Source organism: Pan troglodytes, chromosome 8, assembly GCF_028858775.2.
Source record: "Pan troglodytes isolate AG18354 chromosome 8, NHGRI_mPanTro3-v2.0_pri, whole genome shotgun sequence".
Lineage (NCBI taxonomy): Eukaryota > Metazoa > Chordata > Mammalia > Primates > Hominidae > Pan > Pan troglodytes.
In genome coordinates, this window is record NC_072406.2 from 35,299,359 (window position 1) to 35,443,537 (window position 144,179).

General features: G+C 39.4%; 3 protein-coding genes and 1 long non-coding RNA gene across 37 annotated transcripts in view; all 4 read left to right on the forward strand.

The window, feature by feature from the left end:
- The first annotated feature begins 5,666 nt into the window (after positions 1-5,666).
- Positions 5,667-9,659, forward strand: COMMD3 (COMM domain containing 3). Its single transcript, XM_003312484.7, has 8 exons — positions 5,667-5,893; positions 7,235-7,346; positions 7,456-7,519; positions 7,623-7,657; positions 8,004-8,064; positions 8,156-8,212; positions 8,309-8,368; positions 9,292-9,659. The coding sequence occupies exons 1-8, from the start codon at positions 5,755-5,757 to the stop codon at positions 9,349-9,351; spliced, it is 588 nt and encodes a 195-aa protein (XP_003312532.1). The 5' UTR covers positions 5,667-5,754; the 3' UTR covers positions 9,352-9,659.
- A 940-nt stretch (positions 9,660-10,599) lies between these two features.
- Positions 10,600-20,808, forward strand: BMI1 (BMI1 proto-oncogene, polycomb ring finger). Of its 7 annotated transcripts, none has more exons than XM_063780359.1 (11): positions 14,946-15,056; positions 15,355-15,410; positions 15,767-15,897; positions 16,225-16,321; positions 16,925-16,980; positions 17,072-17,122; positions 17,280-17,388; positions 17,464-17,509; positions 17,928-18,026; positions 18,372-18,452; positions 18,537-20,583. In XM_063780359.1, exons 3-11 carry the CDS (start codon positions 15,786-15,788, stop codon positions 18,864-18,866), a joined length of 981 nt encoding a protein of 326 aa, XP_063636429.1. In that variant the 5' UTR covers positions 14,946-15,056; positions 15,355-15,410; positions 15,767-15,785; the 3' UTR covers positions 18,867-20,583.
- An 11,498-nt stretch (positions 20,809-32,306) lies between these two features.
- On the forward strand, positions 32,307-106,922 carry SPAG6 (sperm associated antigen 6). Of its 28 annotated transcripts, XM_063817549.1 has the most exons (15): positions 34,713-34,934; positions 35,021-35,116; positions 37,315-37,431; positions 38,157-38,274; positions 48,765-48,862; positions 50,081-50,192; positions 54,171-54,337; positions 57,809-57,992; positions 76,070-76,275; positions 77,142-77,315; positions 78,483-78,635; positions 81,052-81,243; positions 90,467-90,583; positions 100,347-100,492; positions 105,930-106,922. In XM_063817549.1, exons 6-15 carry the CDS (start codon positions 50,147-50,149, stop codon positions 105,997-105,999), a joined length of 1,455 nt encoding a protein of 484 aa, XP_063673619.1. In that variant the 5' UTR covers positions 34,713-34,934; positions 35,021-35,116; positions 37,315-37,431; positions 38,157-38,274; positions 48,765-48,862; positions 50,081-50,146; the 3' UTR covers positions 106,000-106,922. The 28 variants fall into 28 exon arrangements, with proteins under 28 accessions (XP_009456319.1, XP_009456317.1, XP_009456318.1 ...); XM_063817556.1 differs by lacking the exon at positions 90,467-90,583 and having other exon boundaries at positions 34,752-34,934; XM_063817551.1 differs by lacking the exon at positions 48,765-48,862 and having other exon boundaries at positions 34,765-34,934.
- Positions 106,923-136,161: 29,239 nt separating this feature from the next.
- Positions 136,162-144,179, forward strand: part of LOC134807138 (uncharacterized) — a 16,959-nt gene continuing 8,941 nt past the window's right edge. Inside the window, exons 1-2 of the long non-coding RNA XR_010146819.1 lie at positions 136,162-138,314; positions 143,480-143,546. This is a non-coding gene — a long non-coding RNA (uncharacterized LOC134807138). The remainder of the gene's footprint in view (positions 138,315-143,479; positions 143,547-144,179) is intronic.

Genomic DNA, 144,179 nt, shown 5'->3' on the forward strand with positions numbered 1-144,179 from the left:
TTGTTTTCATTTTTGTTTGTAAAATTATAGTTCCTTAAACAAAATATACTTATTTGTACACATTTTAACATGTAAAAAGCATATTCTCAAAATACAAACTTGAAAAAGTTACTGGCTTTCAACAATAATATCCCACAGCATAGGCCCATTTGTTCCATTTTTTGCTGGAATTCGTGAAACCAACCCAAACTCCAATTTCTAAGGTATGAAAAAACACAGAGATTCCAAATCCAGACCTAAAAAACGAAGAGACTCTGTTAGACATTCTCTGCTGTTGTAGTCTAAATGTAGGACATCTTGAAACTGATTAGATTCTGGACATAACAGATGATCTTTCAGTCTTTTTCAAGCCTTACTGTGAAGCTTAGTTGAATTCATTGTGGCTAAAAGAATCTTGGATTGTGTCACAGAAAATAAACACTAAATAAGCTTTCTGTGACACTTCTCAGGTCCTTTCTCTCTTCCTTCCTCTTCCTCTTTCCCCCCTCTTTCTCTCTCTTCTTCCCTCCTTCTTTCCCTCTTTTTAAAGATATAAAACAATTTAAAGGTCTGTGTACACATGGAAGAATTAGATACAGTCATCAATGTAAACTTGTTTCACGTCTCTTCTTCACTTTACCCTCCTACAACTAAGCCATGGGCCATCCTGGCTGATACCAGATCAATGATATAGGAAACTGAAGTGGTGATGTTTATAATTTTAGTAGAGAGAAAAAAAAAAATCAACCTGCTGTTGAGGAGGTAACTGTGCTTATTATCTAAATGGTCTATTTGATGGAATTTATTAGGTGATTGGCCAGTTCCTAATTTTCATATAAATTAACTGGTGAAGATAGAAATTATGTGATTTAAGAATTGAACTTGCATTTTATAATCCATACAAAAGATAAGTGAATCATTTAAATCACTTACGGAATTGAAAGGAAAATTATTTTTTATTTGTCTGTGCAGAGAAATTCTAAGACACATAATGCAACCTGTTCTTTTCTCATTAAGTGTTACATGGAGTATGATTTCTTTCTTTCATTTCTTCCTAACTTCCTTCCTTTAACTTAAAATTTGCCTTCATCTTTTGCCAAATTACATTTGTTTATTTTCATTTGTTTTTTACAAATCGATTTCTCATTTCTTCTTAGATGAAGACTTCACAATTTTGGTCTTTACAACTCAGATATTCCCCATGTGACATTAACTGCTTTGCTTAAAAATAAGGGATCAACTTCCTAAAATACATTTCAACATGCTACGCTGAAGTCCTAAAGAGTAGACATGACTTTTCTAATATCCACGAAATCCTTTTAAAACTATGGACTGGTTAGATACAAAGATTTGATATTTAAAGTTATAATTTCATTCTTAGGTCTGCTCCTTTAATTTTGCCATTATCTTATATTCACTCAAGCAGCTAACAAAATCATGGCATGACAACACTGATGACAGCTCCCAAATTTCACTTTAGAAATTAAATAGTATTTTTTTGCCAAGATTTTGACTACAGAGTTTCTTATTTGCAAAGTTTAACAAAATTATGGTTTTCTAGGCCAAGGTGTGCAGATTACTTGAGGTCAGGAGTTTGAGACCAGCCTGGTCAACATGGCAAAATCCTGTCTCTACTGAAAATACAAAAATTAGCTGGGTGTGGTTGCATACACCTGTAATCCCAGCTACTTGAGAGGCTGAGGCATGAGAATTGCTTGAACCCAAGAGACGAAGGTTGCGTGAGCTGAGATCATGCCGCTGCACTCCAGCCCAAGCGACAGAGTGAGACTCTGTCTCAAAAAAAAAAAAAAAAAAAAGAAAAAATTACGGTTTTCTAATTTCAGGAAATGTTGTGAGATCTTATATAATAAACTCAATTTCTTAGTAGCATGATAATTTGACTTTTTAAAACTTAGATTTAAAATATTTAATTTTTCTTATATTTTGAAGTTTTATGTTTTATATTTCCCAGATAAAACTTATGAAAATGAAATATTTAAAATGGTACCGGCCGGGTGCAGTGGCTCACGCCTGTGATCCCAGCACTTTGGGAGGCCAAGGCGGGCGGATCATCTGAGGTCAGGAGTTCGAGAGCAGCCTGGCCAACATGGAAAAACCCCCATCTCTACTAAAATAAATAGATAAATAAATAAATAAAATAAAATGGTACTAAATGATGACAATATTAAATAGAAATTGTACTATTTACTATTTAATATAAATTTATTCAAAAAAGTTTTAGGGAAAAATACAAAACACTGTGCCAAATCATAAGCATAAGTTATCTGTTTTAGAGAACATTGTATCATTAATTTTAAACCCTGTGGTTGCAGTTTATTTAATGTAATTTGTATTTCATTTCCCTCACACATTTTTAAATCCACATATGCAAATTAAACTATACAATGTGAGAAAAGGTTATATTTGTCCATATCAATTATTGCAGCAATGACCGTTTAGAAATAATTAGGGATTGGATTACATGTTTAAATTGAAAATAAAAGCTTTGCTGTCCCCTCTGAATACTCAATTTGGTGTCTGACAGTGTGATATAAGATGCAATTTGAGACCACTGAACTCTGTGATCATGAATGTGCAAAAACTTGACCACTCAAATTCCAAGTCACAATCTATGCCTTGCCAAGTTATTTAATAAAAGAATATAGACAGGTTTTATAAACTTCACTGAAACAGTTTTTGACTTATACTCTCAAGTGTCATATATAACTCAGTTAAATACTCCTTCCAACTGTCCATTTGTGGTTAAAATAGCTTTAAAACAGTAAAGCCTATTTTCATTAACAAATATCTCAGAGTTTAAAGTAACCATCAAAGCACCGGTGTTAGGGAACACAGAGAGAATGGTTTCTTATTTAGAGGTAGTTTCTAAAGTGTTCTAAACTTTCTTCTCTGTAGCATATGAGCAGGCAGGGATAAAACAGATCCCCACTAGAATATATAATAAATATATAAGCCAGTTAAAACTAGTCTTTGTCTCGATGGCACTTAAACTTATTATTTTTTCTCCCCATGGAGTTCCATGAGCTCTTCAATCTAAAGGAATATCTTCCTTCAGCGTTCTTTGCACAAAAGCAAAAGTACTTATACAATCTGAAAAAGAAAATATTGTAATTCATAACACTAACAAATGCAGCAATGAGGCCTGTGGGAAAAGCTGACCACATAGATCCAGTAAAAGCCCTAGCCTATTTAATTGTAATCACAATAAAGGGACCAATATTAAGTTTGTTTCTAAAAAAATTAACCAGTTCAAAGGATACAATGTACTTGAAACTCTAAAACATTGTTTAAAAAGGTAACTTCTAGTTATTCAAATGATTTCTAGATTCTCAAAAAGAAAAATAAATTATCAGCATTGTCTACCTAATATTTGCAGTTTAGGAGGCAAGATATATTGTTAATGTGAAGATGGTTGCATCTGTATTTTGTTGTTTTCAGCTGCACATAATTGTTCTTTTAAAAGGATTTTGGGAGGCCAAATTTAGTGTACTGGCTTTGAGCATGCAGAATTTTTTAAAGTTTAGTCAAAGTTCCAATGCTGTTTTGAGTAAAGCAAAATTTTAAATAGTATTTTCATACTTTCAGAATATGTTCCTATGTAGTTTTTCTAACATAAAATGCATTGATCTTTAGGCTGTAACCAAGAGAGTCTACATCTGGGTAGTCATGCCTTTTGATGATCATACTTCCATGTATTTCAATGACTTGTCAAAGACACACGTTTGAAACACTCAATCCTGTGCCTCCTTCAAAGGAAGTTTAAATAAATATACCTGTAGTAGGAAAATTCCGTTTTTCTAGCATTAGAACACATTATGGTGAAAATTTTTGTGAGCTTAAAATGTGCCCATCACTTAGGCCTAACACATGAATATACTTAGGCCTAAGAGGAGGAAACATCCTAAGAGAAAGTACTTATACATGGGCAACAAAGTAATATGACAGCTATTATGGAAACAATCCTTCTGAATTTCCTAACTTTTATGCCCACAAATTCACAACCATTTGTGTTTATTTTTCTTTTAAAATAATATTTTAAAATCTATGTCCATGATTAATACTCTTTTGACACTAAATTGAGTATTAGAGTTATCAACTCAAATTCTATCAGAGTATTAATAATCAACGTTACACTAGGTCATAAAATACATGTGTAATAAACATAATAAGCTTGGGTGTTGTTAATATTGTTGAACATTTACACAACTCTGTCCTGACTATTGTCTATGTAATCAGGTATCATGAAGTTTTTCAACTGACATTTTACTACTGATGAGAAACAAATTAGGAAGATGAGTGATGGGAAGAAAAGATGAACATGATTAATAGGTGCTTGTTTCATAAAGACTAGGGAGACTTTTAAATCCTTCACTGCTACTGTATTCTCACCGAGTGAGGAGCCACTGCACGTGCCTTTTAAAGCTTTCAAAGGAGGGCTGAGTAGTTACTCAATCTGTTACTGATGCTGTTACTCCATTTGCATCCTGTTGTGAAATGAGGTACACTTTATGTATTGGTGCCAAGGTAAATGTCAACTGTATCCATCAAAAATTTATAAAATAGACATCTAAGTTAGAAAAAGAAAATAATGTTTCGCTTTGGGTCTAATGTTGCAAATAATCGCTCCTGAAGACTAAAACATCTTTGTTGTTCCGCATCCCTTCCCTCCACCCTTCAAGAACTTGCATTTTTTAACTTTTCAAGTGCTTTTGATTAAAAATACCTAATCTACTTTGCTTCACGGGTTTTTTAAAGAATCATTCTTGTTCTCTAAACCAACTTCGTAGAAATAGAGAGGAAGTTAAACTTTATACAGTATTTGAATCTTTAAAGGTATGAGCATCCTAAACAGTAACTCACTTCTAATAAAGATCTTGCCATTCCTAACTGTACTTTACTAAGGTAGCTGTTTAATAAAAACATATTTATGCAGATTCTATAGAGCAACTAAAACGGGACCCATAGATGTGGTGAGTAGCACAAAATGTGTGTGGCAGTTGGCATTTATTTGCAGCGGCATATAAAATTGTTAATAATCCTGTCAAATCTGTTCATGAATAATTTATTAATCCGATTGCTGGAGTGCAGTGCATACAGGAACTCTATGTATGCGTGCATGTGTACACACCCCCCATGCAGGAAGGACACTACTGCCGTATTCCAGAAATGACAAAAAAAGTAAAAATAAGCAAGAATCACATAATTAGATGTCTTACAGTCTCATAAAAGGGCAGTGCTGCGAGGTTAAGCTGGTGAGCTAAAAAACAAACAAAACAAACAAAAAACCACAAAAGCAAAATCCAGTTGCCTGAGATCGGAGCTCCCCGCAGGATTCGCGCAGAGCGAGGAGCGGGGAGGACGCCGTTTGCGGGAGGCGGGGGCCGGGATCCCGACACCGTCCGCAGTCTCCCCGGGGTCTCTCAGGGAACCGAGGTGGTGGCCGTCCGAGGTAAGCGCCGAACCAAGGAGAAAGCGCCGAGCGCGTCCACAAAGCGCCCGAGGCCGCCCTTCTCGCCAAGGCTCGGCAGCTCCCGCGGCCTGCGCTGGACAAACAAGAGCTGGACGGAAACGGTGGGAGGCCGTAGGCGGCGGCTGGGGGCGCGGGACCCGCGCGCGGGCGCGGAGGCGGGCGCGGAGGCCCCGCAGCCCGCGCCGCCGCCAGCCGTCCCGAGCCGCGTGCGCGCGCGGCCGCATCAGCTGAGCGCGCGGCGCGTGTCACGTGGTGTGCGTGTCGAAGGTCACGGCGCGCTCACAATGGAGCTCTCGGAGTCTGTGCAGAAAGGCTTCCAGATGCTGGCGGATCCCGGCTCCTTCGACTCCAACGCCTTCACGCTTCTCCTCCGGGCGGCATTCCAGAGTCTGCTGGACGCCCAGGCGGACGAGGCCGTGTTAGGTAAGCCGCTCGGCTCGGCTCGGAGCTGGATCCGCCGGGGTGGAGGGGCGCTCGGAGAAGAGGAGCCGGCGGAGCGAGAAGGGGAAAGCCCCGGGAAGAGGAAGTCTCCGGGCTTTGCCCTTCGCTCCGGACGGAGTGTTGGGGACGTGGCTCTGCCAGGACTCGGAGCAGACTCTGAGCATTGTTTTGGCCCCACTTGGCACCTGCATAGAGCCAACTCCACGTTCCTGGCCCGGTTTCCCTCCCAGTCTCTTTGTTCTTTTGTAAAGCCGGTGTTCAAGTCTTGTTTGTGGCCTAAACATCTAAGGTGTTTAGCCTTGTCTGAGGCTGCGGCTGTTTTGACAGTTGGACTTCATCTGGGGAGCTCCCTGCAATTCAAGCTTCCAGGGCTAGGCTAGCAAAGGTTTAAAAGGGTCTGTTTCCGAAGTAATTACTAGGTCAGATAGTGTTGACATTTGCCAACTTAGAGCATACCTCAAGTTGCTGTGATCACTCCAGCGCTCTAGTTCAGCATGTTTTACACAGGTTCTACGCCTAGAACCTTAAACTATGATGCACAATACTTTGATCCGCCCCAGTTACCAGGATGCGAGTGTCTTTTAAGCGATCCGGTCAATGACTGCGGAGGTGCAGTGTCAGTATGGATTGAAGACATATTTTAAGACAGATCGCTTTTAGATGATTTTCTTAAATATAAATATCCCAACAATTCAAATTTTTGTTTTTTTTCTGTAGTTTCATGAACTAAACACTTGTACAAAAAGTATGAAAGTGGAAGTTCTTAAACGAAAATAGTAACCACCACCTGGGTTAATCTCAAAAAAAAAAAAAAAAAGATGACTGTCAAACCCTGAAAGTACTAATATAATTTTGAAATTTGTATCTTATATTCTGAACTCATGCCCTACCTTCTACCCCCTTGATGTATTTGTTCATGGAGCCAGTTACCCTAAACTCATCATTTTTAGGATGGAAGTTTATTCTAAAATTGACACAATGTAAAATATTTATCTTGTTTTTACTTTGAATTTACTCCAGTGTTAGAATGACCATTGCATTGTTATATTTTCTTTGGGGGCTATAATTTTTTTAATAGTAAAAATATTAAGGCAAAATAAGTTAATTGAAGCTAGTAATAGTAGAGTTCTTGTTGTGTTCTTTTTATTGTTTTTCACTTGATCTTGTTGCTCATCTCATTTACTTATAATTGACTGTCCTTATAGTTGATTTTTTTAAAATCTTGTTAAAGGGTTTTTAAACCCAAATTAAAATATCCTTTTTAGGAACATGACTGTAAAGAATTTATTATCATAGGCATCACTGGAAGTTAATTTATTTTAGATCATCCAGACTTGAAACATATCGACCCAGTGGTTTTAAAACATTGTCATGCAGCAGCTGCCACTTACATACTAGAGGCAGGAAAGCACGGAGCTGACAAGTCAACTCTAAGGTACAGGATTTATTTAAATATCCATTTATTTTCAAATACTACCTTAATGATTTCAATTTCAGTTTTAAAAATGGAGACAGAACTTTGGCTTTTTTTTTCTTTCTTCTAGCACTTATCTAGAAGACTGTAAATTTGACAGAGAGCGAATAGAACTGTTTTGCACGGAATATCAGGTTACTTACTTTAAAATTTTTAATTAACAGTACTATTTTTCTTTTACTTTGTTTGTAAAGATGTTTTTTTTTCTTTCTTGCTTGCTTTCTTTTTCCTCTCCAGAATAATAAGAATTCCCTAGAAATCCTACTGGGAAGGTAGGTACTGTATAAGGTGTCAAGCTGAGGCACTTTTCACTTGCAGGTATGAATGGAGAGTGTTGGTGTGAAACAAGATCTTCGGGATCTTGACCCAAAGAAAAGGAGCCAAAGGGCATGTCAAACAATTGAAGTTAAGCTAATGTTTTTAAAGATCGTTTATTGAGATGATTTTGAAATGCTCCTTTATTTTTAAATTCTGAATGGTAAAGTTTAACAATGGTTTAAATTCAGAATGGATTAAAATGGAGTTGGGGGTGGAAAGTAGAGCCATTCTTAGTAAATATAAATAACTGAAAAGTTCTTCTGAGGAGACTACGTACAAAGTTATCATTGCATCTTTCAGTATAGGCAGATCTCTCCCTCATATAATGGATGTTTCTTGGCGCTTGGAATATCAGATAAAGGTAAAGTTTAAGAAACTTCTCTGGGGGGGATTTAGGGAACTTCTTAAAACCTAGAGTTAAAAGCTGTTACGTGTTTATTGTGTTATTTTAGACCAATCAACTTCATAGGATGTACAGACCTGCATATTTGGTGACCTTAAGTGTACAGGTATTTATAGATAAGTCTTATCCAATAATGAAATTTATAATTTCATTGATTTAAATAAACAGCGTTTTTTGTTGCGTGTTTTTTTTCCTGCCCTAGAACACTGATTCCCCATCCTATCCAGAGATTAGTTTTAGTTGCAGCATGGAACAATTACAGGTACAGTATTAGGATCTATAAATATGCCTGTCTTTTTATAAATGTTTACTTGAGAGTTATACTCTTGGGAAGTTCAAAAGAAAATTAATCTAACCATTTGTCAGCAGATAATGAAGATTGGTTAAGGATTTAATGGGAAAGGGGCATCAAAAGTAGTATTTTAAGATAGGCTTCACTTGAAATTAAGATGTTATTAATAGAGAATTGGTCTGTATTTGCTGTTCTTGCTGATTGAAATAAACTTCTGTAGTGTTTAGTGTAAATTCCTTCTATTCATGATGAGTTTGATCCAATAAGATAAAGCAAAATTAAGAGCATGGCTTTGAAAATGTCTTTGCTTTCAGAAATTGAATTAAACTGTCAAAATTGGATTTTGAAACTGTTTTTTAATGACTTTATAAAGGGGGAAGTATACATAACATTCTAAAACTGTTTATATTGCCCATTTAAGACTGGGGAAATTCAAAACGACATTTATTAGTGGATATGACAACGAATTTATTTCATAGTTTTTAAAAAATGAAGCTCATTACTGGAAATTTAAGTGAAATTGAATTTTTCAAAGGCATCTTCTGCAGAGTCGTTTTAATGTAACTATGAATCAAACTTTCAACTTTCAGAAAATGTGTATACAGCATAACCTTTGTTAGATAACTTGAGAAAATTCAGATGTATCTGGGCGGTTAAGGATCCGGTTAGAAATCATGTTTCAGTGTGAGGGCAAATAACCGATTTGAACATGAGGTATTTCCGAGGAAACGCTTCTTTTGCCCGATAGTAGTTTGTCAAAGGTTAAAATCTTGTTGAATTTTAAACTTGTTTGGAAGGTGTGTCCTGATTTTTTTTCTTGCATCTTTCTTGAGCTTGGATACTTCTTTCCATGTTTTATCCTAAAAACGTGGTATTGTATACACGTCTTTTAGGACTTGGTGGGGAAACTTAAAGATGCTTCGAAAAGCCTGGAAAGAGCAACTCAGTTGTAACTTGGGGAAGTTAACGATCCGCCCGAGTGCAGAGGAAAGCCAGAAACGCCTTGCCTTCAGCTGAACCACCGTTTGTGCGAGCTGGATGTCCTTTTCAGTAGAAAAGAATTTTCCTTTTGAATTTATACCATTCATCAATTTTGACACTTTAAAAACGTGTGAAAGGGTTAAGAGGGAAAGATACTGCCCAAGTATTTGAATCGTTTAGTAGTAACTGTCCATTTATCCTATTTTGATCTTTTTCAAGTCTTCTGAAAGGAAGTAGACAGTATTACACCCTGAATAAATAAGGTGTTGTTTTCCACAAAGAGTGATGATATTTTGTTTGGATCTGAGTTCGTGTGTTAATTATTACTTTGTGTGAAGCTAGATAGGAGTAGTGTGAACTTTTAACGATAGCCTTTTCTCAGGATTAAAGTTAAACACGGAGGAAACGATGCGATCTCCTGGGTCTGTCGCAGACCCCTGCTTCGGGGCTCCGGGGGCGGGCGCGGGCGGCTGCCCGGCCCGTTACCTGCGCCCGAGGGCTCGCCCCCAGCCCGACCCTCGGCCGCCCGGTCCCGGCCCGGCGCGGAGCCCCTGCCCGGAGCCAGCCGTCGCCCGCGCGCGCCCCGCCTCGGCCGCCCGCGGGCGGGGAAGAGGCCGGCGCGGCCGCGGGCTGGCGGGCAGGGGCGGGCGCTGTTGTTTCCGCGAGCCCAACTTGGGCGCAGGTTCCGCGCCGCAGCGCCGGAGCCTGGGCCGCAGCCCGCGGGGCCGGCCGGGGGGCGGCGGCCGGGGGACGTATGCGCCCCGGGAGGAGGCGGGCGGCCGGGAGAAAGAAAGAACGGGGGGCGGGGTGGGCTGCGCGGCGTGCGGGGCCGGAGCGGCGGCCGCGCGGAGCAGGGCGGCGCGTGTGGCGCTGTGGAGAAATGTCTCCGCCGCCGCGGCGCGGAGCGAGGGAGGGGGCCGGGCGCGCGGCGCGGAGGGGAGGGGGCGGCCACGGGCCTGACTACACCGACACTAATTCCCAGGCCGCCCTTAAGGAATGAGGGGAGCACGTGACCCGCTGGGGGGGCGGCGGGGGGAGGGGGCGGGCGGACTCCGAGCCATTTTGGAGCCGGTGTCAGTTTCCACTCTGCCTTCAGCGGTGCATTTTTTTCCACCCTCCCCTCCCCCTCCTCCCCTCCCCCCGCTCGCACGCACACACACGGCGCCCCCCGCCCGCCCGCCTCCCCCACAGCAACTATGAAATAATCGTAGTATGAGAGGCAGAGATCGGGGCGAGACAATGGGGATGTGGGCGCGGGAGCCCCGTTCCGGCTTAGCAGCACCTCCCAGCCCCGCAGAATAAAACCGATCGCGCCCCCTCCGCGCGCGCCCTCCCCCGAGTGCGGAGCGGGAGGAGGCGGCGGCGGCCGAGGAGGAGGAGGAGGAGGAGGCCCCGGAGGAGGAGGCGTTGGAGGTCGAGGCGGAGGCGGAGGAGGAGGAGGCCGAGGCGCCGGAGGAGGCCGAGGCGCCGGAGCAGGAGGAGGCCGGCCGGAGGCGGCATGAGACGAGCGTGGCGGCCGCGGCTGCTCGGGGCCGCGCTGGTTGCCCATTGACAGCGGCGTCTGCAGCTCGCTTCAAGATGGCCGCTTGGCTCGCATTCATTTTCTGCTGAACGACTTTTAACTTTCATTGTCTTTTCCGCCCGCTTCGATCGCCTCGCGCCGGCTGCTCTTTCCGGGTACGTAGGAGGCGAGGCGCCCCCGGGACGGGGCTGGGGGCCGGCGGGGGCCGCGCGGGGCTCGGGGCGGCCGCGGGTGGAAGGGGAGCCCCCCCCGCGCCCCGGCCGCGCCGCCGGGAGGGCGCTGACAGCGTGGGCGCCCGGCCCCGCGCCCCGCGCCGCCCGCCCCGCGCCTGCCGGCCCCGCGCACCGCCCTCCCCGCGCCCGCGAGCGCGCGCCCGCCGCCGCCCGCCGACTCCCGCGGCGCCGGGACCGACCCGCAGCCCGCGCCGCGCCGCCGCCGCCAGCAGGGCTCGGCGCCGCTCCAGCCGCCGCCGCCCGCTCAGCCCCGGCGCGCCGCGCGCGGCCCCACGTTTTAGTTCCCCGCTCCCCCAGGCGCCCCTCCGCACCCTCGCGACGCACATGGCCCCCGAGAGGAGCACTGGTATTTCCAGCCTCGGCGGCTCTCCTGGCCGCAGCGCCCTTTGTTGAGAGGTAGATTTGGATGAAACGGGGACGGGTTCCTGAAATCGGGAGCTGCTTGGGTCAAGTGGCTTCCCTCCTCTCCTGAAGAAAGGGCTCTGGAGGGGCTCCAGCAGCCAGAGAACGCCCCCATTTTATAGGGACGGGTTGCGTGGGGGGCAGCCATCCCGCCAAGGTGGGTGTTAGGCTGGAGAGAGCCCCGACGAAAATGTTATTAACTTAAGTTGGGGGGACACTTGTCTGAGATTGGATGGCTGGTAAGATGGCGGTTCCCAGTTGTTTCCAAGGTCTCCTGCATTTGTGTTTAAAATGCTAAAGTTTTCAAGGTGGTGTGTGTTGGGAGTCTTGGATAAGTGCTCTGAACATCACTTGGGAGGTGCTCCCTGGGAAGTGGGCATTTCAAATTTGGAGCTTTTTGTGGAGTGAAGATGGTGACTGGACGTTAGCTTTGCTGGAGGCTTGCTTTCTCACTACTACTTTTTCTCCTTTTTCTTTTTTCCCCTTTTGGAGACTGCAACTTTTCTCTCGACTTCTACTAAGGGATGCACTCAGCATCATGACTCCAGTCCACTATCTTTTACAGGTTTTGCTAAATGTCAGCATAGGTCATTTGGCAAAGGGATGCTTTGGAAAAGAGCACTAAAAAGTTGATTGCATATGTTTACGCAGTCACTTGGGCTTGACAGTGATATGGCATGATCTTTTTCCCAGAGATTTACAGTTAATAATTGGAAGTAAACAAGTAGAGAGACTTTGATCATTACCACTTGCAATAAAAGGATTTAGTGGGCTTAGTGGTCACGGTTCAATATATGAAAGAGAAGCATGTATTAACCCCTTCCCTTAATGTGGGCAAAATTCCGAGCATATTTATCCAAATGCAAGTGTAGGTCGGTGGTGTGTACAACGTTATGAGTAGTTCAACCTATATTTTATAGGAACCTTAATTCCCATGTTCTGGAAACACATTATAAGCTACACTAAACAGTTGATATTTAAGGATGCAAATTATTGACAGTATATAACAAGTTATGAGACTTTATATGTTAACATTTGAGTTTTAAGTAGACCGATCAGAAATCCCTGGGATTGATTTTATAAACAAAATTATAATTTTTTAGATTTAATTCCATACATCTACCCCAAAGTGTAGTCAGAAGTGTTTGAAATAACCTACTTGTGTGAGTCTTATGCCTAGTAAAATATCTTTAACGCCATATACAAGTCACTTTGTATGCATGTATACAAATAAAGCTTTTGTAAGAAAATTAAGCATTTAATTGTACATGATAAATCCATTAATACTCTATCACTAACTTCTTGGATGTATGTTAAGTGTGCAGATAGGCTTTCTCCCCAGGAGTCAAATTAACCCCAACTTTACCCATGCTTATGTTGGGCTGTGAACCCCAACTGGGGCTATGGAGTTCATTTGCATTTCTTAGATTGCAGTAGGCAAGCTGATGGTTAACATAAGAACTTGCTTCTGTTTTCCTTCATTTTGACATTCCGGGTGTTAGGCCTCCACCTAAAAACTGACAGCCCCAACTGAGTGTGTTACAATGGCAAGTTTTAACGGTTGAGTATTTTTACCATGATATGTTTGGTGCAATTTTAGTTTGCTTAACTGGCAGTTTCTGGGTTGGAACCTGGAAGGTTTTCACTTCTGAGGTGGGAGAGATTGTTTCTCAAATCTTATCAAGCACGTCAAACACTTTGGAAGTCTTCATTAGGTTGCCACTACTTTCAAAGGGCATAAAAACATAACTGATTTTTATATAAGTAACAGTGGTATTTATTAGCATTATAAATGGTCACAGGATTGTGGCCAAATTCTTCTGAACTGAGGTAGAGGAATTGTGTGAATTAAGACTTAAGATGAATTTGAAAGACTTTTGGTCAAGTACATGTGACTTAAATGCTCAAAGCCAACCGGTAGATAACCCTCCACTGAGGTTTGATTGTTCTCCTTGTTAATACTTGTCTTTGTGTGGTGTTGGTTTTCTGCAAGCTAGAGGAGAAATAAAGGCAGCTATTTTTATTGGAGCCCCTTCATGAACTTCGTGATCGGTGGTTTTTTAGTGCAGTATGCTTTCACAGGCAAACAGAAATATCAGCTTGCTATCTTTCTAGGAAAGATCCTGTGGTTTCACAAGGAGAATTTTCTTTAAGCACCAAGAAGGCTGTTCTTTAATTTACCAAGTATAATTTGATTTAAATATTGCTACTCTTTAGGGTCATTGCTCTACCTACAACTCCTCCGTGTCCCGCTTAGATTTATGTTAATATGTTGACAATATTCTCCAAAACAAGTAATCCAGAGATAACTGAGGAGTCAGTCACACAAGAAGTTTTCTGGTAGAGGTCGCCAGTTGCCACTGTGGTCACTTTCATAAGAGAGGCTTTGTTTTGTTTTTTACCATTTTCTAGAGGTTAGCTCTTAATTTCAGCCATTGAGCTGTGTTGATTGGTGTTTCCCTTTACTGCATTAATACACCTTAGGAATTAAAACCGCAGGTACATCTTACTGCCAGTTTCAAAAGGTCCTGGATTTCCATTCAGGGAAGATTTGAGAATGTACTTCAGTGAGGTCTGGAAGCTTAGTCTTGTATCAGGTTCTGAAATGAATGAAGGAGGGGGGTTGAAGTTTATTTTTCAAGAATACTACACGAAGTATTTGACTTCCCTGACTGTCGGCTGGTGTATTGTTGCTGACAGTTCCCCATTGTGACTTTCCTGTAATAGAGATATCTGTTGGGAATATCATTTCATCGTATGGGGGGTTTTACATTTGTTTTTCTCTCCTGTCGCTGCTTTGGGTTGACAAGCTGTTGATTTAGCGTTGGAAATGGGCTGGTCACATGGTTCTGTACATATTGTCACTATTGTACCGATTAAAGTACTTTTTCTTGCCCCCAGCATAGTTTGTCCAAATAAAACACTGGGCTTTGCCCTCTCCTTCTCTTGTAAAACAGATTTCAGTTTTCAGCCTTTCCAAAACTTTGTATCGCTCATTTAATCTACAGGAGAGCGTCACATTAGAGAAGGAAGTTTTAAAGAGGTTCGGTTCAATAAACATCTCTGCAATTTGAGCCCTGACGGTTTCGGGCTAAGTGCACAGTTGGCAATTCTCAAAAAATCCCTTCGTGAAATTTCTGACCGAGTGATTGCAGACAGGACAGACCGAGAGAGTCGAGATCTGAAACCAGCTCTGCGCACCAAGTCGACGTGAAAAGAGGCCCCCGGAGTGTCCGAAATGGCCGAGAGTGCGGTTTGCATTTTCCTTTCGCGGGCGCTGCCGCAGGCTCCGGAGTCCCCGCCGCCCAGGACTGGGTCCCCGATCCCCGCTCCCCAGCGCTGTGGCCTCGTGGGGCTGCCCCGCCCCCCCGGCGTCGCCGCACCCACCCCGCCCCCGCGCCGGCCCCGCCCCCGCGGCGCGCCGCCCCTCCCCCGCCCGCCCGCCGCCCCGCACGCCCGCCGAGGCTCGGGGCTCGGGCCGGGCTCCGCGCGGAGTTGCAGCGGTGGCCGGATGCCAAGTGTAAGTGTAAGTTGCTATGGAAACCCCGACCGAGGCGAGTTCCGAATCCGGAGCGAGACGGAGCCCCGGGCGCCGCCGGATCCGCCCCTCGCATCCCGGCCCCCGGGCGTCCGCCGCGCTCAGGCCCCGGCCCAGGCCGACTGGAGGTGCTCCTCCTGCGGCCCCAGCACCCGGCTCCGGAAATGCCAGGGATGCAGGGAGGGCAGAATTGTTTTCCCTGCGCGTCGCGTAAAAACGTGCCAGGTTCTGCTTGCTGGAACCGTCTAAAACAACCGGAACCCCGGATTTTCGCTTGCAGATTCTTGAGGAAGTTTTATAATAAATTCGGAGACCTGGAACAAGCCCTAGTGGTTGGTAAATATCCGCGGGGATTGTGTGGCGTCTGCAGCAGCCTTGGGGCTGCTGGGCTGGAGGACAAATGGAAGAAAGAGACCCTAATACGCTCAGCTCCCAGCCCCCACCCCAGACTTTCTTCTTCCTACAGGAATGATCTGAGAGACCAGAAGTGTAATGTTAGTTGGATCCTTTTGCATCAGTTTGGTAGAACTGATTCCGATCTGATGAGTAAATTCCTTCTGTAGAAACGTTAGGACAGCCCAGCTGTACAGTGTTAAATGAGTTTTATAAATTCAGTGTTTCAGGGTTTGTGATTACTAGATGATCTCCATTCTTGTTCTGTGAATTATAGCCATTATTTCTGTGTCTTGCAGGATTTTTTATCAAGCAGAAATGCATCGAACAACGAGAATCAAGATCACTGAGCTAAATCCCCACCTGATGTGTGTGCTTTGTGGAGGGTACTTCATTGATGCCACAACCATAATAGAATGTCTACATTCCTGTAAGTACCGAGCTTTAGCTCTCTTTTGTATCATGCGTATTTCACAGTTCGACCTGGAATTTGAAAACTATTAATGATTCCTGCAATCTGTGGAAATGTTGGTACAAAGTGGTGAAGTCATTTTCTTCTCTTGCATCTAATGACTTTTTGTTAATATGTATTGATTGTATTACAAGCATGCAATATATGTGTTCTCAGGATATGAATTAGCTTATTTAGTTGGAAATGCCTTTCACCATCTTGTTTTCTACTAGTTCTGGGTTTCTAACACCAATGCTTTATCCACTCATTTCTAAACATAAAAAAATTCACATGTTCTACTTCTAGTCTGTAAAACGTGTATTGTTCGTTACCTGGAGACCAGCAAGTATTGTCCTATTTGTGATGTCCAAGTTCACAAAACCAGACCACTACTGAATATAAGGTAGGAAACTGTTTAAATTCCTTGTTTGTAATTATTATTGGAGTTGTATAATTTACTGAAGGCAATCCTATTTCTTCATAGAAAATTTACTCTTGAATACATAACTAATATGTGTGTGCTTTGTGGAGGGTAGCCATTTAATTTCTTGCCATATTAATGGTGACCAAGTTTAGACAAAGTTTAGTAGTATTCAAGTGATTTTAAGATTTTTTTTTTCCTAACTGTCCTTTAAAAACTGAGTTAATTTACCTTTTTTGCATTGCTTTATGGACTTCATGACAGGCAAGAATAAATATTTAAAAGGGCTTCCATTCCTCTTTATTCTCTATTCATATTAGCTAGTTTAGTAACTTGAAAGGCACACTTCTTTTGACTGAGCAAATGTGAAGAATTTATTAGTGAATATAAAATATTTTTCTACTGATTTAAAAAGTGCTATATACAGAGAACTTTTATTCTCATAGTTTTTATCTTATCAATATAGTTATAGACAGCATCACAATCAAGTAAAATATTATAGCACAAAAAAGACTATAGAAACTTATGAACATTTTTAGTTCTTGCCATCTGAATTCATAGTTTTCTATTTTAATTATTTTTCAGGTCAGATAAAACTCTCCAAGATATCGTATACAAATTAGTTCCAGGGCTTTTCAAAAGTGAGTAACTTGCTTAGAAAATGAATTTAAAGAGATTATTCATTAGTTCTTTGTGTTATGCCAAATGTTTACATCTTTTTTCCCCATTCAGATGAAATGAAGAGAAGAAGGGATTTTTATGCAGCTCATCCTTCTGCTGATGGTAAACCTTTTAGGGGAGGGAAGACATTTTATTTGGGGGGAGAGCTTATCTAGGAATTAAAATGTATTAAAATTGACTTTACCACTTCCATCCTCTTATATATAAAATTTATTAGGCATCTGATTTTTAAAAATTACATTTCACTATATCGTTATAGCTGCCAATGGCTCTAATGAAGATAGAGGAGAGGTTGCAGATGAAGATAAGAGAATTATAACTGATGATGAGATAATAAGCTTATCCATTGAATTCTTTGACCAGAACAGGTAAAATCTTTAGGCAATCTATTTTATGCTAATGTTTTATTAGATTGTTTCACTAATAAATTTTCTCTTTCTTAGATTGGATCGGAAAGTAAACAAAGACAAAGAGAAATCTAAGGAGGAGGTATGTTTCATGTTACAAAAACATATAGAAGAAACATTGTTTGGATTCCAGATTTTATCAGGGATTGTGTTGCCCTTTAGAATATTCGGCTGTTAAATAGAAGAAAATGGTCATGTTTAATGTTTAAGAAAGGTCTACATGTGATATTTAATAATTAGAATTTATTTTATATATGATTGTTAGTCTTACAAAATATTTTAAGTAGTTCACAGTTAATACTTTGGTATGCTTGAAGATTATGTTAGGAATCTGTTCATTTAGTATTTGTAATGATAGTAAACTCAGTGTAATTAGTTGAGAGGTTGGTCACCTCCAATTTTGTTTGATACTAGTATCTTTTATATTCAAGCAATCAAATTGAAACTTTCTTCATATCTTAAAGTAACTGAAAAAGTTACTTTTCTAAATGTACTTTTAGGTGAATGATAAAAGATACTTACGATGCCCAGCAGCAATGACTGTGATGCACTTAAGAAAGTTTCTCAGAAGTAAAATGGACATACCTAATACTTTCCAGGTATCTACTTTTATATTCTTCTTGCATTTTATATAGATTTTACAATTTTAATTACATTTTTCACTTTGGATTTTGAACCCAAAAAAGCAATAGAAAAAAAATGTAAAGTTAGTGCTAAAGTTGAAATTTATCTTAAAACATTTGGTATACATTCTCTTTTATGCTATGAAAACAAATCCCTTAACACTCTCTAGAAATAATTTTTTCTCATTTGAAGTTTCAGGAGTCTTTCTTTGTTAAAATGTTTGGAGAATATGTTTCTTAAAGCACTTTTGGATTATATTTAAATGACAAAAAATGTAGATTTACCTTTGTTCCTTTATTAATAAAAGTATTTTTCACTAGATTGATGTCATGTATGAGGAGGAACCTTTAAAGGATTATTATACACTAATGGATATTGCCTACATTTATACCTGGAGAAGGGTAAGTAGCATATCTGTTGTTAGATTATGATGGTAAACTATATTTAAAGAATTAAGAGTAATTTTTTTCCTTTTAACTTTGTAGAATGGTCCACTTCCATTGAAATACAGAGTTCGACCTACTTGTAAAAGAATGAAGATCAGTCACCAGAGAGATGGACTGACAAATGCTGGAGAACTGGAAAGTGACTCTGGGAGTGACAAGGCCAACAGCCCAGCAGGAGGTATTCCCTCCACCTCTTCTTGTTTGCCTAGCCCCAGTACTCCAGTGCAGTCTCCTCATCCACAGTTTCCTCACATTTCCAGTACTATGAATGGAACCAGCAACAGCCCCAGCGGTAACCACCAATCTTCTTTTGCCAATAGACCTCGAAAATCATCAGTAAATGGGTCATCAGCAACTTCTTCTGGTTGATACCTGAGACTGTTAAGGAAAAAAATTTTAAACCCCTGATTTATATAGATATCTTCATGCCATTACAGCTTTATAGATGCTAATACATGTGACTATCGTCCAATTTGCTTTCTTTTGTAGTGACATTAAATTTGGCTATAAAAGATGGACTACATGTGATACTCCTATGGACGTTAATTGAAAAGAAAGATTGTTGTTATAAAGAATTGGTTTCTTGGAAAGCAGGCAAGACTTTTTCTCTGTGTTAGGAAAGATGGGAAATGGTTTCTGTAACCATTGTTTGGATTTGGAAGTACTCTGCAGTGGACATAAGCATTGGGCCATAGTTTGTTAATCTCAACTAACGCCTACATTACATTCTCCTTGATTGTTCTTGTTATTACGCTGTTTTGTGAACCTGTAGAAAACAAGTGCTTTTTATCTTGAAATTCAACCAACGGAAAGAATATGCATAGAATAATGCATTCTATGTAGCCATGTCACTGTGAATAACGATTTCTTGCATATTTAGCCATTTTGATTCCTGTTTGATTTATACTTCTCTGTTGCTACGCAAAACCGATCAAAGAAAAGTGAACTTCAGTTTTACAATCTGTATGCCTAAAAGCGGGTACTACCGTTTATTTTACTGACTTGTTTAAATGATTCGCTTTTGTAAGAATCAGATGGCATTATGCTTGTTGTACAATGCCATATTGGTATATGACATAACAGGAAACAGTATTGTATGATATATTTATAAATGCTATAAAGAAATATTGTGTTTCATGCATTCAGAAATGATTGTTAAAATTCTCCCAACTGGTTCGACCTTTGCAGATACCCATAACCTATGTTGAGCCTTGCTTACCAGCAAAGAATATTTTTAATGTGGATATCTAATTCTAAAGTCTGTTCCATTAGAAGCAATTGGCACATCTTTCTATACTTTATATACTTTTCTCTAATAATACATGTTTACTTTAAAAATTGTTGCAGTGAAGAAAAACCTTTAACTGAGAAATATGGAAACCGTGTTAATTTTCCATTGGCTATGATGGAATTAATATTGTATTTTAAAAATGCAAATTGATCACTGTAATTCTAAAACAATTTTTTAAATAAACCAGCAGGTTGCTAAAAGAAGGCATTTTATCTAAAGTTATTTTAATAGGTGGTATAGCAGTAATTTTAAATTTAAGAGTTGCTTTTACAGTTAACAATGGAATATGCCTTCTCTGCTATGTCTGGAAATAGAAGCTATTTATTATGAGCTTCTACAGGTATTTTTAAATAGAGCAAGCATGTTGAATTTAAAATATGAATAACCCCACCCAACAATTTTCAGTTTATTTTTTGCTTTGGTCGAACTTGGTGTGTGTTCATCACCCATCAGTTATTTGTGAGGGTGTTTATTCTATATGAATATTGTTTCATGTTTGTATGGGAAAATTGTAGCTAAACATTTCATTGTCCCCAGTCTGCAAAAGAAGCACAATTCTATTGCTTTGTCTTGCTTATAGTCATTAAATCATTACTTTTACATATATTGCTGTTACTTCTGCTTTCTTTAAAAATATAGTAAAGGATGTTTTATGAAGTCACAAGATACATATATTTTTATTTTGACCTAAATTTGTACAGTCCCATTGTAAGTGTTGTTTCTAATTATAGATGTAAAATGAAATTTCATTTGTAATTGGAAAAAATCCAATAAAAAGGATATTCATTTAGAAAATAGCTAAGATCTTTAATAAAAATTTGATATGAAAAGCACAATGTGCAGAAGTTATGGAAAACCTATAGAGGATTACAACAGGTAAACGTTAAAGAGAATACATTGCTGACTTATAGTGATGTGGCTAAGAAGTACGTGCTTTGTTGTAAAATTGCTTGAAAGCCCATTGAAAGATGTATCTGTTTATTTACAGTCTTTGAAGTAAAAGTTACCAATGTTTGCCAATTTTGGTGAATTTAACTCATTTTCTAGGCTCAAGTTTTTCATGATGTTTAAGACAAAGAAAAGTTAATGCAAGTGTCAAGTGATATTTTTACCTTGGATGATCATTTGTATAAAGAATGAAAAAATATTTTTAAAAGGCTAAAAACTTTAAATGCTAGTGGACTGTCATTTGACTTACATAAAACCAAGTTATCAACATGGAATTCAAACTTTACATCTCAATCTCTTTATGATGAATTTATTTTTGAAATTGCTTATTAATCAGATACTGCAGTTATGGCTTACTTAGCACTAACCATATGTGAAAATGTTTCCATTTATTTGAAAAATGATTTTTTTCCTCCTACTCAATTAGAAAATGGCATAAGCTTAAAAGCATATTTCAGCCAAAATTTTTTCTGTTAAAGATTATAATGTTTTGTATTCTTAAATAAGCAGCTATTACAGTTTGACAATTGAGATTAAAAACCTTTGCTAAATTACCATGTTAGAAAATTTCAACCTTATGAAAACCCTTATCAAAAGCTGCTAACTTTGTAACTTTTAGTAGTCAAAGCAGGGTACAGGAAAAGTCAGCTTTAAGTTTGACTTTTGCTTCTGAAAATATTCTAGAACACAAAGTTAGTGCTAACAAAATATTTCAGAGAAAATGCCTAAATTGATTTTACAGATTTTTAGCTTAAATGCAAAGAGAAAAATGAGGCTGGTTGCTGTTGTGTAAATAGTGATCTATCTTGCTTTACACATGCATACCATTTTACAAGTACTTTTTGCTTTTAAAATTGCCGGCCGTTAATTGCACTGCATTGAAAAAACAACTGCCCTTCAGTTGTCTTAACCTTCCAACCATATTGCTATTTCCATATCCATACGTGATAATATTTGGACCTCTGGAGGGAAAATGCAACAGGCAGAGTAAGCTGGTAGGAACTTTCCTTCATCCTTTCCTCTTTTCCGAATATTTTGAAGGTGCAGTTAATCTGTGAAGTCTTGTTACACTCATTGTATGGGCCTATTAAGGTTTTGTTATGAAAACAATAGGAACTTAAATACCCATGTGAAATGCGCCTTGCATTGACCAACACGAAAGGAGGACGTTTGGTATTTTAAAATAGTTTATTTTATGGTATCTTTTGAGGGGATAGGATTTACTTTTAGAAACAATCTACACATGGAATCCAGTCTCTTAAAATCCTGGGGTGAAGCAATTGTTACTTTTTCCATTTCTCTTCGTATTTTAAAGGTTTGATAAATGTTTTAGATCTTTTTCTTCCTAATACACGAGGAATGATAGTTGGAAATTCTGATTTAGTTTAGTACTTAGTCGGAATGGAGGCCCCATAAGATTTCTAAAATACTTTGGCTGTTTTCCCCACACAGTCTTCATTGCATTTTATCCAAAACAAAAAGGTCTTGATCAAATTATATGAAAAACGACTAGACATCATTTTAGATCTGTGCTGCATCTAACAGTATACTAATTAAAACCTTTCAAAAACCGTCTATGCCTCTAAGACACTAATTTGGTGCAAAGATCACTGAACCCAGCTCCAACTTAAAGCTCTTGAGATACATCATTTCACTTTAGGATGTTTCTTCATGTACAAAATGAACACTAACACAGGTGATAATTTCTAAGGTTGCTCTAAAAAAATTGACTCCTCAAAAAAAAGCCCTCGAACTAAATTAGGACCACAAACTTCAAAGCGACAAGCCGAGTTCTTTACAAGGAATAGAAGGAGATATCCATATATTCCAGCCTTGCAGAGAATCAGATTTGCAAATACCCACCGCGAAGACCTTGAGCCAGCCGATCTCCCTGCAAATCTCAAGATCGCCCAGTTTTGATTATGAAAGTCTTCGAAAATGTTTACACAGTTGAGTGTTTCCTGTTTCCGCAGTTAATTTTTTTTAACGTTTTTTTCTTCTTTTGGTTCTTGAAACGGATTTCCTTTATTTGCACCAGTTTCTTTTTCTTAGTGTGCAATTTCTAGAGGTCTCACATGAAGAACTTCACTATCAACTCTGTCTTCATCAAGTCGACGACATCAGAAGTCATGTCATATTTATCACTGGAAAGGCTCCTCTGTAGCACTCTTGTGAGAAGAGTTCTGGAGAAGTTCAAGTGGAAAACTCATTCGGAAGTCGCTTTAGCCCTCCAAATAAATAGTAAGCGCTCAATAAAAACTTCCAACAAAGGAGTTAGAACTACTCTCATTCTTCAGCCCCTAGCCTTTAAAAATGTCCCTTCCGGGACTATCCGAAGTCACTTTCATAAATAGCAGGTGTTGTTCCCTACATTTCAGTAAAATGCTACTTCTTGCTCTGATTGTCGGGTCATCATGGAATGCAAACTTCACCGTGGACGTGATTTCAACGTTGGTGCGGATTTGGAGATGTCCAACTCCCTGTCCTCAATTAGCCAGAACTCAAGTTGAGACAAGAGACTTGGGAGGCTGCAGACCCAGGCGATAGGGAAGCGCGTCTGAAAGTGGGATGCCAGGAATGGGATGGTGGCCGAGACCGACACCGAGGTTAGTGCAGGTGGAGAAGTAGGTCCAGGAGCCCAAGTCACAGGTCCGAAGTCCTCAGGAGCGGAAGATCTTCCAACTAAGCCGGAGAGCGGGGCGCACCGCACGGCGTGGAGCATAACGCCCGGGCGAGGGTGATTGGGGTGGGAAACTCCACTGCTTTCCAAAAAACAGGTTTCTTAGGTTCTAGTGCCCGGTGGAAAGGGCACAGTACACCGGCCTGGGGGAAATCACCTGACTTCTCCTTTGGTAAAGGCCCCCCTTACCAACGCTGCCTCTCTGGTAAGGGGGTCCTTTACCAAAAGACACCTTAAAGAAGAAACAGCCTCTCTCCTTTTCCTTATTTTCTAATTAGCATCTTACAGAGGAGTGGAAACAGCTACAGCCCAGTCCCCTGCTCGCAACTGCGCCACCCCAGTTCGGCCCTGCTGGGCGCGCGAGCCAAGGCCGCGGGGCACCGGGAGGCCATTTTGCGCGTGCGCTGCTCGCCTCGCGCCGCCCTCGGCTCTGCGGACTCGGATCCCGCCAAATTTGAACGCGAGATTGTCAGGCCCTGAGGGGCTTGAGGGGCGGGGGAACGACGCCGCTCTCCAAAGTTGGACGCCGTGGCAAGCGGCGGCGACAGCCGGGTGCTCGCTGCCTCCCGAGGTGCTCCCTTTTCCCGCCGAAGCCCTCCACAGCGGCAGGCCGAGGCGCAGCGACGTGTCCCTGTACCCCGAGTTCAGCGCGGGCGGGAAAACGACCTGCACCCGGGGAGGCAGCGGCTTCGCGGGCAGAGCCCACGGGAGCGCGCCCTGCTAGGAGCCAGGCCGGATAATCGCCTTTCTTTGTCCTCCTCCCTCTTCGAGTCCAATCAATGCCCTTTCTCCTTAATGAACGAGGTGTCCTTGGAGTTTGGGGTTTTGTTGGATGATTTTAAATAAAATTATTAAGTTATAAAGTGGCCATCCTGAAGGTTCCCGAAGGCGACTTCATGTCTGTGACTGGAAAGGCCTAGAGGAGAGCGTCCTCCCGCTGGGCTCGTTTAATAGAACGCGCTCGAATCCCCTGGGAAAGAGCCTTGACTGGGTGACAGGGCTGAGGAGGGGTGGCTGCGCGGCGGGAATCTCAAGATCTGGGCAAAGGCTCGCGTCTCGGGACGCGAAGTCGACGCCAAAATGGGTCCCCGGACAAGGCGACCCTGGGAGTGCCGGCGCCCCCGGCCGGGCAGAGGAGCGGGTGGGCCGAGGCTGGGACATCGCCTCCGAAAGCTGCCGGGACGCGGCGGCTTCCTGCAGAGCCCGCGCCTGCCGGATCCCCAGAACACAGAAGCTTCTCGGACATGGGAGCTCCCCGTGCGCCCTAAAACCAGGAGAGGAAGGGACGACTTGGGGAAAGGGACTGGGGAAACAGCGGAGAAGTGAAAGCGGCCTAAAATGGGCGACGGCGGGCGAGTCCTCTTTATCAGTGCAGCAGGCTGCCGGAGCCGCCATTTGGTGGCGGATCTCGGTAGTTCAGTAGCACGTTGTGCTGAACGTCACAACTGGCTTGTCTACGTGGCATCGTCATTTCTTAACCGCGGTTTTACGAAATGCAAATTTCCCCCTGGCCTTCCTCCTCCGCGGCCGTCGACCCCCCTCGGCGCTCCGGGCGGACGGCTCCGGGGCGCGGCTCGTCCCTCGGGGGGTGCAGCCCCCGCGGCCCGAGACCCGGGGAGGGCCGGGGGTACTTTCTGCGAGGCGCCTTCCCCCCGGCTTCTGCCCGCGCCAAAGCCTGGTGGAATCCAGCGCAGACCTAAAGCACGCTTGACACCCCGATTTTTCGAGACTAGGACGACTCTGAGCCAGCAGCTTTCCTCTCCCTCTCGGGGAGAATCTCATTTCCTTGGTGTGGTGAGGGTGACGGGCACTGTCTTTTGGCCCCGCGTGTCCGTTCCCCGGTCTCCCGCCTCACCCCTCTGCGAGGTGAGGAGGGGAAACGGCGAGCTTAGGCCTGGCGGGAAGGAACCTACCCGACGAGAGGGCTCCGCGGGGAGGGTCGGTTGGAATCCCGCCCTAGCGCCTCCTGCTCTGCCCGGTCCCCACCGGGGACGGGGAATGCCAGTCATTTCTGTTGAGTGCTAGCAGGGCCGGTGTCACCACCTCGGGTGGCCGAGGCTTCGAGGTTTTCATGAAAAGCCCCCGAAGCGTGAGGCGCCCGCCCAGTGGAGAACAAAGGGCCGAGGGGCGAAGGCGAGGCGAGGCAGCGCGCGCGGCTCCCTTGGCTCGACCTAGCTGGGAGTCGGGGGCGCGGGCAGGGCTCACTCCCGGCCTAGAAACTGGAGCCCGCCGCCCCCGCCCCGCAGGCGACCGCAGGGATCCCATTCTTGGAGCCCGAGCTGCCATGTTGCCTTCGCGGAGGCCGCCAGTCACTTGACGCTTCCGAGACAGCGAAGCCCCCAACCTGAGAGCCCTTCGGCCGTCTTTGCCGCACAGCTGCAGTCAAGGCCCGGAGGGACTGCGGGACGCGGGCGGGAGCGAGAGCCCTGTGGGCTGCCAAGCCGGCGCGGCCGCGCCGCGGCAGCCGCTTCCCTTGCCACCTTCGTTCCAGGGGCTGCGGGGCTGCGCGCTCGGCAGAGGCTCGGTTGCCAGTAGCAACCACACGACGGCGATTTGCAGCCAGGGCCGCCGCCGCAGCCGCTGGTACCTCTGCCTCCTCCTACAACTCGGGCTCGAGCATTTGAAACCCTGGGGGTTGCCTTCGGTGACATCTCTCGCCCCCACCTCCGGTCCTCAGTCTCCAAAATCCTCAGCTCTGCTCAAAAGCCAGCGCCCCCGGCTGGGCCCTGCCCCCACCGCAGACAATAGGAGCGGCTGGGAGCGCACAGGGCGGCGCGCGCCGCGAGCAGCGGGCACCTGAGCCCCCCAAATCCGGGCGCGTCGCTGAGTCTCAGCCCCAGGTGCCCTCTTCGCGGAGTTGATCAGCAATTCTTTTTCAGTGGCCAATTAGAAAGCTTTTCTTGACATCAGAAATAAGAGTGGTGCCAAAGAAAGAAGTCAAACGCCCACTCCCTTTCTAATAACATCGACACAAAGAAGAGCTCATGGTTGCGTCTGCGCTTGGTAACAGTGGCTTTCCTCTGTGTTAGAGCCACAGGCACAAGCACCCGCTGCTATCTTTCTTCTTCGCCTACCATGAATATTTTGCATGAAATCCAGAATGTAACCATTTGCATTGGCTTAACTGTTGCATCTGGATACTAGTTATTTATCAGTGGATGGAACACTTTTTTTTCCATTTCATTGGATGATCCGCATCAACCCTTGGCAGTGTGGACTGCGTGGTTTGAAACATAAAGAAAACGACTGGCATTAACCCTTGAGGGATCTACTTTTTTCTGTGGCTCTAGAACACCAATTTAACTTTTTTTAACAAGAGAACTCTTGTTAATGTTTTAAGCAGGTTTTATTGAAGAAAAGTCCTTAGAGTATCTACCTAAGTCTTTTATTTAGCTACTAGGATAACTCGGGAAATATGTGCATTGCCAAATTTCTTCGCTCTTAATAAGTGTCCCGGCTTTGTTAGCTGAGTGGTCTTAATGGGTTAAAATTTCTTGTAAATCACAAATGTGCTGAAATTTCCAAGTTTAAAGCTCCCTGAGGATAAGCACCTGCCTTATTCATCTTTGTAAGCGTCAGAGTCCTTTGAACATAACAAATATTTGTCGGACTTCCAGGGAATTTCAGAAGTCTCAACAAGTCTTATTAGGAAAAAAACTAACTTACTGATAACTAGCACAAAGCTTGGATATCTTTAATGAACTCAATGAAAAGCTAAACAATTTCCAAGCTGGTAGCATTATCAGATATTCTCATTCATGAATATTTAACTTAATTATATTTCAAATGCCATAGATTGTATGTTAAAATATCTGACACATGTTTTCAGGATTCTAAGGAGAATGACAAATTGTACATAAGAACTTGAAACTGCTAATTTCTCATCTAGTGTCTAAAAATTTGGTTAAATAGCCACAAGTAAGGTGCAACTTTAAAGTGCTTTCATACTTTCTGATAGCACAGACATGTCATTAACTGTCTTTACAGCTGGACAGGAATGCTTAAGGATCTAGCGTTGGATATTGCAAATCTACTAAGACAAGGCACCTTGAAATATCCTCTTTAATTTAAATAAGCTTTAAAGCATACTGAAAATAGTATGTCTCAATCACAAGTGATGGTAAACTCAAATTAATGCCTCCTGAAATGACTCTTAGGTATATTATTAAAAGAGGTTCACCTTTAAGCTTCACAAAATATCAAGTTCATTAAATAAGACAGTTTACCTAAAAGAAGAAAGCACTGCTTGGTTCCTAGAGGGAGCATAACGACCTGTAGCTTGCCAAACCACCCCCATCAGCACCTTAAAAATAGGAAAGCAAGGCTTTAGTGAAAAGTTCCTTTCTACGGTCTTTCAGGAAAGAAAAGCTCCAACAACTTGCTTTGGACCAAGTTAAAGAGATTATCTCCCTTTTTCATTACGACTGTCTTTCAATGAATTGAAGGATAAGATCAAAGTGCATTCATATTCATGTGAATTATCGCTATTGACTTGAATAATGATGGATTTCATTGTTTTATTTAAACTGAAACCAGGAACGCTGCTGCTTTTGAGGCTACACCCCTAAGGCTGTAGAATTTCTTCTCTGAGGACTCAAAAGCCAAGCAATTAGGTCTGACAACCACGTCATTTCCATAATGTACTTCCGTACAGAGGACTTTTTATTGGAATCGGTTACATTTCTATAGAATCTTATTACCACTCAATTTTTGACTTCTTTCCAACCTTCTCAACAAAACTCCTAAGTTCGGCAAGTACACTTCCAAAAAACTTATGAGTAAATTGTACTGAGAAGATACAGTGATGTTTCAGAAGCTTTTATTAATAGCTGTTCATGAATCAGACAAATTAATGTTATCAGTAATTACCTCAGGAGAGTGTTTTTGTTTTGAACATGACACATTACAGTTTTTCTAGGGTAACTGAAGAACTCAGTTACAGTAAGCTTGGGAAAATGTGTTTACCAGCTGTTTCTTTCTAAATATGCCTCATGACAATTTTCTTAAGACATTTTCATTGGGGTTTTCCTCAAACTGTCCCGTCATTTTCTAAGGAGATGGAAGTTACTAGATTCAGTGGAACTCCCCCTCACTTTCACCAAGTGATCACCCTGCTCAAATAATTCTTATTACAATGCTTATCAGTTTGGAGAACACTTTTTAGGAAATTCATTACAATAAAGTAAGCTTGTCATTGAATTCTGCAAGCAACCCTTAAAATAGACTTAGGAAACTGCATTTTCCTGAACTTTAATATACACAATTTATATAGCCTCTCTAAACCTAAAAAGAGACTCTAGTGCAACAAAAGTCTATTACATTATCATGGTCTGCAGTGGGTTCTGGGAATATCCTTTCCCAGAAAGAGAACTGATTCAGTTACTTGGTTTTTCTCTTAAACTTTTGCCATACATTTAAGGCATTACACATAAACCACATTTTAAAAAAAATTCAATGTTTTTCTATTCAATTGGGCTACAAGAGATCTCTATTTTCATTTACCCATTGTGTGTTTTTAGTATTGCAAGACACTCTTTAAGCCAGGAATTATTAGTAAATTGTTTCTCTTTGGGATATGACCGTATATATATTGAAATTATTTGCATACGTTCAGCTTTACTTGTAAATTTCCAAGACTGTTACCCTTGACTTATAAGTAAAATGATAAGCAATTGCATATTATTTCACCAGGGCAAAAAAAAAAAAGCATTCCTTGAATAAAAAGCATTTCTTTATAATTCAATTCCTTAAGACCAGATTTATCTTACTGATGGGAAAAGTATTAGTATTTTCTTCATATAGGTAGTTCATCTTTTATATCGTTCATATAGGAACTTTTATTTTTTCACCGTAAAAAAATTAGGTAATATTGGAGTAGGAGGTAAAGTAATCCAGCTTTAGCAATATTTAGATGTTTTCTCTGAAATGTCAAAAAGCGAGGGTCCAAACTGTAGTGCAAGCATCTCCTCTGAAAGAATGAGATGTAGTGCCACCGTGTCCTCGAATTTAGCCTACGTTTTAGCGGAGCTCACTCTCGGCTCAGATAATCTCTGGGGAAAAAACGGACAGATAGAGTGGTTAAACAGGAAACACTATATTTTTTTTCAAACGTTTGAGAAAACTTGAAAACCATCTCTCGGTACTTTTGCAGTAATTTCCAGGAGTCAGAACATACAGTCCATTATTCTTCATAGTAACCAATGCACAAGACATTTTGGCTTGGGACTTGATATCGCGAAATGACGTCAAAAAATTAAAAAAAAAAACGAAGCTCGCACATGCGCAATGAGGCGCAGCTGCTTTTTATTTTTTTGTCTGTATCAGCTATTGGCTCCTATCCCCGCCTCTGGGATCCGGCCTGCGCCGCGGGGTCCTAGGGGGCCAGCAGCTGTAAGGCGGTGCGGGATTCCGCACCCTACTCCAGCAAGAAAGAGCCTGAAGCCCCTCCCCACCTTTCCCGGCCAGGGCGCTCTTCTACGTCCCGCGCGCGGACAGCCAGGGCGAAGTAGGCCGACCGGCGCGGCCGCAGCGAGTTTTCTGGCTGCGCTAGCGCCGCGGGGCCTGGGTTCCCGGGTTCCGGTCTCCGCCGGCTCCGGGCTCGCCCCCGCGAGTTGGCCGCACCGTTCCCCCGCCCGCGGGGCAGCCGCTCCTCCGGGAGGCTCCGGCAGGGACCTTCGCCCCGGCCCCCGCGCGGCAGTGCGGCTCCAGCTGGAGGCCTGGCCCGGGAAGCAAAGCGAAAGGACAGAGGCCTCCTTCCTCGCCAGCCGCCCGCCGCGCCTTTCCCAGCTCAGGCCGGCGGCCCGCGGCGCGGAGGGAGCGAAAGAGTCGGGGCCTGCCCCCTCCACCGCCCGCATCTCGGCCGCCGCACCCGGGTCCGCCCCGGGAGGCCCCGCGGGAGGGAACCCCCGGCCCGCTGGGCGCTTCCGCACTGGCGCCCTGGGGCCGCGCGCCCCCGCCCCTTCCTCCCGCTACACCCGCTGGGCCCCCGTCCGCGCTCCCGGCCTGCTCCCAGCGCCGCCTCCCCCGTTAGAAACTTCGCAGACACTGCGAAGCTACTCGTTGGAGAAACTTAGGAAGAATGGGAAAAGCCGAGGAAGTCGGGGAGGACCACGTTCTTCCCTTACCCTCGGCCCGACACTCCTGTCCACATTGGACGCGGCAGCCTGCCAGCGCCCAGGAGAGCCGACCCGGTGGACACCCCGCTTGGGGACCCGCCGGCGTCCGGCTTCGGCTCGAGGCGGGCGGCCAGCCGCGGCGCAATCCCCGCGGGACACGCACCTAGGGGATGCGTGACCCGGACGCGGGCTTGGTGGGCTCTCTAGAGTCGTTTCTTATGTGGCACTTTCTGTCTTTGTCTGCTGTGTCCTGCACTGATTAAAGGGTGGAGAAGATAGTACGGACCTTCTCTGACACAAGTCCAACAACGCCAACATTTTAAAGGGGTGGGAGGTATTGAGCGGGAGGGCTGACCGGCATCTGGAGCAGGGCGCTTAGTGTTTTCCAGCTCGTGATGCAGGCTTTGGGCACAGTTTTGAATTACTTAAGAAAACGCACGCAAGTCCAAACGGAAGATATTTATGTCACACTCACACACCAAGCTCCAATGATTTGTTTTTATGCATGTCACCACCGCCTTAGAAAACGACATGCTGCATTTCGGACTTATACATTGAAAGCCCCCATTTTTAGTATCAATCACTTTGCACTACATGGTGCCTTTTGGGGAAGCAAAATTATTCGTGTGTGGAATCCCCCAATCACGGGTTTCTTTGGAAGTGGAAAAGATTAGTTCCATCTCTTCATCCTCTGAATTACTGGAAAGGAAGACAGGTACAGGTATATATTTAGGAGTTTGGGGCCAGTTAAACCACTGTCATCTTGACATTGACCTTAATACTAAAAAGAAAAACTTTAACATGCAAAGAGTTGACTTTAAAAGGTTTGAAAAGCGAAGAATAGGGAGTAAGGCATAAACACAAAACATGCATAGAAATTTTCATCTTCCTTTCCCGGATGGAAGTGTGCAAGTCTCTTCTGCTCTGCTGACAAACTTGATGAAATAACTGGGTGGTCGGCTCAGACCTAAAATCCTGACATTATTTCCCAAAAGAGGCGCGATGCACCATTTAAGATAGTCATGTTTACTTTCATCATTATAGGTAATATTTCTGTTCCACTAACTTGGTTATGGACTAAGTAATGCCTTTATTTTTAATTCCAGTATGTAACTATGGAATTATTTTAGTAATTTTAAATTTAGTGTTTGCAAAATGATTAATGTAGTCTCATAACTTCAGTAATTACATGCAATTGCCCGTTGAATGCCTTCTTAAATGCTAACAATGATTTTGGGGAAAAAATTATTTTAGGGGAGGGAAATTTCATAGCTGCATAGAACTCAGCTAATTTTTATTAAAAACAAGAAGCCTTTTGTTATTTAAATGATGTTTTAGGTATTCTCACTTCTTCGCCTACTTTACCATAAGTCCCTCATCTTTGCCCCCAAAACACTAATAGCACTTAGAGCAATTACAGCCCTTAAAACAGTGGCAGAGTGCAGTGCATGCCCATTGAATGAATGCAGGCTGCGGTATATATGCTGGTAGAATGAAGTGATGTCTATCTGCTACTAGACTTCATGTCCTGGAAGAAAGGCACATTCTTTTATTAGCAAGGTGTTTGACACACATTAATAATGAATACGTGTTAGGCTTGATGCAGAATATATATAAACACTTGATTCAACTCAATGACAGTTTTAAAATGCAGATATTAATATCTAATTCGCATATATAAATCTTTAAAATTCAGCTAGGAACTGAAGAAAAAATACATGGGTGTTAAAATTAGCAAAACTTCTTTTAGGTATGTATAGCATATATTCCTATGATAATAGGATTTTCTGAATTCTCAAAGGAGGTATGCAAAGAGAAACAACAAGATTTTAAAACTGGCTTTATTTTGTTGTCATTTTCAGTCTCATTTTCATAAATAAAGGAGGAATTATTTGAAAAAGTGATTTTGAAGTTACATATTATGATTAGCTTTTTACAAAAGTAGCCAAAGGCTTCCAAACAAACCTTTCATGGAAACACTTTTTTGCAAGTTGTTCAGCTAATGGTTCATTCTCAATCAAATGTATAGTCTTATGTGCCAGTTACATTGTATATCTCTAAAGTCAGCTGGTACTTTAAGAACAGTAATCATCCTGTAATACTTTTTAAAATACCGAAGTATCCCTTTGAATTGTTTTCTTTTTCATTGCTTAACTGTTAGTTTAGAGGTGTGTATGTGATCATGGGACATGCATTTAACTTTAGAAAACAGAATAGTATTTTGTTTTAGAGTTAGTACATTGAAAAATGGGTCAGAAAATACAGATTGGTTTTCTTGTCAGTAAAAGTAATCTGCCATATTTTATGCTTGAATTACTAATAATTTCACTTATATGCATATTGTAATCACTCTGTGTTACATACATTTCTCCATTTAGTTTTTAAGATTTTTTAAGAAGCAACCTAAAATAAAGAGCAAAGATCTAGCTTCTTTAATATGAAGTAGGCATCCTATATTATGTTTTATCAGGAATAATACAATTTAACTAAAAGATATTGTTAATAACAGGTACTCAGACTCTAAAGTAATTTACATAGCTTTTGAACGTATGTTTTCAAAGAACTTAGTAGCATCCCATACTGTGTTATGTTTATAGGTTTAGACCTCTCCCCCTCTATTGAGCTCTTAACACTTTTAAAATGGAAAACAAATAGTAAAGCAGTTGCTAAAAATGGCAGTTGGAGTAGCTTAAGAGTTTGAATTGTTTGTTTAAGGACTGAAACCAAATATAAAAACTTTTAAGGGGATTTTTTTTTCATCATTCAACAAGGAACTGAAAATTACAAGGCTTATTTGCAATCTTAATTATTTACTCAATCTGTTTCCTCCCACGTCTCTAAATGGGAACGCACAACTTTAATTTTAAAGGACATATTCCCATAGGGAAATATAGATATCACTGTAAAACTTACGACTTTGAGTTAAGTAAAAAGATTGTGGCCATCACTGGCTTTTGAGCTGCAGAAGCAGAAGACATGTACCTGCCCTTCGGGGGTATTAGGGACCCGACTAAACACACTTATTCTTCTCTCTGATTGCTGGACCATTCCCCAACTATTTGGAGCTCCACAAAATATCAGGACTTCATCAAGAGCTCAGTGAAGGGTGAGATCTCAAAGATTAATATAGAGGACTCATTCCAAATATAGAACCAGTTAAGTTTGCATGCTCCCTTCTGTTGAAGAAATATCAAGGGGTTTCCTGTCTTGGCACTACTTAGCAGCAGCTGCGGCTATGTATCCACTTGACATCTGGTGAAATTGTAGTTTTTGATGGAGGAACATTTAAAGTTGACAACTGTCATTGAAACAACTGGTATATAGTTTTCAAAGACAAGCTAGAAACCAGTAATAGACTAAGTACTTCAATTTTGTTAAAAGAAACTGGGTAAAGGGTTCAAGTTATATAAGATAGGGAAGTGTGGTTTTCCAGGTAAAGGTTCTCTCTCTTTTTCTGTTGGAGATGTCATTCATCAACATAACGAAGCCTAAATTTAAAAGACTAAGACAAAATATTTACAAATCACATAAAAGTGAGGAAACAGCAAAATTAGTAGTCATTAGGAGAAAGCCAGGGAAGTCAGGACATTCATCACATCCTTTCCTCATCTGCTTTCCTCACTGAGTCTCTGAGTGCTCATTAAATGCTTTCAATACAGTGTTATTAAGTGTATGAACATGGTTGTCATGCTCCTCCAGGAATCTTGAAACCAGGAATGCCAGGTATATAACAGCGGGTTACAAAAGAAAACACGGATTCCTAAATCAGTGTTTTACTGTCAGTGCAGTGTTAAATGTCAATGCAACACTTAAGTTGCATTGACATTCATGTGTTGATCGGATTGTACAATGTGACGTGTGAGATTTCTCGGGACCGTCGAAGCTCAGACAACTCCAGGGCTGCAATTTACTCGTCTGGCTGCCCTCGAACCAGGCTCCCTTGGCGCGTGGGGCTCTCCCGGCGCTTGGTCACGACCCGCGCCGCAGTCAGGATACCACGGCGATCTGGGGTCGCTTTGTAAGGAGCTCCGACCTCCGGGCAGTGCAGGGATACTCGACGGCGCGCGATGTCCCGGCGGCTCGGCGAGCCTGGCGCGCTGAGAGCCCCAGCAGTCCGAGTCCTCGAGCTCGGGCGTCTTCGCGCCGCCGCCCCGCTCAGTGCGCCCAGGCACCGCGGCCGTGACGTCACGCCCGGGACTGGCCGTTGCAGCAAGACGGCCGCGTTCCGGTTCCGGTAGGTTGCCCGGGAGACGCGGGTACACAGAGAAGCGGCTCCCGTCGGAGGCCGAGTCGTCGCCACGATCGCCCCCTTGGTGGACTCGCAGGCCGAGCCGCTTCCCCGCAGAGCTCGAGGAGGGCAGACGGCGGCGGGGGCGCCATGAGTCAGAGGCAGGTGCTGCAAGGTAGGGCCGAGGCGGGCAGGTGCCCTAACTAGCTGGCGGCGAGGAGACCCGGGTGCGGTGGGCTCCACCGACTCTCTCTCCCGCAGTGTTCGAGCAATACCAGAAGGCCAGGACCCAGTTCGTGCAGATGGTGGCGGAGCTGGCGACTAGACCCCAAAACATCGAGACGCTGCAGAACGCGGGTGAGCCCGGAGCCCGAACCCGCGTTGCCTCCCGCGCACTGAGTCCCCGACGCCTCCGCCCCGCTGCCCTGCCCGTGGAGCTCTTGGGGAGCCGCAGTGTGGGGACCGGAGTTCGCAAAAGCATCCATTCTTTTCAGCGGGTCTTTGGGGGTCAGGCCGAGAGGGTGAAGCTTCCAGATGCGTGTGGGAGGTGCGCGTTGTCCCTATTTCCATCTTCATTGCACACAGGCAAGTGTCAGGTTGAAAGTCGAGGCCCTAGGAATTGCCTGGAGTCATTTTACGTGAATGGGACTCTACCCTAATGAGCCCCATTTTATCCAAGTGCCATTTTGCATGCCACCCTGCCTTTGATCACCTTCGACTTCCTCACAGCAAAGCAATTCCAGTGGTTTAGACGTGATTTCTCGTCTTGCTTTAGTGAAAGGGGAATGATATGCTTGAATCTTTTCCAAGAAATTCCAAGTAGGTAGAGACCAGACTTTGCGAAATCCTTATGGCGCGTTCATTCTACTCCTCAGTCCGGACTCTTGCAGATGTGAGAGGGGGAGAGAGGGGGAGAGGGAGGGAGAGAGATCTTCTTATCTCATAACATAAACTGATAAGAGAAAATGGTTCTCCTCCTCCTTCTTCTTCTTCTTCTTCTTCTTCTTCTTCTTCTTCTTCTTCTTCTTCTTCTTCTTCTTTCTTCTTCTTCTTCCTCTTCTTCTTTTCTTCTTTCTTCTTTTTTTTCGGATGATTCTACCACCATCTGAACTGTAAGGTAGCATTTTATCACTACTGTGTCATGAGAAATCTTCAGTTTATAGGATGTGATCTTTAAAACTAACACATAATTTAAACAATTAACATGTTGACAGCAAGAATACTTAGGTGTAATGATTACTCTGGGTTTCTTTGAGGGGAATTACTACTGCACCTATGTGATACTTCGTTTTGTCACTAGGATTTTTGGCATTTATTCCTTGTGTGTTTTTATTGGGGGGCATGTATTTACAATAAAGTATATTTTATAATCTTCTAAACGCATTTTAGTTTGAAATAATTGTAGATTCACAACTGTAAGGGATAATACAGAGAGATCCCGTGTACCCTTTACTCAGTTTCCCCAATGGTAACATTTTTCAAAACTGTAGTGCAATATCACAAGGAGGACATTGACATTGATAAAAATTTGTTGATCTTATATAGATTTCCTCCTTTTAATTGTTCGTGTGTGTGTGTGTTTTGTCCTATAGAATTTTATTCCGTGCGTATCCACCACCAGCACAGTCAAGATACAGAACACTTTCATTGTCACAAGGATCCTCTCTGTTGCCCTTTTATAGCCACACACACCTCCTGTTATCCCTAACCCTGGACAACCACTAATCTCTTCTCCATTTCTAAAATTTTGTCATTTCAGAATTGATAATCCTTTGTTGTATAGTTGTTTTATATGGGTTGATTTTCTGTATTCTGTGTGTGTGTGTATGCACCCGTACTCCTCCAAGTACCCAGAACAATACCGGGCACACAGTATTTCATATACACAGACTAACACAGACTAAGGTATTAGAACATGTTACATTTTAGAAGTGTATTTAAAAGTAATTTTAAAGTGTAAACTTTTAAAGTTTTTTCTCTCAGTCCCTCTCAATGACCTTTGTGAATGGACACTTAGTACTTAACAAAGATTTAGTTTCTGGACAATATGAATATAGTCAAACCAAAACTTTTAAAATGGGAAAATAATTGATATTATTTTCAAATTTTAATACTGAGATGTTAAAGTATACATAACTTTTAAGATATGGAGTATCATGTTTTAGTGAGTAGTGGCAGGTTAGCTCCTCCCATAAGAGTGCAATGTAGACTTCACAATGGAATGTAATCCAAATTGACTGTATAAGTGGCTTAGATATAAGATTCTACACTTATGGTCTGGCTTAGGAAAGACGAATACGAAAGGAATATAACTTTATGTTATGAAATTCTCTGCACTTGACTAATATCTGGGTAGCATGCTAAAATGTTTCTTTTCCTGAGGGACTTATTTTTAACAAATTTCATGTTATCGAGATACAATTCAAGCATTCCTTTAGCAATTTTAAATACAGACATAATGAATATTTCAATGTATTTATTCTTTTGATTAAAAAAGAACCTGTAAACTTTGTTATGAAAACTTTTCTTTCTTTTTTTTTTTTTCTTTGAGACAGAGTCTTGCTCTGTTGCCAGGCTAGAGTGCAGTGGCGTGATCTCGGCTCACTACAACCTCCGCCTCCCAGGTTCAAGCGATTCTCCTGCCTCAGCCTCCTGAGTAGCTGAGACTACAGGTGTGCGCCACCATGCCCAGCTAATTTTTGTACTTTTAGTAGAGACGGGGTTCCAGCATGTTGGCCAGGATGGTCTCGATCACTTGACCTTGTGATCCACCCGCCTTGGCCTCCCAAAGCACTGGGATTGCGCCAGGCCAGTTTTCTTTCTTAATAGTCAGTTTACTTAACCGTTCAAATGATTTGTTCTTTTAAAAAATTACAATTTTAAAAAAGTGCTTTAGAATGAGCCTCAGTATGTGTAAATCAATTATACATTATGGTCAAACTTTTTTTCAGTCAAATGCCTTCATTTGGTAGCTTCAGATACCAATGCATTTTACTCCTGACTTTGACATACTGTCTACATACCTGGAAGATTTTGTTTGTTTTCTCATTTTTCCCTCCAATATGCTAAGTAAATATATATCATGGATCCAAGATAATGTAAAAAATATTTTCCATATGGGTATCATGATCAAACCAGTAATTCCCTTGTTAAGAATTTTCGAATTTATTCTATGTGAAAGGAATATTAAAGGTGAAAATTGTCAGTGGAGTTTTTATTTCATTTTAAGTCTCCAATCTTTTTTATTGTGTTTTTTTATACACTAATAAGAGAATTTGCTTTATTAAATATGTCCAAAGTAATTGCCAAAGCAGACAAAGTATGTTGCAAGATCTTTTCTTCAGAGTTATTTGGAAAAGATTAAGTTTGATTTCCTTCTTTTTTGTTTTCGAGACAGGGTTTCACTCTGTCGCCCAGACTGGAGTGCAGTGGTGCTATCTCAGCTCAATGCAACGTCTGCCTCCCAGGCTCAAGTGATTCTCCTGCCTCAGCCTCCTGAGTAGCTGGGATTATAGGTGCGTACCACCACACCTGGCTAATTTTTGCTTTGTTTTGTTTTGTTTTGTTTTTTTAATAGAGAAGGGTTTTCACCATGTTTGGCCAGGCTGGTCTCGAACTCCTGACCTCAAATGATCCACCCGCCTCAGCCTCCCAAAGTGCTGGGATTAAAGGCCTGAGCCACCACGCCTGGGTAGTAAGTTTGATTTCTAAACAAAATTATTACTAGAAAGAACTGTGTACAAAGCATCTATAACCTTGAGGTGTTTTTTTTTTCCTCACTGAGGTTTTATTCCTCTAAATTAAAAGAACTCATATGAACAATTAAAAAGTTTAATGTCTGTTATAAAATTTCTTTATGTACTCTCAAATTCTCTATCTTTGAACCATTACCTCTTGCAGCTATTTAAAAACAAATTTTGATACTTCCCGTCTGAATAATTAGTAACACATGACTGTAATAGTAGAGATAATACATTGTTACTTCTACCAATTGTAAAATTTCAGCAATTGGAGGTGTTTTGTTAGTTATAAAATATAAGAAACATGTTTTGTGGCTTACTGGAACACCAGGCCACTTTTAGTTCTGTTTAGGAGGTCTTTTGAAATACACTAATAGAAGCTCCAAGAAAATGACTTTTAAACTTAGCTATATAAAATACACTTTTCCTGAACCAGCTATTTATATAAATGGGGTAAAGTTTAAAATATTACTCAAAGTTTTACATATTACAACCTATAGTAGAACATAGCAAATCAGTAGTTATGCACATTTTCAGAAGAGTAGGAATAAATAAGTTTGCATAACACTTTAAATGTGCACCTGTATGAAGCTAATTTTCAGATTGAGGCAACTTAATGGGTTCAGAATTCAAGAAAATAAGTCAAATATGCTGTTGACATAAAGTAATTTTAGATTACATGTATCTGGAGCAGGGTAAAAGCTCCAGATTAACTATCTAGTACCTCTTAATATGCTATGAGAAGGAAAAGCCCTGAGTAAGCATTTATCATGTATTTAAGACATACCTTGATATGTACATGTGCTATGATCCTCTTACAAACCTGCTGTTTCAAAGGATATTGAAACTGAAAAGAAAATTAACAAAGCAACTACAAAAAATTTAACCAATCATGCTATTTAAATTTGACTTTCTTTTTTTGATATAGAAGGAGTCTTAACAGTTGTGAATACGAATGATAATTAACTCAAAACACTGACTTCTTTTTAAAAGATAGGGATAGAGAGGTTTGCTACATATGCTTAAGTGGAAAATATGCCAAGGAGCTATACACATTCTGGCTTTGTATGCACCAAACAATAAGTTCTAAAAACAAAAGCTCAGTCAGAATTTTATTCTGTGTTCCAAACCACTGTTCCTACATGGACATTGATCTGTTTTGTTAGCTGAGCATTGGTATATAGTAGAAAATAATAGAGTCAGGGTTAGGCTCTAATTGTTTCCTTAGAAAAAAAATGGACAATTAAAAAAAAATCTAAGCTGTAGATGAGCCTATAAGAAGGCTTACAAATAGCAAATTTCATAGGTTAAATTTTACAGATTAAAGTTTTGATATTTTCAAAAGTTTTTGAAAAGTTATTTAGGTATGCCATAATCCTACTTTACATTTGAATGAGGTTTCAGGACCTTTGCACTTCTGCCTGAAATCTTTCCCTATACTTATTTGACTAACTAATTTCTACTCAGTCTTTATGGCTCTGTTTTGGTGTTGATGCCTCAAGGAAATCTTGCCTGAGCCCTCACAGTAAATTAAATCTCTTGGTTTATGGTACCCTTGCTCCCAGTATTTTTGTTTTCCCCACTAAACCCACTAACTCCATTATGCTATGCATAAATTCCATGCATAGCATAATCAAAATGATTAAATAGGATGAAGGAAGGAGTAACTGAATGAGGAAGAAAAGTTTTTGGAAGTAGTAATTGTTTTCACATCCACAGGTTGGATAATTGTTCTCTTCACAAAGTGAGTTAGGCCCCAAACTGGAACTAGAACTCATTTTTAATACTGCCTCATTTTGTGCTATTTCTACTTTAACTTGTACGTATTAGTAAACTGTTTTATGTGATTCTAGGAATTCCTAATAAACCTTGGTTTTAACTGTTGAAACAAGTCCTGTCTTTAGGTATTTGAGTACCAATGGCTGTCCAATAACTGGAAAATTTGGTGGCTTTGGAGGTCTCTTTGAGGACTATCGTGGAGTTTGAGTGGAGGCCAGATACAGAGGGCTAACTTTAATTGATAAATTCCTCCAGGTTTGAGGGAGTGGGAGTAGTATTTAGTGTTTAAGCTGGCCTCAGAACTCTAGAGGGCCTTTAGGCTTCCTTGGGCTTCTAATTAGAATCTTAATCAAACCAGGAGCTCTTTTAACGCACGCAGAGGAAAGTTTGTAATCCACCGGAAGTTGGGAACCGAGGTAGTCCTGCAGAGACTACCTTGGACTGAGACCCTGTCTGCATGAAGTGCAGGCTAGAGGAGAATTTTTCAGAGCCCTGGGCTGTCAGCTGCCTGTGACTTACTGACTGCTCTCCTGGGCTTTTGAAAACACCCAGGGGTAGAATACAGTGAAGTGGGAGTCACTTGGTGTTTGTTGATTGATTGATGTGAGTATATACTTAACATTTCTTGCTTTTTAATCATGCTTTGTGTAAAGTACTTTTTGTTCACGGGGGCAGAACTTTTGGATTTCTATTGAGTGGTTGTACTAGCCTTAGGAGAAATTCAGGGCTACATCTTGAGAAAAAATTTGGCCTTGTCTTGTAGTGCGTGGAATGGCCTGTGTGAATACAAGTCAGGCCTCCCTAATTTTCAAAGTGAAATCTTGATTTTCCCATATACTCCATGCTTTCTTTCATAAGGATGGCTCAACTTAAAATTTATTGTTTATTTAGTTTCTGTTAAAAGTCTTGCTGTGGCTGGGTGTGGGGTCTCACGCTTGTAATCCCAGCACTTTGGGAGGCCGAGGTGGGTGAATCACGAGGTCAGGAGATTGAGACCACGGTGAAACCCCGTCTCTACTAAAAATACAAAAAATTAGCCGGGCGTGGTGGTGGGTGCCTGCAGTCCCAGCTACTCGGAGAGGCTGAGGCAGGAGAATGGCGTGAATTTGGGAGGCGGAGCTTGCAGTGACCCGAGATCGCGCCACTGTGCTCCAGCCTGGGCGACAGACCGAGACTCCGTCTAAAAAAAAAAAAGTCATGCTGAAAACAAGTGATATGTGTGTGTGCGTGTATGTGTGTGTGTGTGTGTGTGTGTGTCTAAATGAAATGATCTCTATTCACTTTTCTAAATGTTCTGTGTTCTATACCTGCGTCAAGTTAGAATCACTATTAAAGTATATTCATAGGCTAGATTATATTAGTTTCCCATATAAATGTCTTTGTAGACTTAGTTTAATAATATATCACCCTTTTTTTAAAAAAAATTGAGGGATTACTTTAAAAAAATAGATGCTTAGATTTTCCAGTAGCTGCTATAAATCTGTGAAGACATTTTCTGTCTTGTTAAATTCTTAATATGAAGATAAACTTGCATATTCAACAAATATTTATTTGTTTATTTATTTGAGACGGAGTTTCACTCTTGTTGCCCAGGCTGGTGTGCAGTGGTGAGATCTCTGATCACTGCAACCTCCACCACCCGGGTTCAAGTGATTCTCCTGCCTCAGCCTTCCTAGTAGCTGGGATTACTGGCATGTGCCACCACGCCCAGCTAATTTTTGTATTTTTAGTAGAGACGAGGTTTCACCAGGCTGGTCTTGAACTCCTGACCTCAGGTGATCCACCCGCCTCGGCCTCCCAAAGTGCTGGGATTACAGGCATGAGCCACCGCACCCAGCAACAAAATATTTATTATTACATGGTATAGGTATAATATATAATATATAATATATAGGTGCTAGATATGAAATTTCAGGGAAAAAAAGTTCCTGCTTATTTTTATTTCACAAAGTGTTCTCCTTTTTACTTTTGCTGCCAGGAAACTCAGTGCTCTGTTCAGAACTCAGTTGCAGCAGCTATCTTTAACCTACATTTCTGATAAAATATCAGTTCTCCTTCCCACTACATAGGGGAGGTGGGACTGTACCTTTGTATACATATATTAATATTTTGGAGTAAACTATTTCAAATATTTTACAGTAGTGAAGTGTGAATAAAATAAAACATTAATTCTATCTAAAGATAGATTTTCAAACTGATTGCTTTCCATACATTTTCTCTTCACATGTTACCCATGAAAACTCTTGGAGCAGATAATCCTGTTAGTACTGTCCTGTTTATTCTCTGTGCTGCCCCATTCCTGATTGCAGTCTTCTGCAAACAGATGGATGTAATTAGGTATTTACTGTAAAAGAGAAAACACATTAGTTAGAGAAGGCAGGACTAATTCAACATTGGCAGCTCTCTAAAAAGACTTTCAAATTAAAATAGAGTTTTGTCTATATGGTATGGGGTGATTTTAGGTGAGGAAACAGTTTGAATGACCCACTTGAGTTCCTTAAAACTTTATGAATTTATGTTAAAGTGCTACGCACGTACCTGACTTCCTGTACCTAAAAAGAAAACAACTGTGAACACAATATCACCCATTTTGCTTTTATTTTAACTAAAATTTACCTGAAAAGAGAGAAAATTGCACATTAATTTCCACAGCTGGTTTATTCATTATTCTATTCACATTTATTGAGTGTCCAAGTATCAGATGGATGTTTAGATGCGGACCATGCAAAAATCGGAGGCATAGTCCCTGTGCTTAAGTGGCTTATTTGCTAATGGAAAGACATATAAATAAATAATTGTTTATTCGAAGGGCACCTTACTCAAGATTTGGGAATGAGGGATATCGTACAAGGGAGACATCTAGGAGGAGGTATGTAATCACACAGATACTGTGCTGAATTTCCTAGGAGTTAGCCAGATAAAATGGCATTCAGGTAGAGGGAACGTTATGTGTAAAGGCACAAAGACAAGAGAAAAGGTGGTACTCATGGAAAAGGCCAATGTTTAGTTATGACTGGAGCTCAGGGTAATAGGGCAAGGAGAGGAGAGTCAGTCATGGTTGGAGAAGAAACAAGTCTAATTATGAAGGGCCTCGTATGAAGTTTAGATTTCTCCTGGAATTGATGGAAAGCCATTGAAGTGTTTTAATTGGAAGAGTCATGGGATCCACTTTGTGTTTTAGAAAGGCAATTTTAGCAGTCTTTTGGAGAGTAGATAGGAGGGGATTAAATCAGGATCAGGAGACTGGGTGCTCATTTTTGCTATAGCAGTCATGTTTGATAAGAAATGTTAAAGGGGTAACATCTGCAGGACTTGGTGACTTAGGAGTAGGGATTGGGGCAGGTAAGGTGAGAGATGACTTCAAGATGCCTCCTGGACTTCTGGTTGCTTGGACACATTAGCACCATTCATCTGTAGAGAAAGGATGCAAAGAGCAGAGAGAAATTGTGATTTTACTCTTCAGTGGTTGAAGCGTGTCTGAGATATCCATGCGTCAGTGACTGTGGTGATGTAGAGTGCTAGGGCTCAGGAGACAGATAGCTGGAAAGAAAGATTTGGATATGGGGAACTAACATGTTAATTTGAAAACTATATTAAAAGCCCATTTTATATTTCCTCATGTAATTGTAAATATGTTAAGTTCCAATCATTTTATCTAGAGTATAATGCAAATCCAACTTCGCATAGCTTTCATGTTCTACATTCTCACTCAGTTGAGAATCTCACAGACAGATGGTGGTGGCTGGGACCTAATCAAGGGACGGCTGGCTAGGCACGGTGGCTCACGCCTATAACCCAGCATTTTGGGAGGCTGAGGTGGGTGGATCACCTGAAGTTAGGAGTTTGAGACCAGCCTGGCCAACATGGTAAACCCCATCTCTACTAAAAATACAAAAATTAGCCAGGTGTGGTGGCAGGCGTCTGTAATCCCAGCTACTCGGGAGGCTGAGGCATCCGGGAAGCGGAGGTTGCCGTGAGTTGAGATCGCGCCACTGCACTCCAGCCTGGGCAACAGAGCGAGACTCCGTCTCAGGAAAAAAAAAAAAAAAGAGTCAGACAGTTGCACTAGAAAAATGAATTAAATTTTGGTTTCATACAGTAACAATGGAAGACAGTTATGATTAATGCTAATGGTAGAAATAATGTGAATTCAACAGACTATATACCCTTTGGTATACATTCCAAACCTGGCACATAGGCCAGTTTTTCTTGGCAAATGGGCTGTGATAGACAGTAGGGAGGAGAAACCGGAGAGCATAGACGCGAGCCATGAAGAGCATCTACCTCATTGGATTGTAATGAGGGTTACATGGGTTACTATTTGTAAATTTCTTAGAGAGGTACCTGGCACATGGGAAATGCTATATAAGTGTTTGCTAAATAAGTGAATGAATTTATGATGTGCTGGTCCCCATCCCACCTTCCTCTCAGCCCTTCCACTAAAAAATGATATATCAGATATGGTAGTCCTTTACTCACAAACAACTGAATCAACACTGAATCACCAAACAAAACTTGGAAGATACTATAGCTAATGAGAATAAATTTCAAAGGAGAAAACAGATTATTTTGCTCATAATAGTTTCTTGAATTATTTACTATTACAATTGAATTCTATGTAAAAAGGCCATACTTTTTGTGATTCAATCTGACACTTTAGATAAATTGCAAGACTTTTTGTGTGTTATAAGGGATAACACCCTAAATCACAATTGACTTTATGTCTGAAAAAGTATTTCAAGAAAACAAGGCAAACAGATATGTGATACCAAAATTTGTGATTTCTTAATCAAATGCAGGAACAATGGCCAGAGGTATATAATCAATAAAGGCTGGGAGAAACCAAATCAAGGCCTGAAAATTCTTATTCTAAAAACAGGCAGGGGAGGAACACAAATAATTTTAAATAAAAAATGACCAGTGAAGGAAATGAGAACATGTTATACAATTCATCAGTGTTGTGAAACTTGGTTCAGTAAAAATCATCATATAAATATCATAATTTGTTATAGAAATATTTAAAAATCTATTAGAGTAAGGATAATAAGTATAATTAGACTTACACTGTAACAGGAGAATATGTAATGGTTGTAGTAGTAAAATCAAAGTGGATGGTAGTTTCTAGGTCCATTAGCACAAGTGTTGGGCTAGCTGTATTATTGAGAACAAATTACAAATTACCTATGCTAGGTCACTTGAAGAATAGAAAAGAAGTTTAAAACATAAGGTCTGGCCTAGAGAGGTTTATTATTTTACTGAGGATATAAGACATTTATTCACACAAACTAGAGAACCATTTAACATGCTGTGTCAAGGATGGCTGCTGTGCTGTGCTTTGCACAACTTCAGGGGTGCCATTTATATCAATCTATGTGAACGGCATTCCTTCTATTTGTGCAGTACACATCCTGCACAGCTATACATGGTGGACCTGGAATTATTCAAAGTTTTCATTTTGATTAATTTCCCTGAGAGTAAGTGGGGCAAACAGTAAAGCTCCCCAGTGACTTTCCTTTTCCCTTAAAATAAAATCAGAAAATCTTAGTTTGGCCTACAGCCAAATTTGATCTGACCCCAAGTAAACTTCTTAGCTTTATCTCTTGCTACCTCACTCCTCCCATTTTATGTTTCAAGCCAGTATGAATTTACTGAGGCTTCTTCAACAGTGGGCAACAACTATACATCCTTTGACCAAACCAGAAACTTGGAAATATCACTGATTCCTTTCCAATAATCAGTTTGTCTTCTGAATATCTCCTTAGACCTTTCACTTTCACCTTTCCTTTTGCCATTACCATTCTCCAGGCTATCTTCATATCTGGCTCGGTAACTATGATAGTTTCCTAAGTGGTCTTCCCTGCCTCTCATCTTGTCCCTTGTCATCCTTTTTCCCTACTGTAATCAGAGTGATCCTTCTTTACAAACTGTGACTTTGATCCTGTCACTGCACTGACATCAATGTTCAGATAAAGTTCAAAATACTTAAAATAGTTTATTGGATACTTCAGGACTTTTGTCTCTATTTATCTCTTAGCCTTTTTCTCCAGCTTCCTGTCTCCCTTCTTGCACTATAGTCACACTGCATTCTCAGTTTTGTCAACATATGAAACTCTTTTTGCTCTTTGTTTATACCATTCCTTCTGGGTGCAATACTCTTCAATCCTTTCTCTCCATCCCCTCCAGTTTTTCAGCAGGCTGGCAAAGTCTGCCTGAGAGCCTTCAGATCTTAACTTCAGTGTCACTTTCCCCTGTGTTGCCTCCCCATGTCCCTCCAAGCCTGGGTTAGATGCTCTGTTGTATGTTTGCAGAGCTCTCTCTACTTCTCCTATAGTGGCATACATCATAGCATGTTGGGATTATCTGTCACAACACGTTTAGAAGTTCCTTGAGGTCAAGGACAATTGTGTTTTTAATACTGTGTATATTCTTGATAGATATATCTTGAATGAATTACTCATTCAAGAGTAATTCAAAAATGTATGGTAAAAAAAGCCTCTAACTATGGGTCCACTGAACTTTTAATAGTTCTTAATTACAATGGATGGTATTAATTAATGAGTCATTCACTAATAATAAAATTATGTGGATGAAAATATAGTAAATTTAGGGAACTGATTTTTTTCTCTTTTTTTAATTATTATTATACTTTAAGTTTTAGGGTACATGTGCACAATGTGCAGGTTTGTTACATATGTATACATGTGCTGTGCTGGTGTGCTGCACCCATTAACTTGTCATTTAGCATTAGGTATATCTCCTAAAGCTATCCCTCCCCCCTTCCCCCACCCCACAACCGTCCCCAGAGTGTGATGTTCCCCTTCCTGTGTCCATGTGTTCTCATTGTTCAATTCCCACCTATGAGTGAGAATATGCGGTGTTTGGTTTTTTGTTCTTGCGATAGTTTGCTGAGAATGATGATTTCCAGCTTCATCCATGTCCCTACAAAGGACATGAGCTCATCATTTTTTATGGCTGCATACTATTCCATGGTGTATATGTGCCACATTTTCTTAATCGAGTCTATCGTTGTTGGACATTTGGGTTGGTTCCAAGTCTTTGCTATGGTGAATAGTGTCGCAATAAACATACGTGTGCATGTGTCTTTATAGCAGCATGATTTATAGTCCTTTGGGTATATACCCAGTAATGGGATGGCTGGGTCAAATGGTATTTCTAGTTCTAGATCCCTGAGGAATCGCCACACTGACTTCTACAATGGTTGAACTACTTTACAGTCCCACCAACAGTGTAAAAGTGTTCCTGTTTCTCCACATCCTCTCCAGCACCTGTTGTTTCCTGACTTTTTAATGATCGCCATTCTAACTGGTGTGAGATGGTATCTCATTGTGGTTTTGATTTGCATTTCTCTGATGGCCAGTGATGGTGAGCATTTTTTCATGTGTTTTTTGGCTGCATAAATGTCTTCTTTTGAGAAGTGTCTGTTCATATCCTTCGCCCACTTTTTGATGGGGTTGTTTGTTTTTTTCTTGTAAATTTGTTTGAGTTCATTGTAGATTCTGGATATTAGCCCTTTGTCAGATGAGTAGGTTGCGAAAATTTTCTCCCATTTTATAGGTTGCCTGTTCACTCTGATGGTAGTTTCTTTTGCTGTGCAGATGCTCTTTAGTTTAATGAGATCCCATTTGTCAATTTTGGCTTTTGTTGCCATTGCTTTTGGTGTTTTAGACATGAAGTCCTTGCCCATGCCTATGTCCTGAATGGTAATGCCTAGGTTTTCTTCTAGGGTTTTTATGGTTTTAGGTCTAACGTTTAAGTCTTTAATCCATCTTGAATTAATTTTTGTATAAGGAGTAAGGAAGGGATCCAGTTTCAGCTTTCTACATATGGCTAGCCAGTTTTCGGGAACTGATTTCTTTAGCATTTTTATTTATCAAGCACTTGATGGTGTTTATTTTGTTCTAATCTTCCTAGAACTTTAGAAATTTTATCTAATTCTCACAGTAACTTTGTGAGTAGTCCTAGAATTTGAGAGAACTGAGGCACAGAGATGTTAAGTAGTCTTGCCAAGGTCCCTCAGCTAGGAAGTGGCAGAGTCCAGATTTGAACCCAATTAGTTTTCCTCTAGATTCATGCTTTTAACCACCTTACTCTGTTGCCTCTCAACATGGACAGTCATGTAACCTTCCTTCTATTTGTAAAGCATGAAGTTTCTATTATATTATTTCTTATTGGACCCCAGAAAGAATGCCTGAGTCAGATGGTAATATTGACAGTGAAAGGTGAATCCTTTACTGTGTAATTGGTTAATTTTGTGCAAAAATCACTTGTTGTAAAACTTGAATGAACTATAGTAGCAGTTTCATAGTAAGTGGTTACATAGAATATAGCTTTAGATTAAAATGAAGCATACTGTTGGAATTTGAATTTTTAAAGCTTTGTAAAATTTATGGTAACAAATATCTAACATATTTTATAAATTTATGATTTTTTTTTTGAGATGGAGTCTCATTCACTCTCTCACCCAGGCTGGAGTGCAGTGGCACCATCCTTGCCCACTGCAGCCTCCACCTCCCCGGTTCAAGTGATTCTCCTGCCTCGGCCTCCCAAAGTGCTGGGATTAAAGGTATGAGTCACAGCACCCAGCTGGGTATGGAGTTTCTGTTAGGGATAATGAAAAAGTTCTGGACATGGGTAGTGGTGGTGGTTGCACAACACTGTAAATGTACTCAATGCCACTTAATTGTACACTTAAAATGGTTTAATTGATAAATTTTGTTATGTATATTTTGCCACAATAAAAAAAATTTAAAAAGCAGGTTAGAGGTAACCAAGGCAACAAGATAACTTTACTATGACATAAGTGGACTGAAGGCCCAGTTTGCAGAAACTGTTTGTTTTATTTTTCATTTAACTTTTATTTTGAATTCAGGGGTACATGTGCAGGTTTGTTACATAGGTAAACGTTGTAGGGGGGGATACTTGTTTTTAAAGGAACAAAGTTGCAATGTTAAATGTCTTTGTAAGACAGCAGACTGATGTAATATGTATATAAATTATATGCTTTAATGTAAGAATGAATGAGGTGTTTTTTGTCATTGGAAAAACTTGACATTTTCTTCCTGATGATTTCTATATGTCACTGGCATGCAAAATAAAATAATTTGGTCTGCATTGTGTTATAACAAATTAAATGAAAGAGTTGTGATTGTCTTGAGGCTATTTTATAATCTCCTTCACTAGACTATTAGTTTCTTGACAGTAGGTGTCAAGAAAACTTAAGTCATATATGTATCCCTATTGCTTGCTATGTGGTTAACCCTGATATCTTTTTTGAATGAATGACTGTGGACAGGATCAGTGTGGCTATTTTTTTTTTTTAATTTTTGAGTGTCTTCTTGTTTTTGTTTTGTTTTTTTTTTCATAACTGGATTGCAATGTGGGAATTAAAAGCAGTGTTTTCAGGCCAGGTACAGTGGCTCACACCTGTAATCCCAATACTTTGGGAGTCCAGGAGTTCAAGACCAGCCTGGGCAACAAGGCAAAACCATGTCACACACACACAAAAAAGGTAGTGTTTTCAGTATAGTACTAGAATAAGAAAAATAGGCAAGGAACTCAAAGCTATAAATTATGTGTATGGGAGCATTGTATAGATTTATCTTTAAGTTAAATTTCAAAAATATTTTCACACAATTTAATCAGTTTTTATAGAGCAGACAATTGTTTTATGGATAATTGAGTTTAATATGTGAATTGTTATTTTTAGTATTGCATATAATATTACATAGTATATGTTGGGTCCTTCAAGTGAGCCCCAGTGATGTCGTTTGCTCCTTACTAGAGGCCTTGTTTATCAGATATTGTGGCAACTATTCAGACTGCTTTAATTTGTGAACTCTAAATTTCCATGCATTTACTCACCGTGGATCTCTGGATACCTAATGGACAGGCAGGTAAGAAAAATTTCTTTTTATTTCCTTCCTTCCTTCCTTCCATTGTCACCATTTTTATGCAGTTTCCTTGCATATTTATCTGTATTTTTAAGAGAAACTTGTAGTTAGAATAACAAAGTCTCCATGTTTAATATGTGTAAGAGGTAAAAACATGTCTCTTTAGAGGAAGAGAAGCACATGGGGACTGATAATTATGAAGCACTAAGAGGCAATTTAAGGACTAGAAATTTGGGGTACTATTTTTGACTATTTTCTTTTCCAATAAGGTTATTCCAACAGATATTTCAAATGGACACTTTAGCTTTTATTAATATAAATTTGTAGATTTGAAAATTTTTCAAAATTCTCTTTGTGCTACTGTCTAAACTAAACAATATAGGAAAATTATAATAGAGCAGAAACATCGCATATAAGCCTAACTTTGACATTGGATATAGAAATAGAAGGAAGAGAATTGTGAGTCATTTTATTGGCCTTATATTAATATTCAGTGAGCCAGATGCAATAGAAACATGGAGAAAATATATAAAAAAGAGAATTCCAGCCAGGTGTGGTGGCTCATTCCTGTAATCCCAGCACTTTGGGAGGCCAAGGTGAGTAAATCACTTGAGCTCAGGACTTTGAGACCAGCTTGGCCAACATGGGGAAACCTCATCTCTACTAAAAATACAAAAATTGGCTGGGCATGGTGGTGCATGCCTGTAATCTCAGCTACTTAAAAGGCTGAGGCAAAAGAATCGCTGGAACCTGGAAGGCAGAGATTGCAGTGAGCCAAGATGGTGCCAGCCTGGGTGACAGAGTAAGTGAGACTCCGTCTCAAAAGAAAAAGAAGTTCCCTTGGGTATATGGAATAGTTAATACCTTTTTGAGTGGGCAAAATATTTTCCTTCTAAATTATAAACTAAAATTTTTTAAAATCAGGAGATTTGTGATAGATTAAATACTATAATAAACACTTAAATATTAGAATGCCAGGTAAATTAATTCATTCTTAAATCCTTAATATGTGTTCAAAGCTCTTTAGATTTAATTCAAAATATAATTCAATATGAAAAATTTCAAAAGATGATAAACCACTGCCTTTACATAATATATCAAGTGGGCACATATATTTATTTATATATTTATTTCATATATTTATTTTATATAAATATATATAGATATATTATTTTATATATTTATTCTATATAAATATATATAAATATATATTTATTTTATATATTCTATGTAAATATATATAAATATATGTATTTTATATATTTATTTTATGTATATATATATTTATTTTATATAAATATATAAAAACATATTTATATTTATGTGTCTACTTGATATATATGTATATATCTATATATCTATATATTCCCCCCCCAAAACAAAATAAAAAGCCCAGAATAATCAGGAAAAAATAACATGAAACTTAATTGTGATTCTTTAAAGCTATTCTAAGCATACTTGTTTTGCCTCATTAATGCATTTATTATGAAACTTTAAATATATGTTAACAAATTTAGCTTTTCTTTTTTAGAGCATTGACTTATTTTAATTAAAATAGTGCATATTTATTATAAAAAATATGAAGTAAGGCCAGGCACAGTGGCTCATGCCTGTAATTCCAGCACTGTGGGAGGACAAGTTGGGAGGATCTCTTGAGCCTAGAAGTTTGAGACCAACCTGGGCAACATAGTGAGACCCCCATCTCTACAAAAAATGAAAAAAATTAGTCAGGTGCAGTGAACTCAGTTATTTGTGAGGCTGAGTGGGAGGATTGCTTGAACCTGAGAGGTTGAGGCTGCAGTGAGCCATGATTGCACCCTGCACTCCAGCCTAGGCAACAGAGCAAAACTCTGTTTCAAAAAAACCCAAAAAAACAAAAAATAAGAACGTAATGCTCGACGATAATGACAATACAATGTCAGGCCAAGCCCTGTGCCCAATTCAAAAATGGTCACAGGGCTTGGCCTGACATTTCTTCAAAGAAGATGTACAAATGGCCAATGAGCACATAAGATGCTCAACATTATTAGTGCTATGGAAATGCAAATCAAAATGACAATGAGACACCAGCTCATCCATATTCGGATAGCTGTTATTTTTTTAAAATGGCAAATTACAAGTGCTGGTTAGGATGTGGAAAAATTGGAATCCTCGTAAAATGATGGGAATGTAAAATGGCTCAGCTGCTGTGGAAAACAGTTTGGCAGTTCTTAGTGGTGATGTTCACACAACATTTTGGATGTACTTAACTCAACTGAACTGTAAACTTAAAAATGGTTAAAATGGTAATTTTTATTTTATTTGTATTTTACTCACTAAGAAACCAACAACAATGAATCAACTAATAAAGCAAATTACAAAGAGATGGACAATTTTTTTAAATCCACCTTTCCTGAAATAACCTGTGTTAACATTGAATAGTCATGCTAATACCTTGTTCTGTGCTTTAAACTTTTGTTGTGGATATTTCAGAAATTATCTCTATCAAACAGTATAGATAATAATATATAAGCAACACCCATGAACACTGGATTTGTTGAACATGAGCTATGACCCAAGTGTGGGCAGGGGCTCTGTGTGCCTGCAGCGCTTACCAGCCTTCGTGGGATTCACACCTGCAACGGTGATAGAAGATGATCTAACCTAGCCAACTTAGGCACAAAACTAATGACTAAGTAAAACCAGAAACTAGGAAAATCCATAGGTCACATCATTAAATGTGTCTGTGATAAGCATCACTGCTCTCTGCTTAGGTTATTTGCTAGTACTCTTTTATTTTGGTCTAATCCTAAGTGTTACTATAATGGCTTCTCGACCTTTGGCTAAGATCAAGTGTTTAGGTGTTATTGTAAATGTTTTCTTTTTGCTCTATTTCAAATGTTTTTGCATATAATACTATAAAAGAATACTGGTAATATTTGCTTTTGTGTATAACTAGGATATATTTTTAAAGAAAAGATTTAATGATATCTAATTGAGTAGACTGGTGTAAATTAAAGTGTAGAAAGTCAAGGGGTACTTTGTTATATTTTGAATTCTGTCATTACATTTCTTGTAATCTTAGACTAAAACAGCATCATTAAAACAGAAATAGCAGTCGACTCTTTTGCAGAATTTACAGTAAGGCAAAGTTAATAGAAAGAGCTGGAATATCCAGTAAAATGACCACAATGCAAATACTATTGGTGTCTCTCTTCCCACCTCCTCAGTTTTCAATATGTATTATTTAACAATTATCAATGAAAAATGTATAAATTATAACCTTACTTTACCATTCATTAGTTGTGTGACAATTAACCTTTCTCAGCCTCAATTTTTTCATCTGTAAAATAGACATAATAGTAGGGCCTGCTTCATAGTTTTGTTATAAAAGTTAAATGAATTATTATGGAAAAAAGTCCTTAGAACAGTGCTTGCATATAATAAGTCCTTGATAAATATGAGCTACTTTTACTATTGTTGCTGTTGTGGTGATGATGATGATATACCTACTATGCATTCAACCCTTGGATGAATATGATGAGCACTAGTAGTACACTTCCTCATCTCCAAGACATTTATTTGGAGATAATACGCAGGTGAGGCCTTGAAGCGAGCCTTGAAATATAAGATTTGCAAAGTCTGGGAGGAAGCCCTGTCTTTTTTGTGTTAGGCATCATAGCATACTCTACAACCTTTCTCTGCATGCCTCATAATTAACCCTATCAGGTAATATAGACAGGACTTGCTGAATCAGGGATTCTTACCTAAATCCAAAGCCTTTCTTATTTCCATGCTCTACTGCATGTTTAACAATGATAGCTTGTATTATTCTGTGTCTTGGCCAGTTAGGTACTTCTAAATTTCCATTAGTTTATGGTGAATAGTTTTATTTTTACTGATTTTTTCCCTTTAATTTTACTGTCTGCATATATACTGAATTGTATTTTTGCTTTTTAATTTAAATTTTCCTGATTTCTGTTCTTTCATAATTTAACTCAGGTGTAATGTCTTTGCTGAGAACTCTTCTTCTGGACGTGGTCCCAACAATTCAACAGACTGCTGCTTTGGCTCTTGGGAGACTGGCCAATTATAATGATGACCTAGCAGAAGCTGTTGTGAAGTGCGACATTCTTCCACAGCTTGTTTATTCATTGGCAGAACAGAATGTAAGAATTAAAAAAAACTAGTTATATGTTTTTTTGTTTTAGATTTTTAAAAATGTGACAGTTTGGATACAGTTGCAAGCCTGTAGGCATAAAATTATTAGGGGGTTAACACAATCTTCAATTATCTGAGCTGCATGTAATCATATTTTCAGGGTATTTTGCTTTGGTGCTGATAACCACCATTTATCTATTATTGATAATATAAGGAGAAAATAGATTTTTTAGGCGGAATTATACATAAAGCAGTATTTCTATATATGAGAGTTTTAAACAAAGCTATCGGATCTGTCTTAGGGAAGTATGTAGACCCTAGGCAAATAGTTGATCTCAGCAGTCCTTATATGCTGGTGAAACCAAGTTAAGGGAAATAGTGAGAGACAGCCTTGAGGCAAGGGGTAGAGAAGCAACCAAAAAGAGGAAGAGAATAAGTATGTGTAATGGAAGGTTTGATAAATCTTTTTTACCAAGTTATAGGCATGTCAACTCTGTTAAGCACTATCTGAAAGTGCCCCGTTTTTTCCCCCTCCTATCTGGTACCACTTTCTATTTCTATACAATGCCAGCTATTTGGTTTTCACAGTAGTTAAGGACCACTTGTAGGTAGGTTTTGGACTGCTCATTCTATTCTGTTAGTTTATCATAACCTAGGGATAGAGCTTTCTTGACATATCTTTGGGATTAAATTCCTATTTGTGTAACAAAAAGACAAGCCAATTGAAAAATGGACAAAGGAATTAAATAGACATTTCTCCAAAGAATATATACAAATGGCCAAGAAGCATGTGAAAAGATGCTCCACAGCATTAGTCATTAAGAAATGCAAATCAAAACCACAATGAGGTATCACTTCATACCTTTTAGGGTGACCACAGTAAAAAATAAAAAGAAAATAACAAGTGTTGGTGAGGGCATGGAGAAATTGGAACTTTCATACATTGCTGGTAGGAATGTAAAATGGGGGAAACCACTGTGAGAACACTTTGGCAGGTCCGCAGTCAGTGAAACGTTTGTTACCACGTGACTCAGCAATTCTATTCCTAGCTATATCCAAAAGAATTGAAAACAGATGCTCCAGCAAAGCCTGCATACAAATATTCATCGCAGCAGCATCCACAATAGCCAAAAGGTGAAAGCAACCTAATTCGATCAACAGATGAATGGGTAAACAAAATGTTGTGTATCCGTACAATGGATTATTAGTCATAAAAGGAATAAAGTACTGATAAATGCTACACCATGGATGACCCATAAAAACATATGCTAAGTGCAAAAAGCCAGACACAAAAGGCCACAGATTGTATGGTTCCATTTATATGAACTATCCAGAATATGTAAATCCATAGAGACAGAAGCAGATTAGTGGTTGCCAGGGGCTGAAAGGAGAAGGGAATGGGAATTGACTGCTTTATTTGTAAGAAGTTTCTTGTTGGGTTGATGATAATAGTCTAGAACTATACAGTGGTGATGGTTGCACAACATTGTGAATGCACTAAATGCCACTAAATTGTATACTTTAAAATGGTTAAAATGGTAAATTTCATGTTATGTGTATTTTGCCAGAATAAAAATAAATCCTAATGGTGCAGAAATTTTCCTTATATTTATAGATGAGAGAGTCACTTACTAATGCTTGCTATAGCTCTACAAGGAGTCACAGAAATTTTATTTTTCTTGTGGATATTCCTTCTATCATCAAATACTGTTGGGCTTTCTTCCTCTTGGACTCTTAGCTCTTTCTTTTGAGAGCAGAGTCTGTATTCTGGTATCCCACGTAGAAGATTTTCAGTAGAAGTTTTCTAAGTTGAATAAATGTTAATTAGTTGTAGAGAGACAAAAAAGCACTACAGCAGAAAAGTGAGGAGGCAGCGAAAACACGAAGCCTTTGCACAAGCTTCTGTCTCCCTCACCTCCCAGCCTTTAAGTCATTTCTCACAGGAGATTTAATCTCCTCTTTATGAGGTACAAAGTCCTGTGGTTTTGCTGGGTTTTTTTTTTTTTTTGGCATTTCTTTTGATGAGGAATGGAAGAGAAGAGTGTTAGGAATTTGGGGGAAGTGAAAATTAGGAGAAAGAGGGAATGAGATCAGAAAGTGTTAGTTATAGGCACTGGAATTAATAGTGACTATTGATACCCATAAATGGTCTGTAAATTTGACAATTCTGCAGTATAAAAAGTCAAGTTAGCTAAGGTAATGAAAATAAATGTATCACCATTTTTTCCCCACATTTGTAAGAAAATAATCTATGGAAACCTACTTCAAAACTCTACACTAATATTTAGAGTAAATTAGTAGAAATTTGGTTACTTATATAATTTAAGAAACTAAAGAAAATATGTCAGATCAAAAACATCAGTACTAATATAGCATATTTCTTATATTAGCAACATATACTGATTTTTAAGATATACTATGTTTAAGATGTACTTGATGTGTTTTTTCTCCTGTAATTTTCATTGTATCAATATTATAGTCTAAGTGAACAGAATGCTTTCAAAACAGGTGCTGTAGTCAACTAGTCACTTTTCAGTAGTCACTGTGAAGAAATAGAAACTTAGAATGTAAAATAGGGGTTTAATTGGGTTTTATTAATAACAGAAAGAGTTAGGAGACCATCACTGTGTCATTATGCTAACCATAAAACCATAGTGAGTGTCACAGCCACATATTTCCTATACATTTAATTATTTTAGCGATATGAAGAGAAACATGTTAGTCTTGTGTTTCAGTTTCATTTACTCATTCCTTAGTGAGATACAATGCATCTATAGGAAATATAAATATGAAGCAGTATTTAAAATTTACAAAATGGTAAGTAATTTGCTTTTATCTTAAAAAAAAGCATTTCTAGAGAAAATAACTTATATCCCATTGTTTGGCTGATTTATTTGCCAGGAAAAGTTTTAAAATGTGTCATGAATGTTTTGCCTTTATGTTTATTTGATGATTGTAAGCACATTTTGGAACATGATTGTTACTTCAGAATAATTTAGGACACCAGAAAGATTAGTTGAGGTCATGAAAGGCCTACCATGCTTAAAGACTGAGGGCAAGTAAAGGAAATGAATTAGTCAGTTGACAGTGAGCTTAGTTGCACATGCTAACAATCTAAGAGTTCCCAAGGGTCAAACAATACATTTTGGTGTAATGCAGATACATAAAATCTCGTTATTTTATGAATTTGTGGAAAGTATGTTTATAATTTTATACAATTTCCAAATGCAGGCTTCAGGGTAAAACATTTGAAATACAATGTAAAACCTACCTTGTTTTCAGTTGAGTTACTGAACAGAAGCAATGAGGGCACATCAAATAATCAAAATTATTTTGCAGGATGTTTTTCATCTCTTATATTCAAAAGCTGTTGAGCTTTATTTACAGTAATGTTATTTTTATGTAGTTTTGGTCTATTTTAGATTTTGGTTTTCTAAGTACTCAATTCATTTTGAGTTTTGTCTGTTTGACCCTTGTAGCGCTTCTACAAGAAAGCAGCTGCCTTTGTGTTACGAGCAGTTGGTAAACATTCTCCCCAGCTAGCTCAGGCAATAGTCGATTGTGGAGCACTGGATACGCTGGTCATATGCTTGGAAGATTTTGACCCTGGAGTCAAGGAGGCTGCAGCCTGGGCACTTAGATATATTGCAAGACATAATGCAGGTAATTTAAAATATGCAGGAGCATATTTTAAAATAGGATTATTACAATTCAGATTTATTAGGTAAATCCAGTTTTGCTTAGTAAAACATAGGTGGGGTTTTAATGATGTTTCTGTATGTGATGAGAAGTACGTTTTGAATGATGGCCAAGTTGTTTGGATCATATATTCACAAAAAAAACCCCTATATATTTCAGTCTTTATCTTAGCAGAAGGGAAATTTGAAGAGGTGGAGAAAAGGAGAGAGGGGTGGCAGCGGGTGGGAGAGTAGGCTTGAGTCTCAAAGGCCTTGGTAAATTGGTTCAGTTATTAGGTTGGTGCATAAGTGGTTTTGCCATTAATGGCAAAAACTCCAATTACTTTTGCATTAACCTAATAAATTATTTTAGTTAGTCACCCTCTTGGGGTCATTTGGTCTTCCTGCCCATTCATGATAGGGAGTCCCAAACCAACCAGGAGACATAGCACGAGTGAGTGATGTTGAGGAGATATGGACATAACTTCCTGGAAAATATTGGTATTCAACTCATACTGGGCAGGAAGAAGAGAAGGAGCATGTTCTCCTATAAACTGACAGCTCAGTGGGGTCATCAAGAAGGGACCTGGGCCTCTTGTGAGAGGATTGTGTCGACGCACCCAATTGGTAAAAAGTACATGAGGAACATAATTTTCCCCATCACTTTATAGAAGTTGGTTATGAACAAATAACATAAGAAGAAAATACAGTTTTAAAATAAACATATGTAAAAATGATCAACTTTGCTAGTAATCAACAAATTCTATACGAAAACATCAATGAAGATCTTTTTAACCTGTTATTTGAGTGGGGGGTGGTGGCAAAGAGTAAAGCAGCAATATAGCCAGGTGATTAAGAGCACTGTGGCATTAGACAGGGTCTGAGTTTAGTTTAGATACTACCATTTAGTTGCTGTGTGACCTCGGACATGGCTTATAAACCTTCTGAACCTTAGCTTCCTCATCTGTGGAAGAGGGTGACTAATAGTGGTTACATCAGAGATTTGTTGTGAGGATGATGACACAATACATGTAAAGCACTTAGGTCGGTGCTTTGGCATATGGCAATACTCAGTAAATGTAACATATTAGTATTAATAATGAATGTCAGAGTGGACAATATGACGTGTGCACATTGGTGGAGGAACTACAAATTGTGTAAACTGGTGGAGAGCAGTTTGACAAAACTATTAAAGTCATTGCCCTAAAAAAGCCTGCTTTGAGAATTCATCCTAAGGAAAGAATTCCACAGGATGGAAAAGCTATATTCATGCAAATGTTATTATAGCATGATTTGTAAACCCCTCAAATATTTGACAGAAATTTAGTGGATAAATTATGGAACTTAATGAAATCTGAGGCAACAAATTTAAAAGGTAATTGTGAACCTACATGGTAACATGGAAAAGTGATTATAATGTTAAAAAAGATATAAAATTGTATATTACAATTACAATAATGTAAACATAAGTTTTTATGTGGATATAATACAAAAAAATCATGTTTGTATTCCTAAGGTGGTAAAATTAAGGAATTTTTTCTTCCTGTTCCAGATTTTCAGTGTGTGTCTATGTCTAAAATATTAGCTGCTGTGTAGTGAGTAATTAGTATATGCCTGGCTCTGTGCTGTGTGCATCAGACACATTATCTCATTTTGATTGCAGCTACCCTTGGGTGGGCATTACTCTCCCTGTTAAATGGAGAAATAAAGTGGACTTTAGAAAGGTTATCCAAAATTATGTTAATGGTGGAACTGGAATTTGAGTCTAACTGTCTGACTGTAAAGCCTTTGTTAACTACTATACCATACAGCTTCACTAAATACTTCCTGAAACAGTATTGAAGAAAAACTTCAAAACAGAAACAGGAAGAGGCTCTCCTATGGTTATATTTAATTTGGTTCTTAAAATGGTGACATTATTACAGACAAAATAGAAATAAAACAGTATAAAAGGCAAGTTGAAAAAGACAACTCTTGTCATGCTTAGAATTATTCAGAATTAAATTACAAATTATTAAATTATTTTCTTAAATCTAGATTTTGATTTTCCAAAAAGGTTCACCTTAAGACTATTGTTTAGTACATGTAGATTGAGAAAACTACAGCAGGGTTTTCAATCAAAAGCTGGTTATCATGGGAAACTACATGAGTATATTTAGTAAGTTTTTTTTTAAGTCAGAGGAGCACATTACAGATTATAACATGAGTGTTGGAAAAGAGCTTTGAGGGACAACTGTATAGATACTCTCTTAGGCAGGTGCCCCACAGATAACATTTCCATCCCTTCATTTTGTTGAGTCTGGGGCAAAATGATTATAGTTCATAAACAGGATCTGTCTTAGGGTTCCCATTCCAAATTCTTGGTATAATCTGGCTCCCACATGGAATTTCCACTGTAATTTCAATATTTCACAGTAGTTAGGGGCCTGGGACCCAGAAGCTCCCAGAAGAGATTATTGCATAGATTTCTCAGAAGGAAAGGGAATTGTTACCTAGTAAACCATAAAAGTTATCACTCACATCCATATCAATGAAAATGGAGGATTTACCTCCAAATAACCTGATTTCTTTTTTTTTGAGATGGAGTCTTGCTCTGTCGCCCAGGCTGGAGTGCAGTGGTGCAATCTCAGCTCACTGCAACCTCCGCCTCCCGGGTTCAAGTGATTCTCCTGCTTCAGCTTCCTAAGTAGCTGGGATTACAGGCACGCCCCACCATGCCCAGCTAATTTTTGTATTTTTAGTAGAGACGGGGTTTCACCATGTTGGTCAGGCTGGTCTCGAACTCCTGACCTTGTAATCCGCCCGCCTTGTCCTCCCAAAGTGCTGGATTACAGGCGTGAGCTACTGCGTCCGGCTTTTGTTTGTTTGTTTTGTTTGTTTTTTGAAAATAACCTGATTTCTTAATGATTTCCTAAAAGCAAAATATATTGAGATTAATGAATATTAGTGGAAAACTGTTTGGTTAGACAGTTTAAGAAATATAAATCTTAAATTGAGATGCGAAAGAAATAATATGTACTTTTAAGGGCAATAGAAGGAAAAAGTTCTGTGTACAGGAAACAAAATTAAAATAAGCATAGAGAGAAGCCGATGGGCATTACCTGACTTTTCCTTGTTTGAAAAATACAATTTCTAAAACTTATTTCTATGTAAAGATTTTAAAGCATTTTACAGACAGCCAAAGGGAACTTGGGGCTGACAACCAGAAATGGTGGGGTTTTTTTTTTTCCAACTGTGTACAAATCATATCATTAAGTTTTATGATTGAATCACCAGTTATTGAATACACATGGTAATGTTTACCTCTGACTTTGCAGATAAATAAGTGATTTCTTTCTAGTTTTTCCTGCTCCTTAGTGACAGCTGAGGTAGAATTCTTCTCAGATAGGCTTTCGCTTTTCTTACTTTTTGTAACCCTTTCCCACTCTGCAAAAGAATTCTTTTGTTTCCTCATTTACACAACTTTTTTTTAGTCTGTTATTATAATTGTTCTCTTTTATTATTAGCTATTGTTGTTAATCTCTTACCATGCCCGCTTTATAAATTAAACTTTAAAAAGTTTGTATAAATTTAAGGGGCACAAGTGCAGTTTTGTACATAGATATATAGTTATTCTATTAACATATTTATTTATTCAACCAATATGAAATCTGTCACTGTTTCCAAGGAATAGTCTTGGTTTTGGAAAGGGTGCCTGGAGAGCCTGTGCCAGCTGGAAGCATGATGGGCAAGGTAGGAGGGATGGTGGGATTCCCCAGCCACCGGGCTTCCTCAGCTGATGGCTCAGCCGCTGGGAGGTGGGTGAGGGAGGCCGCTGCAGGAGGCTCCAGGCCCTCCTCCCCTGGTCCCCAGCAGCCTCCCTCAGGCCTTGTAACTGAAGTCCTGTGGCTCTGTGGAGGGTGCTTCCAATGAATGGCCGTCTGTGGAGACAGTGGCCGCAATGAGAGCACTTGGGACTGAGGTGAGAGCAGCAGCCTGGCTGCAAGTGTGCGGAAGTGTTTTGTGTGAATGGTCTTCCACATTTGGGCTCAGAAATGAGTTTTAAGTGTTTATTTTGGGAGCTTTAGCTAAAAAAAAAAAAAAAAAAAAAAAAGTGTTTCTTCGTGGTAAACTTTGGCTTATCTCAAGCCTGGCAAAGAGGAATACATTTGATTAGACATTCTACAACTTTTAAATTATTGATATAATTGTCACATAGATGAGCAGACTGAAGTAGAGAGGTTAAAGGATTTATTCTGGTCACACAGCAATTTATGGTGGAACTGCTTGGCAACTGCTCAACACTTCCAGAGATTCTTGCATTTTACACTGTGAGGGAGGAATGTGTACAAGATCTCATCATTCCTTTTTAGCTCCTTGTAATATCTGAAAGTCTTGCCAGATACCTCTGTTTCTAATCTCCGTTGGCCGCTTTCCACCCGGTTGACTCTTCTTTCTCTTGTGGACCTGATTTCTGTGCAGCTCTGTGGCAGTTGGGAGATGAGCTTGCTGCGCCAGAGATGAGCAGTGCTTGCAGGGTCTGGCTGATGTGGACGTGACGGAAACATTGAGTCCATTGTATCCTCTTTACTAGATAGATAATGTAAGCAAGGTCTCAAGATGAGCTGGCAGCCCGATTGTTTTCTATCTTGTATTGAATGATGAAATGATAAAATGAAAAGTTTAAAATTCAGAATTCTTTTGAATATTCTTCTTATGCCACCCATGTACAAATATCAATAGCTTAAATAGTGCAGAACAGGCTTAGGAAGCAGTAATTAATTAAAAAATCTCACGTACTTATTTATGGTGAGAACACAAAATCTAATCTTAGCAATTTTCAAAGTAATTAACTTTTAAAAAACCCAAATATTAATGACAAATATCAGAGATAAGAGCTAAGGACTTTGAATGGTTTTTCTTAGAGGGGGAATGGATGGGGAGAAGGGACTACAACCTGGTAATTAAAAATTATTTTAAAGGCTCTGCAGACAGCCGTCTTTACTGACGCCTATAGATTTCGGTTGGTTCCAGTAACATCTTTTGCTTCTTTATCTTTCTTTTCATACCTTTTTTTCTATTGTAGGGGGTTGAGGAACACAAACATAGAGGCAAATGAGATATGTGGGATAACATATATTATATATTTCATTTATTTTGACCCTAACACTTATTTTCACAAATATCTTTGTATTTTTTAGGTGCTAGTGAAAAAAATATAAAGTGAAAATAAATATCCCTCTATGTTTTTTGGGCATAGAGGCCAAATGTGCTAAACAAAACAACATTTTAATTAATTATAACCTTGTTTTACTTGGTAGTTACCTAATTGGTTGGTTATTTTTAGGGTTCAGTTTGTGTGCTGGTAAAAAATGTTGTGATTCTTTTGTGTTTTTATTTCTTGTAACATTTTTAGTTGGGAACTCTTGGCTAATAAAATCTTCTAATTTTTTTTAACTTAGAATCTGGAGCAACAAAATGTAATATATAAGCTCAGATTCCTAAGTTACTCATGCCTCTAACTTTTTATATGAGGCTAGCAATTCATTTATTTAACAATGTCATCATCCTGGTAATCATCAAAATGTACTTGAGGCATTTATGTCTGTGCTCCCATATCTTTCCCACTATATGAAGTACAATAAATTGACTAAGACCTCGTGTGTGGGACTTTATAATCTAAGGCAGAAAAATTAATACAGATGAGCATGCAGGTCATCTAGACAGCTAGGCAAACACTGACACAATGTACAATACTGTATTAAAAGCATATATAATGCATTGGGTGACTATACATTAGAGTAAATGAAAGATGAATTATAACTGGGCACAGTGGCACGTGCCTGTAGTCCTAGTACTTTGGGAGGCTGAGGTGGGAGGATCACTTGAGCCCAGGAATTCAAGACTAGTCTGTGAAACATAGTGAAACCCTGTATGTAAAAATAAAATAAAATAAAAAAATTCACCAGATGTTGTGGTGTGCACCTGTGGTCTCAACTATTTGGGAGGCTGAAGTGGGAGGATCACTTGAGCCCAGGAGGTTGAGGCTGCAGTGAGCTATGATTGTGCCACTGAACTCCATCCAGCCTGGGCAACAGAGTGAGACCCTGTCTCAAAAAAAAAAAAAGATGAATTATGAGTTACCTTTTTTGTACAACGGCAAAAAAGAGGAATCTTTACTTTCTCAAGAACTTTGTTACATCCAGATAACAACTGAACAGTCCTTGGCGTAGAAATAACAGGAGGAAGTGATACATGCAGTAGTAAGAGGAAGGAAAGTGCTTTGTCCCACAAAATACCTCCTCTACTTGATAATGCCTACAATTCTTTTAGTTTAAATCTTTGTTTTTGGCTTTATGCAAATACCTGTGGGAGGAATGTCATTAAGTGTATGTGTGCTAAATGGATAAAGAGAAGGATATTTTGTATACTGGTGGTTTGGAAATAAACCAAGTTTGAACAATGCACCATGACATGTTTTCTATTGTTTCTTGAACTTAGTTTGTTTTCCAGTCACTGGCGTATAAATCTGCCTAATACCTTTTTGATACTGGGGGGAGGAACCCACTTTTATTTACATTTGAATTTCTAGAAATACATGAAGCAAAATGTACTTGACTGAAATTTGAAAGTACTCCAATTGAGCATTTCACAAACATCTACAAGAGAGTTTGCTATTAGAAGCTCAGGACTTGGTTAGCATAAGAATTCTACCTTGAGATAAGACATGTTCATCATCTTGTTTTCCCATAGATTTTTAAATCCACAGTCTACAGGAAAATAGGAGCTGTATTCTCATCATGTTACCTGACTGATTTTGCACAGTTAATTTTTGGAGCTTGGTTTGCTCTTATCAGGGTTTTAGATGAATGAACTAGTTTGCTCTAAAAGTGTGGAATAAGTTAATTGCCTCAAAGGATTTTCTTTTTTTTGAGATGGAGTTTTGCTCTCGTTGCCCATGTTGGAGTGCAATGGCGTGATCTCGGCAACTTCCGCCTCCCAGGTTCAAGCGATTCTCCTGCCTCAGCCTCCCAAGTAGCTGGGATTACAGGCACCTGCCACCATGCCTGGCTAATTTTTGTATTTTTAGTAGACATGGGGTTTCACCATGTTGACCAGGCTCGTCTCAAACTCCTGACCTTGTGATCCTCCCGCCTTGGCCTCCCAAAGTGCTGGGATTACAGGTGTGAGCCACTGTGCCCGGCCACCTCAAAGGATTTTTGAAGACAGGACCTCTAGCGTTTTTGGTGTCACTGTGCTATAACTAGCCACAGACCATTTCTCTGTATCCCTTTTGATCTCACACTACAGTGTTCGCAGTATGGTAGCCTCTATTCACATGAGACTTTTGCACACTTGAACTGAGGCTAGTGCACATTGAGGAGCTACATTTTTTATTTTATTGCCATTTAATTAATGTAAATTTAAAAATTGATACTCAACTTATTTAAAAATTTGTAGGTATAATTGGAGCAACTTGGGTATGTGACTCTACCTTTTCAACTGTAAACTTTTTGAAATCTAAATACTTATTGAGCATTTTTGATGAAAATTTAGTGGCTGAATTGAGAAATACTGTAAGTGCAAAATACACACTAGATTCCAAGGCTTAGTGTGAAAAAATGTAAAATATCTCACTAAATGTTTAAAATATTGATTACATGTTGAAATTATATTTGAGATATATTGTGTTAAAGCATATTAAAATTATTTTCACCTATTTCTTTTTACTTTTAAAGTGTGGCTAATTTCGAGTTTTAAATTACGTTATGTGGATAATATTTCTATTGGGTAGCACATAAAATTACTGTGTCTGTGCTTTGTAGATATTTGTTAAAAGGCAATGTGCTAGTAATTCTGTGGTCTTAAAAAGACATATGTGTTATTTTTGTTTATACATACGTGTATACAAACATACATGTATACCAGTATACATACATGCATGTGCGTATACTTGTGGACGTCTGTGTGTGTGTGTGTATGACCTGTAGTAGCCAGCCTCCCACATCATGTGTCCTGGTTTTCAGACCCTTGTTTAGTCTTCTCCTGTGTTATACCAGGGCTGGTCTGTGTGACCAGCAGAAGTCATGGTATGTCACTTCCCGAGAACAAGTTATAAAAGATAAGAGGCCAGGCACAGTGTCTTATGCCTATAGTCCCAGCACTTTGGGAGGCCAAGGTGGGAGGATTGCCTAAGGCCAGGAGTTTGAGACTAGCCTGGGCAACATAGCGAGCTCTCATCTCTTAAAAAAAAAATTAGCTGAGTATAGTGGTGTACAGCTACTTGGGAGGATGAGGAGGGTCACTTGAGCCCAGGAGTTTCCGGCTGCAGTGAGCTATGACAGCGCCACTGCACTCTGGCCTGGATGACAGAGTGAGATCCTGCCTCTGGAGAAAAAAAAAAAAAATCAGTGCTTCTGTCTTGGGCACTCTGTCTTTCTTGGGCCACTTGCTCTAGGGGAAGCTGTTACATGGACACTTAGGTGGCCTATGGAAAGGTTCACATGGTGAAGAACTGAGGTTTCCAGCAGCCAGCAAGGAATGGAGGCTTCCCAGCAATGACAGGATTGAGCTGGAAGCAGATCCTCCCCACGGTGGGCCTTCAGGCGACTGCCCCAGCTGACAATTGGACAGCAACTTTGTAATTCTGAGCCACAACCACCTAGCTAAGCTGCTCCTGAGTTCTTGACCCACAGAAACTCTGAAATAATAAGTGATGTTGTTTTAAACTGTTCAGTTTCGGATTGTGTGTTACATGACAATAGATAACTAATATGTAATCTGAATGCAAAAGAGGTTCATTATACTGTATAATAGCAAACAACAAAACCAAACCAAACCAAAAATTAATTAAATGTCCTCAAGTGGGAAACTGGTTAAGTAAATGATGGCATATTTGCTCAGTGGGATATTAGGCAACTGTTAAAAATGTTGGGTTACCTGAATCCTCAGGAATAAAAGTAGCCAGTGGAAACCCATGAGGGTGTGAGAACCACTCAGGGGAGTCACAGCAAGCACTGCTGACCAGGGACCACGTTTATAAAAACACGACATCAACATATTACCCTCCCAATGTTTTATTTTTATTTCCTCTTTCTGTTTTCTCTCCTTTACCTGTTCTAGAGAATCCCATCAGGGTACCTGTGGCCTTTTGCTGTCTAGCCTTCTCCATCAGATTGTGCTCCTTGAAGACAGGGACTTCTTACCTAGCACTGGGCTGGAGCAAGGAGTGAATACCTTTGAAGTTTGAATAATAACATGCATTTTCCATGGTTTTTAAAACTGTTTCTATTATTTATTTTAAAAATTATTTTTGTATATTAATTAAAAAATTGTTATGTATTTATGGGGTACAAGTACAGATCTTTTTTTCTTTTCTTTTCTTTTCTTTTTTTTTTCTTTTTGAGACAGAGTCTGACTCTGTCACCCAGACTGGAGTGCAGTGGTGCAATCTCAGCTCACTGCAACCTCTGCCTCCTGGGTTCAAGCGATTCACCCACCTCAGCCTCTCGAGTAGCTGGGATTGCAGGTGCATGCCACCATGCCTGGCTGATTTTTGTATTTTTAGTAGAGATGGGGTTTCACCATGTTGGCCAGGTTAGTCTTGAACTCCTGACCTTAGGTGATCTGCCCACTTCGGCCTCCCTAAGTTCTGGGATTACAGGCGTGAGCCAGTGCGCCTGGCCATGAGTACAGATTTCTTACATGCATACATTGCATAGTGGTGAAGTTTGGGCAGGTTTTTTTTTTTTTTTAAGCAAAATGCAAAGTTATAGGTAGAGTGAAACCACAACTATGGTTGCAAATGCTATATAAAGCATGTGGAAAACAAATGAAACAACTTCCAGATTCAAAAAGCATTACTTTGTAAAGATGTAATTCCAATTATTTTAGTTATTTTCTTCTTTACCGGGACACTCCAGACCCTCTCTGTAGTTTTGCGTTACTCTATTCAGCTTGGTCTCAGCTGTTAAAGGTCTAATGCTAAATTAGTGGTGGGGATGGGAGCTAAAATGACTTCAGATTTCCTCAGCCTATTGTTGTTCAAGGCTATAACCAAGTGTTTTTTTGTTGTTTTTTTTTCTCACTTTCCTTTTGTCTGGTCTCCACTTCTTGACTTTTTCTTACCATGTTTTGAAGCTGCTTTTTACTTGAGTCCTGTGAGAGCGGCCTTCCCTCCCAGCTGATTGTAATTTCTTACTAAAGCCCTGTTAACTCCAGATCAATGGCTTATTTGACTCACTTGACTTTTTAAAGGAGCCAGAATTATTTCGCCTTTAAAGCAAATGTATGTATGTATGTTAACCCTTAAGCTCTCAAACACTCAACCCATGTGTTAGGGTTAAACTAATGGCTCTGACGATTGGGTGGAGGGAAGCAAGATAGAAATGATGAGAGTAGGAAAAATGACATTTGTGTGTGTGTGAGAAATAAAAATCACTCGAGACTTTTACATAGTAATATGCAAATTCCCCCTTTATGCTTTTCTCACTTCCACCTGCAATTGGAGATGTCAATCTCTCAGCTGAGAAGGATAGCTCTAGTGAGTCACTGTTGCCTGTGGAGGGATGTTGTCTTGCAGATGTGTTGGTGTAGAACAAAGCTTTTTGTGGTAGCAGCCTCCATGATGCCTGCCTCCTCTTATTCACATCCTTGTGTCGTCCCCTCCCCCGTTGCACCAATGCACTATAGCAGAGGCAATGCTATGCCACGTCTAAGCTTAGATTGTAAAAGACTGAAATGTCTTTTATAATCTTGAGTCTTCTCTTTTGAATCACTTGGGTCCTCCCTTTTGAATCACTCACTTTGGGGGAAGCCTCATCATGAGCAGCCTATGTAGAGGCCCATAGGGCACGGAACTAAAGATTCCCTTTAACCCTCCCACGAGTGTGCCTGGACACATATCCTCAATTGACTGCAGCCCCAGTTGACTTCTTGATTGTAGCCTAGTGATAGGTCTTGAGCCTGAACCTGGCAGGTAAGCCACTCCTGGATTCTTGACCTACAGAAACTATGAGATAATAAATGTTTGCTGTTTTAAGCTGCTAAATTTGGTGTGATGTTACATAGCAGTAGATAAATAAACCAGTTGTAAACAGCTGGGTTAGACCAAAACCTAAAGAGATTTTTCTTTTTTTGAGACAGGGTGTTGCTCTGTTGCCTAGGCTGAGTACAGTGGCATGATCACACCTCACTGTAGCCTTGACCTCCTGGACTCAAGCAATCCTCCCGCTTCAGCCTCCCGAGTAGCTGAGACTACAGGCGCGTGCCACCATGTCCAGCTAATTTTTGATTTTTTTTGGAGACAGGGTCTCTCTCTGTTTCCCATGCTGGTCTTGAACCCCTGGATGCAAGCAGTCCTCCCACCTTGGCCTCCCAAAGTGCTGGGACTACCGGAGTGAGGCACTGCGCCTGGCCAACAGATTTCTTTTACTTTGGAAGTGCTATTACCAAAATCATACTGGAGTTACCAGTAAGTAACCAGCTTTGGTAATTGCAGCAACATATTTGTTATTATAATTTCACCCAATCATGAAAAATTTGGTTGAATGGGATGAGGAATTATTATTAACATAACATTAATATCATATAAGTGGCAGCCAATTTTAAATGTAGGTTTTGTTTGTTTGTTTGTTTGTTTTGAGACAGGATCTTGCTCTTTTGCCCAGGCTGAAGTGAAGCAACGTGATCTTGGCTCACAGAAACTTCTGCCTCCTGGGTTCAAGGGGTCCTCCCACCTCAGCCTCCCGAGTAGCTACAGGTGCTTGCCACCATACCTGGCTAATTTTTGTGTTTTTTTTGTTTTTTGTAGAGACGGGGTTTTGCCCTGTTGTCCAAGCTGGTTTTGAACTCCTGGCTTCAAGCAATCTGCCTGTCTCAGGCTCCCAAAGTGCTAGGATTACAGGCATGAGCCACTGTACCCAGGCAAAATGTAGATGTTTTTTTTTTTAGACCTGCTTTATTTCAAAAAGCTTTTGAAGTGATACAGCTGTATATTTTTATGGCAAAAACCAGCCCATCTTCAAACTGATAAATAGGGCCACCTAACTGCAAAGAAATGATTAATTTATAACTTTCTTGTATTTTTTAATGAAACAAAATATAACTTTGGTAGGGCTTAGAGGTAGTTAAAAGCAGTGTTTGAAAAAAAATTAAAAAGCAATAAAGTTTAAAGAGATTAAGTTCCAGAGGAGTTTTTTTAATTAGTGTGCTAGATACATATTTTTTTCTTTTTTCTTTTTGGAGAACCTCTTCATTTTGAATTCTTTTTATGAGTCCTCATGATCACTTGTTTGCTCAAATTCTTCTGTCTCACATCTCCACTATGAGCTGAAAGATTATTCGAGTATCATATGTTCAGAGTAATCCTTTCTTAAGAGTCAATTTTTAGATTTTTATTAATTTCTTAGAATTCTCTGAATTTTCTTACGTAACCACAATAGTGGTTCTTCCTCTGTGACCCCAAACATGACTTCAAAAATTAAAAGTAGAAAGAACATCACCTTTCCATACCCAGAAAGCCCCCGACAGGCTGTTTTAGAGGGTGTAAGATTTAAGCCTATTGTTGTAAAATGGGGTGGTTCAGGCCGCAGCAGGCCCACAGAGGGGTGTGTTTTATTTGGCCAGCTCTATGTTGTCTCACACAGTGTTCTTAAAAAAAAAAAAAATTGCCAACACTTAAAAACCAGGCAATTTCACATTAAAAAAAAAAAAGTCCTGACAACAGTAGGCCTATATTCCTACATAGCAACACTGGGCTGAAATTAAGAAACTGCTGCCCCTTGTAGATGGTCCCTAGGCTTTTGCACTTCACTACTGCTCCCCCACTCCCTGACCTTTTTTTTTTTTTTTTTAAATGTCCTCTGGCTTCATTTATTTTAGTTACTTTCCCGGGCCCTGTGGGCATTTGCATTGACCACTTCTGATCTAAACAGACAACTAGCCATGACATAATTGAGAGAGGTTGAAGTCACTGGGGCACTATTAAAGCAAGATTACTTTTGTCTTATTTACCTAGTAACGACCATACTTATACTATGCTAAGGGGCATTCCTATCTGCTCTCTTCCCTTCCAGTCAACATAGAGTTATTTCTAATGTTCCACTCATGCAGCTTTAGATAGTACTAATCTTATGAATGTTGTTGATCTTAAAAGTCCTCCTTTTAATTTACGTTCTCTTTTTGTTTTAAACTTAAACCTAAAGTCATACTGAGGTTTTTGATTATTCTAAGTTGAAGATTTTGATCCACTTAAATTGCAACACTTCTCATGCCTGTTACTGACAGATCACTGCAAGCTTAGCCCTTCGTTAGGAAAAAACCAAACAGACTAAAAACCCAGATTCCAAGAACAGCACAGAATGAAATTCTTAAGAAAATGCAACTGTGTGAGAAGCAAAGTCTTGTCACCCCAAGTTTTTACGGATCAAAAAATTGTATGCACATAACCCTCATAAATGTTGTCAGAAAGAATTATGGAAAAACTGAGAGAGGCAGAGAAGTGTGAAAAGATGACGCTTCCCCCTCCCTTGTCACAGTACCACAGAGGAGGCTGCCTCAGTTTCTTCACTCAGAATGAGCTACTCCTAAGCCACATAAAACTAGTTATTCCTTTGCTAAAAAACAACTGATCATCAGATTTGGCGACTGTACATTTTTATCTACATATATGCAATAAACAACTTTAATTATTATTCATGAATAAGGAAGGTGCTATTGGATAGTTTCCTCTGACAGTTTGCAGTCAAAAAAAAGGTTAAAGATAAATAACCCCTAATGTTTAAAAAATGTAATATTTTAACTTTAATAAGGGTCTGAATTAAGGCAGCAGGGTAAGTGTGAAAAAGTAAATGAATATTATTTCTAGTATATATTATTAATTCTTTGAAGAAGAATGATACACTCTTTTCACATAATTTATTTTAAAAATAGTGATAGAGGCAGGATGAAGTAGCCTGTTGGATGTGTAGTATGTATGATGTGCATTATTTAGGTGTGCCTTATTAAAGAAGACATATATTCCACCATCTTTTAAAATAAGAAACTTTCTGCTATATTAAAAAATAAGCTAAAAATTTTATATTTGTTTATTTCTTTGTAACAATAATGTTAGTACAGTTAGGCCCAGCAGTAGCTATATGTATGGGCAAGAGACATGCTTATATTTACTTTTTTAAAACTCATATTGAATAAAATTTGGCAAACAGAGAAAAAATATACCACCCATAGTACCATCAACCCAGTATAAATGCTGTTAGCATGTTGATATAACATGTAGCCTTTTCTCTTTGCATTTTTAGACATAGGTATAACCAGTTTTTAATCTTGTTTGTTATGTAACAGTATAGGATATGTCACATATTATTGTGTAATGGAAGATATATTATAAAAATTTTTTGAAGATTTACTTAAAATTTGAAATGAGGCCATGATATATTCAGGGACTGAAGATAAATTTCTTGGCTCACTGCTTTTTTTTGGTCAACCTTTTTTGAGCATCTAAGTTGGTACATATCAATCTTTGATTTCATAATGTGATAATTGGACATCTAAAAACTCATTTCCATGTTTGAGTTTAAAATGAACTTCATGAGCTTTCTCCTATGGGAAGTAATTTTTAGGTGTGCAGAGTTTTGTGTGTGTTTTGGTTGCTGCTGGTTTTTTTCGAGTAGAAAATACAGAAAAACCTGGGCGCAGTGGCTCACACCTGTAATCCTAGCACTTTAGGAGGCTGAGGTGGGTGGATCATGAGGTCAGGAGTTCAAGACCAGCCTGGCCAAGATGGTGAAACCCTGTCTCCACTAAAAATACAAAAAATTAGCTGGGCGTGGTGGCAGTTGCCTGTAATCCCAGCTACTCGAGAGGCTGAGGCAGAGAATTGCTTGAACCCAGGAGGCGGAGGTTGCAGTGAGCCAAGATCACGCCACTGCACTCCAGCCTGGGCAACAGAGCAAGACTCCATCTCAAAAAGAAAGAAAGAAAGAAAATACAGAAAGAAAGAAGAAAAGAGGAGAAGAAAGGAAGGTTGGAAGCACTTCCTGAAATGATACTTCTGTATACATTTTCCCTGAACACTCCACAGACCTGATTCCTGGCTCTGCTCTGTACTTGTAGTGGCCTGTTCATGTATTCACTCTGAGCAGGGTTTTCTAGAACAGAACAATGTTTTTATTCCCTTTCCCCAAGATCTAGCCAAGTGTGCAGCACATAGTAAGCACTTAATGAACATTCAGTGAGTGAAAGAGGAGAGAAAACCATGTACAGACACCAAGCATAAGAGAGGAAGTAATTATATCAGGATGTTTTTAGCTGTAAGTTGTAGCATGTAAACTACAAGTGGCTTAAGCAATAGGGACATTTTTTAAATTCACATGACACAAAGTTCAGAGTAAGGGCAGTTCCAAAGCTGGTTTTGCAGCTGAACAATGTCATGGAGTACCCAGATGTTTTTCATTTTTGTACTCAGCCATCCTCAGCATATTGGTGATTTCTTCCATTATAGTTGCAAGATGGATGTAGGAGTTCCAGATGCTATTTGCAGACATGACCATGTCCAACAAAGAAGAGGTGGTATTTTCTGCTGTGTATCTCAGTTTATTACAGAGCTTTCACAGTTGCTTCCAGCTGACTTCTGCTTAGGTCTAGGATTGGCTCACAAGCCTATGCCCTAGCTGACGATGGCTATCAGGTAGACACCAACAGTGGCTGGCATAGAAACACCAGAGGAAAGAATAATGGGAAAAAGAGTAGTGATAGGTCAGAATGAAATAGCCTGTTGGATGTGTAATATGTAGAGTCTACATTATTTAGGCCTATTGTATTCTTATCTGTATATACATTCACTATCTGATATTTAATATTAACATATGTTTGAAGCTAGGAGAACAATACTTCTAAGTAAAAAGTGTGCTACTCAAGAGCAGTAGAACCATATACATTTGGGGATGTAAACTATATGAAATTGCAAGTACAAAATTGCTAGGCCCACTTTAGGTCCTTGGAAACTTCTTTAGCTTCATGGCAAATCTTTTTCCACTGCCATCCCCGGCCTTCCCCACATTTAACATTGCTACTCTGGAGAGAATAGAAAACTTGGGTAACAAGTTAGAAGAACAGAATTTGCTTTCTTATTAACATTATGTTATTCTAAGGAAGAAGGACATTGCACTCAAGAATTACTCAAGGAACAGGTCAAATGAATGGGAATTATAAAGGTAGATAATAGATGTTTTTTTAAAAAGCATCTTGAGTTTTTGTTAATAGTACTTTTAAACCGTTGTAGTTTGCTACATATTCTTTACTCTTAGAAAGTGGATATAAAAGTGAAAATACATCAAAACAAAATATTCAGCCCACTAGATATATATATTCCAGGTGTGCTTAAATAGGGACATATAAATTATTACTATATGACACTTGTATAATTTGGATAGAGTCGAATTCTTAAGCAGAATGTTAATTATCAGAAAATGAGTATTTTATTTAGAAATTATATGTAATATAACATTTTATATTTTTTTCCCATTTCCTTTGGATGGGTGTGGGGGTGCGGTGGGGGAAGAGAAACAGTGACCACCTGTGTCATCTGCTGTCTTCATGGTCTTCAGTCTATTGCAGTAGCATCCCAGAGGCTGTTTCTGAGGAACCTGTTGTATTGCTAGATTGATACTGCAGTCTGTTGGCTATTGTCTTCTATTTTAAAAACAGAGCAAAACAAAATATATTCCTGTCATCTACCTCTCGTTCTTGAGATTACATAAGAACTTCCCATAGTATACTAGCTTTTACACCAAATTTTAAAAATTGAAACATACCTTTGCCGATGAATGTAGTGTTAATTTGCAGAAGTGTGTCATTGGCGCCGAGCTGAATGAGCCTGTCACTTAATAGCCTTCCATTAATACTTGTTTAATGGAAGAATGAATGAACTGTTTATACAACATTGGGACTTCTAAGATAATTATGATAATTTAAGGAAAGCAAATATTGGACACTAACCTGTATTTGCTAACATTTTCTTTTAGAAGTTGTGATATTACCAATACTTTGAAAAATCAAACACTGTATTATCTTCAAATTAAAGACTTTAAGTGATATGCTAAATAGAGCTCTTAGCTTGACAGTTAAGACATTTATATATAACTAAGGCACTACACATCTGGGAAAATAAGAACATATTTTGAAAGGAAGAGATTCCAGAAATGGGTATCTGTGATTCAGTAAGAGGGGCCGTGAATACAATGTGAGTAGAATCTGTAACTGTGTGTGGTGCTTTATGCTTCTCAAAAGGCAGTTTTTTCATGATATTATATGGGTCTGCTTGCCTGTCTCCCATTATCTGTAATTTAAAGTGTGCTATTTTTGTAGCTGTTATTCTTGGACATACAAGTAAATCAACATGTATGTTCAAAAGATATGTACTTGATTTCTAACAAGAGTAAGATAAATTTATTCTTGTGTCTAAACATTAGCATTTATATACAAAAGTTTATTGATTAGTAGTAGGTCTCATTTTTTAAAGTATTTTTATATGTACAATGAAAAGGCAGCTTTCTATTTTGTATGAAATTTTAAAAAAATCTTTTAAAAGTACTACAAGATAAAAGAAATTTAAAAATTGACATTATTGGCACAAGATTGATGTTAATGTTTACTCACGTAAATAGCACAAAATACTGCCTAATTAGTGTGGTTGGTAAATTTTTGGTACTTAAATTTTCTCTGTTATTGTAAACCATGCATAAAATGCTTGTCTATTGAGAAGTGCAGAATTGTCAGAGCTTAAACAGCTGACATCTGCTTACTCTCTTAAAAAAAAAAAAAAAAAGAATAACAAGCCATTTCAGCCTAATCTACCTCAAATGTGTTCATGTAAATGGAGGTCCATCTACTGACCTGTATTCTTTTCAGCTCAGGATTGGTCCACATGGTTTATGAAACCAGGAAGCCTAATTTGAAATGCAGATGTTGAGAGAGTGAAGTACACCCTCCCCTTTTTTCTTTGCTGTATCTGTCAGGGTGAAAAATGGCTTGCGCAAGGGTCAGTCACCCATACTCACTTAATTACTTTTCTTGGACCCACAGAACTGTCACAAGCTGTGGTGGATGCGGGAGCTGTTCCTCTTTTAGTACTCTGTATCCAGGAGCCAGAAATTGCTTTGAAAAGGATTGCTGCTTCGGCCCTCAGTGATATTGCAAAGCATTCTCCAGAGTTAGCACAGACAGTAGTGGATGCAGGAGCTGTTGCTCATTTAGCCCAGATGATCCTGAACCCTGATGCTAAATTGAAGGTATTTCAAAATAAGGTTGAAAAATACATCAGCCTTCTTATAATGTAAGAAAATGGAAATGTGTACACGTGAATATTTTGCATCTAAAAATAATTAGCAAATTATCATTGAAAACAGATATGAATATATTATGTATTTGGTCTCTTAATATGTGAAAATAATACTGTAAGGATTAGATAAAGATGTGATTGGGGAAACTATGTACAAGATCAGAAGTAACAACAGTGTTAACATTAATAATTAAAATACAGAATCACATAATAATTAAATCCTGGTTTGGAAAAGACCTAAAGATTTTTGAACCCACCACTATAATATTGTTTCTTATGGAAATTGCAATATTTATCTTAGCCTTTTTTATAGCTTTCTAAAATCTGATTTTTAGTTAATAGTCACCAACTATACTTTTATATTCTAATAGTTATATCCTATAATGTTTTAAAATTGTTAACGTTAACTAAGCAATGGAACATTCTTTGAAATGGTATCAGCATCATGTCAAAGATATTGTTCTGCTTGATGATTTTTGTACTAAATGATCACCTGTCTCATAAATTAGCAATTTCAGTGTTGCATAATTAAGAAGTGGTATTCATCCAGAGGTCATGTTATGTAATCATCTGTAATAGATAGAGTTTCAAAATATTGAGAACTAATTTGGAAATTAGGAATTTTTAGAACTTGGGTATAAGACTTGAATGTGAGAGTCTCAAGACTCAGAAATCTTAGGCTGTTTAGGCATGTACATTTTTTTCCTTTTATAAAGGAATTTGAATATATATAAAACTGTTTACATTACATCTGAACTCTGTAGTGGATGCTATATAGTGTTTTGTTGTTGTTGTTGTTGTTTTTTTGCTTCACAGCATCAGATCCTTTCAGCTCTCAGTCAGGTTTCAAAACATTCCGTGGATCTGGCAGAAATGGTTGTTGAAGCAGAGATTTTTCCAGTTGTACTTACCTGTCTGAAGGACAAGGATGAATACGTGAAGAAAAATGCTTCTACTTTAATTAGAGAGATTGCAAAACATACACCCGAGGTGAAAAGAAACTTCAAGGCACAATAATATGTAGTAGTTAGTTTTAGTTTTTAAATAAAACATCAATTTGTTTATAGGGCCTAGGGGTTGTGGCACATGATCTAGTTGAGTCAGGATTTCTCGTCTTCTACTGATGTTTTGGACTGGGTAGTTCTTTGTTGTGGGGAGCTGGTCCTGCACATTGTAGGACGGATGTTTAGCAGGATCCCTAACCTCTGCCCACTAGATGCCAAAAGCACCCTTCTCCCACAAGTGGTGACAATCAAAAATGTCTCCATACTTTGCCATGTATTCCTCAGGGAGCAAAACTGCCTCCAGTTGAGAACACTGGGTTATATTAGCAGAGTTTGAGCTTGAAATCTGTTTCTAGTCATTTCCAACTTTCCATTTGTAGATTGTGAGGACAATGGAACTTTGCCATCCTTACAATTTTATGTCAGCTGGGAGTAGTGAGAACACTATTATAGCTCCAGGTTGGGAGAAATCACAAAGGTCCCCTGGCCTACTGTGACCACTCCAGTAGCTGCTCTTACATGGTGATTTCCCGCCCTGAGTTCCTAGATGGGAAAGAAATAGAGAGAAAGCAAGCCTGTGTTGATTCTGAAGTATCTTTTTTCTGTGTATATTTTGACTAATCAATTTTTATTTCATTAAACTTTAAGTCCTCATTGTTTATTTCATCTAACATCTTTATTTGCTTGAGATTTTTCAAAATTAAAGTGCACTCAGCTAGTAATCATTACTAGCAAAGGGGGAATAATTAGGTTAGAATATTTCAAGTCCGACATTGTCTTTCACCATTCAGTGATTAATCTGCTTCATACTCACCCATTGTGATGGGGGGGGGGGTTTCAGTAGTTAGTTATGAACTAGCCCTAGGCTTAGAGTCTACATGAGGAATTTTGACATCCATTATAATAGGGATAAAAGTTGTGCCATCGATGCATGAAAAATTGAACCACAGAGTAAAGCTCCTCACAGTTTGTGCATTTGAACTAGCAGGTTTATTGTACTTGTATATTTCTTTAATAAATATAATAATTTCACTAAATGATAATTCAATTTCACCAGTTGTCTTTAGGTTCTAAATAGAGTGTGGCAATATTAAACTGTATTTAAAGACCATCATAGGGTCCTGGTGATCTAACTCTTGTTCCCATCGCTTAGCTTTCACAGCTGGTAGTTAACGCAGGAGGGGTTGCTGCCGTGATTGACTGCATTGGGTCCTGCAAAGGGAACACACGGCTGCCTGGCATCATGATGCTTGGTTATGTAGCAGCTCATTCTGAGAACCTAGCAATGGCAGTCATCATTTCTAAGGTTTGTTCTTGCTTCGTTTTCTTCCAGTTGCAGTAAGAAATTCTAAGACAGAACCACAGATTAATGTTCTCCAACAGAATACAAAATATAACTGACTGGAGCAAAAAAATTACCTGAAAAAAATTTTGATTGTTTCAATGCTTATTAGCAAGTTTTATTAGCAAGGTAATGGGAAGTTTAAAGTTTTACTCAGCGTTTCTCATCAACAGAATATCAACTATTTTGAGCATTAGTATTATCTGTATTTAAATATTAAGTTTATTTGTATCTTGAAGGATTAATTGTACATATCTACAAACATGTAAAGCTTACCTTGGTTAGAAACACCTATTTGTAAATGACATGCCCAGTAGTCATTTTCAGTATTCTGGGAGGTCTATACACCCCTCCATTTCCTGCCACTTCAGTGGGAGATGACAATGGCTAGGACATCCCTTTTTATCCACTTTCTCTTCTTCAGCTTTTATTAACTATTTCTCTTCTTAGATTTAGGCAATTCAGAGCACACGTCAGTGTTTTTGTTTCCTTGCTCTAGGGCTTTTGCTTTATCTCAGTTCACAATTTTGTAAGAACCCCTCATCTAGTGCAGCCCTGGCACATAGTAGGTGCTTACGAAATGTGTGCTAATGAATAAATATTGATCTCTGGACGAATGCTTCAAAGCCTGTGTGCTTACAGTGTGTGCGGTGACCCTCTGGGGTGTGGGTTTCTTATCAGCATAGAAAACCTGCTGCTGTATGTTAAACAGAAATGTGGATTTTTTTTATCCCTTACTAATCCTCAGAATAAAAAGGAGCCTCAGATCTTTATTTTCTACCTATTTCTTGATAATTCTTTGCTTTACTCCCTTTTATCCTGCTCTTTTCCTTTTGTTCTTCTACTACCGCAGACTGTGATAGTGACTAGAGCAATAGTGGTGCTTTCTGAAGGGTCACGGTAAGGATGTTACTAGGTTTTTGATCCTTGGTTGTTTTGTGGATAGTCATGAAGCTTATGCATGGGAAGAATGATGAAAGAAGAAGCAATTGCCGTTGCTTCCCATATGCCTTCCTGAAATTAACCAGGGAGCTCTCCCCTTCTTTGGTCTAAGGTTGCTGCTGGCCTTTCCCACTTGGTTTGTTTTTCAGATAGAGATCAAGGTGTTGCTTGCTGAAACTCCAGCAGTTTCGGGCAAGCCACATAGTATGGTAGCACTCTCTGCTTTTCCTGTGTGGTACTATAAAGACTAACAATAATACCTTACATTTAAATAGTAATTTTAAAGCAAATTTGCATTCCTTATCTTATTTGTTATTCATTATAATTGAGGCCAACAAGTCAGAGCTTCGGGGATGGAGTAGAGGCACTGTCTCCTTTTCCTCCTGTTTCTTCAGTCTTGTTACATCCTGGACATGTGGGCTTTCTGGAAAGTTGCTTCATTCTGAAGACAGGTCTGACCTTTAATATTGGCAGACATACATTTTTAGTTGTAGGAAAGAAGCCAATGAAGAAATATAGCTGACCTCTTCAGGAAATTGGTCTTAATAACCAAATTAAAAAGCAAAGAATAAAAGTATATATGATGATTCTGGCCTTTGCTGTGGTAGCATAACCATGTGATCTTTTTTTGTGGTACCAAATTTAAGGTGATTACCATAATCTCAAATTAGTCAGAAAATTACACCTATACAGAATTTGGAATTAGAATTTGATTTTTTAAAATTGTTCCTTGGGTATACAAAATGTAATGTATTTGAGGCTCTTTAGTTTATTCTGTTTTTATTGTTTAGATAAAATTGAAGCATAAGATGCAAAATGTAAGCATGTGCTGTGTAACAAAAGTAATCGTTGTTTTGACATTCAGTCATGTTAAAGTGTAAAGAACTATAATTTAAAAGTTGACCATAATTGATGGAAAGTTATTTATGTACTGTTTCAGGAAAGGTGTTAGTGAATATATTCCGCTGACAAGGTACTTAGGATTCTTACTGATTTATTTTATTCTCAGGCTTATTATGTCAGGTTTATTATATTTGGTGAAAAGACAATTTCTTTAAAGATTCTAAACTTTTTAACAAAGGAAAATAAATGATTTTAAAATTCTAAACATTTTTAGTTTGTCACAGTAAAATCTGGCTTTGCCTATTTCCTAGTCTGTGACATCTGTTGTCTGGTTAAATACCTCTCTATTTGGGGGGTAAAAGCTAGTAGAGAAATTCTTGGTTTAGTTGAATCGTTACCGATAATTAAGGTAATTTAGTTCTAGTCGTCTTATTGACTTAAGAAATGACAGCCCCTGTGATGTGCTCATTTATTGAACCATTTAAGAAAAAAAGGATCAAGGCCGAAGTGATTTCTTCTCATGTTTGAGAGACATGGAAGACTCTTTAATCCTGCTCTAGATTCATAACACTTGCTCTTTTGATCCACGCTGCAGGGTGTACCCCAGTTGTCAGTCTGCTTGTCAGAAGAACCGGAAGATCACATTAAGGCTGCAGCTGCTTGGGCCTTAGGACAGATTGGAAGACACACTCCTGAACACGCACGGGCTGTTGCAGTCACAAATACTTTGCCAGTTCTGCTTTCTTTGTACATGTCAACAGAAAGTTCTGAGGATCTCCAAGTAAAAGTAAGTGCTTAATTCTGTTTTATGAAGATTTTGGCTCATTTAAAAAATATGTCATTTCAAATCTCTTTGTTTTCATCATGGACAATATTGTTTTATGAGTCAAGAAATACAAATTTATCAGAATTGACTTCACTCTTCTTTGAAAATGAGTTACCCTGTCTCTAAAAATCAGTGATATATTTTAGAGAAAATTTTCTATGGGTGCAAAGTTGTTTGTAAAATGAATGGTTAATGCAGTCTACATTCCTGTTGACTCTTCTTATGTAGTCGGAATTGAAGAATAATAGAATTTTTTAGTTTGAATTTGCTGGAGAGACCTCTAGTTCATTTTACATTTAAAAGTGAAATCCAAAAGAATTTAAGGTACCTTTCAAATGTATCATATAACTAGTCAGAGGGCATTTTTGAACCCATAATTTACCTCTTTAATTCCAAGGTCACCTGACCTTTTAATTATATGTCTTATATTTGTTTCTTTAAAAAATTGTCTATAAGACTCACTAAATTAAATATTTTTAAATCATGCATTTTTAAAAGGCAGATTTTCTGAAATATTACTAGCTACTAAAATGCTTCACAAAACATGAATATGAAGAAGGATGGATTATTTAATGATTTTATAATTTAAAAAAAAAGAAATAAAATGTTTTCCAGCATAGTTCCTATTAGGAAAACTTGTAAGTTTTTGAAAGCAGCTTGTAAAATTGACTTGGTTTGAGGGAAGTTCACAGAACAGACAATAATTTAACAGTAAATTAAATTACATTTAAATTTTAATTAAAACAGTAAACAAATAGGAAAACAATTTGGTGAAACTTAACTTTAGATGACATAATGAGATGGGAAGTTTTCTTGAAGTATACACTTAAGGGACTCTGAAAGTTATGTATAGTGAATTATCTATTTGACTTGTAAATTTTATAAAAGTAAATTTATGTATATTTGGTCATGTTTGCATATTATTTCTCTACTAATGCATTGAGAGAAATTGGTTTCTAAGATTTAACTTTTTTTTTCAGTTTTTATAAGGCTTTCTAGACCAACAATTATTTAATAGATTTAGAACTTCCCTCATATGTCTCTCACATGTGCATTCTTTGGCAATGCTTGGTAAAGAGAGAAAGATTAACAATGTAAGGTCTTTTCTAGTTTAGCAGGTCTCTTTAACTTTCTGGTGAGAAACCAAAACTCTATCCTAGCTTTAAGTTGTCCAAGCACAGCTGATATACATGTATACATGTATATAATTGTAACCTATATATGTAGTCCTCTTTTGGCTTCGTATTTCTTTAACCCATTATCATTGTTGTTTTTCTCCTCCTCCTTTCCTTCTCCTCTTCCACCCTCTCCGGCCACCCTCCTGAGTTTCCTCTTAAGTTTTGGAAATAAAGTAAAGGGATGTATGAGCTAGAGCATAAATCATTAATAGTGGACTCAATAGTAATTTCAGCTTGAGAAGCCCTTGCAAATAGTCCCTTAGGTAAGAGTATGTACTTTTTATATACTACTACCTTATATATCTTGCCTTTTAATAAATTATTATGATATTATGTTGTATACATATCACTGGAGAAAAATAAATTTGAAAACTTCACTTTTTGAAGTAAGATAAATTTCATTGTGTTTAACAAGTGGTGTTTTTAGGTTAACTAATAGAAATTAACTTCCTTCTGCCTATATTTAGTACAGTATTACTTTCAGGAAATACACTGAGTAGTAAGTGAAAAAGTGGGATCTTTACCAATCATTATTCCATCAACAATCTTTTAAAGGCTTCAAGCCCATCCAAATATTTTATTATTGTAGGGATTTGATCATTCTTTTTTCTTTCCCCACGGTCTTGTGAATTCTATCAGTTGTTATTTTAAAGGGTGTAGAATAAAAGTCCATTCAAGCCTGTTCGATTTGACACCATCTCAGTAGGGAAAAGTGTATCCAAGAGTGTCAAGAACTGTCTAATGGTATTTCTCATTTGTTACTCTATGGCAGCTTTCAAATTATAAGCCCATGTTGAAGTTCATTTTGTCCCAAAGGCATGTCAGCTTCTGTAAGCATTCTCTAATTGGTTTCCATGCAGGAGAACGAATGAGCAATCTTTTGGAATTTCTCTCATGTTTTCTTTGGAGAAATATCTATTGAGACCCTTTGCTCATTTTAAATTGGGTTACTTATCTTTTTATTATTGAATTGTAAGAGTTCTTTGTATATTCTGGGTACAAGTTCTTATAAAATGTATGATTTGTAAATACTTTCTCACATTCTATAGATTTTCTTCTATTTGCTCCCATGTTATTCCAAATCTCTTAATAAAAATGGAAAAGAAGTTTTTTTCTAATAAGCTTATCTACATGTTTTGAAAATATTCAGGCAGTTATACCTTTATTTGTTTGGATTTAGAGGCATCATATTGAAATGTTTCATCTTACTTTGGCATTTGAATCAGCTCATTCTGGTTATAAAACTATGTTTAAGATAATTATTTAATTATTGTGTTCTTACGGTAATAGTTGTTCCCCCTTCATTTTTTAGCAGCTTTATTGAGCTATAGTTCACATGCCATACCTTTATCCATTTAAAGTGTACCATTGAATGGTTTTGGGTATGTTTCCAGAATTATGAAACCATCACCACTATCTAATTTTAGAATATTTTTATTCCCCATAAAAGAAATGCTACCCATTAGCTGTGATTCTGTATCCCCTCTGCCTAGCCCCAGGCAACCATTAATTTACTTTCTGTCTCTATGGATTTGTCTCTTTTGGACATTTCATTTAAATGGAGTCATACAACGTATATAACCTTTTTAGAGATAGGGTTTCTTTCTGTTGCAGACTGGAGTGCAGTGGCATAATCAACTCATTGAAGCCTTGAACTCCTGGGCCCAAGTGATCCTCCTGCCTTAGCCTCCCAAGTAGCTAAGACTACAAGTGTGTACTGCCACATCTGGCTAATTAATTTTTTCTTTTTTTGGAGAGACAGGGTCTCACTGTGTTTCCCAGGCTGGTCTTGAACTCCTGGCCTCAAGCAGTCCCCCACCTTGACCTCCCAAAGCACTGGGATAAGAGGTGTGAGCCACCACACCTAGCCATGTGCCTGCCTTCTTTACTACTTAGTTGAAGTTTCACAGTTCGTCCATGTTGTGGCATATATCAGTATTTTGTTCCTTTCTATTGCCAAATAATATTCTATTGTATTAATATGTCACATTTTGTTTATCCGTTTACCAGCTGATGGACGTTGGATTATTTCTACTCTTGACTATTATGAATAATGCTGTTATAAACATTATTGTAACAAGTTTTCGTGTGGATGTATGTTTTCATTTCTCTTGGGTATTTACCCAGGGATGAAACTGCTGGGTCAATGGATAACTCTGTTTAACATCTCGAGAAACTGCCCAACTGTTTTCCATTGTACTACCAGCAAGGTATGATGGTTCCACTTTTTCCACATCTTTGCCAACTCTTGTTATTATCTTTATTTTTGATTGTAGCCATCCTAGTGGGTTTGAATTGGTATCTCATTGTGGTTTTGATTTGCATTTGTCAAATGGCTAATGATGTTGAAAATCTTTTCATATGTTTATTGGCTGTTCATACGTCTTCTTTAGAGAGATGTCTATTCAGACCCTTTGGTCATTTTAAACTGGGTTATTTATCTTTTTATTATTGAGTTGTAAGAGTTCTTTGTATATTCTGGATGCAAGATCTTATCAGATGTATGATTTACAAGTATTTTCTCACATTCTGTGGGTTATCTTATTTTCTTGATGATATTGTCTGCAGCACAAAAGTTTTAAATTTTAATGAAATTCAATTGCATATGCTTTTTGTGTTGTATCTAAGAAGGCTTTGTCTAACCAAAGGTCATAAAGATTTACTCCTATGTTCCTCTTCATTTTAATAGCTATTACTCTTTGGACCACAATGCTTTCAGAACAAAAATAACTTTCTGAAAAGAATTTTTAAAAATTTTTCAGCAGTTTTCATTCAAGATAATTGTATTTGTTTGTTCTCACACTGCTGTAAATAACTACCTGAGACTGGGTAATTGATGAAGAAGTTCAATTGACTCACAGTTCTGCATGCTGTACAGGAAGCATGGCTGGGAGGCCTCATGAAACTTACAATCATGGCAGAAGGCAAAGGGGAAATAAGAATGTCTTCACATGGCAGAGCAGGAGAGAGGGAGCGAAGGGGGAGGTGCTACATGCTTTGAAACAAGCAGATCTCATGAGAACTCTGATATGGTTTGGCTCTGTGTCCCCAGCCAAATCTCATCTTGAATTGTACTCCCATAATTCCCATGTGTTGTGGGAGGGACCTGGTGGGAGATAATTTGAATCATGGGGGTGGTTTCCCCCATGCTGTTCTTGTGGTAGGGATTAAGTCTCATGATAGTGGATGGTTTTATCAGGGGTTTCCACTTTTGCATCTTTCTCATTTTCTCTTGCTGCTGCCATGTAAGAAGTGCCTTTTGCCTCCTGCTGTGATTCTGAGGCAATGTGGAACTGTAACTCCAATTAAACCTCTTTTTCTTCCATGTCGGGTATGTCTTTATCAGCTGCATGAAAACAGACCAATACAAACTCTACCATGGTTTACTCTCCAACACTGAGAGCAAGCCATATCAATAATCCACTAAGGAAAGCAACAATTAGTAATTTTTGGTATTCTTCCAATTTTTAGTGAAAAACAATTGAAATTGTATTGGTTTCCCATAGTATTGTCAATTTTATTTTGTTAATTGCTATTTTTATGTGTAGTGTTAAGAGGTAAAAAAATAGTGTTGTTACTTACTGTGGTTTTTCCAATAGCCCTAATCAGGGAGGATACAGTCAGTTTTTAGAAATGACGGAAAAATGAATGAAGTTAGAACTGTAGATGCTATGCTAGTTAATAGGTAAACCAGGCCCAAACCCTCAGAATGCCCTCAATAGATAGCCCAGGATTCCTTCTCTGACATCGTCATATATTGTATCTAAGGATAAACATTAACTACTAAATGCAATGACAATTAGGAAAATTTATAATCTGTTATTCATTAGCTCAAGGTAAGATATTACTTGATTTACTGAACTAGGTAAATAGGAGAGTTTTTTTGACCCCATAAAATTTCTGTACAATTCATGGTATGGAGTTGTAAGGGCTATTTTATTTTGCTCACAGCCATAAACAACCAATCATAATGCATATCTTCTAGAAGGTAATGAATCTTAAAACCAACGTGTGACATGATCTTGTATGTAAAAAAATCCTAAGGAATTCACACACACAGACACACACACACACGCACACACACAAATCATAGAACTAATAAGAGTTCAACAAAGTCATGGGATACAAGATCAATATACAGAAATCATTTGTATTTTCTTTTTTGAGACAGGTCTCACTCTGTTGCCCAGGCTGGGCTGCTGCCCAGGCTGGATTGCAGTGGTGCAATCTCAGCTTACTGCAACCTCCACCTCCCAGGTTCAAGTGATTCTTGTGCCTCAGTCTCCTGAGTAGTTGGGATTACAGGCATGTACCACCATGCCTGGCTAATTTTTTTGGTATTTTTAGTAGAGACAGGGTTTTGCCATGTTGGCCAGGCTTGTCTTGAACTCCTGAGCTCAAATGATCCACCTGCCTAGGCCTCCCAAGGTGGCTGGGATTACAGGTGTGAGCTACTGCTGCTGGTCTCTCAATTGTATTTTCATGTACAGGTAATAAACAATTCAAATATGAAGTTAAGAAAATAATGTTATTCATAATAACATCAAGCATTAAATACATACAAATTAACAAAAGTTTAAGACTAGTACACTGAAAACTATAAAACATTACTTAAAAAATAAATTATGTGACATTCCATGTTCATGGACTGGAAGATTCAATATTGATAAACTGGCAATACTCCAAATTGATCTATATATTTAACATAATCTCTATCAAAATCCTAGCTGGCTTTTTTTTCCCCCAGAAATTGAGAAGCTTATCTGAAAATTCATGTGGAAATGAAAAGAACCCAGACTAGCAAAACAATCTTGAAAAAGAAGAACTTAACACTCCCCAATTTCAAAATGTACCACAAAGCTATAGTAATCAAGATAATGTGGTACTTGCTTACAGAAAGACATATGTATCAATGGAATTGAATTGAGAATCTGAAATAAACCCTTTTTATCATCAATTGATTTTTCACAAAGATGCCAAGGCAATTTAATGTGGAAAGAATAGTCTTTTCAACAAAGGTGCTGGGACAATTGTATCCTCAAGTAAAAATATCAATTTGGACCCGTATCTCATACCATATACCAGAGTTATCTCAAAATGGATCTTAGATCTAAATATAAGTGTTTAGATTATAAACTCTTAGAAGAAACCTGGGAATAAATATGTGTGACCTCAGGTTAGGCAATTATTTTTTAGATATTTTACCTAAACACAAGTGATTTTAAAAATTGATAAATTATATTTCATCAAAATAAAAGAAAAAACCTCTTATGCTTCAAAAGACACCATTAAGCCTGGGCACATGGCTTATGCCTATAATCCCAACACTTTGGAGGACAAGGCAAGAGGATCACTTGAGGTTAGGCGTTTTGAGACCAGCATGGGCAACATAGTGAGACCCTATCTCTACAAAAAACAAAACAAAACTAGCAGAGTGTGGTAGTACATCCCTGTAGTCCTAGCTATTTGGGAGGCTAAGGCAGGAGTATTGCTTGAGCCCAAGAATTTGAGGCTGCAGTGAGCTATGATCCTGACACTACACTGTAGCCTGGGTAACAAAGTGAGATCCTGTCTTTAAAAAAGAAAAGGTTAACATTAAGAAAATGAAAAGACAAGCCACACAAACCTGGAGAAAATATTTGCAATTCAAGAAGGAGTTTAAGTATTATTATTATTTTTTTTGAGACAGAGTCTCACTCTGTTGCCCAGGCTGGAGTGCAATGGCACAATCTCAGCTTACTGCAACCTCCGCCTCCTGGGTTCAAGCGATTCTCCTGCCTCAGCCTCCTGAGTAGCTGGGACTACAGGCACCCACCACCATACCTGGCTAATTTTTGTATTTTCAATAGAGACAGGGTTTCACCATGTTGGCCAGGCTGGTCTCGAACTCCTGACCTGAGGTGATCCATCTCCCTTGGCCTCCCAAAGTGCTGGGATTACAGGCCTGAGCCACCGCGCCTGGCTGAGTTTAAGTCTTTTTTAACAACTTTATTGAGATATAATTTACATACCATAAATTCACTCATTTTAGGTATACAATTTAATGATTTTTAGTAAATTTACAGAATTGTGCAACCATCTTCACAATCAAATTTCAGAATATTTTCATCATCCCAGAAGGAAGCCTCATGCCCATTTGTAGTCACTCCCTCTTCCTCCTCTCAATTATACCCACCAGCTCCAGACAACTATTAATCTACTTTCTGTGTTTCTGAATTTGACTTTTCTGGACAACCATATAAATGAAATTATACAATATGTGAACTTTTGTGCCTGGCCTCTTTCACTAAGGGTAACATTTGTGAGGTTCATTCATGTTGTTGCATGTGTCAGTACTTCATTCCTTTTCATTGTTAAATAGACATGCAAAGAAAGTCTTAAGTAACTAGGATTTCTATCATGCTGGATAATACAGCTGATTATTAATTATGATATACATTTCTATCTAGAAGAATATAATCATAAGCTGATTATATTTCTTCCACATGAAAGATAGTAAAGCTCAGTGAATTTCTAGTGTCATTAGATTCTTTTCTACAGTTCTTGATTAATAACTTGACAATACATCAACTTAGAACTACTAGAATAAGGCTGTCTTTATTGTACAGTGTATGTGATTTCTACTACACTGTTCAAGAACCTTTTCACTGATAACAGTGAAGTTAAATTTGTTAGCTTGCTAAGATTATCACGATTTAAGATAGTTCCCAAGTATGTTGGGAATTGAGAGTTTAATTCCAACTTACATTATACTACTTGTGGGAAAAAGCTGGGCTGCATATTTTACATTCCTTGTTTTATTTAATCTAATTTATAAAACAGTGTTTGAGGATAAATGTGTCAAGCAATAAGAGGCTATGCAAGACTGCTTAGCCTGGGTCTCCAGGAAACCTTATATTCAAGAGATTCTTTACTAATAACACACCTGTGGTAAAGTTTTGCTGAATAGATTTACCAATTGTAAAGTTCATGATATGAAAATCACAATGCTCCTTGACATTTCAAGAGCACTGCAAAACACTCAATAGCAAAACAGTGTGGTGATCCCAGAAGACCAGGTTGGGTAAGGCCTCAGAGAGAGAATAAGTGAAGAGAAAAGCCGTAAGGGAACACTGAAGCACAAAACCTCAGACAAGCAGATGTGGAATTCTAGTGGAAAATAGCTGGAGACAAACCCAATTGTTGTGAAGCTTTCCAAACTGAAGGGGACAGCCTTTAAGAAAAAGAAAATGAATCACAACCAGCCATGGCCTGAGGGCTGGCTGCCGTGATGTGCTGCAGCCCCATCAGGATCCTTCTCCACTTGTAGCAAGGGTCAGCACCACCTGATGTCACCTTGAAATACGGAGTGCAGGAGGGGGTAGAAATGGTACATATGGTACATATTCTTCTGCTTGTGGGTGATACACTCCCTGTGTTGAGAAGATCTGTAGTTGAGTAGATCCTATCTGTTTTGCTTCTGTGAATGGGGAAATGTCTACCTACGAGCTATAGCAGCACCTCTGCAAATGCTCATTGAATAATGCACACTGTAGCCACTTCTGACTGCATATGTATAAGCCATGAAGTCATGGAGAATATAGAATGCCTGATAATGACATTCTTCAAAAAACCAAATTATTTTCTCGTATTTGTTGATAAGTAGAAATGGGATGTATTAGTTATCTCAGTTTCCTGTATACAAATTTTTACTCTAATATAGTACATATTAATTTATAGTCTGTAACTTTGTGCTTTATAATTTTAATTTTCTTCTAGGTATTTTAAGAGCTCAGTAATACACTTTACATTTTAAGGCTTAACACAAAGACAACTTGTAGGATATTCTATGATAAAATCAATCAAAGCAGGAGTTTTTTTTGGACAACAATTTTAAAAAATGAAACAACTGCAGCTTAGACCAGGAAATTGATTTTATTTTGAAATTCCAGGAATGTCAGATTTGAATTCTTGTCAAGGTTTCATTGATTACTTACTTATGTATACATTCTGCTTTGTATTTCAAGAGTAAAAAAGCCATAAAGAATATCCTGCAAAAATGTACCTACTTACCAGCCCTTGAACCATTTCTATATGATGCTCCTCCCAATATTCTGAAACATGTGGTTGGACAGTTCAGTAAGGTAAGAAATGCCAGCCTCTAAGGGGAGGAAGAAAATTAAAATGATTTGTTGTTATTTTTTTTTTCTGTTGGGTCAGTAGCTTTTTCTGTAACACGGGGTCATGGTTTTACTGCTTAACTCTCACCAATCTGTATGGACAGAGAAGTTACCTTAATAAAATTCACATGTAAATAAAACACTTTCTTCTCCTCACATTTTCCTTAGAGTCTCTACTGTCTTTTTAAGTGTTCCCAGAAAAGAAAAATCTCATAATATAGATAATTTATATTGATAAGTGACTTTTAGTAATCTTTCTAGTGTCTTTCATTTCACTCACCTGGGAATATGGCAAAGATCATAAAGAGAAAAGGAAAAAGGTTTCTGAGCCACCGAAATATCTTTCATGAAGTCCATGTACTTTACTGGAGATGTTCTCAGACAGTCATTTGGAGCATATCGACTTATTTTATGAACAATTTTAACAAATATAGCTGTCATATTTCTTAGATTGTTGCAGATTAAATGATAGTAAATGGTAGTAAGGTAGAAAGGTCAAGCTGCTATAAGTGGGCACAGCCAGCAGAGCTGATTACCAATAGCAAAGGATAAAAGAGAAAGACTCTATTACCACAGACACTGATAGTCAGGATGGTGACCCTAAGCTATCAAGAGCTGGCTAAATTATGCTCAGTGAATTTGACTTAGGAAAATGTAGTCTGTACAAGTAGTAGCCCATGGTGGTTATGAGCTCCGGTTCTGAATTGGAGTACCTAGAGTTCCCACTTACCAGCTCTGTAATTCTTTAACAAAATGTTGACCTCTCTAAACCTTAGTTTGGTTACCCATAAAATGTAAATAATTAGAGTACTTATTTCATAGGGTAATTGTAAAGAGTAAATGAGATATTGTATGCTAAGCATTTAGCTCAATCCCAGGCACATATTAAGCACTCAAAAGAACAAAAACAACCAAAGAGTTGTATTTAAGAAATAAAACATGCAAGCGGGTCAGGCTAATTTAAAAGATTAAAAAAAAAAAAAGAATGGGGTGTGGCAAATTCATTTGAATAGTCAGTTATAATGCTATATAAATGAGATATTACTGTTCATACACTATGTTTCTACAAATAATGAACAAAAACTATGTATTGTTATAACTTTTAAAGTAGTCCCTACAGATAAATTTGTCTAGTTTTAGGTCTTCATCTGAAAGATGGAGTCTGCTAACAGCCTTCAGTTCTCTCAACTCTGTTCATGACCTCCAACAGTATGACTGGCCGTCAAGTGCCAGAGCCACAGGAAAGTAGAAGTTTCACATTGCTGAAGCCACTCACCCAGGCAGGATACAGTTCTGTGTATCAAACACCTATGTCCTTTCTTCCTCCTTCCAATAAAATAACCTGCCCCTCTTAGTTATATGGGATGTGAGGAATATAATGGCATGCCCTCTTGAAAAACCAACTAAATAACCAAATAATGCAGAGAAAAGACTAAATTACTGCAAGGGAAATTGATCCATTTCTTTATTTTTTGTATACTTTTGGGTGCTAAGAAGGTGACCAGCTAATTTGGTCATCTAAGAGTGATAAGGGGTAAGGGGCTGAGTAGATCATCTACAGACAGAGTTATCTGTTCTTGAACTGGGTAATTGACATTATTTCTGAAAGTTTCATTTTGTAGTTTAATCTTTTAGGCTAGTGAGTGAGATATTCTGATTTTACTGAAGTAGCTATGAAAGTAAACACTAACCTACATTAAGAGTTCAAAATACATAAAACCAGTGGGATGTGTGGAAGTTAGACAGCCCCAAGATAAAATAAATACAGTACTGTATCATATACACGTATAAATGTGCCTTCAGGAATATTTTCTTTTTTTTAAAATTTATTATTATTATACTTTAAGTTTTAGGGTACATGTGCACAATGTGCAGGTTAGCTACATATGTATACATGTGCCGTGCTGGTGCGCTGCGCCCACTAACTCGTCATCTAGCATTAGGTATATCTCCCAATGCTATCCCTCCCCCCAACCCCCACCCCACAACAGTCCCCAGAGTGTGATGTTCCCCTTCCTGTGTCCATGTGATCTCATTGTTCAATTCCCGCCTATGAGTGAGAATATGCGGTGTTTGGTTTTTTGTTCTTGCGACAGTTTACTGAGAATGATGATTTCCAGTTTCATCCATGTCCCTACAAAGGACGTGAACTCATCATTTTTTATGGCTGCATACTATTCCATGGTGTATATGTGCCACATTTTCTAAATCCAGTCTATCACTGTTGGACATTTGGGTTGGTTCCAAGTCTTTGCTATGGTGAATAATGCTGCAATAAACATACGTGTGCATGTGTCTTTATAGCAGCATGATTTATAGTCCTTTGGGTATATACCCAGTAATGGGATGGCTGGGTCAAATGGTATTTCTAGTTCTAGATCCCTGAGGAATCGCCACACTGACTTCCACAATGGTTGAACTAGTTTACAGTCCCACCAACAGTGTAAAAGTGTGCCTATTTCTCCACATCCTCTCCAGCACCTGTTGTTCCCTGACTTTTTAATGATTGCCATTCTAACTGGTGTGAGATGGTATCTCATTGTGGTTTTGATTTGCATTTCTCCGATGGCCAGTGATGGTGAGCATTTTTTCATGTGTTTTTTGGCTGCATAAATGTTTTCTTTTGAGAAGCGTCTGTTCATGTCCTTTGCCCACTTTTTGATGGGGTTGTTTGTTTTTTTCTTGTAAATTTGTTTGAGTTCATTGTAGATTCTGGATATTAGCCCTTTGTCAGATGAGTAGGTTGCGAAAATTTTCTCCCATTTTGTAGGTTGCCTGTTCACTCTGATGGTAGTTTCTTTTGCTGTGCAGAAGTTCTTTAGTTTAATGAGATCCCATTTGTCAATTTTGGCTTTTGTTGCCATTGCTTTTCGTGTTTTAGACATGAAGTCCTTGCCCATGCCTATGTCCTGAATGGTAATGCCTAGGTTTTCTTCTAGGGTTTTTATGGTTTTAGGTCTAATGTTTAAGTCTTTAATCCATCTTGAATTGATTTTTATATAAGGTGTAAGGAAGGGATCCAGTTTCAGCTTTCTACATATGGCTAGCCAGTTTTCCCAACACCATTTATTAACTAGGGAATCCTTTCCCCATTGCTTGTTTTTCTCACGTTTGTCAAACATCAGATAGTTGTAGATGTGTGGCGTTATTTCTGAGGGCTCTGTTCTGTTCCATTGATCTATATCTCTGTTTTGGTACCAGTACCATGCTGTTTTGGTTACTGTAGCCTTGTAGTATAGTTTGAAGTCAGGTAGTGTGATGCCTCCAGCTTTGTTCTTTTGGCTTAGGATTGACTTGGCAATGCAGGCTCTTTTTTGGTTCCATATGAACTTTAAAGTAGTTTTTTCCAATTCTGTGAAGAAAGTCATTGGTAGCTTGATGGGGATGGCATTGAATCTGTAAATTACCTTGGGCAGTATGGCCATTTTCACGATATTGATTCTTCCTACCCATGAGCATGGAATGTTCTTCCATTTGTTTGTATCCTCTTTTATTTCCTTGAGCAGTGGTTTGTAGTTCTCCTTGAAGAGGTCCTTCACGTCCCTTGTAAGTTGGATTCCTAGGTATTTTATTCTCTTTGAAGCAATTGTGAATGGGAGTTCACTCATGATTTGGCTGTTTGTCTGTTGTTGGTGTATAAGAATGCTTGTGATTTTTGCACATTGATTTTGTATCCTGAGACTTTGCTGAAGTTGCTTATCAGCTTAAGGAGATTTTGGGCTGAGACAATGGGGTTTTCTAGATATACAATCATGTCGTCTGCAAACAGGGACAGTTTGACTTCTTCTTTTCCTAACTGAATACCCTTTATTTCCTTCTCCTGCCTAATCGCCCTGGCCAGAACTTCCAACACTATGTAGAATAGGAGTGGTGAGAGAGGGCATCCCTGTCTTGTGCCAGTTTTCAAAGGGAATGCTTCCAGTTTTTGCCCATTCAGTAAGATATTGGCTGTGGGTTGTGTCATAGATAGCTCTTATTATTTTGAGATATGTCCCATCAATACCTAATTTATTGAGAGTTTTTAGCATGAAGGGTTGTTGAATTTTGTCAAAGGCCTTTTCTGCATCTATTGAGATAATCATGTGATTTTTGTCTTTGGTTCTGTTTATATGCTGGATTACATTTATTGATTTGCATATATTGAACCAGCCTTGCATCCCAGGGATGAAGCCCACTTGATCATGGTGGATAAGCTTTTTGATGTGCTGCTGGATTCAGTTTGCCAGTATTTTATTGAGGATTTTTGCATCAATGTTCATCAAGGATATTGGTCTAAAATTCTCTTTTTTGGTTGTGTCTCTGCCCGGCTTTGGTATCAGGATGATGCTGGCCTCATAAAATGAGTTAGGGAGGATTCCCTCTTTTTCTATTGATTGGAATAGTTTCAGAAGGAATGGTACCAGCTCCTCCTTGTACCTCTGGTAGAATTCAGCTGTGAATCCATCTGGTCCTGGACTCTTTTTGGTTGGTAAGCTATTGATTATTGCCACAATTTCAGATCCTGTTATTGGTCTATTCAGAGATTCATCTTCTTCCTGGTTTAGTCTTGGGAGAGTGTATGTGTCCAGGAATTTATCCATTTCTTCTAGATTTTCTAGTTTATTTGCATAGAGGTGTTTGTAGTATTCTCTGATGGTAGTTTGTATTTCTGTGGGATCGGTGGTGATATCCCCTTTATCATTTTTTATTGCGTCTATCTGATTCTTCTCTCTTTTTTTCTTTATTAGTCTTGCTAGCGTTCTATCAATTTTGTGGATCTTTTCAAAAAACCAGCTCCTGGATTCGTTAATTTTTTGGAGGGTTTTTTGTGTCTCTATTTCCTTCAGTTCTGCTCTGATTTTAGTTATTTCTTGCCTTCTGCTAGCTTTTGAATGTGTTTGCTCTTGCTTCTTTAGTTCTTTTAATTGTGATGTTAGGGTGTCAATTTTGGATCTTTCCTGCTTTCTCTTGTGGGCATTTAGTGCTATAAATTTCCCTCTAAACACTGCTTTGAATGCGTCCCAGAGATTCTGGTGTGTTGTGTCTTTGTTCTCGTTGGTTGCAAAGAACATCTTTATTTCTGCCTTCATTTCGTTATGTATCCAGTAGTTATTCAGGAGCAGGTTGTTCAGTTTCCATGTAGTTGAGCGGTTTTGAGTGAGATTCTTAATCCTGAGTTCTAGTTTGATTGCACTGTGGTCTGAGAGATAGTTTGTTATAATTTCTGTTCTTTTACATTTGCTGAGGAGAGCTTTACTTCCAAGTATGTGGTCAATTTTGGAATAGGTGTGGTGTGGTGCTGAAAAAAATGTATATTCTGTTGATTTGGGGTGGAGAGTTCTGTAGATGTCTATTAGGTCTGCTTGGTGCAGAGCTGAGTTCAATTCCTGGGTGTCCTTGTTTACTTTCTGTCTCGTTGATCTGTCTATGTTGACAGTGGGGTGTTAAAGTCTCCCATTATTATCGTATGGGAGTCTAAGTCTCTTTGTAGGTCACTCAGGACTTGCTTTATGAATCTGGGTGCTCCTGTATTGGGTGCATATATATTTAGGATAGTTAGCTCTTCTTGTTGAATTGATCCCTTTACCATTATGTAATGGCCTTCTTTGTCTCTTTTGATCTTTGTTGGTTTAAAGTCTGTTTTATCAGAGACTAGGATTGCAACCCCTGCCTTTTTTTGTTTTCCATTTGCTTGGTAGATCTTCCTCCATCCTTTTATTTTGAGCCTATGTGTGTCTCTGCACGTGAGATGGGTTTCCTGAATACAGCACACTGATGGGTCTTGACTCTTTATGCAATTTGCCAGTCTGTGTCTTTTAATTGGAGCATTTAGTCCATTTACATTTAAAGTTAATATTGTTATGTGTGAATTTGATCCTGTCATTATGATGTTAGCTGGTTATTTTGCTCGTTAGTTGATGCAGTTTCTTCCTAGTCTCGATGGTCTTTACATTTTGGCATGATTTTGCAGCAGCTGGTACCGGTTGTTCCTTTCCATGTTTAGTGCTTCCTTCAGGAGCTCTTTTAGGGCAGGCCTGGTGGTGACAAAATCTCTCAGCATTTGCTTGTCTGTAAAGGATTTTATTTCTCCTTCACTTATGAAGCTTAGTTTGGCTGGATATGAAATTCTGGGTTGAAAATTCTTTTGTTTAAGAATGTTGAATATTGGCCCCCACTCTCTTCTGGCTTGTAGAGTTTCTGCCGAGAGATCCACTGTTAGTCTGATGGACTTCCCTTTGTGGGTAACCCGACCTTTCTCTCTGGCTGCCCTTAACATTTTTTCCTTCATTTCAACTTTGGTGAATCTGACAATTATGTGTCTTGGAGTTGCTCTTCTCGAGGAGTATCTTTGTGGCATTCTCTGTATTTCCTGAATCTCAGTGTTGGCCTGCCTTGCTAGATTGGGGAAGTTCTCCTGGATAATATCCTGCAGAGTGTTTTCCAACTTGGTTCCATTCTCCCCGTCACTTTCAGGTACACCAATCAGACGTAGATTTGGTCTTTTCACATAGTCCCATATTTCTTGGAGGCTTTGCTCGTTTCTTTTTATTCTTTTTTCTCTAAACTTCTCTTCTCGCTTCATTTCATTCACTTCATCTTCCATCGCTGATACCCTTTCTTCCAGTTGATCGCATCGGCTCCTGAGGCTTCTGCATTCTTCACGTAGTTCTCAAGCCTTGGTTTTCAGCTCTGTCAGCTCCTTTAAGCACTTCTCTGTATTGGTTATTCTAGTTATACGTTCTTCTAAACTTTTTTCAAAGTTTTCAACTTCTTTGCCTTTGGTTTGAATTTCCTCCCATAGCTTGTAGTAATTTGATGGTCTGAAGCCTTCTTCTCTCAGCTCGTCAAAGTCATTCTCCGTCCAGCTTTGTTCCATTGCTGGTGAGGAACTGCGTTCCTTTGGAGGAGGAGAGGTGCTCTGCTCTTTAGAGTTTCCAGTTTTTCTGCTCTGTTTTTTCCCCATCTTTGTGGTTTTATCCACTTTTGGTCTTTGATGATGGGGATGCACAGATGGGTTTTTGGTGTGGATGTCCTTTCTGTTTGTTAGTTTTCCTTCTAACAGACAGGACCCTCAGCTGCAGGTCTGTTGGAGTACCTGGCCATGTGAGGTGTCAGTCTGCCCCTGCTGGGGGGTGCCTCCCAGTTAGGCTGCTTGGGGGTCAGGGGTCAGGGGTCAGGGACCCACTTGAGGAGGCAGTCTGCCCATTCTCAGATCTCCAGCTGCGTGCTGGGAGAACCACTGCTCTCTTCAAAGCTGTCAGACAGGGACACTTAAGTCTGCAGAGGTTACTGCTGTCTTTTTGTTTGTCTGTGCCCTGCCCCCAGAGGTGGAGCCTACAGAGGCAGGCAGGCCTCCTCGAGCTGTGATGGGCTGCACCCAGTTGGAGCTTCCTGGCTGCTTTGTTTACCTAAGCAAGCCTGGGCAATGGCGGGCACCCCTCCCCCAGCCTCGCTGCCGCCTTGCAGTTTGATCTCAGACTGCTGTGCTAGCAATCAGCGAGACTCCGTGGGCGTAGGACCCTCCGAGCCAGGTGCGGGATATAATCTCTTGGTGCTCCGTTTTTTAAGCCGGTTGGAAAAGCACAGTATTCAGGTGGGAGTGACCCGATTTTCCAGGTGCCGTCTGTCACCCCTTTCTTTGACTAGGAAAGGGAACTCCCTGACCGCTTGCGCTTCCCGAGTGAGGCAATGCCTCGCCCTGCTTCGGCTCGCGTACCCACTGACCTGTGCCCACTGTCTGGCACTCCCTAGTGAGATGAACCTGGTACCTCAGATGGAAATGCAGAAATCACCCGTCCTCTTCGTGGCTCACGCTGGGAGCTGTAGACCGGAGCTGTTCCTATTTGGCCATCTTGGCTCCTACCTCCCAGGAATATTTTCTTAATCTAAAGATACCAAAGCACTAAAAAGAGATGATAAAGCAAGGTGGAAGGTGAAAAGATACTGAAGTGGCTGGGGACAGAGATAGGAAGTAATGAAAATTCTCCAGGCCAAATGAAATATGTAAAACCAATATATTTATAGAATATTACATTTTTTACAAATATATACTAGTGCAATCTTCTATTGTCCAGCTGATTTATATTATTGCTCTATTAGCAAGATCCTTTTGTGGTTTTAATTATTTGTTAAATGCCTACATGTACCCAGCTCTCTGTTGAGCACTGGGGAACAGACAAAAAAGATTAAGTTGTTCTTCAGGGAACTTTATAATCTAGCTGAGGAGAGCAGACAAAACAATTAGAAAACATTTCAATGTACTAGACTTGGAGATAAACTTTTTTTAAAAGAAGGAATGAGTGAATGTAGTCTGAAGTGTTCAGATAGGGCTTCAATGGAGGAAGGACAAGTGAAAAGAGCTGGTCCTTGCAGAAGGAACAAGATGGGAAAAAAAGAGCGTTTCTGTCAGAGAGATAGTAGCAGTGACTAAGGAAGAGGGCAGGACTTCCCACATTGTGACCCCACCCCTTCCCCAGGACCTTCCTAGTCTGGTCAGTCTTTTTTTTTTTTGTCTCTCGTAATAAATTTCTTCATTTCCACTGGCTTTTTCCTGTCAACATGCAAACGTGCTCAAGTCTCCTTGATCCTAAGATCAAAACCTGCAACATCTTTAGCCTTTAGTTCTATCCTACCACTGTCTACTGATACCCTGTTTTCTCCTTCTGAAACTTTAAAGTTTGCCTTGACTTCCTTACTTGGGACACTTTCCCCAGCTGCTGATAGCCTGCCTTCTTCAACCTCCCCTCCACACACAGCTGCCTTTAGTCAAGTCTTCAGCACCTTCTCTTCACTGTCAGATCCAGTGACTTGTTTTTTAGTTTTCATTGGTTGCTTTAAGAAACCTTCTCTTGGATTTATTGATTCCTTACGTTTCTGATCTTCTGTCTCTCTAACATTTCAGTCCCCTTTCTATGCCTACTCTTTAGTATATTCATTCATTTGTTAAACATTTGTTGAACCTCTGTTAGGTACCAGGCACGAGGGAAATGAATGAATGAACTCAAGTATAGTTTCTGCCTTCAGTGACATTGTGACAGACATATAATGGATAATTAAAAATTAAAATAAAAATATTGTGTGGTATTTAGGTATTATGTGGTAAGCACATGGATGGTGGTTTGACAGAATGCTGACAGAAGAAAAGGACTCAACTCATCCTGGGATAAGGAGATAGGGGCTTCCAGAGAAGGATTCTTGAAGGAGGTGACACTTGAGCTAAGTCTTAAAAGATGACTAAGAGTTAACCAAGCATAAGGGGAGAGGTTTGTGGAGTGTGGAAAGCCATTTTAGGAAGAGGTAGCAGCGTGGGCAAAGGCAAGAGGTGACACAGCATGCATGCTGTGATGTTACTGAAACAATATTTAGGATGGAGATTAGCGGTGGCTGGAGAGGTATTTAGGAGCTGGGTCCCAGAGGACCCTTTGTGCCTTGTTAAGGAGCTTGCCTTTAAATTCTTAGGGAGCAAAGAGACCTCGAATGGTGTAAGCTTTGTATTTTACATCTGTGAGTGGATCTCCATTGCCTTTGCCCATGTTCATTGCCTTTATTTCATTTCTTCAACCTAAAAATTAGCACATTCTAAAAAGCACATTTCACTTCAAATTAGCAGCAGATTTGGCTCATTATGTTATAGGTATATTGGGTATAAATTCTCTTTTACATTTTCTCACATACAGTATTGCTTTTCAATAGTAATAATCTAACTTGGAAAAGAAAAGCTGACATTTTTTGTGCTTCACTTTGCAAGGTGCTGCCGCATGATAGCAAAGCTCGACGACTTTTTGTAACAAGTGGTGGCCTTAAAAAAGTTCAAGAGATAAAAGCAGAACCTGGTTCTCTCCTTCAAGAATACATCAACAGTATTAACAGTTGTTACCCCGAGGAAATAGTGAGGTGGGGAAAATGGACTTTGAAACATTCAATATTAGAATGTAGTTTTTCTGTTTTCAAATCTAGGTTTTATATCCACTGTGTCAAAATGTGGACTTTGAAATACGATGTGAGGCCAATATGTACCTTTCTCTCTTGATCTCTTCCCCCTGCCAAATTAATTAATGATCTGACTGACATGCCCATTTCCAATTCAAACTGGAATGTCATTTAAGACATTTTTGTACTAATTTAACATGTGCTTTACTAAAGAGTACCCAAATATAGAGTTCAAAGTAACCAGTTTTTAAATTGTGAATACCTGATTATAAAAGGCCTATAGATTCTGATTTTCATAGTTCCCTGCATATTACTATTCTACCTTAAGCTCACATTTACATTAATGAGACTATCACAGGTAGAAAAGAGATGTTGAGTAACAACAAAAAAGTTATTATCTAAATGGAAAAAAACCCCAAAATGATGTTTATTATTTACAGGTACTTCAGAGTAATATAGCAAGATGCTATTTTCAGGATTAATAAAAAAGATTCATTTTTAAATGAAGTTGATTTGCAGAGCATTCAACCTAAGCCTCAGTCCTTGTAAGCCTAAAGGAGAACTATTCCACTAAACTCTAAATAAATAAAAGCAAAAAAAGAGAATGATTTAAACAACTGAATCTTTTTTTTTTTTTTTTTTTTTTTTTTGAGACAGAGTCTTGCTCTGTCGTCCAGGCTGGAGTGCAGTGGCGCGATCTCGGCTCACTGCAAGCTCCGCCTCCCAGGTTCACGCCGTTCTCCTGCGTCGGCCTCCCGAGTAGCTGGTACTACAGACGCTCGCCATCACGCCCAGCTAATTTTTTTGTATTTTTAGTATAGACGGGGTTTCACCGTGTTAGCCAGGTTGGTCTCGATATCCTGACATCGTGATCTGCCCGCCTCGGCCTCCCAAAGTGCTGGGATTACAGGCGTGAGCCACCGCGCCCGCCCGGCCAAACAACTGAATCTTTAAAAATGCCCCCAAGGCATGCAGGATAAAGGCATATTTAGCTGTGTTTTCTAATCCTACATTTATTTCTTATTTTCTTTGATTAATATTGGAAAATATAAATTCTAATTTTTAAAACTTACATGCTGTAACATATACTTACGCAAGTTGCAACATGTCTGTTAATTCTTCCTATTTAATATCAATGGTGTTTAATACGTATGGTAACATTAATTTTAAAAGCACAAAAGCAATTTTAAGATTAAAATTTGTTTTCTATCCACATATTTTTACCCAGTAAATTCTTTCCAAAGTTGCAAGTTTGTGCACTTTTTAGGAAGTTTATGAGAACTCCTTGACCAAAAGAGTTCCAATAGGTAAGCTTTGAAATATTAATGTATATGATACATCAAAGCAGTGATATACCATAACATGTATAATTAGTCTACATATAACACTCTGTCTCCAAGCTGGAGTGCAGTAGCGCGATCTTGGCTCAACTGCCATCTCCGCCTCCCGGGTTCAAGCTATTCTCCTGCCTCAGCCTCCCAAGTAGCTGGGACTACAGGCACGCGCTACCACTCCCAGCTAATTTTTTGTAGTTTTAGTAGAGACAGGGTTTCACCATGTTGGCCAGGATGGTCTAGATCTCTTGACCTTTTGATCCGCCCACCTTGGCCTCCCAAAGTGCTGGGATTACAGGTGTGAGCCACCATACCCGGCCACAAATTTATATTTTAAAAGTTTGTATAACATAAAATGTGTAAAACCATTAAATAAAGGAAATATTAAAATCTTTTTTGAAGAAAATAAAATTAATTTTTATACATGGAATATGTGTCCCTTCACGAAGAATGGTATTTTATATAAGTTTAAGGTAACTTTCAATGCAATTTTGTTACAAAGTTACAGAAAGATGCAAAAAAAAAAAAAAAAAAGAACTAAAGTGTCCCCAGAATAAATGACCTATTAGAATCAACCAATGGTAAGGTACTTTATTGAAGAGAAGTTTTTTTTTTTTTCCACTTTTTTGAAGGCATATTTTAATTGAGCACCAGGAAAAACTACAAACTCCATCACATTAGAAATTAATCTAGTGCTGGCCAGGCTCAGTGGCTCACGCCTGTAATCCCAGCACTTTGGGAGGCCGAGGCGTGGGGATCACGAGGTCAGGAGATCGAGACCATCCTGGCTAACACGGTGAAACCCCGTCTCTACTAAAAATACAAAAAATTAGCCTGGCGTGGTGGCGGGCGCCTGTAGTCCCAGCTACTCAGAAGGCTGAGGCAGGAGAATGGCGTGAACCTGGGAGGCGGAGCTTGCAGTGAGCCGAGATTGTGCCACTGCACTCCGGCCTGGGTGACAGAGGGAGACTCCGTCTCACAAAAAAAAGAAAAAAAATTAATCGAGTGCTTTGTCAAAATACCATTGTAAATTTTTAACTTCTCCACTTCTCCAATTCTGTGGGCTGGGATTTCATTTTTAAAATTGGCTAATTATTATAAAGAATTTTGGTTACCTGACTAATGTTTTCAAATTTTTGATATATATATATATATATTTCACCCACACAGGGCAAGTAGGAAAACCTCAGTTATGTTTTAAAGCATTAGGTTCTATAAAATGGTATTTTATAGAAATCTTGGAAATGTTGTCTTTCTATAAAAATAGACAAATATAATCTCAAAATAGTTTTATTTTTACAATTACATAATTCTCAAGAATCACTTGGTGATAACTATTTTAGAATTAATTATCCTTTGTAAGACAGTTTATCAACTGATACATTCATCTGTTACTAACCTAAATATTTATTTCATACTGCCTTCCGATTTAGTAATCTTTAAATTTTTTTAATGAAGAAAGGTAGGTAAATGAGAGCAAAGGGGTCTGGACTAGACATTAGAAGACCTAAGTTCTGGGCCTGGCTTACTCCACAGCCATAAGGTGTTTTTGAATTCCTTTTTCTTCAAAATCTCTGCCTCAGCTGGGGTGGGGAAGCAGCTTTGGGGCAACATCTAATTTGGGGAGGGAGACATGGACACAGTCTGCCATTCAGCATATTTCTGGTATCATAACAATATAATAATAACCCCAATTCTCTGTGGGTCTAGGATAAGGTTAATTTGCTTACATTCTTAAAGGACATTTAGAGGTAAGTTGGGATAGCTGTGGTTGCTGGCCAGAGGGAAGGAATTTCCTGGTCTTATCTGGAGGCTCATATTGGTTCTTTCCGAAGGACTACTCTAAGAGCTCAGGCTTAGGTGTCAAACAGACCTTAATTCCTCTCTCAGTTATAACTACTTACTATAACTAACTATTACCTTGAAGGTAATAGTTAACCCCTTTAGCCACAGTTTCTGCATCTGTACAAGGTGGTTAAAGATAATTACCTATTTCATAGTTAGAATTAAATGAGAAAATGCTTAGCCAAAGGGCTACATGTGGCTATTGAGGACTAGAAAAATGGCTAGTATGTCTGTTAAACTGAATTTTTAATATTGAATTTAAAATTTATAAACTGACACTTGATTCAGTTATTGGAAAACTTTTAGATATGTTTGGAACCACTTGCAAATTTTATGTAATCTAAATACAGACATACTAGCCATTTTTTTAAATTAATTTATTTTTTTGAGACGGAGTTTCACTCTTGTTGCCCAGACTGGAGTTCAATGGCGTGATCTCGGCTCACTGCAACCGCCACCTCTGGGGTTCAAGCAATTCTCCTGCCTCAGCCTCCTGAGTAGCTGGGATTACAGGCATGCGCCACCATGCCCAGCTAATTTTGTATTTTTAGCACGGACGAGGTTTCGCCATGTTGGTCAGGCTGGTCCTGAACTCCTGACCTCAGGTGTTCCACCCTCCTCAGCCTCCCAAAGTGCTGGGATTACAGGTGTGGGCCACTGCGCCCGGCCCATACTAGCCATTTTTCTAGTCCTCAGTAGCTGGTGGCTCCCATTCAGTCTACATATAGCTGGTGGCTCCCATATTTAACATGGTAATAACAATTATTATTAATCTAATATCAATGATAACATCATTATATCAATACTAAGAATACTATATTATTAAATAAGTAAAATATTAATATGTTAATATAGTAAATTAAATATTCATTACATTAAAATATAAAATTTATTAATATTTAAATTAAAAGGTTAAAATTTTAAAGATATTTAAAAATCTACCTCTTGAATTCATATTATCTGGTGTCCGATACATTTGAAGGCCTAGGAAGGTAAAGCCTGCTTTAAAATTTTTGACTAACTCAGAGAAGAAGCAGTTGTGAATTTCTCAGTGTAAGAATACTTCGAAGAAACCCACTGTTGAAAGACAATTTTTTCAAGAGTAAGAGGCTGTTAGGGGAGAAACATTCTTTAAGGTAGCTTTTTGGGTGTGTACATAAGTAGCTGTTTAACTATGGATGCCTGTAAGCACACTACTCACTACTAAGAAAATATGGCTGTATTTTTTGGTCCACCTTAGCTTGATAAATTGTGGAAGGAATTTTAGTGTAATATAAATTATGAGTTTTTAGGTCAAGCATCTGGGCATAGATAAAGATAACTAACAAAAGGCAAAGCAAGTCTCTAATATTAGGTTTTATCTGGAGAAAATGCCTTCAGAAGCTTAATTATTTTGAGTGTTTTGAGAATTTTTGAATTATACTTCCATAGATTTAAAAAATTATTCTAGAATGCCTGCTAAATTTTATTTGACATTCATTTATCTGCATGTAAGTTATTTCCATGACGTATTAAGCATCTCACAATGCACTGATCAACATATTTAATACTTTTATACTAAATCTTGTATAAAATGTTCAATTTATGAATGTAAATGTATAGTACTATAGATGCCCAAGAACTATTAATAGTAAAAATGATTAATTTCCTAGGTTTCTATGATACAAGTATTTGTAAATAGTTTTTCAATGCTAAATTATATTTTATTAAATAGTTTTTCAATATGAATTATACTTCCAGAAATTTTTGTTTTCCTAGGTGACCAGATCTGATTAAAACCCATGCTGAGAATGATCTCTAAGGCAGTTAGAATGCAGAAGTTGATTAGTAACAATAGACTGTGTAGTCTAACTTATGAAAAAAAAAATCTATTAGCTAGGATCCTTAAAGCAACATTAGCCACTTGATGTGATTAAAATGAAGTCTCTGTAATAAAATATTGTCAGTGGATTGAAGATTCTTGTTTGGAAAATGTCCCCTTTGCCATTACATTTATATCCCTTAAATGTTTTGCTACTTCTGTAGCACAGTTTTATGAATTCGTATTCTCCTCCTGGATAGCCTCTAACTTTATGCACAAAGCATTACTGGAGCATAATTATTCAGAGTGTATTTGAGATTTCACTCACAGGATTATTTCAGATAAATCCCCTATATTGAATCTTATGTGCCTGCTGTGTTGATCGTTTCACCAGCATTTAATAGTGTATTTTCTTTTTCAGGTATTATTCCCCTGGATATTCAGATACACTTCTGCAGAGGGTGGACAGCTATCAACCACTTAATAACTGAGCAAAGTTATATTTTGATACTCAAATTCACAGCAGAGTAGTTTTGAGTAACAGTAATTAAATCCTTCTAAATATTTGAACTAAGTATATTCTAGATTTATTTAATGGGAAATACCTTTAGATAATATTTTCTAAATTTATGTAATACTTTAAACATTCGTAGCTTGAATATGTGAGGAACTATTCATGGTCATTCGCGTGCATAGGATTTGTTCTACAGGTAGATTTTAAAAACACGTTAAAGGGCCTTAAGGCATTTTGTTATTCTGTTAAAAACCACACACACTCGTACATGCAGACACCTCCAATGAGATATAGTTAAGAGATGGCATTCAAAAACCCTAAATTATTCTAGCCAATTTGTCATAGGCATAGGCAAGGAAAGCTGGCCTTGCTAACTATATAGTAGTATCCAGAAGAGAAATCTTTGAAGGAGGAAACTGATGACAGATATACAGGGCACTTGAAGGAGACTCTGATGCTAGTTATATAAGTGCATTAACTTAAGAACACAGACTCTGTGGGTAACCTGTTAGGTTTTACTAAGAATTTAGGAAAAATTTACTCCTCTTTATCACAAGTTTTCCAAACCTCCTTCCCCACCCTATCTAAAGTGTTCCTTACCTTTCATGGGCCCAGCGAGGGTAGAATTCAGAATAAAGAGTTATACTCCTGCATACATGCTCTCCCTCTCATTGAAAGGTTTCTTAGTCTAGCTCTGCTCATGAATGAACAAAGAAGCAGGCATGTAAAATGGATCCTTGTCCTAACGTCACTTTCCCAAGTTTCAAAAGTCACATTTTCAGGTATTTAAGGAATAGTTTGAAGATAATACCATCAGGCTCAGAGTTTACATGCATTTTTACTTAGGAAGTGGTAAACGGGTGAAAGAGGGTTTCAATAAAATTTTAAATAAAAACAGCATTAGAATTGTCCTTTTCATTTTTCCTATCCAGTGTGTTGCTGACCTTGGGGATTATGTGATTGGATTTATGGGTCTTGGTTAGTTGCTGTGTGTGTGTCTTTTGCTTTAAAGGGATGTTACTTCTGCTGCTCTCTCCTGGAGGAGGTGAATGATAACCCACACAGCCCCTAGGCCACAGTGTTTCCAGTCTGACTCTGTTTTCAGGTTTCCTTCTTTGACTGTCTCTCTCTTTTTTTATTTTTTTCATGCAAAAGGAGCTACCCGTTTGTTTTTTGTATTTTCTGGATTCATCTCTGTCATCATTATTTCCTAACAGTGCATAACTTTGTTGTGTCTTTTAAAACTTCATAATACCCAAGATTACCTCTTTTGTTTTGCCTTATATCCGGCTAAGATTGTTGGTTATTTCATTTTTTTTAAATACTTCCTTGGGCCTGTTTTGTTTCCTTGCAGCAATTTCTTTGACCTGTTGAATAGGAAAATGTAATTTGTATTCCCAGTTTTGTAGCTTTCCTTTCTTTCTTTCATGCCTACACAGCTTGTCTTATGAATCTTTTAATTGGAGAAAATAAAAGTAGTTTTTATCTTTCTTCATTAGGGCTGTTTTTCTTAGATGTGTTGGTAATGACAGAAATTAGTTTATCTGGGTTAAAACCACCTCAGATATTGTTGGAATGTCAAATTTCCTAGTTGAAAATTTTCACTTCATAGATAATTTCATACTTATCAAACAGCACTAAACAAAGTAATAAAATACTTAATAGTGTTCAGATGGGTGTTATAATTTGATCATATGCATTGTGGAAAATTTATGCTATGAAATGTTTCTTGACATAAAACTCTTTAAACAAAATGAAGCTTTACTTTTTGAAAAGTATGTTGTGAGATTTAAAAAATATATATAAAAACAAAATCTTTTTCATTTGTCATAGGGCAAAAATAATGTCTGTTATTAATTCACTGATATTTTTCACCCCTCATTTGAATTTTGTCAATTCTAATTCCCTGTGCAAACCCCTGTCCCACTGCTCCCTACCCATCCCCAGCCCCAGGAGTTTATTTAAAATTCCCCTGTTCTTAGGAATTCTCAACTTACATGAACAACTATTTTTAGGACTTCAGTTCAGGAATAGAATTACTTGGACCTTATTATCATAGATTCAGTCCTTTCACCTGTTGTGGAAATAGGTGAAATCAGTGGTACCTGAAAAGAGATGTTGGAAACATAGGTTCTAGTCTCTCTCTGTTAAGTATTATAGTAAGGGTGATAATAGTTGCTCAGCTTACTCATAAGAAGCTTATGAAAATAACCTGCAATGGTGAAAATAACAATGTTATAAACAAATCCATTTTATACAAACTCGACATGTGATTAATGGAAAACCTAATAGTCAATGACAGATTACATATTTTAGCCAGCAATTGTGCAGTATTCCCCAGGCCCCACACTCTTAGATAAGTGTAGTTCAAACCAGATGATTTATGATTAAAAAAACCCCTACATTTCCTGCCCTCATGGAGTTTTCTAATATAAACACATTTGCCGAGACAGAGGCAGTGGAATAGGCACAAGACACTAAACACAAAGCAGGCATATTTAATGTAGTATGGAAAAACAAATGACAACCCCATATTTACAGGATATTGACCTGTTTTTCTAACCCCTTCCTCTCAAAGAAAACCCTTTTCCTTAAAGAAAGGATGAAAGGTTTGCTTGTTTCTAAACTTGATTTGAGGTCCTGCTTAACATAAACCCTGACCTTAAATTCCTGGGTGAGGCCCATCTCCCATCCCAGATGTCAAGTTTAGAAACCAAGCTTGAAAAGAATGAAGAATTTTTCTGTTGTGTTTTCAAATAGCCAATTCTTTGATTAAGATAGGTGCTACCAAATGTTGAGGTTTATGTACACTGTGGCTTATTCTGCCACAGAATTCACTGTTTAGAAAATGTTGATTTGTAGCTCTTCTGCTTCTTTCAGGTGATTAAAAGGATCAAGTGGCTGTCCTATAATTATTACATTTACCAGTTGTTTAAGAGACTTTTGACTTTTAAAATTAGATTTGTTCATGCACTTATTTTTCTAGTAACATAAATACTTACATTGTTTTGTTTTTACAAGGCCTTGGTAGGCCATAAAATTAGATGCATATTCAGTGATATTACTTTAGAGAATGGTGGGTTTTATTGTTTTCTAGGTATCAATAAGTTAATTTTTTTAAAAAAATTAGGCAGTATATGAATGGATAAAGAAAGAAGCAAAAATATGACTCCAGATCTCACAACCCAAAACAGAATTGTCATTAACAAGCTGAGATAGTTCCAAATAGCTCTCCAAACCTTTGTACAGCTAGAAAAATTCTGGAAAAATGTATTCATGCTACACATGTTATTCTAAAATTAAAAACAAAAGTTACTGCAGTTTACTTGTTTCGTGGAAGATAGAGTTTTCACTTTGTTTTTAATTTTAGTGGGTTTAGGGAAAAATATTTCCTTGGGGATTAAGTTAGAGGTCAATAAAAAATATTTATAAATGGGCTTCTTTTATTCATGATTGATACATTTTCTGAAGTAGATTTAAACTGAATGCTGGATAAAGAATATTATACCAATATATATCATTATTGCAAAGTGATTTGGTATGGATATTTATACATTAAATAAAGCCTCTAAATTTCCTCACGTATACAGAATTTGTGGTAATACACTCTCGCTAATTTTTTTTTTTTTTTTTTTTTTTTTTGAGACGGAGTCTCGCTCTGTCACCCAGGCTGGAGTGTAGTGGTATGATCTCGGCTCACTGCAAGCTCCGCCTCCTGGGTTCACGCCATTCTCCTGCCTCAGCCTCCCTAGTAGCTGGGACTACAGGCGCATGCCATCACGCCCGGCTAATTTTTTTGTATTTTTAGTAGAGATGGGGTTTCACCATGTTAGCCAGGATGCTCTGGATCTCCTGACCTCGTGATCCACCCGCGTCGGCCTCCCAAAGTGCTGGGATTACAGGCGTGAGCCACCGCGCCTGGCCCACTCTTGCTAAAATTTATGCATTACTGATAGTAAATGATTTACTCAAAGTATTTTTGGATATAAAGAAGTCCAACTCTATGAAAACTATTGTAACCTATATTGAGTGTTCTGTTTTTTTATTTCTGTCTGCATGTATAGTTTAAGTCATACAAACAATACAAGCGAGTAAAGTGCCAAAGGGAATGTCAACATTTTCCCATATTTTTCTTCACTAACTGAAGATGACCTTTTACTTAGATGAGTGAAATGTGTCCTGTTCTCAGTCCCCAGTGTCACCCAGCACTGTGATGAGCACACAGGAGAACCAGCAGCAGGTTGGACTGAGAGTAAGAGCCTCTAGGCTTCTGGTTGACCTTAGGTCACGCTAGCTCTGACCACAGCAAGTCTCCTCAAGTCTCTAGGCCTTAGTAGACCCGTATAAGAATGTCAAAACTACCACCCCAGTCAGTGGCCTTGGCAAGTTGCTAATAGCACCCACTACATCAGATTCTGAGGATTAAATGAGGATGAGCGAGCAGAAGGTGTGGCATGTAGTAAATGGTGCCACCGTTACTCTATATATCTTTGTATAATATAAAAGGTGCCCAGTCCTCAAGATAGTTTATTTCCATCTGGCAGAAATTATTGTAATAGTCTTATTTTGTTAGAGCAACACACTTTACTGCCATCTGCTGGAAAATTATCTTTATAAATATGCAAATCCGTGATGTCTAATATGTGAACTGTGCCCCCTGAGAAGTGCTGGTGCCCTTGTGAAGTACACAACCTGTGTGACCATGCACATAAGTGCTTGATAAATCATATTTGCTACTCTTCTTTTCACTTTTGTAATGGATTTCCAAAAGAGTTTCAGATAAACAATGATACTGGATGAAGAAATTTATTTAAAAAAATCAAAGAGTCAAAGTTAATATCAATAAAAAGAATCAGCATTTTGTTGCAACACCTGGAAACATTTTTGCCCACTACTTCCCTCACTTCCCCCTTCCCCCACAGAAAAGTGTGCTCTGCAATAAAACCTGCAATCTAAGTTAGCAGAGATGCTAATTAAGCCATTATTCTTGCATTTATAAACACTGTATGTGAGACCAAATTTGGGGCCACATTGTATGTATGCAAAACCAAAGCACATTTTGGAATAACCCATATGGCCTTTTCATCTTGACTTTAAAAATTGAATAAAAAATATTATATTAATAATGTATCATCACTGCAAGATGTCAGATCTCCAGAAAGCGACACTTCTGGGCTTCATTTTCTTCATCTCAGAACCTGGGTTGGGACATAACAGGTGTCCCTCTCTTCTAGCCAGACAGTCCTTAATGAAGGGATATCATAGTACCATTTTGAACACAAAAGGAAATATTTGGCTCATTTTCATAGCTAGCTGTACAGTCATGGAGAAGACTGACCAAAGTCGGATAAAGGAGAGTTTATTGATAACGGGAGCACTCTCCCAGGACACAGGATTTATCACTCTGGCAAGGGTGATATGATGACTCTTAGAAGCTTGGAGAAAGCAGCAACAGCCCATGGCAAGTGAAGTGGAAATGCCATAATTGCCAGGGCCAAGTGGAAGAGGTGTCAAGTGACTCAGAGAGGTGGGCATGCTGGAGTACATAGCCTATGTGGGGATGGAAAACCCACCAGCTGATGGTATGTCCCAGAGGACATACCATTTACCAAATTTGGGGCCACATTGTATGTATGCAAAACCAAAGCACATTTTGGATATAAAGAAGTCCAACTCTATGAAAACTATTGTAACCTATATTGAGTGTTCTGTTTTTTTATTTCTGTTTGCATGTATAGTTTAAGTCATACAAACAATACAAGCGAGTAAAGTGCCAAAGGGAATGTCAACGTTTTCCCATATTTTTCTTCAGTAAGATGATAAGAAATGCATTGTTAAGAGGGTTACAGTCACTGAGAATCTTAGTGGAGGCACTCTTGTCTATGCCAGGGTTGACTGGAGGAGACACTGCTACAGAACTGGGCTCCTTAACAGAAATAAGGCTGATAGGATCCTGAAATAACAGAGGCCAAGTAGCAAGACTTAACTGTCAGAAGCAAGGTGTGCACAGTTTTTGCAATGAGTGGCAAGATTGATGTGGCATCCAGGGGCCCATTCTACAGAGAGCTATGAAAATGCTTAATAGAATTTCCTAGAGGCAAGATAAATGAGCAGTCGACAAGTATCAATTTCTAAAATAAAAATATGAGGCTGAGGGCAGCTGTCATGGTAAAAAGTCAGTCACTAGCTCAGTTCCCAAACCTGAGTCAGATCTCAGATCTGGGACCCACTGGGTGAAGGAGAGGATGATCTTTATGACAACAGAACCTAAAGCACCTGAGCAAGTATATTTAGTAATTATTTCCCCAGCACTTCAGAATATTGTTCCAACCCTTTTACCAGATGATAGAGCTCTGTGGTAGGTCTCGACAGCAGTACAAGAAGCCCTGCTATATCCTTCAACAGACCCTATGGTATTACAGGAATCTGTGGTGGGAAAGAATGCTGGGGATAGTTGCTGGTAATCAATCTCAATAAAAGAATCACAGCATAGACCCCCTAGGATTATGGAGAAGGGCCATATTATCTGTAGTAAACAACAATATACCATTCTAAAGTTCTTGGCTGGTTGTGGTGGCTCACACCTGTAATCCCAGCACTTTGGGAGGCCGAAGCAGGAGGATCGCTTGAGCCCAGGAGTTCAAGACCAGCTTCGGCAACATAGAGAGACCTCATCTCCACAAAAAATACAAAAATAGTTGAGTGTAGTGATGTGTGTCTGTAGTCCTAGCTGCTTGGGAGGCTGAGGTGGGAGGATCACTTGGGCCCTGGAGGCCAAGGATGCAGTGAGCCATGATCACACCACTGCATTCCAGTCTGGACATCAGAGAGAGACCCTATCTCAAAAAAATAAATAAATAAAGGAAATTCTTGCAGACCCCTGGGCCCTGATTGAAATGAAGCACCTGACCCTGAGACATCAAGTAACTATGGAACCTGAGATATTCATCATGAGCTGGCTCTGTCAGACCCACCAAGTTATAAAGTTGGGCGGGCCTGGTGGCAACTTATCACAAAATGGAAGTGGCAGATACAGGATTGGGCATGAGCTGGGCCAGAGGACACAAGTAAGTTGTACCAGTTGGTGGCCCAGACCTGCATGTCATCCACTCCTGTTGCACTGGTGTTTATAACTATGGTGTTCACAACTATCTCAGCTCATAACCACGGCTGCAAGGAGGTGTCCCTTGTGGCCAGCTGATGGAGGAAGAAAAGTGCTGACCTTCATTCATAGCTGGCTGGCTCAGCATAAGAGTGCAAGCCAAAAATGGATGCTGCTGCACTACAGCCCTACTTAGGGTGATCTTAAAAGAGGGTGGTGAGGGAGAAATCCTTCCAATAGGCAAAGTTCCACAGGATGCACTTGGTCATCCACTTTGTGTGAAAAGAAGAGTGGTTCAAGGTAAAGAACATATGCAGGCTCATGGACAGTGGTGAATGGGGTGGTAGTTTGGTCAGGGGCTTAGAAGCAGAAGGATTGGTATGGATATAAGGTGTGAAGAACTTTGTGTCATATGTTAATGCACATCAAAGCAGCCACTACCAAAAGGCACTAAACAACATTCATGACTCAGCCATGCATGCAGCAGCCTCTCTCGTTGGCTACTGTAGTGCTGGCATAATGGGCACATAAATGGAGTGAGTAGCCATGGTGGCAGGGATGGTGGCTATGAATAGATCCAACAGCATGGACTTCCATTCACCAAATCTGATCCAGCTACTGCCACTGCTGCTGCCAAATGTCTAACCTGTCAATAACAGAAACCCCAATGTAGTATCCCTCAAAGAGACCAACCAAGCATTTGGAGGTAAGTTGACTTCAACTTCTTCCACCCTGGAAAGGGCAAGAATTCATCTTGATTGGGATTGTTGTATATTCTGGCATGAATTTGCCTTTCCTATCCATAGGACCTCAGCCAGTATCACTACCCAAGGACTTAAGAATGCTTGATCCACTGGTATTAGATTCCATATGATACTGCCTTGGGTCAGAGTCCACTGGTCCTATCACACATATTGCACCATTCCTGAGCTACTGGTATGATAGAATGGTGGACTGTCCTCTTAAAGATGCAACTGAGGCTCCAGCTTGGAGAAGATACCCCCACAAGGTTGAGATACTACCCTAAATCAATGCCATTATATGGTGCTATGTCCCCAGTAGGTAGAATACATAGGTCCAGAAACTACAGGAAGAAGGGGGAAGTAGGCATGGCTCTGCTTACTGTCATTCCCAGCGGTACATTTGGGGAATTTGTGCTTCCTGTCCCCAAAACTTTAGATTCTGTGGGTCAAGTGTTCTTGGCTTTCACTGGGGTAATACTTCATCAGTGGACACAAAGTCCCATTGTACTTCACACTACAGCTGCCACTCAGTCACTTCAGTCTCCTTATGCCAAGAGACCAGTGGAAAAAGAGTCACTAAACTAGCAAGACCATTGACCCTGATCATCAGGAGGAGGTAGAACTTTGTCACAGAACACAGGGAAGAATGTTTGGCACACAGGTGATCTGATGGGATGTTTCCTGATGCTCTCATATCTAGTTTTAACAGTAAGCAGACAAGAACAGAAGCTATGGCTGGGATAGACATGGGGACCAGGGACTCAGAATCTTGGAGACAAGGGTCTGGGTCACCCCATCAGACAGTCTGCCTAGACCACATGGCTGCTGGCAGTGGCTGAGGCAATTCTAGAATGAGGACAGGGTAGAGAAGAGGGTGAAATGTCAGTTACCTCAGTCTTGAGATCTATTGCAGCTGCACTGACTATAGTTTGCTGATTAACCTTATAAGTTTCCCCAGTAATAAAGGCCAATGAGAATCCTGGAATTGTTGAGTACTGGGTGGATGAACTTACCCCAAGCGGCAAGTGGATCTGAGTAGCACAAAGGGTGGCCCATAATACTCTAGCGCTCCACCCATATCTCCTCTTTAGGACCAAGGGCCAACAAACCCATCCTCCAACTGCTGTGATTTGTGGTCACACGTTTTATATCCTTACCCACAAGTATGAGCTGAATTAAATCCTCAACCCACAACCAGAATGAGTCTTAATAATTTGCTAAATCTTAAAATTGACACCTTAATTTGAGCACCCCCACCCCAAATTTGAGAACACATAGGCAACTGGTTCAAACTGGAATCCAACCAAACCAGAACATCAAATTTTCTCAGATGTGAATCCAACCCAGAAGTTCAGACACTTCGCATATATAGCCCGGGTAGACTCTCTGTGGCCTTAGCAGTCCTTGCTAATTAGAAGCTCCTGTATTGCCTCTGGGAGCTTAGCTGCCAAGCATCTTCCCAGTTGTGCTCCCAAATGAAGGTAAGGTAAATGGCTAGAATTTTTAAAAATTAACTTATGCTCAGTTATCTATTTGGTTCAGAGGTGAAAGAAAACATTAGTGGTTTTTCAAAAGGTAATTCCACACCCAGCACCATCATACCCTCCAAGTTACATGGTAAAAATAAATGATGCCTGTCTGTGGTTAATTGTGAAGCCATCTCAGTTCTTATCTGATGTAGCCTAATGAAGGCTCTGAATACCAAGAGTGAAATCTTAACCTTAACAAATGACCTTGCCTCACAGTTAAGGCACAATTTTTAGGTTTCTCATCCAAGGCCGGGGAGGGGGGGGGATTTAAAAATCAGTATTCATATGAAAAATTATTCTTAGAAGCCCTTAAGATTGTTGCTCACACAAGAGATGCAGGTCTATGTTTATGCACCATGAGAACGGGAACCATGCTTGATTCATCTTTGTGTCCAGCACAACACTTAGCATAGTTGCCTAGTGCGCAGCAGGAGATCAAGAAATAATTATTGAATAAATGAATGAGGCTGCAAAGTTCCATGAGCCATCCTGGTTGCTGGCAACCCTTGAGGGGAATTTGGGCAAGACACTTTAAAAGTGTAGCTTGCCCAAGTAAGAAAAGGCTCTTTTCAAGATCTACTCTGTCAGGACCGCTGTCACTTTGTTTTCATTGGGCATGGGAATCTGGCTCTACCATCCTCCACACCTGCTCAACTCAGGTTAACGGTATCTGAGGTAGTTCTTCTTAGAACTTTAAAATGGTAGCAAAAAGACCAGTTTAGAAGGAATGAACCACATTGTAGGATGATTTTCTGAGTTTATTTAACAGCTTGAGCTTGAATACATACTGTGCGCACGTGTGTGTGTGTGTGTATGTGAGTGCATGTGTATATGTGCCAGTCAGATTCTCCCAGGAATTTTAGATTTGCGCAGAGAGACAGTGGTTGGGAGTTGGTAGCTAAATCATTAATGACAGCGAACCCTTTGGAGGCACTTGTGATTTTCAGCCTCTGAGGTCCTGGGAACTGCCCTGGGCTACTTCTCCCTGAGGGAGGTTAAGTTGTTCAACTCTTCCTTGTAAGACGCTTCCCTCCAGTAAATTTACTCTTTTACCTATATTCTTTCCAACTGGTTTTTGTTATCTGCAAATGGAAGAAAGGCATTTTGGAGAAATCTGTGGATCTGAGCTGGGCTCTGGAAGAATGGTGGGGTGGAGGAAGGAGAGCTGAGTGGAGAGGTCAGGGGAAGGCTCTTAAGGCAATCAATCACCTTTCTGCCCTGAGTCAGCTATGGACAAGAGGCTGCCAAGCACAGAGTTGACTCAGCAGAGGACTGCAAGGGGCCACCCTGAGTGAGGCTGGTTTTTAAATACTCATTTCAAAAGCAATTGAATGCTCTCTTTCCCCTCTCCTGTGCTTAGGTATGTCTTCTACAGTTCTTGTTCCAATCACTTGAACTCCTTTGTGTCTCCTGCCTCTGCTTCTTCCAAGGCACCTACTAATGTCCAATGAGGCCACAGGGTCTTCTCTTTGATCCCAGGATATTTCTGTGAATTATTAGCCTTTTTATTGAACCTAAGGAAGGAATTCAAATGGTGATTTAATTCATGCCTTTCTCCCCTCCTGCCCCTTCCCAAGTATCCCATTGTGGGAATTTTGGAGACAAACCCTGCCTCTGATTCAAGCCATGTATGTAAATGAATTTATTGGATGCCACTGAGAAGGCTACATTAGGAAAGGGAAGAGAGTTGTGAATTTAAGAAAAACTACAACAAATCTATGCGGGAGGAGGGAAGGAAAAAAGGAGGAATTTGGACCATTTATTTGCAGCATGTCTTACTGACAGTTAAATACAGTGGTTTGTTCTGTTTTCTGCCACTCGAGGGTTATTTAATTAAATTCATGACCTAGGATACTAACCAGCCCCACATCTAAAATAATTGCTTCTCTGTTGGTGAGATGTAAAGCCGGGATTGATTTTCCCCTGGCCGATAGCTCTCCTTTCTGACTCATGAATGTCATCTCCACTCCCTGCCCCACGTAATTTGATCTCTGTATTTGATCCCTATTTAGTAGTACACTTCGCCAAACAGATGTCTGAGTAATTAAAATCCCACATGGGCACACTCGTCAGTGAGTTACATCTATTTAATAGTCAGCTTAGAAACTTTTCACCCTTTGGCTTTTCTCCCATCCTGGTGTCATATGTCAGTAGCCTTTAGCAGGATTTAACTGTTAGAGTTCAAACCTGCTGTTTGTTTTCTTGCATTCATAGACACTCTCTTTTTGTTTTTTGACTGCATTTTCTTCACAAGTCCCTGGTCTCTTTCTCCTTCAACTCACCTGGGTTTTCTCTATGGTTTTACGCCAGCATTCAAATTCTCATTGGATGAGTCATCCTATATTTCATTCATGCCAACACTGGCAATTAAAAAAAAAAACAGAACAATGTTGTTATAACCATGGATTAAGAGTGCCTTTTTTTTCCCCCTGGAGGCATAGCCAAAATATTTCAGTCTGAACAATCCTCCAATTTTTTTTAAAACTATTTGAGATCACATACTGAAAACCTGTTTGGTTGCTACAGGTCACTGAAGGATTTTGATGGGACAGAATTATAGAAGGAAAGAATACGTATTTGAAGAAGGCAAGGAAGGTCAAGAAGGGCTGATTATAGGAAATGTGTTCACTTTTGAGAGAGGATTTAGATGGACACTTATTAAAAAATGTTGAATTGAATACGAATACCACACAGACAAGGTTCTTATGATAAATCCTATGCTACCAAGTAACATTTCATCCAACTTGAGAATGCTGTCATTTACGGTAGATAAAAGAATTTCCCTTACAGTTGATGATGCATATTGATTTTAAATTCCAAAGAACTAAACATTGTGAACTAAGTATAGAATATATATGCATCTGTTCTGATACCCGTCAAACTGGACTTAAACAAAATCCGATAAATGAGGAGGTCATAAGTCATAGCAAAAGGATTCTTTATTTTCCTACTTTTAAACAGATTGAGTGCTAGTGCGTTTAGCATGAATCATTTTATAAAAGTAAGTTTCTCAGAACGTGCATGTTTCTTGTGAAGTTCCTTTGTACTCACAGTATTTCAGAATAAAAATAAATGTGATCGAAAAAACAAGCAACAAGTTCAGAGGTTAACGGATGTTGTTTTAGTTCTATGTGAACAAATTCTAAAAGTATTTGTACAAACTTTATTACCATGATGGTATTTAAAAGCTAGGTGAAAATCCTATTGCTCAGTGGGAACTTCATCTTAGTGGTTTGTACACAACTTCTGGTCTTGTTATCTAAACTAACAAAGGTCATGTAAATAAACAGACATAAATTAACAGCATGATTCTTAAACAGTGACATGGACTAGGACTTAGTATTTCAGGAAGGTAGATAGCTTCCAAATAATGGAAATGTTATGGGTGTGATTTTTCTCAATGTTTATTATCTAGTATTATTAAACCCCTTGCTGGCTCATGAACTGGTATGATTTTCATTCTTGCTGTGCTCAGGATAACCTTCCCCTGCCTGTTCCCCAGCTCCCTTCCCTTCAATGCAGCTTGTGTTTAATCTATTTAAAGTTCAGGGCACTTTTTTTTTCTGTGATTCAAGCTTTTTAAGCCTTGTTTTCCCTCCAGTCATTCCTTACCACGTGTCTATCCATGCCCTGCTGTCTGTCTCTTTCAGATATTTTTTTTAAAAGGTGATTAATTCCAATAACACATTTCTAGCTTCCCGTTGTCTTAGTGTAAATTGGGGAGAATATTTCCTGACCTCATCACAAAGAAGTTGTGAAGGTCAAATGAGCTCTTGTGTATGAAAGGGCTTTGTACATAGCTACTGGCTTCACGTAGCCAAGGAGCTTCTGCTCCAGCCCCAGCTACCTGCCTGGCTCAAATACAGCTTATACCACTTGCTAGCTGTGTGAACTTCAGCAAGCTATGTAACTTTTCTGTGGAACTTCAGTTCCATAAAGTGGAAAATGGGGATCATAAATGTACTTAAATCCTGGGGTTGTTTGGTAATGGTTATGTGAGAGGATTCATGCATATTATGAGGTCAGAACATGATTAGGACAGTTTCAGTTTTAAGCCCCCAGTAAGTGCTAGTACAAGTGCAGGGATCAGACGGTGTTTCCCCCTTGAAGTCGGTGTACCTCCTCACAGGCTCATCTCTCTCTAGCTCGAGGCGAAAGCTACGTTGTATCCCTTGGGCGTGGTCTGTCACAACTAAGGATGAGGGCGGGTGTAGGGATCCTGGCTGAGCACATGTCTTTTGAGGATTGCCAGGTACTTTTAACAGCTGTTTCTCTTTCTCTAAATAGTGTTCACTTGGCTTGGATTCTCCTTTAATGACTTTATTTCGAATGACTTGTTTATGTCAACTTTTTTCAGTTTGCTGCCTACTTATGCTTAAAGCCACAAAAATACCTCCTTCCTAATCTGGAAAATGGGAATAGTAAGAGTATCTACCCCTGGGGTTGTAATGAGATCAACTGAACTTCTTCCAAAGGATATAAGGAAGTATAATATTCCAGGAAGCTTTTGAAAAATAAACTGGAGAAGAAAGCATTTCCAAATGTTACCTTGAACACAGGAAATGAGGTGAGAAGAAACAAAACAAAACATACAATAAAAACCTAACATTCTAAAAATTCAGTAAGTTAGTGATTCTTCCAAATGAGCTCTCCTCTCAAAGTGGTTCTCTGAATTTAAGCTCAATGATGCTGTTGTTGCCCAAAAGGTTTTGGGATTTCTTCTTTCAAAAGGGTTGTTAAGGACCTGTATGTAAATACTAACTCTTCCACTTTATGATAGTCATGACAAATATCTTTCTACTTCACAACTTCTAATTTGATATTGTTATAATTTTTGGTATACAGATGCTTTAAATGATTATTGCAGATAAATCTATGAGTTCTTCCATTGTTTTGTGGTTAGTTCTTTCCCATCCCAAAATCACTTAGCTATCCATTTAGATTTTTTTTTTACTTCTTTTATAGTTCAGTTTTCACATTTATCTTTTTATCTGGAAAGTATTTCAGTAGACTGCATGAAGTGAACATTTAATCTGATTTTTTTTCCCAAATGGTTGGCCAGTTTTCCTAGTGCCAGTTATTGAATAATCCATGTCTTCTCCATTAGTGATGCTTCATTTATTGGAATATTGAGTTTTCTTTCAGGGCTATCTGTTCTGAAATATTTGTCAATCTTTCCTCAGTAGTTCAATATTATTGTAATTATTATGGCTTTATAATATGTATTAACATCTGGTAGAGTAAATCTCATGTTATTATTGTTTCTTTTCAAAGTATTCTGGCAACTCTGTTTTTTCCTCCAGATGGAAATACATTTTTTCAACTTCTAAAAATGTCCCGTTGGAATTTTAGTTACAATTGCAAATTAAGGGATAGATATCTTTGTCTAGGAGCATAATATATTTCTCAATCTATTCAAATATTTTTGCTTTCATTTTTTTCTCTTTTTTTTGTATAAATCCCTTTCAGTTCTTGCCAATATTATTTATATGTCAATAGAATCTTTTTAAGAAATATATTTGTTCCCAGGCTCCAACACCCCAAAAAAGTTATATTTCCCAATAGGTTATTGCTAGATCAGTAGAAAATTATTGATTTTAATAATTATTTTATAATAGATTTTCAATCAAGTTTCTTAAGTTTTCTAGGCAAAAAGTATCTGCAAATAAAGGCAATTTTTCTACTGCTTTGCAATATTTTACTTAGTATTTCTGTTCTTGTCTTATTACAGAATGACTTCAGCATAATTTTAAATAATAGTGGTGAAAGCAGGCATATTTATACCTGCTTTTAATGAAAATGCCTGTCTGTCATTGAGTATGGAAATTTAAAAATATACACAAAAGTAAATGAAAGTCTAGTGTGCCTCTCACCTAGCCTCAACAATTATCAACATTTTTGAACACACTTTTAGTGGAATTATAAATTAATGCAGTCTTTTGAATATTAATTTGGAAATAGCTATCCAAATATTGATCTGCAATTCCATTGCTAGGCATTAATCCAACAAGTACACCTGCATCAATGGGCAAAGACATTCAAGGATGCTCTAAATGTATGTAATTGCAGAAAACAAGAAAATAGTCTAAATGGTCCCTAATAGGTGAGTGAAAAATCACGGTTCATTCATATAACTGTACTTAACCACTACGAAAAATTTTGGTAGGTCTATATGTGCTGATGTGGGAAGATGTACAAAGTACTTTATGAAATTAAAAAATAAAAAGCAGGCCAGGTGCAGTGGCTCGCACCTGTAATCCCAGCATTTTGGGAGGCCGAGGCGGGTGGATCCCCTGAGGTCAGGAGTTCAAGACCGACCTGGCCAACATGGCGAAACCCCCTCTCTACTAAAAATACAAAAATTAGCTGGGCATGGTGGCATGCACCTGTAATCCCAGCTACTCAGGAGGCCTTCAGAGAGAAGGTGCAAAGTTAATTTGGCTGTCTTACCAGTACCATTATTATTTTTATAAAATCTTATTAAAAGATACGATGTTGGCTATCAGTTTAACATTTACTAAAAGTTTTTAAAAAATATAGTTGTTTTATTTGGGAATAGGTGCTAGATTTTTATCACTTATCGAGATAATAAGGTTTTTATTCTTATATAATCTAAATGTATTTTTATATAAACTATTTTCCTGGTATTGAAATATCCTGGCATTTCTAGGATAAAATCTACCTGATTGTTTAAAATGACTGACTTTATTGAATTTAATTTGCTGGCATTTTTGGTATTTTGGGGGGAATTCTGGCATTGAGTTTCTTATGTGAACTTTTGTTTTTTGAGTGTCCTTTCTTTTTCTTTTTTTTGAGACGGGGTCTTGCTCTGTTACCCAGGCTGGAGTACAGTGATGAGATCACGGCTCACTGCAGCCTTGACCTATCAAGCTCAAATGATCCTCCCACTTCATCTTTCTGAGTAGTTAGGACTGCAGGAGCCTACCACCAGCCAGGCCCAGATAATTTTTTACTTTTTGTATAGATAGGGTCTCTTGGAACTCCTGGGCTCAAGCGATCTTCCCCCCTTAGTTTCCCAAAGTGCTGGGATTACAGGTGTGAGCCATCATGCTTGGCGTATACCATTTTTGATAGGTTTTATAATAAAAGTGGTTTCACTCACAAAAAACTTAAATTTTAGTGTCTTTATTCATTTAGAAAGGGGATTTTATGTCTTTCAAAATTTGCAAGAATTTGCCTAAAGCCTCTCTTGGTCTTTAGGCGTTTTTAAATTTCTCCCCTAGCTTTGATCTACTTAGTTTTTCTACTCCTAGATTCAATTTGGGTGATTTATGGTTTTCCAGAAAAAAATGTTTAGCACATAGCTAATTTCACGTAGCAGTCTCATATAATTTATAAAAAGTCTCCATGGCAGATCAGGAGGTCAGAAGATCGGGATCATCCTGGCTAACGCAGTGAAACCCCGCCTCTACTAAAAAATACAAAAAATTAGCCGGGTGTGGTGGCGGGCGCCTATAGTCCCAGCTACTTGGGAGGCTGAGGCAGGAGAATGGCGTGAACCTGGGAGGTGGAGCTTGTAGTGAGCTGAGATTGCACCACTGCACTCCAGCCTGGGCAACAGAGCAAGACTGTCTCAAAAAAAAAAAAAAAAAGTATCCATATCTGTTATATCTCCTTTCTCCTTTATATTTTCTTTCTTTTTTTTTTTTTTAAATAGATTCATCAGCGATTTCTCCATTTTCTTTATCTTTTTCCAAAGAATTACCTTTGGAGTTGATCAAAAACATTGTTTCTAATCATTAATTTCTGCTCCAAAGTTTCCCTAATCCTCCATTTCTTGGAGTTTAATTTTTAAAAAACCATTAATCAGTTCACTTATTTTTACTCTTTCTAGTTCAATTTTTCCCTGCCAAATGATGTTACTAAACTCAGTGTGGTTTCAAATGACTTGAGTATTTCTAAAAATCTGCTCTCCGAGGAGGAAGATTTGCTATCACTGATGATGTCATTTAAAAGAATGTGACTCAGACTCTTGTGGCAAATTTCTAAAGAATTCTAAAAATGTTTGAGTAATGGGAACACAATTGCAGCAAGCTTATGACCTACTCTGAAGGAGCCAATTTGTAAAACCTGCACGTTTGCTGAACATTATCTGCCCTTATATATTTAGAAATAATCAAGTGCTAGGAATTAAAGAGGAGCTCTCACTTTTGTTTATTGGGATGCCTTCTGATACTGCATGTCCATGACCCAAGATATTCTTAATATTTTTCTTTTTGTGAAAATGTATTTAAACACATCATGTGTACGGCCTGGCTTCATTTTTGCTCCCAATAGAAATTAACCTCAGATGAAACATTTTTCAAAAAAAGATTAAAAATTGTTCACATGCTAGGATGACCAAGTTTTCCTTGCAAAAACCAATTCACTATGATGATGTGAAGGCAGAATGTGTTATTAAAAATAATTAAGTGCTCTGATAGGCCACAATTATAAGCAATAAAAATATTCTCTAATAAAATGTATTGTGCCAATAGAAAGGTAGATTTCAGGTGTGACCTTTGGCAAGGTATGTAGCAGAACTTATTAGAGCCATGTGTTTGTAGATTATGTAACAGTTTTTAAGTGGTCAGGAAGGGGAGGATTTTGTGGTCTGAAAAGTGGAACTGCCCTATTTAACATATGACCCTGGCCATTCCCATCCCAAATTACTGTTGATCAAGTTACAGATAGTTGGGAAGCCCAGGTGAAAGGGAAGCCTAGGATAAGGCCCGACAAAATTGCAATAAACAGTAGGCCACAAAGCCAGTGGCCATTATCATTAAAAACACTTACTGAAGTATTTAATATAGAAAATAATGTCAAGAAAAATTGTTTTGCAAAGCACTATGAACCAGAAATCACTTAAAAAGGCTTTAACATATCCTTCCCTGATGTCTTTAGGAAAGCTAGAACATGACCAAAAACATAAGTAGACCCCCCAGACTAACAGCTTTATGATCATGATTTGAAAGCATTTTGTTTTGCATTTGCATGCATCTCAGGTTTAAGTTTCCAAATTTTTAAAGCATTTAAGTGCCTAACGCTCTAGGAATTTACTCTTGAGAATAAACACCACTAGGAACCAATAAATGGAAGCCCAAACTTTTATTGTCTCTAGCAACTTCAAACAGGGGCATACCTATAAAAATTTATATATTCAGCATTGGTCTCAATTGGGTTGCCTTTTACAGAAGCACTTTAATGGGACAGTAAACCAGAGCCCAGAGGGAAAAAAAATCCTAATTTTGTGTTGTGGTTGCCAAATTTTCAGAAAAGCACAGATCTAAAGCCCAAAGGCTGCTAAACTCATTCACATGAACAGAGCCTGAGGCCAAGTTTAAGTGCGAAGATTTTATTAGGCGGTACAATTCCAAGGTGGTAAGGGTGAAAGGAAAGGCGAAGGCAGGCAAATACATTATTGAGCTGAAAACAACTTCACATTCAAGGACAGCTTCCAGACAAGCCATGTAGAACCAGCATGCCTTGGGACTGTGTGGATGGCAGGGAGACGAGTTTCTATGCTGACTACTTCATGCTTTCTGCCCCCTTTGGGGAAAGTATGCCTCAGGGACCTCTAACTGTCCCACTTCTCTGGGGGCAGCACCTGACCCCTCCAGGCAACTGCTAGGCAAGAGCATTCTGTTCCTTCAAATTTCTCACCTGAGTCTGAGTCAGAGCATCCCATCAACAGAGCCTCTGTCAGGGAGGCAATGCTGAAGCATGACCTTCACCTGGGGGAGGCTGTCGGGAGATGGCACTGGAGGCCAGGCCTCTACCCTAAGCGAGAGGTGCAGGCCGGGGTGGAGGTGGACGGTGGGACAGAGTAAATCCGGGGAAGCACATCAACCGGGTCTGGTAGGGCATAGCCTTCTTGGACCTGAGCCATTCCTACTGCTGATGTCCACTGCTTCTCAATCGAGAAACAGCACGGATTCAGCTCTCAGATTTTGTAAACTGTGATTTTCTCCCTTATTCCTCAACGACCACCTAGCCACGACCTTCTTTAACTCTTTCCCCCACCCCAAAACTTTTGAGGAAATGACTTTTCTTATAATTTGAATGTTAATAAACCGTACCCATTTAGAAACTACAGTTTGATGATTTGGGGCGACTGTATACGTCATGTTGCCGCCGCTCCTATTAAGATATGAAATTGTCCCACCACTGCCCCAAAGTTCCCCTGCTCCTGTGCATTCCATTCTGTCCTGTCCCACTCCTTTCCCAGGCAACTACTTTGCATCGCCACTGTTGCTTCTTCTAGAATGTCCTATAAATGGAATCAGACCGACTATGGCTTTTTGGGTTCTTCCCCCCACAGCATCGTGTTTTTCAGCTCCACCCACGTGGTTTTGGGTATTAATCCTATGGTAGAACTAGCTAGATGCTGGAGAACTCATTATGCGCCGGTAGGTAATTTTAACCTGCATCGTCTCATTTCTATTCTGTCACAATAGAGGAAACTGAGGCACGCCCGGCGTGTGGGCGTGTGAGGGAGCACAGGGCCGACTTCCGCCCGTCAGTCGGCCTGGACCTGCTGGCACCCGCTGTCAAGATGGGGCCTGGCGTCGCGGCGAGGCATGAGCTCGGGCAGAAGCACAGCCCAGGAAGTGGGCGCGTCGCAAGCTCCACACCCAACCAAACCCGGGCAGAGGGCTCGGTGGGCGCGAGGCCGAGGGCCCAAGAGGCCGGGGCCGCTACCCCCTCGCCCCTGGGACGGCCTCCGGGTCTCCTTGCTCCAGCAGAGAGGCCCGCGGCAGCTACTCCGAGGCGCAGGGGCAAGGCCGCAGCGGGCAGCGGGCAGCGGAGGCCGAAACAGAGCACACACACAACGCGGACCGACAGCAGTCACCGCAGGGGTCGCCGGTGGCGCGGCTCTATAAAGCCTCGGCTCTATAAAGCCGCGCTAAGCCGCATCACGCTGCCCGTTTCCTTCCGCGCGGGGCCGGCGCTACTTCCCGCCCTACCAGGCCGCCGGGCCGAGAGGAGCTGAGACGTCGGCAAGGCAGCAACATCCCGCAGCAGCTTTTCGCCTGCTTCCTCCGCTCGCTCTAGAGGGCACAGCAAGGTGCGGGGCTCAGCCTGCCGCTTCCCCAAGACGGAGGTGGCCGCCGCGCTCCCGCCCGCTGTAAAGGTCCGAGCGGGAAGAGCGGCCTCTGGTTTCTGTGGTATCGGCCTCTGGTTTCTGTGATATCCGGAGACTTCGTTTCCCGGCGCGAGGGAAACAAAGATGCTGGCGTGGAGCGGCCTGCCCGCCGCTATTGTCTGGCTGCCTGACAGGGAGCGGCCGCTTTCGCTTTCTTCTGCCGAATGGAACGTGGTGACTCGGGAGCCGCGGAGCGCCTTTCGAGGCAGCTTTGTCTGCGGAAAGGGAGCGCTGTGGGCGGCCTGTCGGAATGGTCACCGCCCGCTTTCCGCGGGAGGCGCGCCGGGCACCGCTGGGCGATTTCTCCGCCTCAGCGAAAGAAAGGAGAAGCCGGCATTTGTGGCCGCCCAGTCTTCGTTCCGATTTGAGCCCTGGCGTCGGCGGGAGGTGACAGTGCTGTCCGCGCGCACCCCCTCCGTCGCCGTCAGGGTCGTGCTCCTTAGGTTTCCTGCGGTTTTTCTGCTGCTCTGAGACGGCGTCTGGGACCAAGTTCTCACGGCATCGTCTTCTCCTCTCGCAAATAATCTTTTTATGATGTTTGTTCTGCTGAATCCACCGGACGCCTCAGACACGGGCCCTGACGGCATCGCCGGCCTGAGGGAGGCGTGGAGAGAGGGGAGGAAGGCGGGAGGGCTGTGGGGCTGCTAGCTGATTTGGGGATCCCATCATCTTCGAATTTTTATGCAGAGCCCATGGAAGCGCCTGGTCAGAGAAGCGGGAGGAAACCGAACCTAAGAAAGGGGCTTGGAGTCAGCAGTGAAGAATCTATTGTTTATTTTAGTTTTGTTTTTATAGATTCAGGAGGTAGAAGTGCAGCTTTGTTGCTTCCAGGTATTGCAGAGTGGTGAAGTCTGGGCTTTCAGTGCTGCCCCCACCCAAATAGTGTCCTTTGGACCCATTAGGTAATTTCTCATCCCTCAGAGTGACTACTATTTAAAAGGCAGCTATTGTTAGAGCTGGCAAGCTGGCAAGCTGCAAGGGCAAAACAAAACAAAACAAAAAACAAAACAGGGTTGGGGGGAGCATAGAATATTTTTTTTTGACAGCAGCGTAGTAAAGTTTGGATTTAGAGCTTTTTGTTACTGCCCATCTCCCATACTCCTGTTTTATTTCTCTTTGTAGCATTTATAACCTCCTGGTATGATAACGCATTTTACACGTTTATTGGCTTCTCTGCCCACTTGATTTTTATCTCCTTTTGGAGAGCAGGGAAGTTTTTATTCCCTGGAGCCTAGCAGGGTACCTAGCAGTGTTCTGGGGGCTTTGTAAATACTTGCTGAATCAGTGGATAGAAAAGAAACAGGGCACATTATCTAAAGTTATTGTGAGACAAACATAAAACCAAAAGGCGAATGATGCAAGGAGAAGTTATCTCTGAACCTGCTCTTTGTGTTTTGGAGCAGTAATATATTAGGAATAGCTAAGAAGGGGTCACGCCAGCATTCCATTTTCCAAATAAGAAAGTGAAACAAGTGAGCTCCCACTTCTAGGATGCTTTCCACTTCATTAGACGGATTGGTTCTCTGAGGTCAACCCATCAAAAATGTATGAAGAAAATGGAAGCCATTTATTACTGTTCATCTGTTACCCTCAGACATATTCTCATTTCCAGCAGCAGGGAGTTAGGGTGGCATGCCTCGTGAGCAAAACATGGGGCTTGGGGACATTCAGAACACCTACAAGATGGTGGTGTACACAGTGCTTGGAGGCATATCTGGGGAGTGTTTCAGCTGAAAAATTGGCCACATCCTCCTATTTATTACATGTTTCAAAAATGGCCCCACAGGTTGCACATTTATAAGTGGTGGATTTGTTTTGAGGGAAGTGAGCGGGGAGTACACTTTATTTTGGAGTGAAGAGGATCAGAGTAGCCAGCTCCTCTAAGAAACTACTCCAGTCTCAATCTCCATTCCTTTGGAACTTTTCGTTAGGAAAAGGCCACATCTTGGCTGGGAAAGTTTATAACACCTGTCTCAGTACTGCTGGAAAGCTCTAAATAAAAAAGTTAAAAATTTAGTGTATTCCTCAATCACCCAGTAATTATCGCATCCTGGTACACAAAACTGGAGGTATCCTTGGAGGTCATTTATTCAACAAGTACACTGTATTTGTTGAGCATTTTTAATGTGCCAGGCATTGTTCTAGATGCTGTAGATATAGCAGTGAACAAAACACAAAAGTCCCCTCTTTCATATTGTTCCACTCCCAGGGCCCTTTCATCCTGTCACTACATCTTTCTTCTTATTTTTACATTTGCCACAACCACCTTCTTTGCTAGTTGGTTCCCTTTATTCACCAATTTTTTAAAAACTCATTTCTTCAGTCCCTCAACTCATCTGAGATATGAACATGTCAAAAATATATGATGAAATACAATTTAAAAGTCAGATCTTCTTAAAAAAACTTTTAACCAGAACGAATCCATTTCTAAAAGTTTCTTTTTTATGCCTGTAATATTTAAAAAGCCTAAAAATGATCTTGCTGGTTTTCTTCAGTTGAGTGTTGTGTAAGTGAAAATTACTTCACAAATCCTACTATTAGCTATTATAATCCAATCAGCTTTCACTCTTCCATGAGACTGTTTCCTTCACAAGACTTTGGTTGACCATAACCAATTTTATAGTAATATACAACAAAAAATAATGTGGAGAATAGCAAAATTAAACATATTTTTTAAAAAAATAGAGGTGTTCTTTCCCAGGATTTTTTTTAAGAGTAAATAATGTTAGCTTATGGGATTGTAGTGCACAGCACAGCCCCATAAGGAATATTCAAGCCTAATTTATCTCAGTTGTATTATCTCTGACTCTCTTCCACCGGTTTTCTCTAAACTTATTTCCTGTCATTCAGCCTAAAATGCTCACTGCCTCAAATGTTCCCTGAAGACTATGGCTTAATTATAATTCTTCCCCTTCCACATTTCACATTTAAATGTATCTTATTTCAGACTTGTTTAAACATTCTTCTGAACTATCCTTACTTCCCTGCCTATCCTCTTCATCCTAAACCGAGGAAGCATGCTGAGCTCCTCCCTTCTCTCCCCCAAGTTGCTCAAGCCTAGGAGTCAAAGCCAGATTACCTAAAATGCTAGTGATTCTCAATGCTGGTAGACATACTAGAATCACTTAGGAGACTTTAAAAATACTGGTTTCCTGGCCTACCCCTGACCAAATAAATTAGAATCTATGGCATTGGAGTCCCAGCACTGATAATTTTATAAGGCTTCCCAGGAGATTCTAATGAACAGCCAGTTTGATAAACTGCAACAGGCAGCCCAAGTATCTGTCCTCGGCAGTAATTGTCAAACTTAAGTGTTTCAGAATCACCTGAAAGGCTTGTTAAAACACAGATTGCTAGACCCTACCCGCTGAGTTAATGATTCAGTAGATTTGGGGTAGAGCCCCCATATTAGCATTTCAAACAAATTCACAGGTGATGCTGATGCTGCTGGTTCAGGGATCATTTTTTGAGATCCTCTGTTCTAAGACACCAACAGAAACAAAGACATGCAAGAAAAAAATGAGAGGAAAAAATTGGAAAGATTTTATTTGATATTTCAAACAAAGCTTTGAAGTAATTATCAAGGTGCGAATTAGAAACGAGGTTCTTTACCTTTATTTTATGGTTTAGTGTGATTTTTAAGTTTAAAATTGTATTTGGGAAAAGAGGACTACCATAATTCTTTTATTGTTAGGGGTAGTTTCTAGAAGTCTTAGGCCCTGTGCATTTTTTTTTTTCATATAAACCTCACCTTTCACCCTTCCATGAGAATGTTTCACCCAGATTTTGCCTGACCATAACGAGTCTTACAGTAGCCCACAACAAAACGTTTGTGGAGAACAGGAACACACACACACACACACATAGAGTGAGAGAGCAAGAGAGTGAGAGTGGAAGAGAGAGATCTCACTTCCAGCAAAAGCCCATAAGGCAGAAATAGTGTTTATCTTGTTTTCTTGGTGATAGGCAAACGTTACCTTGCATGTTCAAGCCTGTGACAGAGAACTTGACACACGGAGGGCACGCAAATATCATTGCAGAAAACTTGTCCGAGTTGTGGAAATAAAGAGTACTTTGCTTTTGACTAACTTTCTCATCTGTTTTTGCAGTTTATGCTCTCTCCACCAGCTCATGAGATTACATGAAGAAAGTCAGGTGTAGGAAGCTTTCAAACTTGCCCAGAACCTTACAGCTCATTAGGTATAAAATGAGGGTTCTTGGCTCCCACACTCTATTTTTCTCTAGAACATGCTGTAATTCAAATGCCAGAACACTGGATCTGAAGGGAAGAGAGAAAAGATTTGATACTCTTTAACCCTGTAAAGTGAAATGGAAGAAAAACACACTGCAGTTTTCAAGTTCATGAAACAGAGTTACAAGAATTCAGATGCAATTTATGACACCCGAGGGAGGAAGAATATGAAAAGGAAAGACAGAGAAGTAGAAAAAATTTCAGGGAAAACACCTGTATAGTTAGCTAATAGTCTTAGGGCCAGAAAGAGATTCTGTTGGACCTTAAGGAAGACAGGGCAGAAGATTCATCATTTTAGTTTTGGTTGTTACAAGCCACCCAAAAATTTAGTGGCTTAAACCAAGAGCATTTTATTCACTCACAATTCTTTGGGTTGGGAATACAGGCGAGGGTCAGGGAGGATGGCTCTTTTCTGCTCCACGTGGTCTTGATTAGGGGTATCTTAAGGGGCTGGAGGATCCAAGTTGGCCTAATCCACAAGTCTGGACCTTGGTCCTCCTCCATGTACCTCCCTCTCACTCCACATGGTCTTCAGTAATTCAGTAGTCTAGCTCAGGCATTTCTACATGGCAGTGGTTTACCAAGGGGTAGAAGTAATCACACAGCATTACTTTCATTGTATTCTGTTGGTCAAAGCAAGTCAGAGGGCCATTCTGGATTCAAGGAGCTGGAAAATAGATTCTACTCTTGATGGGAGGATGGTACAGGCACATTACAAAAAGAATGTGGTTAGGCTGAGTGAAAGAAGCCAGACACAAAAGAGCACATATATTATGCTATTTATATGAAATTCTAGATAAGGCAAACTAATCTATAGTGACAGAAAGCAGATCACTGGTGGCCTGAGGCTAGAGGATGGGGATTGCCAGCAAAAGGGCATGAGGGAGCTTTTTGGCATGATGGAAGTGTTTTGTACCTTGATTGTGGCAGTATACATACAAGTGTATACATTTGTCAAAATGTATGCATTTTATTTTAGCTTTTAGGTAAAGTGTACCTTTAAAAAAAGGTACGAAATAGGAGGTAGGAAGGATTGTCATGACCACTATCAGAAATGATCTATCACATATAAAAAGTTAGATCTGAAGGGACCTTAAATGATCCTGTGATCCAATGTCTTCATTATACAGATAAGGAAAGTGAGGATCAGAAAGCAGACCTTGCCAAAGGATACTAGTTGGTGATAAAAGCAGGACTGGAATCCAGACTCCTGACCACAGTCTTCCTGTCACTCCTTCCACATCCTCAACAGGATCAGGGAAAAGGATGCCCTGGTCTGTGTCCCACTGAAACACATAGAATTTCCAGGGGTCAGTACAAACAGTCAAGAACAGAGATTTCTGTGCTCTGTTCCTAGTTCTGAGAGACTATGGACACGTTCCTGTAACTATTCCATGAGTCAGTGTCTATAATAAAGGTGAATGGAACAATGTTTAGAAATAGAAAACCATGGGAAAACAAGAGCACCCATGCCACACATCTTGGCTGGCAGTGCCATCTTCGGTGTCCTAGGAGTGTGTTGATGGGAAAAGACAAGGAGGGTTATGGAATGATTGAAATGTTATTATTTACTTAGGTTTTACTAAATTAATAAACCCACCTTTCAGGCATGTAAGGTGAGAATTATTGCTAGCTTTTGTAATGTGCTCTATAGAGTAAGACAGAGTTGAAATAATAAATAGTATAGCAACCCATAGTAAAACGCAAATGTTAGTATTTAGGGAATTTGAAAAAGTGAATACAGTTTACTCTCTTTTTAGTGTACTTTCTTCACTCAGAAAAAATGACTTTGAGCCTTGTCCAAAGTCTCAGACATTTATCAGATGTATTTAATTCCTCTGGATGCCGAAGATGCTTTTTAAAAAATGTCTACAACAGATGTTAAAATGCTGTCAGCTGAATGATTCGCTGCTGGGACATTAGAGAGTAATACCCTGCTGATCTGTGGCAATTACCTAGGGAACAATGGACTTGAACTTTGGATGGAATCTGAACTTTTTTCTAACACAAAGTCATATTTGAAAAGTGAATGATTCAGCAGGGAAAGTTTTTTTCAAGAGAACATTGCTCTGATACATTTCTGAAGATTGGGTTTTTCTTCATTTTCGTTTTGGTTGTTGTTACTTCCTCATTTTTCTAATACCTGTATCTTAAAACGATTATATAATAAGCATTTTATTAAATGAGGGCTGGGACGCTGATTTGCATCTAAGAGTTGTGGCTTTTGTCTCATAGTTGCAGGCTGGGAGGAGTCTGCTCCTTCACAAACATGAAATACAGTTGCAGAATAATAACTCTACTGCCAAGTGGAAAGTGGTGCAATTATGGAAATAATTCAGGCCGAAAATATCTACTCTTGTTTGGATAACCCCAGCTGGTTAGTGCTTTGGTACCGAATGGATTCCCCTTGCTTTAAGTTGGGTTAAAAAGGGAAAAACAACCCTGAATGTAAAGAAATCAGCTTAGGGCTCTCTTAGAGTTTAACCTCAGCAATCCTATAAAATTTAGCTTAGTCTGGGCCCAAATATTTCAGTTAAAGACCTTTAAAAAAGCGGTATTTCCACTCTCGGGGCTGCCATTTTTTGAAATATCTGGACTACCCAACATGTGGTATTATTCATTACCCATGCAGACTTTTTACCTGGGTAAATGCACATTTTGCCAGTTTTTGTTTTTCAGTCAACATTGGCAGTCATGTACAGGTGACCAGTACTACCTTAGGAACTCAGGAGCCCAGCATGAAATGAGACTCATGACAGAGATGAACCAAAATTTCTAGGTCTCCTACATCCCTGCCTGGCTGGCTGCCACTTCCCACCATCACTGCTATTCCTGTGGGACTAACGGTTTTAGTCACCTCGTATTTACCACATTGGTGAGGAAGGGATTCTCACCCTAAGGTTATGCCATTGGCCAGACACACAGCACCTGACACTGGACACTTGAGATTGACAGCAGCTTATTAGTCACATGTACTCATAGCCAGGGGGAGAAGGACACGGCACACAAGAGCAAATGAAGATTGTCCTCAGGAACTGAACGAATAAGCAGGGGCTTGGGAGGCAGGCTTTGTGGTAACAAGAGGGTGGGGTGCCCCCTGCTTCCTATAGGATGATGTGATTGGCTTGTTTCAATTCCATGGGCTGGCAGGGAACTGAAACCCAATACTCAGGGATAAGCGGGAACAGCATCTGGTCCACTTGATGAGGAGGGTAGCTTGGCTAGGGGACCTTATCTGCTGGAACGGAGAGGGAAGAAGGCTTTCATTTGAGGCAGGCCCTCTTGGTTTTCCCCAGATGACAAGCAATACTGCTCCTTACTTTTAGGCCTGACACCACAATAGCAAAGTTAGGACATTATTTCTTGACTACCATCTACTATGCCCTCTTATAACTGGGAGGGAAAAAAAGAGGTGGAGTGTGGCAAAGGATGCAGGCCAAATGCTTCTAGTAAATACTTTCAATTTGTCAAAAAGCAAATGTATACAGAATATCTTGATGTGCCATCACTAGAGTAGGCACAGGGACTTAGAGAGGAGTGGACCACAATCTTATTTGGAAGGAGTCACATGGAAGAGATGGGGAGGACACAAGTAGATGATTATAATACAGAGTGATGCATGTGGGAACTGAGATTTGCACATGTGCTGTGAGAGCACGGTGATGGGAGCGTTTATCCAGCAAGGTGAAAGGTCACAGGGATAGTGGACAGTGGCCCCTGAGCTGGCCTTGAAGGATGAGTTGGAGTTTGCCAACTGGAGAAGGAGAGAAATGGGAGCATCATCTCACGGAGCAGCCAGTAGTTGGGAGCATTGTTCCAGAAGGGCTGTTCCAGGACCTTTCTACTTCTCTCACTGCCCCCGTCCCCACCACCCTGTGTTTCCCTTTGGTCCTTCTTTTTCCGCCAGGCATCTTCTCATATTTGCAGAATCAGATTCTTTCCTTATATTGTTCAGGGTCATTGCTGTTGGGGATGGAGGTGATGGGAGCAGGAGCAGGGAAAATGAGAGGAGTATGCCAAGGGGGCTGAGGAAATAACAAGAATGAACTTTGCTCACCTGACCATCTTACCAAAGGCTGCCTTTGAGTGCATGTGTAAAACATGCCAGTCACTGGATATACCAAAGACCCCAGTCCTGGAACAGGCCAGCTGGGCTCTGTCCGAAGCTCTGTTATGGAGTGCTCAGATTCCCTGACCACTCATCTGCTGTCATTCTCTGCTGCTCTTGGAATCCTCTCCATACACTGCTTCTCCTCCCCTTGGACGAGATGATCAACTCTTTCTAAAAGCCTTAAACTTCTCTAGAGACTGAGGAGGCAGGAACTAAAGAGTTTAAGATCTTTTTATCCAGTTCAGGGGCACTGTCATCAATGTTTCTACTTAGATCGTTGAGCTGTATTTATTTTCTTACAAGATGTTCTGCCTTCACAGTGCTGATCCCTTGGATTGGAAATTGCCTGCACTTCCTCTCTTCCTATGTTCTCATCTGGAAAACTCCTACCCATTATTTTTCAAAGCCTAATTCAAAATCACTTCATCAGTGAAGGCTCCCTTGACTCCAGGCAAGCTAGTTTCTGCCTCTCAGGGCTCTTTTAGCAGCTATTTTAAACTTCAACTCCAAACACAATGATTATAATTCTGTTTGCATGCATTTCCTTCACTCATAGCTAAGCTTCTGAGGCATTTTTGTTTTCATAGCAACCCACAGTAACAGACACATAGTAGGTATTCAGTAAAAGTTGAATGAATGAAAGGAGATAAAAGCCAAAGAAAAAACCCTTAAAAATCTTACATATGTATAAAGCTTCCAACTATCAATTTGCAGAAAATAGAGTGCAGAGAAAGATGTAAAACATCACCCCAAAATGCAATCAGCAAAACCCGAAGAGGGGAAACTCTTCAGGACAAACAACCCAGTTTTCTGAAAAATAAATTACAAAGAGGGAAAAAAAGAGAGATGGAAGATGGCCTATAATTAAAAAGAGACTTAGAAGACATAAAAATCAGTTGCAAAGCATGTACTTTATTTGGATCTGGTTTTTAAGAAAGTAAATTATGACATTATGAGACAATGAGAAATTTAAACATTGACTGGATATTTGATAACATGAAGGACTGTTAGTTATTTTAAGCATGATGATGATGATGTTATACTTATTTTGACAAGAGAGTAGCCATTATATTTTAGTGTTAAGTAATGAAAAGTTTACAGGTGAAATGATATAATATCTAGATTTTGCTTCAAAATAATGAGGGAGGGAGGAAATGGACAAGAGTGTGAATGAGGCAAGGTTGGCCTTGGGATTGGTAGTTGTTGCAGCTGAGTGATCGGCATACAAAGAGTCACTATATAAATATTGTTATGTATGCTTGAAATTTTTATTGTGTTGTTTAAAAACAAAAATAATCATTTTCTGATAGTATTTTAATAACAGTTAAAATGATTACTTCTCACCTCAATGTGAAAAAGTTTTTAAGTTTAATGTATGGTTATATGCAATTTTAAAAATGTATTTATATATATGCTAAAATATTCCCCAAAGGGACATCATTTAGAAAAAAACAAGTAAATCCAATTAGGAACATCTGTTTTTCAAAGTGATGTCTACATAATAATCTATCAATTAGCAAGCTACTTTATTTTAATATTATTACTGATTGCAGGCAGTTCTTAGGTGCAAAGCAAATTTGGAGAAACGGTTTCTAAGCACCATCACCAACAATGTCAGCAATAAGTAGATTTTGAAGTTTGTTCACTTCCACAAAGTCCAAAGTTCTGTAAGTTAAACAGTGGGTTTCCAAGGGTGCTTATCAGTGTGGTTAAACAAGGTATGGTGATACTGACATGGGCAGTGCTTTTGGAAAAAAAAAAAAAAAGCTTCGCTGAATCATTTTACACAACATGGGTTACTTAGAAAGAATATTAAATGTTTTATCATTTGTATCTTCAATTTAACATTGCCTTATGTTTTTTATGATAAATATTTTCCAAAACCTAAAGATTGTGTGTCAAAACTTGTGTTTCTTTTTTGGACTCACCCAGTGGAGTCTGAGGATGCGGGCTCAGTACCCTGCCTCCCCTGACCCACCCCCAAGAGTATGGATGTTCTGAATCCATTGATCCTTGTAACTGATGGTGGTCATTAAATGAGCGTTTAGTTGAAATAGCAGTGTCATATGTAAAAGTTTTAAGTTTTTAGATTAATTAAAAATATTTCCTAGTTCTAAATATATCTGAGTTTTTCAGGCGTATGTCTATGTGTGTGTTGCTGTATAACTGGGAAGCAGGTGTAGAAGGTTAAGACCCAAGCTTTATTGAATGGCTACTCTGTCAGCTAATGTGCTAAGTGCTTTTCAGGTGTTGCTTCATTTAACCCACCTGATACACAGTCACGAAGAATTTTACTATTTCCATTTTGCACGAAATAGTGAAGAAGGGCTCAGAGAAAATAAGACACTTGCCCAAGGTCACACAGCTTGTAAGCAGGGGGAGCAGGGAGTTGGATGCCTATTACCCTGGTTTATACTCTTTCCCTCCTTGTACTCTGATTAATCGTTTTCTCTTCAAGACTGTGAACACCCCACTCCCTTCTTTTTTTAAGAGGTGGGGCCTTGCTTTGTCACTCAGGCTGGAGTACAGTGGCACCAGCACAGCTCACTGCTGCCTCAAATTCCTAGGCTCAAGCGATCCTCCCACCTCAGCCTCCCAAATAGCTGGTACTACGGGTGTGTGCCACCACACCCAGCTAATTTTTTAAAAATTTTTTGTAGGGATTGGGTTTTTCCATCTTGTCCAGGCTGGTCTTGAACTCCTGGGCTCAAGAGATCTTTCTGCCTCAGCCTTCCCAAGTGCTGGGATCATAGATGCGAGCCTGTGTGAGCCCCTTAAGAGCAGCCTTCTATTAATTTTTGGGGACTTCACAACTCCTTAACTAAAGTGGATATTTAATAAATGTTTGTTAGAAAATCTCAGCAAATCATCCAAGTGTCAGCTCAGGACAGGAGTTGAAAGCTCTTTGCCAACATATTTTAAACTCACCTTTGGGACTGACTATCTATGATTATTGAGTAATCATTTAAGAAAAATGTTTGAGAACACATTTGCAGGCTTCAAACTACACAAAGAAATGGGAGAAAAGGAATGATGCCAAAGACTGGGGTCAAGGTTGAAAAAAATGAGATTTAAATTTGGAAAATGATAAATTAACCAGAAAAGTTTATGCATTTTGGGTTTTACTCTGTGGTCTTGCTGCAGAACAAGTGGAGAAACTAACAACCCATGGAAGAAAATTCCTAGAATACTGGGATCAAGTCAAAACACCTGATGGTTTTAGAGGACAGAATTTTTGGAGGGAAAAACACAACCAGATGACTCTCTGCACCCCTTTCCCAGGCCATGGGCACCTGCCTGATTCCTATGGTCATGAAGGAACATTTTTCTGGTGTGGCCATATTCATGGTGTCAGTGCAATCTCATCAGAGATGAGGCTCCCCACTCAAGCTGCCATGTGACTTGACAGGTGAGACGTTAAATAATAGCTAATAATATTATCTACCATTTGTTGCATGCCCAATATATGCCAGGGGACTAATAAGTATTTTACATAAGTTATCTAATCCTCCCAGAACCAAATGAAGAAACTGAGGCTTAGAGAAGATGGGATTTTTCAGCTAAAAGATCTTTCTCTTGAACTCTAAAGCCCAGGCATGTTCTGGCAGGGATAATGGTAGCTGAGGGTGACTAGTAGTGTTAGGAAGGTGAATTTGTGTTTAACAAGCCCCCTTGACGAAAGTTTGTAAGCATTTAGAGTGTTTCTGAGGAGCCATGCTCTAGAAATATCTAGAGACAACTAAGAAGGTGACAGGCCAAGGAGTTGGAGGATTGCTGGCCCAAGACCCCCAAGGACCTCTTTAGCAGAAACTCAGCATTTAGAAGCCAGGGTAAAAAGCCAAAGGTAAACTAACTTTAAGATGTCTGAATTTTCAATAAAGGAAACACTTCCAGGGAGGTGTTGAGTAGATGAGATCATTGGGAATTTGCCCCATTGTTTCTGGTACCTGCTTCTGTGTCTCTGGACTTTGTAGCACCTCCTGGCCTCAGTTCCTCCCTGTTCTAGTTTGACATGGCCAGCCTGGCTGCCAGAGTCACCCCTCCAAAGCATTGAGGTTACTGTAAACTCTTTGAGGGCAAAGGCTTGGTTCCTGACAAGATTCCAATATGAGAGCTGCTCAGTAAATATATATGAACTGTTCCAGGGATCACCAAGTTCCTATTGTCAAGAGAGCACCCTGGGCAAGAAACAGGGCCATGTTCCTTCCTGGTATTTTTTTCCCACTGCCTAAGGAGCTCAGCCATGGAACTTGGAAAAGCTGTGGAGACAGTAGCTCTGCAGTCATGCCCGTCAGGTCCTTTTCTCACTTCTACTGCAGACTGAAAGACCTGTCCTGTCCTGAGGACAGGCTTAGCATTTTCCAGTATCATGATTTGTAATGTCTATTTTTTATTTTCTTAAAATGTTCGGTGAAAGAGTGTCTACAATGAAAAAGGTATATAATATCAAAGGTTGGTGAGGATGTGGAGCAACTGGAATGACTACACTCAGCTGATAGGAGGGAAAAGTAGTAAAACCACTTTGGAAAACTGGGAGAATCTGCTAAAACTGAACATGTATATACCCCAAGGCCCAGCAATTCCAGGTGTATAGCCAACGGACCAATGTACACATGTACTAGAATGTTCATAGCAACACCATTCATATTAACCACAAACTGGAAACAATAAGTTCATCTATAGCAGAATGAATAAACTGTGGCATATTTATATGTGGGATACTACACAGTAATGACATGAAAAAACTACAGCTACATGCAATAATATACATGGATCTTACAAGGCTGAGCAAAGAATCCAGACACAAGAGAGTCCATAGTGTATGATTCTACTTACATAAAATCAAGATGTTTGTATTAAGATATAAAAAACAATTTTTAAAGGTAAATTAATCTGTGGTGTTAAAAATCAGCATCAAAATTATGTGGGAGCAGTGACTAGGCATTACGGGATTCTGGGGTGCTGGTAATGCTCTGCTTTTTGATAAAGTTATTCATTACATGGATTTGTCACTTTGTGAAAATTCATCAAGCTGTGTATTTATGATTGGTTCACTTTTCTATATGTATGTTATACTTCAATACAATTTACAAAAGATACACAGTGAGGTCTTTGGAACCTGTTTGTTAAAAGAAGTCTTTAAAATCATGAGTTGCAGGCCAGACACAGTGGTTCATGCCTGTAATCCCAGTACTTTGGGAGGCCAAGGCAGGCAGATCACTTGAGCCCAGGTGTTCAAGACCAGCCTGGGCAACATGGTGAATCCCCATCTCTACAAAAAAACACAAAAAATTGGCCAGACATGGTAGCACACACCTGTAGTCCCAGCTACTTGGAAGGCTGAGGTGGGAGAATCATCTGAGCCCAGGAGGTTGAGGCTGCAGTGAGCCATGTTTGCACGACTGTACTCCAGCCTGGGCAACAGAGTAAGACCCTGTGTCAAAAAGTAAAAAATAAATAAATAAATAAATATCACGAGTTGACTTCTACATCATTTCTTTACTAGTAGAAATAAATTCTGAAATCTTGTAGCATACAAACATTTGCCTTATGTGTTATTAAATATAACTAGTCTCAACATTTTTCTGTAAAATGATAGTTGTCTATTTAGAAGGAAGCCCATTTGCTAGCATCTTTATAATAAGTATTTAGTGAGAAGCATGTGAGGTTGTTTCATACAATTAGCCTGAAACTAATTGTATAGTGTGTCTGCTTCCTTAGAACAAAATTGGTTGCTACTTCGTTAAGCAATAGTAAGTAGGTCAATTTCTGAAGGCCAGTAATGATCATTTCTAATTCATCAGATTGCTAATAAAATAAAATTGGGTGTCTCAGTTGGGCTGCAGTAACAGAATGCCATAGACTGGGTGGCTTACAAACAGCAGAAATTGACTTCTCACAGTTCTGGAGGCTGGACGTCCACGATCAGGGTGCCCGCATGGTTGGGTTCTGGTGAAAGCCTCTCCCAGGTTGCAGGTGGCCATTTTCTTACCGTATTTTTACATGGTAGAGAGTAGAGAGCGCTCTCCTGTCCCTTTTATGAGGGCACTAATCCCATTCATAAGGGCTCCACCCTCATGACCTAATTTCTCCTAAGAGTCCCACCACCTAATATCATCACCTTGAGGCTTAGGATTTCAACATATGAATGTGGGGTTGGGAACACAGGCATTTAGTTCATAACAATAGGGAATCGAAAAATTTCTGGCATCACAGTGAAGTTATACTACAAAGGTTCTTAAAACCACAAGTAAACTGATATCAAAAGTGTTCCCCACCACAGTGGGCCTAGGAATCTACATTCATCCCAATGTAAGGTGTGTCACAGAGGCTCAAAGGGGGCCGTGCTATAATGCAAAGGGGGGATCAACAATGCTTTAAATTCAGACTCTGTTGGTAGTGGCTGCATGTTTATAATCAATATGGATATAAGTATTAAGTGAACAATGGCCAAATGCTATGGTAATTTAAAAGACACAGATATCCTGTTGGGCCTAGTGGCTCATGCTTATAATCCCAGCACTTTGGGAGGCCAAGGTGGGAGGCTCGCTTCAGCCTATGGGTTTGAGACCAGCCTGGGCAATACAGCAAGACCCCGTCTTTACAAAAAATAAAAACAAAAATAATAAAGTATGTTTAAAAAACACAGATATCACTCAAATATAACCCACTAAAATGCTCCTCCTTCCCCACCAAGTTGAAGGGTAAATCTGTTTTCAGCAGCTGATTTATTTCTTTCCACCTCTCCTAGGATATTTTGTTGAGTGGAGAAGTCAACTTAAAACTCAAGGCCCCAAGCCAGTTTTCCCAAAATGAGTCCCCATTTAGCCCAATGTCTCAACAAGAACCCTCAGCATGTTCCTTCTTCCACAGGGCCCTCTTGTAATAGTCCTGGCAGTAGTAGTGGTACTAAATATAACAGCTAACATTTATCTAACACCTTCTATGTATTAGGAACTGTTTTAGTGTTTTCTATATATATGAAACCATTTAATCCTCCCAAAAACCCAGTAAGGCAAATATTAAACTACCGTCCTCATTATTCCATTTTGTAGAGAAAACGGAGGCCCAGAGAGGTGAGGGGGTTTGTCTGAGGCTATACAGCTGGTAAGGGAAGGAGTCAGCCTTCAGGGTAATAATTCTTGACTTTGATTGCACTTTGGTATTTTTGTTTGTTTTTGAGACAGGGTCTCCCTTTGTCAGCCAGACTGGAGTGCAGTGGTGCAATCATGGCTCACAGCAGCTTCAACTTCCTGGGCTCAAGTGATCCTCTCTCAGCCTCCCAAGTAGCTGGGACCACAGGCACACACCACCATGCCTGGCTACTTAAAAAAATTTTTTTGTGGCCGGGCGCGGTGGCTCACGCCTGTAATCCCAGCACTTTGGGAGGCCGAGGTGGGAGGATCACGAGGTCAGGAGATCGAGACCATCCTGGCTAACACAGTGAAACCCCGCCTCTACTAAAAATACAAAAAATTAGTCAGCCGTGGTGGCGGACGCCTGTAGTCCCAGCTACTCGGGAGGCTGAAGCGGAAGAATGGCGTGAACCCCGGAGGCAGAGCTTGCAGTAAGCCCAGATGGCGCCACTGCACTCCAGGCTGGGCGACAGAGCGAGACTCCATCTCAAAAAAATAAAAAAAATAAAAAATAAAAAATTTGTCTAAAGACAGGGTCTTCTTATGTTGCCCAGGTTGGTCTCAAACTCCTGGGCTCAAGCAATCCTCCCACCTCGCCTCCCAAAGTGTTGGGATTACAGGCGTGCGCCACTGTGCCCAGCTGATTGTACTTTGAATGCCTGGGTCTCACCCGCTAATCACCCAACGCCCATTCCAGATTCTAATTTAATTGGCCAGGGATTTTTAAATGCTCCTTGGGTGATTCTAATGAGCTGCCAGAGTGGGCGCCACTGGTCTGGGGCCTGGCTTTGTAGCATCCTACTACGCAGCCCATGAGAAGCGATTGAGCAGAAGCTACACCTGGGTTCGTATGACTTTTCCCTCATTGGGAACAACTGGTTAAAGGAACAGTCAATGGCAGGAGAAGCTTTGTGGATAAAATAATAACAGCTGGGTGGTTATTTAGCTAGCCACATGGTCTTAGGCCAGTGACTCAGTTTCTTCATCTGCAAAACAAAGGGTTTGAAATAAGAAATGATCTCTTGGTTCTTTCCAGTGCTATGAGTCTATGAAATCAATATATGAAACCCTGGATCATCCAGGAGTGGATGATCCACAGAAAATGTCTAATCTGAGGACCAGTGTCCTTCAGCCACCCTTCTCATTCATTGGTGTGTGCTCAAAGAATGCACATCAGTTTTATTTTTGGCCTAAGCAGAACACAAATAGGAAGGAAGAAATCATGTGTGTACATGTGAAAATCATTCAAAAGATAAATTAAATGATTTGGAGGGATTATCTGCTGTTTGGGATTACCCACATCACTGCCCCCTCCAATAGCGTTGATAATTGAAAGATGCCTGTAGGCTGATTGCTGACAGCTGAAGGATCCATGTTGCCAAGGAACCTATGGCTGAGTGCCAAGGAATGACCTGATTAATTATCCTTTTCTTTGTAGCATCCCGGCTCTTCATACCGTTCCCTCACCAGAGTGGTGTCCAGTTTCAGGAGCACGGAAGAAAACAGTAAGTCCCCAAAAGTGAACAGTCCCTATTTCTTGAGGCAGAAAATAACAGTGGAGACCTTTTCACCCCCCTCGGGTCCTATGCTGGCTGCTCTGCTTGGTGACTAAACTTTAGACCATAATGAAATCAAAGACAGTCTGTCTGGTCACAGTGGCTTTCCACGTGGAAGGTTTTGGCAAAATGCTCTCTCTTCTTCAATCGGATGCATACAGAGGTTGTAATGTGCAAGACTCCAGCATGAGAAGGGCAGGCTACTATGGCCAAGAGGCTAAACCTTATTCCCGGTGGCTTTGTACTGTCTGGGCTTAAACTACTCATTATCCTCAGCATTTTACTTTGACTGTGGAGTGTCATATAGAATTCTTCTTCTTCTTTTTTTTAATCATGAACCAGCATGCTAGGTGAGAAGTATCTTTATTTCAGGGGAATTTGGGAAAAAGTTTGCACAGATTCTATGCACTGGTTACATAGCTAAAACCAGGTTACATAACTGTTTAAATTTGGTATAAGCCAGCTATCTGTACATCCTTAAGCAGTGTAGGCAAGCTGGCCCCAGGGGCTAGCCCCAGAAGTTTCAAGCTTTAAACAGCACATTGCAAATTCCAAATTAGCACTCCCATCCTTATCTTGACC

Coding starts and splice junctions, on each gene's coding strand:
- COMMD3 (XM_003312484.7), top strand. CDS start 5,755: ATGGAGCTCTCGGAGTCTGTGCAGAAAGGCTTCCAGATGCTGGCGGAT. Junction 7,347..7,455: donor GCTGACAAGTCAACTCTAAG/GTACAGGATTTA, acceptor TCTTTCTTCTAG/CACTTATCTAGAAGACTGTA. Junction 8,213..8,308: donor TGGTGACCTTAAGTGTACAG/GTATTTATAGAT, acceptor TTCCTGCCCTAG/AACACTGATTCCCCATCCTA.
- BMI1 (XM_016962763.3), top strand. CDS start 15,786: ATGCATCGAACAACGAGAATCAAGATCACTGAGCTAAATCCCCACCTG. Junction 15,898..16,224: donor AATAGAATGTCTACATTCCT/GTAAGTACCGAG, acceptor TTCTACTTCTAG/TCTGTAAAACGTGTATTGTT. Junction 18,453..18,536: donor ACATTTATACCTGGAGAAGG/GTAAGTAGCATA, acceptor TTAACTTTGTAG/AATGGTCCACTTCCATTGAA.
- SPAG6 (NM_001246411.1), top strand. CDS start 34,910: ATGAGTCAGAGGCAGGTGCTGCAAG. Junction 35,117..54,170: donor CGAGACGCTGCAGAACGCGG/GTGAGCCCGGAG, acceptor AATTTAACTCAG/GTGTAATGTCTTTGCTGAGA. Junction 90,584..100,346: donor TGGTTGGACAGTTCAGTAAG/GTAAGAAATGCC, acceptor TCACTTTGCAAG/GTGCTGCCGCATGATAGCAA.